We start from the raw sequence: 144179 nt of genomic DNA, 5'->3' as shown, positions 1-144179 counted from the left end.
TGGAGACGTCAGGCAGATCTCGGCAACTCGTCAGGGAAGGCAGGATGAGCCCACTGGTCCCGGGGCTCAGTTCAGGGGGCTAGCTCTGGTTCAAGTCCTTGGAAATCAATTTCATGCACAAGTCTTCAAAGTCACTTCTGGTCTTTCCCTCTCCTTCCGTGTAGCAAGGCACCAACTGCAGTCCAGTCTCCCAGGTCAGGGACAGTCCATCCTCTTTCAGCTTTTCTTGGTCCTTCTAGTCAGGCAGAGGTTCGGCGTGGTAAAAACAGGATCTGATTTGTTAGGAGCAGGGCTCCTCTTTTTATACACAGTTTCTTTTGTTCCTTCAGGCCAGGGGGGCCTTTGCATAGTCCAATTCCGCTCTAGAACAGTCTGTTTTGCAGACTCTGGTTTCTCCTTTCAGTGAGCAGGGCAGGGACCTCAGACGCTCCGCATGAGGTGGAGCCAGCATTGTGGTGACAAGTACAGTCCAGGAGTACTCTGTTGACAGTCTTCCCCTCCCTCTTCACAAAGTGCAGGGCAGAGTCATCAGTCGCTCCCCAGGGGGCGGAGCCAGCATTGAGGTGGCAGAGCACAGCCCTATTCAGAGTCAAGCGGCACTCTACCCACCCATCCTGGTGTAATCCCTCTATTAACGACTTGTCAACCCCAGCCCTGTCACTCACAGAAACCAGACAGCAGATACACATCCTAGCAGAGGCGGGCTGAAATGGTTAGGCAAGCAAATACTAACTTTATAAAAGTAGTATTTGCAAACACAGGATATTAAAATAAACTTTACTAAAATATGTATTTTATTATTCTGAGTTCAGGCATACTAAACTTGACTTTCTACCATGTTCCCTGAGCCTGCTGGGATTATAGAGTGTAATAATTCCAGCAGCCCATTATTTGACGTCAGTCGGCCCAAACTGCTGTGTGGGACAATGCGGTATGACCAGGGTTGTGATGCGAGGTGCGGCGGTGCCTTCATGACACAGAGCCAGCAACAGAGTTGCTTGCATTTCCCCGCTCCGTGGCATCGGAAACATCCGATCTAGAAGCGGTACCCAGAGCTTGTTGAAATCTTTGCAGTCCCTGAGATTTCATGACAGGAGGTAAGCTCTACTTCAAGTCCTTGGAGATACTCAGCAGAAGTAAAGAAAGTTCAGTCCAGTCTTTCCACTGTCCAAAGCAGAAGCAGAAACTGCAGTCCAATCCAGCAAAGCAACGACACAGCAAAGGGGCAGTACTCCTCCCGGCAGCTCTTCTTCTTGGCAGGTTCCTTGATTACAGTGAGTTCTAAGGTTCTGGGTTCTAGGCCCCAATATTTATACTCAAAATCCCTTTGTTCTCTCAGGCAGAGAGTGTCTGTGCTTAGTCCAAACCAGTTTGGTCTTCTTTGGCCCAGCTTCCCAGAAGGAGCAGAGGCAGCATTGTCCAAGGCAGACCAGGCCCATTCAGGTGCAAGGGAATCTCCTCCCACTACTCTAAATGCAACCTAGGTCGATTCAGCCCAGCCCTGACTCATCCAGACTCTCAGAAGCACTGCACATCCCCAGCCCCTGTCACTCCAAAGCCAGACAGCCAATGCACAAGCCCAGCAGAGGCACACAGGATAGCTAAGCAAGAACATACCTACTTTCTAAAAGTGTTATTTTCAAACACAGAACATAAAAATCATCTTTGCTAAAATATGTATTTTTACATTCTGAGTCCAGGCATACTAACCTCCATTTCCATGTCTTGTCCCAATAGAAAGTTATGCTTGTTAGATAGTATGAGTAAAATTCTGATTCCTTCCTATGGGACAGATAGCTTTGCTGTGGTGAAAAACAAAATGCACTGTAATTCACCACCAGGACGTGTCACACACACTACACACAGTACAGTACATGTCCCACCTTTAACAAGCACAGCACCCTGCCCACAGGGCCACCTTGGACCTACCTTAGGGGTGACTTACATGAAAGAAAAGGGAAGATTATGGCCTGGCATGGGGGTGCACTTGCCAGGTCAACATGGCAGTTTACACACTGTGGGCAGACTCTGCAGTAGCAGGTTTGAGGTACATATTTCCGAGCTACTTCTGTGGGTGACACAATCAGTGCTGCAGGCCCACTAGTGTAATAGCAACAAGGGGTTTGGACCTAGGTGGCTGGACCGGGCAGTACTGAACTTAGAAAAAAGGGGAGGGGTGTCCCAGCCATCACATTCAAAGGCTGCTAAACCAATTTAATGGACTAAAGGCCATCAATTCAATTGATATGGGCTCGAAGCATTTATTTGCTACTTTGTTCTGTACAATTTACTCCACATTTAATGGAGGGTCAGGTGAGAGCATCCACATTGTGTAACAAATTCAAGAAGCTGCTACTCAAAGGGAAAAGAGACATTAGGCCCAGTAGTGAGACAATTCAAATAGCATTTCTACTTGGTGAAACCTAATTAAAAGTGAACGAGGAGGGACTCTAAACTTCCCAAATACACACGTTACATAACTTGAGCAATTGGGAAGTTTAGAGTCCCTCCTCGTGTGCAATTCATACTCTCTTTTTGTTTCTTAGCTAAACCGGTCCACGCCCCAAAGAGAATCCCACAAACCACATTTGGAATTTGAAACGCGTCTGCATTACACAACGAAGGCACTTTCGCTTTTAATTAGGTTTCCTCCAGTAGAAATGTTATTTGAATTGTCTCACTCCTGGGCCTTATGTCTCCTTTTCCCGTGGGTAGCAGCTTCTTGAATTTGTTACACAATGTGGATGATGAAGGTTGTCCTAGTAGCTGCTTTGTTTATGAACTAAGACTGGTGATATAATGTTAGATAATTGTTGTTATGTATCACGCTTCATGTATTGTTTGTTACATCACCTTACTTCATCACAACGCCTGTATGTCTTCACTTTCTTTGTTGCCTTAATATGTATAATTTGCTCTTGATTGAAATGTATCCGCACTTACCTAACCCATGTTTGAATGTGGAGTAAAGTGCACAGAATTAGGTGGCAAATAAATGCTTCAAGCCCATATCAATTGGATTGATGGCCTTTAGTATGTTTAATTGGTTTATCAGTATTCTAATGTGACAGCTAGGACCCCTCCTTGTTTCTAAGCAGGCCCACTAGTAGCATTTTATTTACAGGCCCTGGCACTGTACTAGGGACTAACAAGTAAATTGTATTGTATTGTATTTAATATTTATACCCCGCATCTGTCACCCTACGGGTATCCTGGTGCCAAATCAAATATGCCAATAATGGAAACACCAATCCATTACACAATTTACAACAGGAGCACTTCCACCGTAACACCGAACAGCTGTGAGAAAGTGCACTGAGACACTAAACCAGAACAAACAGAGTCAAAACCAGGAGGTCAGAAAGCAAAATGACAGGGGAAACATGGCCAAAAGATGCCAGGTCTAACACATGTCCCCTGCAGTTAAAAGTAGGGAAGACTACCTGTTCCACCATAAAGTCGCAACCCTGTAAGGAAATAGATCTCAACAGTTTTGCGTTCTCACCCCTCATTTGTATCAACCATCTGAGGGGCCTGTGGTCCATCTGAACTCAGAAGTGAGTAACAAATCTGTAGGGTCTTAGCTTCTTCAGCGCCCTGACCACAGCAAAAGCTTCTCTTTCTATGGCACTCCACCTCTGTTCCCTGGGGAGTAGTCTCCCGCTAAAGAACAATACAGGCGGGTCTACGCCCTCTTCATTCAGTTGTGAGAGCACCGCTCCCACACCATGCTCTGAAGCATCAGTCTGCACGACAAATTCCTTGGAGAAGTTGAGTGCCTTGAGCATGGGTGCCGTGCACATGGCTGCCTTCAGGGCATCAAAAGCTTTCTGGCAGGACTCAGTCCAGATCACCTTCTTGGGCTGCTTTGTGGAACTCAGCTCTGTTAAGGGGGCAACAATGGTGCCATAGCCCTTAACAAATCTCCTGAAGTAACCGATGGGACCTAAAAAGCTTCTCACTTCCGTCTGGGTATTGGGCGGCTCACAAGCCAGAATGGTGTCAATCTTGGGCTGTAGGGACGCCACCTGGCCACTTCCTAACGGGTGCCCCAAGTACACTATAGAGCCCTGCCCGATCTGGCACTTACTGGCCTTGATCGTGAGGCCTGCCCTCTGCAGAACATTCAACCCTTCCCAGAGGTGCTGGATCTAAACACTGCAATGTCATCCAGGTAGATGGCACTGAAATCCTCCAGTCCAGCCAACACTTGGTTGACCAACCTCTGAAAGGTGGCAGGGGCAAGGCAATCTGTTAAGGCAATCTGCCAGTACCCAACTGTCAAATCAAATGTGCTGAGGAACTTGGCAGCTCCCAACTGATCAAGGAGCTCTGGGGATGGGGTGCGAGTCAGTCTTGGTGACGGCATTGGGCCCACAGCAGTCCACACAGTGGAGTGGCACTGGGTGCAGTAGTCTTTGGGATGAAGACCACTGGGCTGGCCCAAGGACTGTCAGAGGGCTCTATCACCCCTAATTCTAACATATTAAAGACCTCCTCTTGGATGCTGGCCCTGACCCTGTCAGTCCTCCTGTAAATTTGTGTTTTACAGGCAGGCTACCACCAGTGTACACATCAAGTGCACACCAGTGAGTAACACCGGGGGTCAGAGAGAACAGTCTGGCAAACAGTTCCAACAACTGGTGGCAGTCGCTCTGCTGCTCTCAGGTCAGTGTAGGGGAGAGGATTACACCTTCCACTGACCAATTGTGCTCCTTGGTGGACAGGAGGTCAGGGAGAGGTTCACTCTCATCTACCACCCCATCATCTGTCGATTAGAGCATGCTCACTTCGGACCTCTAAAAGTGAGGGTAGAAGAGGTTCACATGCAGGACCCTCAAAGGGTTCCTGGGAGTCTGCAAATTCACCAGGTAGGTGACATCACTTTTGTGCTCCACCACCTCAAAAGGCCCAGTCCACTTGTCGTGCAAGGCACAAGGTTTCGCTTGGGCCATGACCCACACTTTCAGGACAGGCTGAAACTCTATCAGAGTGAAATTCTGGTTGTACCAGCGTTCCATCTCCTCCTAGCTTGCTTCATGGTTCACCTGAGCAAGTTTCCTGAAGTGGGCAGTTTCGTTCCTGAAGGCCAGCATGTAGCTAAATACATCCTGGGTAGTTTTCCTTGGAGTTGCCTCCCAGCCTTCCTTGACCAAACTACGAGGTCCTCTCACATGGTGCCCATTCAGAAGATCAAAGGGACTGAACCCAAGAGACCTCTGTGGCACCTCCCTGTATGCAAAGAGAAGGCATGGCAAGAGGTCATCCCACTTATGCCTTCTGAGAATCTCTCCATCCAACCGTTACCTTGTGGGTGGTAAGGAGTGGTGAACTTGTAGGTTACACAACACTCCTTCCACAGGGATGTCATATACATATAATTCCTATTGGGTGACCACAATTGGTGAACTTCGCCTCATTATTTGAGATTACAACAGCGGCACTTGTGACATCCCTGCTTGGGACAATCTTTATAACCAGTCCAAGATACGTGGGACAGGTCATCTTAGTATTGGGTGCCCTTGAACTAAGCGCTCACCATTTTGGTATTTATCAGTATTTATCAGTGGACCTTTCTGATCCATCATATTAAGCTTAGAATGCTAATCCAATGGCCCTTTTGAAAATTTTCCAATTACCTGTACATTGTCCTGATGTTCACTATCTGACTTATGATCACGTGAACTGGCCTCGACATTTCTTTGTCGCATACATGAATGATCATGAAACAACTTATTCTACTTATTCTACAGGTTACTGAACCTATTCATTACACAATCCCTGATGAAGTTCCCGTGGCACTGGGGAACGAAATGCGTTGGCTGTGTGCCGGTGTTTTTACAAGAACTCAATAAAAAGAAGAATTTATGAAGAATTTATTTGTCACTTGTTCTGACATCTATTGAGTGCACCTTCCTTTTGGTTTGAACTTTTGATCTAAATAGGCATCTCTCAGCAGCGGATGCCGGAAGTTGATGCACTTATTTGACTTCTGAAACTAAAAGAATTGAAGTGCTTGACCTTGGTCAGCTGTTGTGTTGGTACGTGTTACGTATACTTAGATATTAAATTGGTTCCACGGTCAGAAACCACCTCTCTGGGGAAATGCTAATGGGAAACGATCCCCATTAACGCCCGGCCCACCATTGGTGCTGCTATTGTCCTGAAAGGGATTACCTCCGGAAACCGGGTAGCATGGTCCACCAAGACCAGGATTTACCTTTTGACCATGGCTGTGTTGGGATCCAGTGATCCCACAATGTCCATCCCTATCTTTTCAAAAGGGGTTCTGTTCTGAATAAATAATCCAAGTTGTAGACCAGATGGTAAGTTCCAAGTAGTTCTTTTATTAAGTTACAATTATAGTTGTAGGAAGATGGAAATAAGATAGAAGTATAGCTGTATAGCCCCACCAGGAGCAGTCTCCCTCTGCTCAGCCTCTCATCCTCAACTGACACTCTTTCCACCAGTCCACACACCAACATTCCATGACATCACACAGCATTCTCCAGCTATGCAGACTGAACAGAAGAGAGAGGATTGATATAAAGAAAGAAGAGAGGAATTAACCATTACAACATATCCTCTTTCTTCACAACAAAAGACAATAGAAGAATAAGAAGTAAAGAAACAGAAGGAAAGGAGTATTATCAGAACATAGTAATACATACAAAGTAAATGCAATAATGGAATGCAATAATAATGCAATGACATAAAATGAAACATAGTGCAATAATGCAAAACCATAAAATGCAATATAATATTAATGAAAAAGCAAATATGCAATGTAATTCGAAAAAGCAAATATGTAATGTAATTCGAAAACCTAGCACACTATCCCCATTTCTCATAAAGGAAGGCAAAACAAGGCCTGTGCCACGAAAATGTGTACACCTGAAGATACAATACATCACAGGTAAAAGAAAGAAGAAGAGATACGCACGTACATCATAAGTAAACCTGACGTCTCAGGCTCACCTATGCATAAAAGATCCAGTCAACGGCAACAGAAGAAAAGATGGATGAACAAGAGCCGTGAAAGTTAACAGCGAACCAGCACTGAAGAACAACAGACTGAAAGGATCAAAACAAGAATGTAGATACATGCGTGGCAACTGGCACTCAACAAAGAAGACACCATTAAGAAAACAGGGATACACTCACCCAAAACAAGTTGCAGGGATACACTCACCCTTAAATACAACAAGAACATAACGGGGTTTACAAGAATAGCTAAACCCGTGAAAATTATCAAAATGAACTGGGACACACTCACTTGTGCACATTACAGGATTTCCCTCACCCAAATATTAAATAATCAATAATAAATTGGGACACACTCACTTGTGAACATTACAGGATTTTCCTAACCCAAATACTTAAATAATCAAGAATGAACTGGGACACACTCACTCGTGCACATTACAGGATTAACCTCACCCAAACGCTTAAATAATTAATAATGAATCGGGATACACACATCTGTGCACATTACACCCAAAATAAGTTGCAGGGATACACTCACCCTTAAATATACTAGAATTACACTGTGCGCATAGGAACTCAAGAAATACAGGATAGCACAGTAACTAGTGTAACATGTAATTATCTCATGTGCACTTACTTAAAATGCACGAATATCAACACTTGAATAAAATACAAGTTAAAATAAAGTAGTGTAATACCAAATCACGCCAAAAGATGGCAAACTCAACTTACTTGAAATAACATTTAAACTCTGCTAAAAGTTAAATATCATGACCCCACTTTGAACCGATCATTTCTTAACAGCTAAACAAAGTGATAGCATAAATAAGAAACTGGAAGTCCAAACAGAATTAAACATCATATAGAGAAAATAATAAATTAAAATAATAAAACGTAGTCACCGTAGTCTGGGGTCGATGGAAGACTGAGGCAATAGCAAATATTATTAAATCATGGTGGAAAAGTCTTGAAGGGTGACATCGTGCTTGTTAAGTCAAATATAATATTATGAGTAGGTGGAAGAACGAGTAGAAGAAGAACGCTCACCTCACAGCAAGAATACTTATCACTACAGTCACCAAATGCTCCTCCGAGGTCGCGTTCTTGCAGCAGCAGCATAATGTCCATCTGTGTACAAGATAGTACTGTTGAATTTTTTTTTTCTCCAAACCAAAACCTTGGAAAACAGGACATCGGATAAAGCAACTGGTGTATCTACTCAAAAGGGAAATATCCAACACCATCCAGCTTGAGCCCGTGATGAAGATGACATCACGCTGATGGCACGTACATCAAGAGCGTACCGGGTGGCTTCAGGCACGCTCATATAACAAAGCACGGAAGCAGTAGAACGAGATGAATACAGGGCTCGCGCCAGAGCCTATGAGCGGGAGAGACCGTTGCAGGTAGGTGACAGTTAAAATTTCAATTTAAAACAAGAGGTACCAAAATGCACCCTGAAGTTAGATTCCTCACCTACAATTGATCGAGGGTAATCAGAGCAGGGAAAAACTCAGAGCCGGCTCCTCACCTCGTCGTAGATCAGATAAACGTAGATGAAAACACACATGTTGGCAGCAAGCTCTCACCACTACACAGCTGTACCTCAGATTACATCAGCTAATCTACGCTGCAGTAACCAAAGGCCCCTCTCCACTCAGCTCCTCTCAGCCACATCGGAATTCTTTGTGCTGCTCTAAGTAACAGCTTGTAGCTCCACTCCTCAGCACAACTCCAGTTCAAATATGAGCAGACAGCAGAAAATGGCACACTTCTTAATCTGGCAGTAGAAGTGCGAAAATACAGGTATAAAATATATATACTGGTCGAGTATTGAAAAAAATTTAATGATGCCAGTCCAATCAAATTAAAGGTCGTTGAACAAATAATAATTGTTATTCAAAAAGGCATAACTCACATGAAATATGAAGGTCTGGCTCGCCCGAGTTGGAGGCTGACCGGTAACAAGGTCACTGGTGGGGCTGGGGCTGCCAGTTTCTTTAAGTAATACCTGAATATTCACCTTGAAGCTTGTAATTAGTAAGGTATAATTCTTTAGTTGTAGTTTCAATGTTCCTTGTCTTTAGTTGCAGTTTCAATGTTCCATGTAAAAGAAAATTTAAAGTCTGTAGGTTCAAGAGTCCAAACGTCGCCAAAATGTTCTGAATAAATAATCCAAGTTGTAGACCAGATGGTAAGTTCCAAGTAGTTATTTTATTAAGTTACAATTATAGTTGTAGGAAGATGGAAATAAGATAGAAGTATAGCTGTATAGCCCCACCAGGAGCAGTCTCCCTCTGCTCAGCCTCTCATCCTCAACTGACACTCTTTCCACCAGTCCACACACCAACATTCCATGACATCACACAGCATTCTCCAGCTATGCAGACTGAACAGAAGAGAGAGGATTGATATAAAGAAAGAAGAGAGGAATTAACCATTACAACATATTCCAACAATTGGAAAAGGTTGGAGAGGAGCCTTATACTTCCTCCCACTCTTACTAATTGTCTGGGATGTTTGGGAAGACCTGCACTGTCCATCCGACTGCTTTCACACTTGGGGCTAAAAGACGTGGGTGACAAGCCTGTCAGAGTTCTTGTCCCACCCCAAATGTCCTGTCAAAAGCACATTGTGTGCCAGACCCAGTAGAAAGGTCCTGAAGTACTTGGGTTCCACCAGGACACAGGCTGACCCAGGTTCAGCGATCTTGGGCTGGCTGTACAGGAGACCATTCTCCCAGTTGATCCAATGTGATCCAGACTGATCACCAGTTGCCTGGTTTGCAGACTGCTTCTGCAAACTCTTCAGATAAGGGCACTCTTTCTGCTCCCTGTAGAATTCTTCCCTGGTGGGACCACCTTCTTGCTGACAGTGGGTCAGCTCAGATAAATCCCCCTGTTCAGCTACCTACACCCCTGTAGGTACCGGGGCATACCCCTCAAGGTATGCCTCCTCCCGGACCATGGGAACCTAAGGGGCGGGTTTCCCGACTCCCCCTGACCTTCTTCTTGGCAGGGACCTGGGCCACTGTTTCAGGCTCCAGTTCCTTCACATCATCCTTGCTGGCAGCCATGGACCGAGTGGTCACACATGCCCATTGTGGCAACCAAAGCATCTTCAAGTGAGACCGAAGCTCAACATCCTTCCACAAGGACTGCTCCGGTCGTTACCTAACAGACAATCTACAGGCATGGTAGGGCTCACAACCACCCTCAAGGGACCTGAGAGCCCCCATTCAACGGGGACCTGCGCCACCATACACTGGTGCTCTGAGTTGTCCACAGCAACTACTTGGTGTAATGCCCCAGGGACTACTTGCCCCTCAGAGACCAGGGAACACCTGACTGAGGTCACATTGGCTCCAGTATCTCTGAGAGCCTCTACCCTTTTCCCATTGATGGTCACCCAGGCATTGTATTTCTTAGTGCTAGCAGGCACCTGGGTCCCTGAGACCATCTCATTGTCACCTAGTGTGAATAGGGTAATTTCTGTGGGATTTCCACCCTCCTGTGGGCACCCCTCCTCCCCAAGCACTACACTAGCTAGCACCTTGGTCTGGCCACAGGTGGGTGGCTGTGCTCTCTTGGGCATCTTAGGGTCACAGATCAAGTGACCCACCTGATCAAAGGCATAGCACTTGTGGGGGCTGCTCTCTTCTGGCTTTCCTGAAAAGACCACTGTTTTCTTGTCTCCCGGGGATGGAAACTATACCCCGGGTGATAGTTTATGGCCCCTTAGAGAACTCCTGTCTCTTTACCCATGTCCACCCAACGTGTCTGCTAAGGACCCTGCCCACCTTTGGCTGAGTCTCCCCAAATGCTTCCTTTTTGACCCTGGTACTCATCCAGTGGTCCACCTCCATAGCAAGCTTCATGGGGTCAGTCAGCTTACTATCAACCAAGAGTTGGCAAAGCTCTGCAAACATAGACTAGCCAAGTGCTACCTTGCAATCAAATTTTAGAGGCCCTGAAAATCTGTCACATTACAGCCCTTCACTCAGCCTTCCAGTGAGCTGCAAAACTAATCCCCACATTCCAACAAAGTGCTTGCATCAGTTTTCTTACTGGACCTAAACTGATCCATGTACTTTTTAGGAGTGAGACTACACCTAGTGAAAAGGAGCTCCTTCATGTCAGCATATGTGTGGTTACACCCCTTACCCAAAGCCACTAAAGTATCCCTTGCTTCTTCTGGGAAAAGAGGTCACAATCCTGCCCCCCATTCATGTGGATAGATGCCTCATAACCCTGAAAATACCTTTGCTTGTCAACCCCCTTTTTGAAGTTCTTGCCTCCATTCTTGGGGATGTGCACAATTCTAGCTGGCTGCAATGGTGAATTGCTGCCACCATCTGAGCAGGGATTACTTCGTAGATCGAGCTCCCTAAGACTACGTTCATGATCTAAGATCATCTTCCTTTCTTCAATGGCTATTCTCTTGTTGTCCCTTTTATACTCCATCCAGAGTTTTTCCAATTCAAACTTCCTTGCTTCCTGTCTGTCCTCCAGCTCTACTGGGGACAAGTCACTTCTGCCTGACCTGGAGGGTTTCTCCCTCCCAAAAGCACATCCATCCTAGGAAAAGGCACCTCTGCCTCCCCACTGAGATCTCCAGACTCCCACTGGCATGCCTGGCTGCAACATGGGCTCTCAGCATCTTTTGTGCTCCTCCTTCCTGTTGAGACCTCTGACTTGGACCTTCAGGTTTTTGCAAATAGCCTTCAACTCTTTCACGTTGTTGGATTCCAACCTATACTCATCAGAGGCTAATTCCAAGGATGCAACAGATGATGTTCTTGATTCAGGCATGATGAAATAGCAAGTTCCGACAGGCAAGATCAAAAATAGGTCAAAAAGAAAAAGAACCGGTATGTGGCACCTAATGGTCTGTGATATGGTAGCGCAAACCAATCACTGTAAGTCAAGTGCAAACACAAGTACTATCCTCACCACTGTCAACCAATGTAAGAAATCGGTGTTTCCAGTCATTCATTGGTAGTTCATGGTGTGGCCCAGTGGCAGTTGGGGCAGAAAATGGATTTAGAAATGATTTGGCTGATTGTTGGGTAAGCTCTATCTATCACATGCCATCACTGTTTCCCCTTATTGTCACTGCTCTTTCACATTCCAATTGTCTTTAAACTTAATACTTTAACACCCCGCTTGCTTATTTCTACACTTACTCAGCCTTGAAAAAGCCCTCGGCTGATGGGCCATTCGGGCGAAACACATGTCGGCGGTCTTTGTTCAATGCATGAGAATATGAATATAAACTACGCACTTGAAAACTGCCAATGAACTACTGGAAATTATTCCACCTAAAACATACAAATTAAGAAGGCATAATTCTCCACCTACTACCTTAACCATGAAAATCCACTTGCGATGGGGAGCAAGCGGGTGTGATATAGGTGATTTACAACCAGACAAAGATATTCTAACTTCAACATCAGCGGGAATCCCGGCAGCTAAACAGAAAAGAAAGAGCGGGTAGCCCATTTGTTAAAAAAGGAAACAACCGCTCCGAAATGGTGGCCTGCGAACCTGTCTGTCTGCTTGGATACAGCCATCTCCTAGTATTAGCACCCAAAAATTCTGGTATCTCTGTGACAGCGCACAAAGCAAATTCAAGCAGCAGCATTTGCTACCAGGCTGAGGCAGCAAAGGACTTTGGGAACTTTGGGGACGCTATTGTGAACATTATTTCTGAGATGGTAACCACACAAATTAATGAGTTTCTGGATACAAAGTTTGCTCCACTCCTGAAATGTATAGACAACTTGACTACTCTTAAAGGGAAGTCTAATCAATCAGTGGGAAATGTACAAATTGCTGCTGTTGAGGGGGGAGGGACCCCTGTTACATCTGGCATCTTACCTAATGCCATTCAATTTCCTATTGCCACTTCTACTATCACTGCTCCCGATATTGTTACTTCGCCTCCCCTTGGCATTTTTTTAAATAATGCATGCATTAATTGCAGACAAGTAAGGGAATGTTTTCAAGCTATGGCAAATATAATACTAAACAAATCTTCTAATAGAAATGCTTTAGTACATACCTTGTTTATTATCATACATTCCAATTCCAAATTAGGTCGAACCGACAGATCTGATGGAGTAGACCTGGAATTAACACACGGTGAACTAAGTTGTAACGCATCAGCTATTCCCGTTAGCAATATTTAGCGGCCTAGTCTAGATGTTCTGGGCTTACCCCCGGTCACCTTCCCCTAGGTGTTGGTGTTGGCTGACGTACCGACTCTAAAGAGAGATCGGAATGACTCTTGGGACCAGCTATGTAATAAATGAGTGGATTGGTTATCAAAGAACAGGAGGTTGAACCCATCAGATGCGAATGAGATTATTATGGCATGCAGAGTTGGGTGGGTTGAGGCATCTCCTAAGAACATCAAAGGAGATTCCATTATGATCAACTTCCGGAGACCATCCATGGTGAGATCCTATTGAGAGCAAGTGAGCTCACTACAATTAATATTGCCAACATATGCTCACTGCCGTTGGGCTATTTTTATAAACCAAATTTCAGGCCCTCTGTAAACAAATTCTTTCTTCCTATCTCACACAATAGGTTCTCGGCCCTGTCTGAGTTGGATACCCAAGACTGACTACCGTTACCCCTGGAATCTCTCAATTTCCTTGTTTGGCCATGTAAATTTAATGTAAATGTAAATTGATACTTGTATAGCGCGCTACTCACCCGCAAGGGTCTCAAGGCGCTTGTACGAATACCGCTGTGGAACCCATCCTGGCTTTCCTGGTGAGGTGTCCACTCCTGGGCACCCCCAAGGTGGAGGCAAGGCATCCTTAGCGTTGTGGGGGCCATTGTGGAGATTAAGCAAGCTATTGCCCAGAGTTGCAGAGTGGGACTCCATGATAGGAATAGGCACCGGGGCAAGAATTATCAGGTCCATGGAATTTTGAGCCCAAGACCCGCCGAGGCTAGGAATTGAACCCTGGTCCCGGGCTAGACCTCTGCATCAGGGTCTGCCGCTCTAACCATTGAGCCACACTTCTCCATGTTAGAACTGGGGTCTCTAGTTGGCAGAGGTAGGTACCTGACCAAATAGGGCCCTTGTTCCTAATAAAGGTAAGGGGGCATACTTCTAAAATAACCCCTACTCACCCCCTGGGTACCTGGGCACAAGCAGGCAGGCTTATCTCAGAGGCAGTGTGTAAAGCATGTGTAAACACATATAGTAATACAGTGAAAACACTACAAATGGGCACCACACAAGTTTAGAAAAATAAGTAATCTTTACTAGACTTAACAAAAGACCAAACGACAAAAATCCACAATACTGTAATCAAAAATAGGCTTTAAAATGGTAGGAAATAATGTGGTTCAATGTAGATGGTAAATGCAACACTTCACTCTGAAAGTACCTTGGATGCATCACGCAATACAAACAAAAGGGTCACAGGGAAGGTGATATGTCAGTTCCTTGCTTCAGAGGAGGTGATGTGTCGGTTCGTGACTGAAGCTCATGGGAGGTGATGCGTCGGTTCCTTACTGGAGAGGAGATGATGCTTCGGTTTCTTAATGTGATCCGATGCGATACAACAAGATGGCTCCTCGATGTGATGCGCCGATCCAGTGCGATGCGAGAAAATGGCATGCGATGCAACAGCGTTGGATGGATTGCGTGCACGCCTGATTGCATTGCAGCGTATTCTGTAACTTCTGAGCTGCAACAGGCCCTGCAACACGCTTCTCCGGTGATGTGACGGCGACCTCTGCGGCGGTGACACGATTCTCTGTTGATGCAACACGCTTCGTTGATGATGCAATGGCGAACAGCTGCATCGGCGCCATGCTTCTTTGGTGATGCGATGACAGCATCTGCGGCGGCAACACGCTTCTCCTTGTTGCGTCGTGCTTCCAGCTGCCAGCGACTTGCAGTCTTCTCAGAGTGCCCAAAACAACAGTAGGCACCTCTCTGTAGGCAGAGTTCCGCAGCAAGGGAAGTTTGAGGTAAAGTCTAGTATCCCTGAGACCTCAGGCAGGAGGCAAGCTCAGTTCAAGCCCTTGGAGATTCTTCTTCAAGATTGCAAAAGTACACACATAGTTCAATTTCTCCTTTCCTTGGCAAATAAAGTAACCGATTCAGGCCAACCCAACAGCAAAGCCTCCTCTTTGCAGCTTCCTTGGTTCTTCTCCATGGCAAATGTTTGTCTTGACTCCCAGAAGTGATCTAAAGTCCTGGGGTTCTGGGCCCCAATATTTATACTACTATTCTCTTTGTTCTCTGAAGGAAGAGTGTGTCTGTGCCTAGTCCAAATCAGGTCTGCGCAGTCCTGGAGCACTTTGATTAAAGCACTTCTTCTTTCCTTTGATAGTGTGGGCCAGGGTCATCAGACGCACCACAGGAGGTGGAGCAAGCATTGTGGAAGGTAGATACAGCCCTATTCAGAACCAGGTGCAACTCCTCTCACCACTCTATATGCATATAGGTCTATTCAGCCCTCTGCTGACTCACCCTGTCTCCTGGAGCCCCCAGCCCTGCCACTCAAAAAAACAGACAAGGAATGCACAGCCTAGCAGAGGCAGGCTTGGATAAATAGGCAAGAAAATACCTATTTTTTAAAAGTGGTATTTTCAAACACAGAATGTTAAAACCAACTGCACTAAAAGACGTATTTTATCATTCTGAGTTCAGGCATACTAAATTTCTACATAGTTCCCTGAGTCAGTTAGGATTATAAGATGTTATAATCAAGCTGGCCATTCTGGCCTATGGAAACAGGTAGCCTTGCAATAGTGAACAACTGAATTGGCTGTAATTCACTACCAGGACATGTCACGCACATCAGGGCATGTCCTATCTTTTACATACAATGCACCCTGCCATTGGGCCTTCCTTAGGGGTGACTAATATGTAGAAAAGGGAAGGTTTAGGTTCTGGCAAGTGTCGGCCCCAGGCTGCACACAGGCTCTACAATGGCAGGCCTGAGGCACATTTTACAAGATGCTTCTGTGGGTGGCACAATCAGAGCTGCAGGCCCACCAGGGCATTTGATTTACGGGCCCTGGGCACACATGGTGCACTGTGCTAGGGTCTGACAAGTAAATCAAATGAACCAATCATGGAGTCACTAATCCATTACAACAATCTACAATAGGCAGAGCATATGCACTTTAGCACTGATCAGCAGTGATAACGCGCCCAGAGCCATAAAACAGTCAACAACAGGTCAGAAAAAAAACAGGAGGAAGGCAAAAAGTTCAGGGATGACCATGAAAAAAGGACCAATTACAACGCATACCATTACAACGCATAACTTAGCATCCAACACTTACCCTACCGTTTCCCCCCCTGGAGTTAGAATAGTAATTTTAACCCCTACAATATCCAACACTTACCCTACTGTTGCACCACCTGGAGTTAGAATAGTAATTTTAACCCCTACACTATCCAACACTTACCTTATATGCAAAGTAGTGTAATGCGTTGTAATGGTATGCGTTGTAAATGTACTATGCGTTGTAGTGGAATGCATTGTAAATGTAGTTTTAAAGTATTCGTTGTAATGGTGTAAAAAATGCGTTGTAATGGTATGCGTTGTAAAAGTGGGCGTTGTAACGTCATACATCCAATTGAGATCAATGACTCACATACACCAACAAAGGTTTTGACCAGTCCAGATCTGAGCATCTTGAGCTGGAATGCGTTTGGCCTTCAGTCCAACCTGCACCAACCGGACTGGCTAACGCTTGTAAACAAGCATTTACAATGCAATAGGTCTCGCAGCATTTAAGTTAGAGCTTTTGACATTATTTTTTGATCAAGTTTTGCTGCAATTAAATGCCAACGTGTAATATTAACTATTTTTTTTGTAACTATCTGTTTTATATTATTAAGTAGTAAGGCTTATCTAGTTATATAATGTCTAAATATTTTGAGCATTCACAAGTAAGACGATTGTTTTAGGAAGTAAAGTTGTAACCATTGTTTTGGAAAACATTTGTATTTATTGTCAAAGTTAACGATATAAATGCAATGAAAACATACAATTTTGTACATATCATGACATTGTTGTTAAGTATTATTTCTTCATTACTAAAGTATTAATAAAAACTTTTTTAGAAAAGTGTATAATGCGTCTAAATTGTAGGATAAAATGTAACATGTAAATTGCACACAGTTCACACAGGTATTTTTATAAAAGTAATACAAAATTAAAGTAGCCTTTCAAAGTATTTTGCTGTTGTATTTTTAAAAAATAAACAAACAATTACAAACATAGTAGAAATTGGCAAAGTATAATATTGAAAAATGCAACAGTAGATACATCAGTTGAGCTTATTACACTAGTAATTTTTCAGGAAAACATTTGAATTTTGAAAGCATATTATATTTTTTCAATGATACTGGTTATGCATCCATTACAAAATGTTATAGTTACAGTAATTGGTAGATGCTCCATCAATGCGTCAGCAAACTCCTGAATATCATCTTTTATATTTAAAAAGTCCATCAATGTAATGTTATAAATTTGCATAGATTGGTAATGGTCAGTGTCGGTAACTTGTACTGTCACTATACTTATTTCCTGTTGCGTTTTTTCTAATCCATGAATTGTTATAGTTAATTGTCTTCTGGTGGTTGTACTACCTGCAAAGATATTAGTTTACTGTTTTATCCAATTTATTTTCTTAGTTTTTTTAATTATTAATAAAAAAGGAGTGTTACTTACTTGTATCTTTGTATGTCGAGTCGTATTCAAAAAAAATTCTTTATTGAATTCATGGACTGTTAGGTGCGTTAAATGTAATTATTGCCCAATTTTTATTGGGAAGGCTGCTGCTTCTCGCCATAAGGTAATTTTTACGGAATAACTTGTATCTTTAAGTGTTATACTTTTTAATGTTGTTTCTTGTCCTCCAACGTATATATTTTTACTTTGCTCTTCATGTAAATTGAAAAGTATTTTGTTACTGGTTTTGTATATAAAGTGTTATGTTAATTTATATGTGTTCTTTGAGCATGCATTTTTGAAAGTATACATGTTATTTATGCAAGAAACATATTTCTAAAATTAGACAACATTTTAAATGTAAATATCTTGTTGTTGTGTCTATGAAAAGTAGCAGTCACAATGGTAAAGAACAAAAGGAAGGCAGTTTAAGTCCAAAGAGAAATTTTGTTTTGATGGAAATGTTGACATACAAAAGTATGTTAACTTTAGCGTGGAGTTTTCTGTGGGCTGTTTTATTGCACATTTCCTTTACTGTAATAAAGAATTAGTTACTTACCTTCTAGTAATTAGTATAGGCATGTGACAATAGGTGAGTGGGAGGGGCTGGGGGAAAAACTGAGACAATTGACGATAGATAGGGAAAGCTAAAGATGGAGGCTTGCAACATATTCTGAGGAAACATGCTGACAAAGGAGAGTGGTCGGGCAGGGCTATGGAAGCAAACTGAGAGTGGAGAGCAGATTGTGGAACTGTTAACTTAAAAAGTTCTTGGAGGGTGAGTGGCAGATTGTGGGAAAGCAAACAGACAATGGTGGGTGGGTGTTAAGCGTGACTGCTTTAGGGTAGTGTACTTAGAAGAAAAAATAGTTCCAAACTATTGTTAATGTTTTTGAAGTTACTTTCATGAATACATTGATATTTTTTTGTGTGATGTGTAAACATAATGTAAATAAATATTTTTACATTATTATGTTTTGGTATGTACTTTGTATATGTGTTTGTGTAGTAAGATAACTTAATGTAAGTAGTAAAGAAATAAACATGTTTTTTAGACTTGTTACTTACTTCGGTTGCTCCTCAGTGACATGCTTTATCATTGGGGCCATCTTAGTTTTGTATGAACTGGAGCGTGCTACAACTTGCGCAATAAGTTGGAGCACTGTTTTATGGAAGACTATGTGTGGTGCAAAGTGTAGTAATATAATTAGTGTTGATTGTAATTATGTGTTGATATAAATATGAGAGTAGTGTATTGTGTTGTATAGTGTAATGCTTATTAATGGTGTTTGTGTCGTTGTATGTTTTTCTTGTTGCAAGTTTTCTTTAGTATAATAAAGTTTTTTGTTACTTACCTTCTAGTAATTAGTATAGGCATGTTGGAATAGGTGGGTGGGAGGGGCTGGGAAAAAAAGGAGCCAATGGAGGATGGATAGGAAAAGATATTGAAGCAGGCTTGCAATATAATTTGAAGAAACATGCTGACAAAGGAGGGTGGTTGGGCTGGGCTAGGGAAGCAAACTGGCAGTGGAGGGCATATGGTTGGGAATGATAATTTAAAAAGATTTTGGAAGGTGAGTGGCAGGGGGTGGAAAAGGAAACAGACAATGGTGGGTGGATGTTAGGGTGATAGCTTCAGGGCGGTGTAGTTTGAAGAAAAAATAGTTTCCAACTATTGTAAATTAGTTTGAAGTTACTTACATTAATACTTTTGTTTCTTTTGTGGCATGTGTAAACATGCTGTAAATAACGTTTCTTATAAAATATTTTGGTTACTTACCTTCTAGTAATTAGTATAGGCATGTGGCAATAAGTGCGTGGGAGGGGCTGGAAAGAACATAAACAATGGAGGATAGATGTGAAAAGTTAAGGAAGCGAGGTTTTAACACATGTTTGAAACCTGCTGAGAAATGAGGGTGGATGAGCAGGGATAGGGCAGCAAAATGACAGTGGAAAAATATGTATTTTATTTAACATGTTTGTTTAAAAGTTGTAGCTTACTTACCTTTTATACATTTCCTTACATATTTTTTATAGTGTAATAAATTTTTTGTTACTTTACGACAAATTTATAGCATACATTTTTTTTGTAGCTTGTAAGTAAGTATGTATGTTTACTTACTTGTTACATTTCGTATGTACTTTTTTATAAAAACACTTTAGGCAAAATGACTCTGTATATTTGATAACAGTTCATACATGTTAATATGATATATTGCAATATTGCATTAATAAACATGTTTGAAATGTGATCATCTTACTACAAACATTTTACAAGTACATTTAAAACATATGTAAGCATAGATGTCTTTAAAACATTAAAAGTTTTAAATGGAGCTTACCTCAGTTACTGTCCCAGAGACACTTAATAGTGTCTTTACATTCACTTCTCGCACTGTCTTTATGGGAGATACTGGTGGAGGTGGTGGTTGCAAAATATTTATTGCTTCTTGAATTGTATTCTCAGTTTTTTCAAGTGGTGGTATTCTTGATATTTTACTTTGTTTTGTCGAGATTAAAGTTTTATTCTTGATAACGTCATTGCGTATCATCATTCCATGTCCTTCCTTAGTTTGATCATAATATTCCTCAGTATAGCAAGTTGCTTTTATAGACGTAGTTTGATCTGCTAAGGCCATGTGGTACATTACTTTATGTTCTTACTTTGCATTGCGATAGTAGGTTTTTCCTGTGCAATGAATAATGTTAACACGAATAGCTTTTTGGTATGGCTTTTGTTTCATCATGCTTGTTATAGTTATTTACCTTATAGTGATTAGTATAGGCATGTGACAATAGGTGAGTGGGAGGGGCTGTTGAAAAACCGAGACAATGGACGATAGATAGGACAAGCTAAAGATGGCGGCTTGCAACATATTCTGAGGAAACTTGCTGACAAAGGAGAGAGGTTGGGTATGGGTATGGAAGAGAATTGACAGTGTAGGGCAAATGGGTGGGAATGTTAATTTAAAAAGTTCTTGGAGGGTGAGTGGCAGATTGTGGAAAAGTAAACAGACAATGGTGGGTGGATGTTAAGCGTGATTGCTTTAGGGTAGTGTACTTAGAAGAAAAAAGTAGTTCCAAACTATTGTTAATGTGTTTGAAGTTACTTACATGAATACATTGATATTTGTTTTATGTGATGTTTAAACATAATGTAAATAAATATGTTCATAATATTATGTGTTGGTATGTACTTTGTATATGTGTTTGTGCAGTAAGATAACCTAATGTAAGTAGTGTAGAAATAAAAAGTTTTTTTTAGAGTCCCCTCACTCACTGGGGTTGCCCAACAGTGACATGCTTCATCATTGGGGCCATCCCAGTTTTGTATGAACTGGGGCGTGCTACAACTTGCGCAATACGTAGGAGCACTGTTTTACGGAAGACTATGTGTGGTGCAAAGTGTAGTAATATAATTAGTGTTGATTGTAATTATGTGTAGATATGAAAATGAGAGTAGTGTATTGTGTTGTATGGTGTAATGCTTAAGAAAGGTGTTTGTGTTGTTGTATGTTTTTCTTGTTGCAAGTTTGCTTTAGTATAATAAATGTTTTTGTTACTTACCTTCTAGTAATTAGTATAGGCATGTTGGAATAGGTGGGTGGTAGGATCTGGGGAAAAAGGAGCCAATGGAGGATTTATAGGAAAAGATATTGAAGCAGGCTTGCAATATAATCTGAAGAAACATGCTGACAAAGGAGGGTGGTTGGGTAGGGCTAGGGAAGCAAACTGACAGTGGGGGGCAGATGGGTGCGAATGCTAACTTACATTTTTTTCGGAAGGTGAATGGCAGGGGGTGGAAAAGGAAACAGACAAGGGTGGGTGGATGTTAGGGTGATAGGTTCAGGGTGGTGTAGTTCGAAGAAAAAATAGTTTCCAACTATTGGTAATTAGTTTGAAGTTACTTACATTAATACTTTGATGGTTCTTTTGTGGCATGTGTAAACATGATGTAAATTAAGTTTCTTATAAAAACGTTTGGTTACTTACCTTGTAGTAATTAGTATAGGAATGTGGCAATAAGTGCGTGGGAGGGGCTGGAAAGAACATAAACAATGGAGGATAGATGTGAACAGTTAAGGAAGCGAGGTTTTTACACATGTTTGAAACATGCTGAGAAAGGAGGGTGGATGAGCAGGGATAGGGCAGCAAAATGACAGTGGAAAAATATGTATTTTATTTAACATGTTTTTGTTTAAAAGTTGTAGCTTACTTACCTTTTATACATTTCCTTACATTTATTTTATAGTGTAATACATTTTCGGTTACTTTATGACAAATTTATAGCATATATAGTTTTTTTGTAGCTCGTAAGTAAGTATGTTTGTTTACTTACCTGTTACATTTTGTATGCACTTTTTTATAAAAACACTTTAGGCAAAATGACTCTGTATATTTTATAACAGTTCATAAATGTTAATGTGATATATTAGAATATTGCATTAATAAACATGTTTGAAATGTGATCACCTTATTACAAACTTTTTACAAGTACATTTAAAAACATATATAAGCATAGATGTCTTTAAAATATTATAAGTTTTAAATGGAGCTTACCTCACTTACTGTCCCAGAGATACTTAATAGTGTCTTTACATTCACTTCTCGCACTGTCTTTATGGGAGATACTGGTGGAGGTGGTGGTTGCCAAATATTTATTGCTTCTTGAATTATATTCTCAGATATTTTAAGTGGTGGTATTCTTGATATTTTACTTTGTTTTGTGAAGATCCAAGTTTCATTCTTGATAAGGTAATTGCGTATCATCATTCCATGTCCTTCCTTAGTTTGATCATAATATTCCTCAGTATAGCAAGTTGCTTTTATAGACGTAGTTTGATCTGCGAAGGCCATGTGGTACATTACTTTATTTTCTTGCTTTGCATTGCGATAGTATGTTTTTCCTGTGCAATGAATATTGTTAACACGAATAGCCTTTTGGTATGGCTATGTTTCATCATGCTTGTTGTCTTTCAAATCTTGCAGAGAAATCATCTGTAAATTGTTAAATTGATGAAACATTTTTGAGACTGATGTTAATGATATTTGTACATTATAATGCATCTAATTCAAATATCTGCCCATATTGGCTTGTGATCACTGTAATATGACTCTAATGTTCCATAATATTGTATATTTGCATTTGTGAATATATGATCTAATAGGGAATTGTAGTCTGTTGTAAGTGTGTCTATTTTTTGTGTGCAGTTAAAGTTTGTTAACATGTAATTTAATAATACCTTTTGAGTGTGTGTTGCTGTTTGTAAATCAACATTGAAATCACCCATTATTACATATTTATGATTTGGCCAAGTACTTAATATGGTAGTTAATATTCGCAGTAGTATTTGAATGTGGACTTTTGGTGGTTTGTATATAATCACAAAAAGGTAATCAACGTTTTTTATTTCTTTTGTAAATTGCAAGATGTCAATTTGCTGGTGGGAGGTAAATATTGGTTGTGATATGTTGCTTGTTTTGTAATATATTATTATACCATGGTTTGTTTGGTGGTTGTGGTATTTGTCAAATATTAGCATATTGTAATTGGGAATTGAAAATGCATCAGTATGTGATTCATGTGTAGTGTTTATTTCTGTAAAGCATAGAATATCAGAATTTAATATATTTTTGTCAGATAATATTCATTTGTGATTTTTTTGGAGTGAGCGTATGTTGTGTACAATAATAGTAAAGTTATTTGTAAATTGTGCTATTTGAGGTATGCATATTTCTAGTGGCATATTTGTTTTTAGGCGTAACATTTCATCATGTACTTTTGGGTGTATTAATATTTTTGTTTCATCAAAGTTTTTTATATATATATTTTTTAATGATTTGGCTCTACTAATAGCTACATAATGTAAGTGATCTATTTTGCTGTTATTAAAGTGTATAAAAAGTGGTTCAATTGTTTCGCCTTGTGTTCTATGTATAGTACGTGCTGATGATTGTCGTAATGGGAATTGTTTCTGTATTATTGTTATGCATTTCCTAGTATATTGAAAGTTTCTTGATACAGGGAATATTGGTGTCCATTCATGTGAAATATTAGCATGATATAGATGTTTGTTTTGTTGTCTTGTAGTTTTTCCAACATTGCAATTATCAAAATGCATCCATATTACAATTGGTGTGTTATTTGCACAATCAACATATTCAACAATTCCTGTAGCTCCATTAGTTAATCCATCATTAACATTAAGATTAGCAGTTAAGTCATAGCTCAGTTTTATTGCAATATGTAGTTTGTGTGTTAACCCCATTGTTTTTGTAGAGTCTGTTGCCAATTGTTTTAATATTTTTTCTTTTACTTCTCGACTTAAGTCTGAGGCTACTGTGTCGATTGATAACATGGTATAAACAGCATGTTGTTGTATATGTTGCATTAACACTTTATTATTTATTTCATCTACTTCTTTGTTAGTTGACATTATATATGGTATAGTCTGAATAATACTTTGTGGAGGGTCTATTTGTTGTGTTTTGATGTTTGTTATATCTGTTGTTGTGTGTTCTCCTTTTCTTAAGTGATTGAGCATTTGTGCAAATGGCAGGTCATTTAGTTGTCTCATTATTTTTGTTAGTTCATATAATTTAAAATGTGTTTGCCATAAGTTAGTGCTTATTGGTCCATACAACTCTTTTGGATTGTCAAATATGTATGTGTCAAAAACTGGTTTCAATTGATAAAAATCTCCAATTGCTAATATCGATATACCTCCAAAAGGCTGGTTAGAAGCTTTTATTTCTTGTAATCTATTGTGAATGAAATTACACATTTTTGCTCCTACCATAGAAATTTCATCTATTATCAATACTTTTAAATGCATTAGTTTATTTTGAAGTATGCTTCTGTTTTCATGAGTTAGTTGTTTATATGGTAAACTCTGTGACACTGGAATTTTAAAAGTACTGTGTAGTGTTTGTCCATTTATGTTATATGCTGCTTTACCAGTTGGTGCTGTAAGAAATATATGTATATTTTCTGGATTTTCTCCTGCTTTCGTATTGTAGTAGCGTAATAAAGTTTGATGGAGTGCTGTTATAAGGAAGCTTTTTCCTACACCTGCTCCTCCAGTACAAAAAGTATACAAAGGTGTGTTTTGTGTTTTGATAGCATTTAAGTGATGGTACATAAAGTTCAGTTGTTCTAATGTTAAATTTTGCATGATAATATGATATGTTTCTTGTGGTAGCATATTATTTATTAATGCTTCTTCTTCAGTAGTATTTCTAATTCCTAAATCTAATGAAATGTCATATTGGTATTCTTGCTGATATAGTTGTGAGTCATTATCTAAATCATCTGGTGTTATAGTTGTAGGTGATAATGGAGGTGTAAGCATTGTATCATGGTCTGTTGATATATTAGTTTTGTTGGACATTTCATGTTGCTTATTATTCATATTATAATTTCTATCAATATCAATCTGTATTTCTAAATATCTTTCATAGTATGTCTCTTTTGTACCAAATATATTGTTTTCTATTCTCCATGGATAATACAGTAATAGCAATTCTCTGTAATAATTTTCAGAGTCATTACGTTTGCTAAATCTGCAGTATCGAATAATTTTTTGTTGTGTGCGTTCAGTAAGTATTATGTCATTTTCTTCATTTGCTAATCTATCGATTTCTACTTCTTCTTCATTTGAGCTATAAAAGTTAGTTTCTAAAAGTAAATTATCATACGTATTAGAAATTGTTTTGTTTGATGTTTTCTTTTTTGTATTGTATTTGGATGCATAGTCAGCTAGTGTGCTTTTTTCTAATGTTATAGGCCGTTTGCTGTATTTTGTAATTATATTGTCAAACTGTATATTAGTTGATGTGTCTGGTAATGAGTTAATTGTATTCATGTCTTTCATCAAATATGTTCGTTTATCTGGTTTATTTGTATTTATAAATACAAATGAACATGAACATTTTCGTAATGGTATTTGCAATATTAAGTAAGCTGCTTCTTGTGCACTAATTTCAGTACAGTTTAAGAATGTATTGCCTATGTGTTTTAATTGCTCTTTAATATTTGGTTTGTGGTTTACTTCTTTTGTAGCTTGTGCAATTATTTTACTTAAGCCTCTTTGTGATTTACTAATATATGAAACAATATATACAGGACAAGCATATGCATCTAAAACATATTTCAAATCTATGTTAGCTTGCCATGCTTGTAATATAATATTGTTATAGTTATTTATAAAACATGCAGCTGGTGTTCTTTTTAAAGCTATAGTTCTTTTTTGTATAACATGTTGTATGCGTGTTATATATTCTTCTTCTGTTAATTGCATTTGTTGTAAAAAAATGTCAAATGTATAAGTAGTAAATTCCTGTGTATGCATTGTTGTATGAATTAAGTCAATTTGCTGTTTTATAACTTCATCGTTTATTTCTAGTTGCAATGGTTCTAATATAATAGTATTTCGCATAGGATATCTAGGATACTGGTATTTACATGTTTTTTTAAGTTTTATACGACAATTTTTAGTATGACCATGTCTTTGCAAAGGTATTAAATGTTGAATTTCGGTGTCTTCACTTTCATTACATGTTATGTGTTTGTCAATAAATTGTATTACCTCTTCATTTTTAGATTCATTGTATTTTGGGGCATTATGAATCCAAAGTAATGCATGTATATGTGGTGATCCACGTTGTTGGAATTCTACTCTGCAAAAGTAATCAACAATTTTTCCTATAGGATTACTTTTGTGTAATAACATACAATTAAAGAATTTTCTTACTTGGTAGTCAAAATGACGTGCACATACAATTGGATTTTGTTGTATTAGTGTGCATTTACTTTCCCATGACATATTTGCAAATTCTTCTTTAGTGTATTCTTTGTTATTGTTAATGCGTAATAATATGTTAATTAAATGATGCCATTTTGTTTCTGCTGCTGAGAGTGTTAAGAAAAATGTTGGTATTCCTAATTGCTTCAGCATTGCAAATATTTTCTTTTTACAGTTCTCCCAGTATGGAGGAGAGCTACGTATTGGTTTGAGAATTTTGTAACCTTCATTGAACTGTAATATGCCTTCTAAATTGTCTTTTATGTCTTTTAGTGTTATAACTTGTCCATTGTTAAAATGTTTTTTAAGAGAAATAAATGTTTTGTCTTGTATTTGTTTAACTTGCAATTTTTTTAGTTTGAAAAACATATTTGTTATTGACTGAGCTACTCTTTTGTCGTAGCTTCTTACTTCCCATTGACAAATTGTACTGTAATGTACTGGAACATGTCTATTTTCATTTGATGGTCTACATTGTCCAGCAAATATTGTTGGGAATGCTAAATATTCAGAGTCTTTATCTTCATATAATCCATGTGGTATGTTATGTTCTCCAGGAGCTAAACTTTATATATTAATGCTATCTATTGTTATTGTTTCATTATTTAACATTGTATCTAAGTTACCTGCTGGTATGTTATCGGTACTGCTTGATGTGGTACTTGTTTCTGAAGTTGTTATGTTGCTGTGCATTATTTCTTGTATGTATTCCCAATCCTTATTTACTGAAATTCCATGTTCTCTAAACAATGTACTATTGTTTGCTAACCATAAAGCTGCTTTCTTAACGATGTTTGGTCTTACATTTTCTAAATGTGTGTATGATTTATAACGTAATTTGCGTTTTAATTTAATTGGTATTGTCATGTTATCATTTGTTTGTCTTGGTAATATTGTAACAGTAGTCATAACATCAGCTGGTACATTAACAATACCACCAGATAAAGATTTTTGAAAACCACGAGGTAATGTTTTTATTTGTAAAAAAGGTATTCTTGGTGAAACTAATATTTCTTCTAAGTTATGTAAGTACAGTTCAGATGGTATCTCTGGAAATTTCATTCCATTAAATACAGAACTTGGGGGTATTTTTTTTTTACTAATGTAATTGTGGCATGTTCTGCATATATAGTCTGATTTTTGTGTACTTACATCACATATGATGAATGTTTCATTTTGTTTAATGCTATATGTTGTTTTTACTGTTTGTTTATGCCACATTTGAATACATATTGTACACATGTATTCTGGTCCATACTGTATTTCTTTATGAAAATTTACAATTATATTTGTTTGAACTGTGCTTCTTTTTATGACATTACTTTGCTGATAAATATTACTTATTTGTGGTTGTATTTCTGTAGTTGTATCTTGTTCTAGTAAAGATGCTATAGATAAGTTGATATTTGTTATATTTGACATTGGTGAAGACATTGGTGTTTCTTTTTACATAGTGGTATTTTTCAGTTTGTTGACAGCATCAATCTCTGTTTTTGTTAGCGAAGATGTAATTCTTTGAGATTTTGTTTCAGATAGTGTTGCAGTGTGTATAGACATATGTTTTTTGCATTTTTATATTTACTTTTATTTTTGCATTGTTTTTTTAAGTGAATTTCTTTGAATTGTATTTAGTTTCATTGGTATTAATTGTACCATAATGTAGCTATTATCGGATGGTAGTTCATTAAAGAGAACATTTATTACATAGCTTATTACTTTATTTAATGTCATAAGTTTTATAGCTGTACTATGTAAATTTATATATATGTTGTCTACTGTAGGTGTTTTATGGCAATAATATGTAATGAATGATTTGCTTGTTTTACCTATTGTAAATATTTTGTCATGCAAACATAATATTATAGCAGTGTCTGTTGTCAACATATCATTTAATACTTGTTCAATGACTTTTTGAAAAGTATTTTCTTTTGATATATTGTATTTGCATTGTTTGTGAAATTTAATTGAGAATATTGTATTATTGTACTCTATATAATTAGGTATGTCTTCTATTTCTATTTTTTTTTGCAGTAAAAAGATTGCATTTCTATATATAAGTTATTACTTAACTGCATTATATTATTCATATCTTCTTCAAGCCATTTTGATGCATTTTGAATGTAGTTATATATAATTGAAAATATACTATTAGTAATTGACATGTTGTGTTCTGTATAGAGATTGTTATGTTTATATTTAATATTATCACTTGCTTGTGGTAAGATTTTAAAATTGCATTGAATTAAATTGCAAGTTTGATTTGTTATTGTGTTAGAATGCTGTAATTGGTGTTCATTATAAATTGTTGGTATTTCTTGTTGCGTTATTGAAGTTTGTCATGTAGTACTAATTTTTGTGTTTGATGGTCGTGTTTGTTTAGTGTCTACGTATACCTTATAATTTGTATGTGAGTTTTTTTTTTAGTTTTATATTACTTGTTGTTGTATGTAAATGGGTGTTTTTACTTTTAAGAGTGCCTGCTATATGTAATTTTGTATTTAATTGTGTTGGTAAAGGTGTTTGTTTTTCTACTATTTTGCTATGTATATTGTTATCATTAGTGTCACTTTTTGTTTTATTATGTACTGCCTAGTTTTTTTTTTTTTATTGTTTTATGGACAATAAGGTTTGTGTTTTTTCTTCTTTTTTTTATTGTGACTGGGTGTTCGAAAAATGTTTAATGTTTATATTTGTAGTTAGTAATTCTTCTTTTGTGACTGTTGGTTTTGTTTTTTAACTGAATGTTGGTAATATTGTTTCTTTATGAGGTGTATTTGTAGTAGGTTTAAATTGTGTAGAAATGTTTGTATCATGCATAAAGTATTTTGGTGGTGTAGATGCATATTTGTTCTTCTCGTTTTGTTGTGCTTTTTGAGATGATTTTTTTGTATTGTTTTTACATTAATTCCAGTCAATTCGTATTGGACATGATCTTCATCATGTTTCTTTATTTGGTGAGCTAAATTGTAAATATAGTTTAGTACGTCAGGCAGTGATTTTTTTTGTAAAAGTATGCATGTTCCATTTGGATGTGGCATTCCATTGCTGTCTCTCCTATGTGAATCAAAAATGAAATAATGATCTCCATTTTTAATAATCGATATAACATAAATATCCATACAAAGCAAAAATCCAGATTTGTCTAAAGATATTGCTAATGCACCCTGTATGTCAGGGTATAATGCATCAAAATGTTTTACTATATTTCCATAATATGCTTGACATGTTGTAATAGAATATATATTGTCTATATGTGTAATATATTTAGGCAAATCATCAGGGTGCATTAGATCTTGTTTATTGAAAAAGTGCATATCTGTATATAAGTTGTCTCCAAGATCCATTATGTAATGTAAATCTTCTTTGATCCACATATGTGCTGGTTTTTAATAGTTATGAATTATAACAAATGTACTATTTGGCAAACATTGTTTGCCTTTTGATGTGTTTGAAAATTTATCATGTCCTTGATGGTAATTAGCTTGTATAATTCTATGCATTTTTTTGACACTTTGTGAAAGATTTAATTAGATTCTAAATACTGCGTATGTATTGTTGTAAATAGTAAATACTTTTTATGTTTTTATGTTATATACTTGTTTGTGTATAGTAATTAACTGCTGTACTAAGTGTTTTCAATTTAACAATGGTAATTACAAATATTCTAAACTATTGTTAGCTAACATACATTTATAAATTGTAATAATAAATGTCTTACTTTTGTTGTTTTGTCTTTTGTTGCAAATATCTGTAAAAGAAAAATAATATTAATATTACAGTAATAATATGTTATACATATGTGCAAAATGATTTTCATTGCAGATAAAAAGTCTAAAAACATAACATTTCCTGTAGTTGTGTAAATATAACATATCACACTTGGTTTTGTCACATACAGTTACATCAGATTAAAAATGCTTTACTTACCTAATTAAAGGTGCATATAATGAAGATAAGTTTGATAATTTACAGCACATGTATATCACAGTAGTGTTTAATAATATGCACTTATGTAGTGCTGCATTAGTATAATGATGTACGTTATAGAGTACAAGATTATTTATATACATTATAGTAATGTATGCTACAACGGTGCAGTGGAAGTATGCTGTTGTTTATGTTTTTGTTTAAGAATAGTTTATTTTAGTTGTGTTTATAATGAATGTTTTAGTGATAGCTGTTAGTTTGCAGTAATGTGTGCTTGTGTCCCTTGTGAAAGCATGCACTAAAAGCTGTTGTTATGTGTATGTGTAGTGGAATCATATAGTGTCAACTGATGAAATGTGTATGCTTAATAAAAGTGTGCTTTGATGGCTACTGCTGTGTGTGTCTTTGTAGTATAAGCGTGTAGAGATGACTTGTAATGTGTATGTGAGCTAGGTGAAAAGCTTATTCACCTGCAGATTTACACTGATTACATTGACAACTCTAAACACTTACATATTACTCATTTTGCATACTTATAATGTGTAAGGTTCAATACTTACATATAGTAAATGCAAAGCAACGGTAAGTTTGAGTAGAGAGAAGTTGAGTTCAGAATAATAGAGTACACATCATAGAGTAATTTGAGAATAATTGCAGATGTATAGTTAGTACACATTCAGTGTTAGTGCAATGTAAATGTAGACTGAGTATTTATTCAGTGTAAGTGCAGAGTAAGTAATTCTAGATGTAAGATGTATGACATTACAATGCATGCTGTAACTATGCATGCCTTTACATTGCAACTTTTATAATGCATGCTGTTACAATAGATAGTGTTGAGGGGTGCTGAATAGTGAGTAGTTTAATTTATTATTCTAACTCCAGTATCTGTAAATAGTAGAGAAGGTATTGGATGGTAAATTAAATCTATTCCTTATCTTAGAGTGCCTTGCAGTGCAATGCATTGTAATAGCATGTGTTTGATACTTGCGTTGTAAAGGCATGTGTTGTAAAAGTAGTATGTGTATAGTATAGCTGACATTTAATAATCTTTGCTCTCTTTTACAATTGTGTGAATAACGATGTTTTCCATTTCATTATCAATAAACAACTTTGGATTGTTTATTTATTTTATTTTATATATTTTAGAGGTTTTATATTGCGCTGGCTGAACTTAGTAGTATTAAATGACATTACATTTTTAAGAGACATAGGTTAATAAGCCACAAAGCATATAAAGTATTAATGTATATACAAAAAATACGTTTTTTTTTTACAGATTTTAAAATGATATGTATGATAAATAAGCACATTAAAAAGTGCAAGAAGTGATTCTTCAAAATATTATAAGGTATCAATCGAAAATATAGTAGGAAAATTGTAGAGTAAAGAAAAGGATGTTAGTTGTCAGTTGTCAGTTATGTTGGTAAGGAAGAGTGGAAGGTGCAGAAATGAGATGGTTATAGGAGATAAGATGCAAAGGTAGCCAAACAAAGAAAAAGTGTAAGGTGGTAAGCAAGGAGGGGGAAGTAATTAAGAAGAATGGTGAGTAAGGTATAGATAGAGTCATAAAAAAATTGTAGTTTTTAAATGAAAGTTACAAGCACATATTTTATGGATAGTCTACAGTGTGCAAGATAAATAGAATGTTGGTGTTCACAGCTAGCAGTATATATAAAGTAGGTCTACATAACAAACAGTTTTGCCACGCGTAGCGTGTGTAAATATGCAGAATGAGAGCAATATAAAATTGAAATGAAAGCATATTAAGTGCAAAGTAAGGTAAATAAGAGTAAGAATATAGGGCATTGACTAACAGTAAATTGAGTGTGTGTAATAAATTAGAGGCATTGTAAAGTGAAAGTGAATGCATAATTAAAATGATTGTATATTTTGAGTAAATACAGTTTGATAGTAAGTGCAAAATGAGAGTGAGTACAGAGTGAGAGTGATTATAGAGGCAAAATTATTGCAGAGTGTTAGTGAATGTGTAATGGTATGAGGAAACAATAAATGATTATATCATCAAACTATATTGCCTTTACAGTGAGAGTGAGTAAGTGTATATTGTGACTATATGCAGAGTGTGTGTCAAATGAATGTAGAGTGATAATATGTGTATATTGAGTACAGAGTGCTAAGTGCAGAGTGAGTGCAATGGCAAGAATACTGCAGTTTTAAAAAAAAGTGCAAAACAAAGTGTAGGGTGTAGAGTGAGTTTACAGTGTTTAGTGAGTGCAGAATGAATGCAAAATTACAGTAAATGAGTGTTGAGTTTTTCTGACTGCACAGTGGGTGCAGCATTAGTGTAAAGTGATAGTATTTGCAGAGTGAGTGCAAAGTGTTGACTGTACATTGATTACAAGTGCAGTGAGTGTAGTTTAAGAGTGAATGCAGTATTAATGCAAGTCTAATGTGAATGAAAGGAAATGCAAAGTAAGAGCGAGTTTAAAATAAGTGAATGTCAAGTTAGTGCATAATAACTTCAAAAGACGAGTGAGTAGAGAGTAAGAAAGAGTGCAAATAGAGTGTAGAGTGCAGAATATGTGTAGAAGAATTTCTAAGTTAGTATGAATGAGTACAGAATGTCAGTGCATGGAGACTGAATGCAAAATAAATGCAAATTAATATTAAGTGCAGTGTAAGTGTGGAATATTGAGTATTAGAATGAGCGAAAAATAAAGTCTAAAACCAGAATAAGTGTTGCATAATATTCAATTCAATTCAATCTTTATTCGGTTAAAAAACATTTTAAGATACAGTACATATAAAAAATACAAGCGAATGCAAAGTCACAGTTAAATTAAAATACAGTTAGCAGCACGTAATTTCTTATAGCAATAATAGGAAACATGTATTTACATGTCCCAGAATATTTTTTAAATTGGAAGACAATTCATCACAGTCGGCTTGCCTCATCAAGCGGGATCACTTAATGAATATAAAAAGAAGACAATAAAATATTTTCAATATAAAAGATGCACCATGATCACTAAAAACAAGCAACACTTTAGCATTTAGTAAACAATACCAGTTCTTTTTGCCTCTGCACCTAGCTTATAGATTCAGTTCTAGCCAACGATAATCCAGTATAAAGGTAAATAAGGTTAGATTTTAAGACCTTTTCTCTTTCTGATCAAGGCTACACATAAGAGGAAACGGCTCAGAGTAAACACTATCGGTTGGGAGGTATCTCCCTTAAATATTCTGAGCCCAACCCTAATATGGCGAAGGCCTAACAATTTACATATAGGCTTTAACCATTTTATCCTTGCGTTAGAATATGCAGGACATATAAATAATACATGGGATTCATCCTCTTTCAACCCCATTTCACAAAGCTCACATAGAACTGAATCTGTATTCCTGTTTACACCCTTGTTACAGTGCCATTTGGTTGTCATGTCCCTCGTTTGCAAAATGCCATACCTGAATTTTAGATATAGACTTTTAGCGAACGGGGTGTAAATTTCATCCATAAAAAGCTCCAATTGCATGTTCATTTTTACTTCAAACAATTTTGAGGTCAGAGTTCCTATATTGGGGTTGGCTAACATTGAATCACTTATAAACTCCCAATACCTTTGTTTCAGAAGTTTTTTTGAGCTATTAGTTAGCGATTCTGGGTCTGACCAAAAATTACTCAGGCCCAATTTCCCAAACCATTTTTCGACATACACTAACCATGGCAGATAGGTAGTATATTTTATAGCCATTATCTCTCGCAATGCTTCTCTGTAGTCTACCAGCTCCTCTGTGGACCACAAACGGACCCAATAAAGCAACGGGCGAAGGGAAGCATAGTCATCTGTGCGTCGGAAATCAAGGTCCCACAATACGGGGGTCAATGGTGTGGAACCAGGTACACCTAGGAGCTGTCTAATGAAGGAATTCTCACGAACTAAAAAAGTATCCTTCAATGCATAACCCCATAGGTCCGCTCCATAGAGGGAAGATGATTGTGCTTTGCATTTGAATAATTCAATGGCCGGTGAAACTGATTTAAAGTGACTGTTCTTGTGCATTTTTAAAATTGGGAACTGGTTTTGAGTCAGCCTCAGTTTAGCATTTTCTAGTTGTGTTTTCCATGTTATTTTGCTATCTAAAATGAGATCCAATTTCCTGTCATGACAGTACAAACTGAATTTATTTAAAAGATTCTGAAGTCCTCTGGGTGTCTGAGAGATTAAAATCGTGTCATCTGCAAATAACAATGCCGGATCGGCTTCACCACACAATTTGGGAGAGTCATGCTCGCAGCCCAAAAGGGTGTCAGGAATGTCATTGACATACAGGGAGAATAGGGTAGGTGCCAATACGCACCCTTGCCTAACCCCTTTAGATATATTTATTTTCTCACTTAGCTCCCCATTTGGTCCCCATCTGACTCGTGCATAATTATTCTCATGCAGTCTAATTAGTAACTGTAGAATGTTTCCGGGCACGCCCATATTATTTAGTGTCTTCCATAGGTCTGCCCTAGGAACCATATCAAAGGCTGCTTTCAAGTCGACGAAAGCCACATATATGTGGGAGCTCCTTATGCTAGTGTATTTCCAGACTAAACATAAAAATCTAAAAACCTGGTCCACTGTGCTTATTTTTGATCTAAAACCAGCCTGGTACTTCGTAAAAATAGAATGATCATCGATCCATAAGGCAAGTCGGCTAAGAAGTTGGCGGGCAAAAAAGTTTTGTAACACGTCAATCAAGCTGATAGGACGATAATGCGATGGATTCGACCTATCACCTTTTTTGAATAGTGTTACGATCTCTGCCCCCTTCCAAGTTTCGGGGACAGAAGCTCCACTAGCAATTTCGTTAGATAATAGGTTAATGTAAGGAGCCCAGATAAAATTCTCGTGCTTCCAGAGGTCCCCTGGTATTCTGTCCGGACCGGGGGCCTTTCCTGGCTTAACTGCTTTAATTGCTAAAAGTGTTTCATTCAAGGTGAATACAAGAGGGGGTTCTTGCAATGCCATCTCTAGATATATATTGGCCTGATCTTCATTGTCACCTGGGTCGGCACAAGCATATAGTAGAGAGAAATGCCTAACCCAAGTACTTTCCTCAAGAAATCTGTCTTTGGTTTCTATGGCCCCTTTGGTGCCACTGTTCTTGTGCATTTTTAAAATTGGGAACTGGTTTTGAGTCAGCCTCAGTTTAGCATTTTCTAGTTGTGTTTTCCATGTTATTTTGCTATCTAAAATGAGATCCAATTTCCTGTCATGACAGTACAAACTGAATGTATTTAAAACATTCTGAAGTCCTCTGGCTGTCTGAGAGATTAAAATCGTGTCATCTGCAAATAACAATGCCGGATCGGCTTCACCACACAATTTGGGAGAGTCATGCTCGCAGCCCAAAAGGGTGTCGGGAATGTCATTGACATACAGGGAGAATAGGGTAGGTGCCAATACGCACCCTTGCCTAACCCCTTTAGATATATTTATTTTCTCACTTAGCTCCCCATTTGGTCCCCATCTGACTCGTGCATAATTATTCTCATGCAGTCTAATTAGTAACTGTAGAATGTTTCCGGGCACGCCCATATTATTTAGTGTCTCCCATAGGTCTGCCCTAGGAACCATATCAAAGGCTGCTTTCAAGTCGACGAAAGCCACATATATGTGGGAGCTCCTTATGCTAGTGTATTTCCAGACTAAACATAAAAATCTAAAAACCTGGTCCACTGTGCTTATTTTTGATCTAAAACCAGCCTGGTACTTCGTAAAAATAGAATGATCATCGATCCATAAGGCAAGTCGGCTAAGAAGTTGGCGGGCAAAAATTTTTTGTAACACGTCAATCAAGCTGATAGGACGATAATGCGATGGATTCGACCTATCACCTTTTTTGAATAGTGTTACGATCTCTGCCCCCTTCCAAGTTTCGGGGACAGAAGCTCCACTAGCAATTTCGTTAGATAATAGGTTAATGTAAGGAGCCCAGATAAAATTCTCGTGCTTCCAGAGGTCCCCTGGTATTCTGTCCGGACCGGGGGCCTTTCCTGGCTTAACTGCTTTAATTGCTAAAAGTGTTTCATTCAAGGTGAATACAAGAGGGGGTTCTTGCAATGCCATCTCTAGATATATATTGGCCTGATCTTCATTGTCACCTGGGTCGGCACAAGCATATAGTAGAGAGAAATGCCTAACCCAAGTACTTTCCTCAAGAAATCTGTCTTTGGTTTCTATGGCCCCTTTGGTGCCACTGGCGATAAGGCTCCAGAAGGAGGTCTGGTCTTTGCGCTTACAGGCATCTAACAGGTCAGACCATACCCTCTCGTCCCATTCTTTTTTGGACAAAAGTAAACTTCTTTTGTACTGGGCTCTTTTGATTTTAACATTGTCTGTTGAATTTTCCCTAACTGCAGTAATTAAATCCGATTTGGCTCTCCGGCATTCCTGGTTATACCAGGAATTACCCATTTTTTTACATTTGTGGGCGGTATTTGATCTTTTTACCACTCTAGTCAAGATCTCACTGAGCTGGCCAATTAAATGGTCATGGGATTCTGTCAGACAAAGGCTATAGTTTGCGGTACTATTCTCCACCAAGGGGGACATGTGTCTAACGAAGACATGGTAGATCTGGCTAAAAGTATTTACATTTCCTAAGACTACTGGCCACTTTAGGGACCTACGGTTATTTGCTTCTAGAGGGCCTTGTGATTGATAATTATGTCTGGCTCTCTTATTGGTAGGATTAGAAATCAAATTATGAATAGATAAAATCAAAGGGTAATGATCGCTCTCCATGCGATCATCCACTTTTAAATCCACTACCATAGGCCATAAATGTAAAGAAACCATGAAGTAATCTAAATGACTGGAACAAACACCTCTAATAAATGTTGGCTTACTGGGGCAATCTGAAGGCAGGCGACCATTACATGCACGCAGCCCATGCTCAAACGTTAAGCTCAGTAATTGTAGGGCACTCACAGTGCAGGCTACTTTATAAGTCGTGTCAACCAGGGGTATATTGTTGGCACTATCCTCGTCTTTATAGATGTCTTCAAGACCCAATATGGGCTCGAAACTTCTGTTAAAGTCGCCACCTATAATTAACGTTGCATTCTGATCAAGCCCTGCCATGATGTTACCTAAGTGGGTTATGACTGGCGATTCTTTGCATGCTTGATGTGGTCTATTATAGACATTAATCACATAGATAGTCTGTCCCTTGGTTTTTTTTAATTCAATCATCAGAAGGTCAGAATTGTTAGTGTCTATTTGCTTAAAGCTTATCCCCCCTGTAATCTTGACCCATATTGTTAAACCGCCAGAAGGTCTGCCCCCATTTGTGTTTATTGCGGGAATAAAAAAAGATCTATAGTCAACCTTCAAGTAATTCTCCAACCCCCATGTTTCTTGGAACAGGATAAGGTCCCCGTTGTCAAGATATTGGTGCCAAGCTGGATCCGATAGATTTTTTCTCAACCCTGCAATGTTCCAGCAAAATATTTTATCTGTTTCTAGGATTTCTTGATTTGCCTGTGCCTGGGGTTGTCTAGTATTCTCGAGGACATCAGTATTCAATGTTTGAATGACGTCATTTTGTCTAGTGGGATGATAGAGCGGCAATTCTCCCATACAATCCAATGCATTTTGATTGGGCTCAGCATCGGTGTTATACCTAGGAATGTCATCCCTTACTTCGTTGGAAAGCCCCCCCCCTTGAGTCAATCACAGTCGTTAAGACCAGCCAAAGCCCCAAACCTGTTGGAGGTGCTAATTCCACAATTGTAGGACGGAGCCCCAAAACCCCATCCATTTATAGCTGAATTCCATCTAGGCACTGGGGTATTAGGGTAAGGCAAGTTCTGCTGGTCACCTAGCCATCCTCCAACGTAATTATCATTACGTGTCGGCGCATACATGTTGACATGATTATACGGGCCCCGTCTACTCACCAAGTTCCAATTAGGCCCTTGGGTAGTCAAACAGGGCGTTTTTTGCTGGTCACCTAGCCATGCACCAACCCTATTGCCTAGGGCAATGTTAGAATCAGTTAGCATAAGTCCCCCACCCCATCTGTTGTTTCTTGCCATCCATACTGACTTCAGGGCATTTTGTTTGGGTTCTTTTCTCAGCTCATTGTAGAAAAATTCCAATGTAAGGGGGATTATGGTGCCACTTCTTCGTTGTGGGGGAAGAATATTGGGCAAAATATCGGAAGTGTGGCTGAGTTATGGAAATTTAACACAACACAATCGCCCTTCCATTTTTTGGGATTATTCCCAATCCATGAAACCCTCCTTGCCGTTTTAACTTCATCAGCTAACTGCTGTTCTTCCCACTGCGCCATCCTCATATTATTTGATAGCCAATGTAATGCCTTACTTGTTAGTGATGATGTTGATTCTGTTTGGTCAGGTGATAGGGTAGGTACATTTGCTAGTACTAATATCAACGGTGCTGCTTCTAATACAAATTGAGACGAGTCTTTCTCAAGGCTATAGGGAGCTGGTGCAAGCGGTGGATCTATTGGGACCTCTTTTACTGGTTCATGGATGATAGGTCCAATTTGTGGATTCTCAGGGGGGATAGCCTCTAGTGGAAGTACATCTGATACGATCCCACCCATATTATGTGTCTCTTGACGGTCCAACTGCTTTGTAACACTCTTTGAAACAATGCCTATCGCGTCAACTAATGTGTCTTGAGTACCTCCCAATTTTTTTATTACCGCAGAGAGTTTGTCAATTTTACTAATCAGCGGCTTGATAAATGTCTGAATTTTCAGCTCTAACAGCTCTGAGATTTTAGACAATAAAGCGTCGTCCAGTAACTCCCTTGTATTTCCCTCCTCATACTCCCGACATTTGCTTTTAGGTTTTGGTGATGGAGTAGCTTTATTCTTCCCAGACCTTCTAACTGCCCTAGTCGCCCGCTTTACAGACGGTGCTTCTTCCATCACAATGTCAGTATGTGTGTCCAGGTCAGTGTCCGTGTGAATCTCCATGTCAGCCCCATTAGGTCCACTTATATCCATACTTGCATTGCCCGTTGTTGGAAATGGGATCCCCGGCTGGCCAGGGCTTTCGCCAAAGTCAGTCAGAGACCACCACTCCCAAGTCAGGGCAAGGGAGTTACACGCCAAGATAACCCCTACTCACCCTCTAGGTAACGTGGCGCGAGCAGCAAGGCTAAACTTGGAGGCGATGTAGGCTAAGTATTTGCGCACGCACCCCAGCAACAACAACCAAAGGCCCACCACAAAGGAAACTCCACACAAGGTTATATAAAAATAGCCTTTGTATTACACCAAAACACATTAGATAAAACACACACTTTACAATGTGCCAGAGGCACGGGCAGAATTTACAGGGGGATATTTACAAGACAGGGCCACCTGGACCACTGTCAGGAATCAGAAGTAGCACTTTCAGAAATAGCACTTAGAAGGTAAAATCACTGTAGCACACAATAAAAATAGAGCACACAACCAGTCACTACTGGTAACAGGACCTCACTAGCACCACCTGCACTAGGGAGAAAACAACCACCTATGTATTACAATACCTGTAGGGGTGTAAGAGGAAAACACATGATGCAATGCATAACATTCATTCAGAGGTGTAACAATAAAACACAGTTGCGCAAAAACTCACCAGTCACCACCTGTGACTGTCCCTGTGTCCCAATGTCAGGGCCTAAACGTGGCAGTTGCCCACAAAGTGCTGGGCAACTGGTGCAGGGAAAGTTAGGGCAAGGAGGGAGCCTCTCAGGGCTCTGAAATGAAGATGTGCCCCTTGTGCCTCGCTGGGCTCTTAAACACGAATGTGGCACCTTTGAGCCTCTCTCAGGGCTCTAGAACCAACAATGCCCTTGGGTGCTGTGGAGCCTCGCAGGCTCTGTAGACAAATGCCCCAAGAGCCCCTTGGACTCTGTAAAAATGCGGCCACTGGTGGAGCCTTCAGGGCTCAAAACAAACTATGCCCCCTTCTGGAGCCCTCGTGGCTCAAAGAAAGACTGCCCCTCTTTGCTGGAGTCCCACTCGGGGGACTCGAAGCAATTATGGCCCTCCCAGAGCCTCTCAGGGCTCTGCAGCAAGACTTGCCCCCACGACGTTGGAGCCTCTCAGGGCTCGTGACAAAAGGGGCCCGTGGAGCCTCTCTGGCTCAAAGAACAGAATGCCCCCTCAGAGCCTCATGGCTCTCAAAATGAATAATGACTGCCCATGTTGGAGTCCCTCACGGGGGACTCGGGAATCACGCAATGCCCCCTGAAGCCCTCGGGCTTCACACAGTAGTGCGCGCAAGATCGCGCTACGGGGGAGGGGCGGACACCGACAATGTGTCCCGACGCCCCTCTCCCTTTGTAGACACTCACCGGGTCTCTGGGTGGCAGGGCGGCTCCTCGGCGGCTCGGCTGGGACCGCGGGCGGGCTCCCCTTCACTCTGGAGCCTCGAGGACGGAGCCGGCTGCTCCTCTCGCCTCCCGCCTGGCTTTGTCTCGCTCTCCCCTCCGCCTGACTTCCGCCGGGGCCGCCAATGGCAGCGCGGCCCTGGGGGTCAGGAGGCGGGACTTCCGGGTCGCTCTAGGCAGCGGCCCGGCAACAGCTTTCACTCCCCCTCGGCTGCGATCACGGGAAAACGCCGGGTGGGCTCCGGCTTCAATCAATAAAATCTCCACGGGGCAATGCCGGGTGGCACCGGCCCTCAAATTAAAAGTAAAGCGAGGTGGCACTCGCTAATGCCGAAAATCGGCAAAGTCAGTTCCAATGCCGGGTGGGCACCGGCAATGTCGATAAAGCGCTCCCAAGCGCTCTGGGAGCAAAGGAAAGCGCTCCTAGCGCTAGAAATATAAGCAAAGCGCTATTGAGCGCTGGGGCACCAGGAAAGCGCTCCTAGCGCTATAAATCAAATAAGAGCGCCTCCAGGCACTCTAAGCAAAAAGCAAAAGCTCCAGCAGGGTCTGGAAGCAGGCAGAGGGGCAAGGCAGGGCCAGAGCCAGCACACTGGGTCTCCAGGCAGGGAGACAAGCCTAGTGGCGGTCCTCTTGGCCCCAGCAGCAGCAGCAGCCCCCTCTGGCAAGGATCCAAAAGTAGAACAATTTCAGTGGGGACACAGCCCCATTTTTATACAGTATTTCCCTTTGTCTGAAGGTGCAGAGTGGGGGCGGAACCAGTCGCAGCTGGTTCTTGAGTACTCTGTTTACCTCAACCACCCTCTCTATTCACTGGCAGGGCTTGGGTCATTAGACACACCACAGGGGGGCGGAGCCAGCATTGTGTGGGGAAAACCCAGCCCATCCAGGACACAGGTACACTCCTCCCACACATTACTCATGCAAATCTCCCACTCACCACCGGGCAGACCCATCCAGACTTCCTGGAGCCTGGCATGCCAGCCAGCTCCAGCCAATCACACGCCAGCACCCTCACAGCACACGTACAGCCATGTCTAGAAATGGCGCTTCCCTACTAGACACATACATGCTGCATACACCGTTGCGCAGCATTCACTCACACGAGTTCACACATACCAGACTCAAGCCTGTACACCCCACGCATCAGGAACTACCAGGGACACATACATTCCCCATGCATTCCTATGGGCGGGCAGGCCTAGCTCAGCACATGCACTCAGAGTGCGCACGCACTTTCCACTGGGACACAGTGAAAGTGCGCAGAATCCCAAAAATCACCATTGCCAGGTCACCATTTCACGCAAAAAGTCTAGGGGTGAACCTGCCCTAAGGGCCAAAGTCCAACATAACCCCCTTCCAGCCAAAACGCAGGGGAGACCAATCACCACCGTGATGGACTTCCCTGCTTGGGGCGATAGAACACGGACGCAGGCCCGCAACTGCAGGGACACCCTCCTGTTCTACGCCACGGTGAACCCATGGGATTCCTTCTAGAACCACTATCCGGACCAACTGGGCTACCCCACTGGTACTCCCGAGCTGTCCGCGGCCAGGACCAGGCCCTGGGCCACCCAGGTGCCACTGGTCCATGCCAATTCGCAGAGCGGGGGGTAGTAACCCCTGGCACATAGGAGCTATTCTCCACTCTTCCTGTCTGCAAGACAGGACTAGACTGCCACTGGTTCTCCAGCCTAAGGCCTACAACCTCAGGCGGACCAGGAGTCTCAGGGAAGGCTCTCCTCCCCTTACCTCTTCTTCTAGGGTCCCTCCTCCTCCGGCGAGGGGTACACCTAGAACGCCATTCCAACCCAGGACTTATCCACTCAGGTTGCACCGGGGTCAGAGGTGGGCTCTCCCACCCTCTGCACCCCCTTCCAGAGGTCTGCCCTCTCCCACCTGGAGAGGTTCCTCTGGAAGAAGAACCGGTCAGGACACTGGTTACAGTCGTCCTACCCTTCAGGTCAGGCTGATCCTGAACCTGGCCTTCCAACCTCTGGTCTAAAACCTTCGGTGAAACAATTGCCTGGCACTCCAGGACTTCTGGGGACTTACACTCCATCCCCCTGAGGCTAACAAATGAGACATATGTTGTGTGACTGTCTGTCTGGCGCAGATCTCCCGCCCTCTGTCCACCTGACAGTGCGTGACGATCCCCCAGACCAGAAGTGGTGTTACCATGGTCACTACACGGGAACCTAGCCCAACTGGGTAGTCCCTGACCCACTGGTCCTTCCACTGGGGAACTCCCCCAATCACTCCTCACTCTGGACTCCTGTACCCTCCCTACCGGAGCGGTACTGCCAGACTCTAGAACCATAGGAGCTCTGGTTACAGACGCTCCAGGTCCTCTACTCACTAGGAGATCTTCCTCAAGTGGACTACCAGGACAGCCTAGGTCCCCAACCTGGTGTTCCCTACAGAAACCATCCAAGTCCTGAGGCAGGGCTTCGGGCGTCCGGGGAACCTCGGTCTCCCCCTCACTCCTGCTCCACTGAGCCAGGCAGTGAGCCCCTATACCCTCCTCGCTATCCTGGGACCTAGCTGGGCTACACTGAGCCTCTTCCACCACGCTGGGCTGGAAGATACCTGAACCACTACTTTTGGAGTCACTCCCTAATGACCCTAGAGAACCTTTATCACTCTCCCAGCGCTCTGCTTCCTCAGCAAGCGCCCAAGGATTAAGGGATTCAGACTTCAACAGGTCCTGGCGCAACTCTGGACAAACAACACTGAGCAACTGCTCCTTGAGAAACATATTCAGTACTCCGTCTTTCTCATCATCCGAGCTAGCCGCCAGCCAATCCCACATTGCATCAGAACAGTCATCCATAAAAAAAACCCACTTCTGTTGAGGCGGTTTCCTACTGCCCCTGAACTTTAACCTTAACTCCTCCTCTTGGGAACAAGGGACCATACGTTGGGCACGGGGTAGGGGACTGTCTGTACTGAAGTCTACATAGCTGCCACCACTGGACTCAGCCCTCCCTGGGGAATCCAGAAAATTAAAACTGCGCGCAGGGGATAGTCTATCCTCCAGAGCTACTTTGCCCCTGGTGGAGGCCCTCTCAGCCTCCTCTATCCTTTCCTGCGCTAAGACCATCTCGGTCTCTAGCTGTTGCTTCCTAAGCTCCAGCTGCGCCATAGCCTGGGCATGCTCCAACCTGAGCCTCTCTAAAGCCAGCTGGTGCTCCCTTTCTCTCCTCCTATCTTCCAGCTCCTCCGGGGACAGGGAAAGGGACGAGGCGCTGCCTCCTATACTGGACCCAGCAAGGGACTCCCTATCTATGGGGTCCTCACTTTCTACTGGCATCCAGGTGCTGTCATCTTCTTCCTCCTCTTCTGAATCTTCAGGGCTCCCCACAGACCCACCACCCTCCTGGTGTGGAGCCCGGGCCCTTTCCTCACTGCGCTCAAGATCCCATTGATCCTCTTGCCATTTGACCATGCATCTCCTAAGTGCATACCAGCCTGACTGATCCGCCCCTATGCCTCTCTCTTCACAGAACTTTCTCAGCTCCCACATACCGTATGTGGCTAGATCATTGAAATCAAAAACCAGCTCCATTCTGGCGGACGTTCTTGAGAAGAGATCACACAGGGAACCTAGGGGTCTGAGCTAACACAGGAGTACACAATTCACAAGGTATCAGCAAGCTCTCTACCCCAGAGAACTCACACTCACTTGCCTAGTGCCACACACCATTCATCCACACATAACCCTCCCCTCGGACTGGTAAGGCAGTTTCTACCACCCCTGATTCCTCAACCTGACCACAAGTGACACAGGTACCGACTCTGGGCGCAGGGTAGGGGACAAATGTACTGACACAATTGCACAATGATACCTTCAGGAGAAGAAAATATGAAACTTCCAAAAAAACAATCCCCTTAAAATGTGGTCATCTAAAATGCAGAGTTTTGTGGTGCAGCCAGCTGCTACCAAGGTACAAGGCAAACACAAATCCTTATCCCGCCGCTTGCCGCCAAAACGCAGGGGAGACCAATCACCACCGTGATGGACTTCCCTGCTTGGGGCGATAGAACACACCACAGGGGGGCGGAGCCAGCATTGTGTGGGGAAAACCCAGCCCATCCAGGACACAGGTACACTCCTCCCACACATTACTCATGCAAATCTCCCACTCACCACCGGGCAGACCCATCCAGACTTCCTGGAGCCTGGCATGCCAGCCAGCTCCAGCCAATCACACGCCAGCACCCTCACAGCACACGTACAGCCATGTCTAGAAATGGCGCTTCCCTACTAGACACATACATGCTGCATACACCGTTGCGCAGCATTCACTCACACGAGTTCACACATACCAGACTCAAGCCTGTACACCCCACGCATCAGGAACTACCAGGGACACATACATTCCCCATGCATTCCTATGGGCGGGCAGGCCTAGCTCAGCACATGCACTCAGAGTGCGCACGCACTTTCCACTGGGACACAGTGAAAGTGCGCAGAATCCCAAAAATCACCATTGCCAGGTCACCATTTCACGCAAAAAGTCTAGGGGTGAACCTGCCCTAAGGGCCAAAGTCCAACACCCGTGGAGTCGATTTCACGGGCAATGATGCTACGGTCTAGTTGTGTAGCATCGGGTATTTGTGAGTTAGCAAGGGGACTCATAGAGGGGAGGATGGGAGACTGGTATAAACCCAGCGATTGTCTTCGTTCACTATTTATCTTATTGACCACCTGAACAAGATAATTGTCCATAGTGTTCTTTGGTGTATCAGGTGCCACAGAAGTATTACTTTTAGACATGATTGCGGTGCAATTAGAGTTTATCTTGTGCCCATAAGAAGATCAAAGGAAAAGGAAAGTGAGTACAAGATGATCTTACTTCAATACCAGATGTGTTAGCGTTTTTTCCCTCTTCCTGTTTAGAGGTAGTGTTAAGGCTGTTTTAGGCTTTTCCAGGCAGATTCCCTCCGATTTCCAAGCCTTAATGGATGTTAAGGGGGTGGCCTAGCCTAGCCTCCTCTGGCCTCTGAGGGCCGTAGAGGGCCCGCCCTTTGCCCGGGCTTCGCGACGTAGGTGTGCCGGTTGATTTATGGCGCCTCCAGGCGCGCAAGATGACGTGGCGCCGCACTGCCTCCTGGGGATGGCAGTCCTCCACTCGGTGGCCGCTTCGGTGTAGGTGCGGCGGCGGGAGGACTACCGGTCACTGGGGCGGCTGGACGGCTGCAGGCAGGTGAGGAGCAGCAACGAGGGTAAGACTCTCCGTGGGCAAGTACAGCAGGTACAGCGTAGGTTGCATAATAGTAAGTTGCCTTCAGAGTGAGAATAAGTATGTGCATAGTATAAGTGAATACAGGATGTATGGAATTAAGTGTATGGTGGCAATAAGTATAGACAAGTATAGATTGTGTATAAAGTGTTGAGTGTAAAGGGAATGCAAAGTTAGTGTATTTTTTAAGTGAGTGCAGGCTAAGCACATATTTAGTATACACTGATAGTAAATGCAGTTTGAGAGGGAGTACATAGTGAGTAAGTAAAGAGTTACTGCATAGTAAGTGCAGGGAGAAAGTTAATACGGAATAGTAATAATAATACAAGGAGTTTAGAGTGTAGAGAAAGTACATATTGAGTGCAAGGATGTATGACATTACAACACATGCTTTTACATTGCATGCTTTTACACGCGAGTTTTACAATGCATACCATTACAACGCATAGTGCTTTGGGGCGTTGGATACTGAATAATTTAATTTACTATTCCAACTCCAGTCCTTGTGGATAGTAGAGAAGGTGTTGGACAGTAAAATAAACCTATTCCCTATCCTACAGCGCTCCCCAGTGCAATGCGTTATAATGGTTTGTGTTGTAAAAGTTGCGTTGTAAAGGCACTGCGTGGTAAAAGTTGCATTGTGAAGGTTGTTTCCCTGAGTGCAAAGTTAGAGTAAGTTATCACAAAGTGTTATTCAATGTAGAATGGACATAAAATTAGTGTAGAGTAATAGTGATTGCAGTTTGAGTGCAAAGCGTTGAGTGTAAAGTTATTTAAGTGCAGGGAGTAAGTTAATACAGTATAGTAGTAGCCATACAAGGAGCTTAGATGTGGAGAAAGTACATATTGAGTGCAAAGTTAAAGTAAGTGATTACAAAGTGTTATTGCATGTAGAATAAACATAAAATTAGTGTAGAGTAATAGTGATTGCACTTTGAGTGCAAAGTGTTGAGTGCAGAGTTATTGCAAGTGCAGTAAGTGCAGTTTGTAGGTGAATGGAATGTAAGTGTAGATTTTGTGCAAAATGAAGCAAAATACAAACTGACAGTGTGTGCAGAATAATCGACTGTTTAGTTAGTGCAAAATAACTGCAGTAAGGAGAGTGAGTACAGAGTAAAAGAGAGTGCTAATATAGTGGACAGTTTATACTGTGTGTAGAATACCTTGTGAGTTATAGTGAATAAGTGCAGAATGTTGCAAAATAACTGCAGTAAGGAGAGTGAGTACAGAGTAAAAGAGAGTATTAATATAGTGGACAGTTTATAGTGTGTGCAGTATAACTTATGAGTTAGACTGAATAAGTGCAGAATGTCAGTGAGTGCAGAGCAAATGGAAAATGAGTGGAGGCTTATAATGCAAGTGCTAAGTTGGTTTAATTGCAAAAGAATCACAAATTAACTGCAAGTGCACAGTGCACAGTCTGTAAGCACAAAGCAAGACTACGTGCTGAATGTAATCAAAATGAGTACAAAAAGAATGCCATAAAGAGTGTGAGTATAGTGCAGATACAAAGGTATTGCAAGTATTGAATGAGTTTAAAGTGAAAGCAAATGTCCAATGATTGTATAATGAGTTTGACTTTAAAATATTTGCAGTGTGAGTGTGAGTGTATAGTTACTGCAAATTTGCATATTATGAGTAATTTGAAAGTAAGTTTGAAGTAAATGCAAGTAAGTTTGACATAGAAATGTTAAAACATTATTTTTTAATGTAAATACATGTAACTGCAATAGTTTTATATTTTAGGATTGAAGCATGTGTACATGTAAAGAGTTAAGTAGCATAGTAAAGCTATACGAAATGTACGTAACATAAATACTACTTGGTATTACTAACTAAGGCATAAATGCAATAAAAGAAATAGGCAAGATAGTTAAATTGCAACTGAACAATGTTTAAGTGAAAAATCACCAACATATCAACACTTCTTTGTATTTATGCATGACAAATGCTTTATATGTTAATAATATAATATTTCTAAGCCAATTATTGCAAATGTGTTATATAAATAACACAAACATAACAAACGATATAGTGTCTAGTATGCTCTGTGTATTTTTGTTCCATGCTTATGTTTGAATATTATGCGTGTGCTACTGTTTTCTACTTGTGCCACTATTCAATGTATGACTTATGCAGTTTTTAATGCATTTCTTTATATTCTCTGCTTGTGCTTCTATTCCATGCCTGTATTTCTATTTTATGCTTGCTTGCACTTCTGCTGTACCTCTAGTGTCCACTAGTCCTTGCCTACCCCAGTGTTGTCAAGTATTACACAACAAGTGGGACACTCACGCATATCAGTGTGGTGTTCTGCATTACTGCACTGAAATGCATTGTTATGCATTACTGCACTGAAATGCATTGTCATGCATTTTACCGACTTGCAAGCTTGCGCCACCAGTGGCGCCTGTGCACAACTCCCGCTGCTCAAAGTTTGAAAGACATACTACTGCCAGTACCAGCAGTTGCTGTAGTTCATAAATAGTTAATCTGTTACATTGTAATGGCTGCTCTTAGTTTCTAGGCTGAGTGAGAGCACAGCAGCACTATGCGATTACAATGTAACAATGGTGGCTCCAGGTTAGTACTGTAATTTCCTCCTGCACCACGGCATTTGACATGGGACACAGTTGCAATTAATTAGGGGGTCCAGACAGCCCTCTTAGCACAATGCTGGCGGACATTGCTGGGCACTCAGCAGTGGTGCCAAAGTATATTTTTGCTTGTCGCGGCATTCACACTGACTTCAATACGTGACTTGGACAAGTTTAATACATGAAGTGCATAGCCACACGTAGTGCGGGTTGTGCGGACTGCAGACAGTGATGTTAGCTGCCTCACATTTCGCGTTTGCAGATGGCCGGCCGCTCGGCCTAATTTTGCAAGAACGTGCTGCGACCGGACACATATTATGGCCGGAGGGGTGGTGCACTACAGTCTAGCAGCCATGTGAATGACATGCAAAGGCGAACTCCGCACCTTAGTTTTGGCTTGTGAATGGGGAAACATAGAGATTAACTGACTGACCCAGAGTGAATTAATTTTACTCATGGGCGACACTGGTGTCATTTAGAAAATAATTAATAATTACAGAATACTTGCCTGTTGTATTCATTTGTACAATATCTGTGACATGTTATACATGTACAGAGCATAAGCAAACTGATATAATTTATGATATATATGTTTTCCGAGTCTTCATTGTTTATTTTTGCTTGCGAGAAAGTGTCACTTTTAGTTGTTGTAATGTCACTCAAAATTTCACTGACATTTTGAAAATGTCACTCATAGCAATCTGAAATATTGCCAGATATGCTATTATCTGGTCTTTGTATGTACTTTTGTATAATCATGCTTTAACAGTATGCTTGTGCCACTGCTTTCTACTTGTGCGGCTATTCAATGCATGCCTTGTTATGCTATTCAATGCATGTCTTTATATTGTTTGCTTCTGTATTTTATTAAAGAACATGTCATCTTAAAGCATATCTCTTTTTTTTTTGCCTCCGCCCACATTAAAGTATGTCTTTTTAAAGCAAACATGCAGTATTTTCTCAAATAACGTGACACTATATAAGTATGTCTTTATAAACAACAGCATTGAGAATTAGCACTCTTCATGTTTCCGAAGTCAGTAAATCTTACACGTTTACTGTAAACGCGCATTGAGAATTAACACTCTTCATGTTTCCGAAGTCACTAAATCTTACACGTTTACTCTAAACACGCATTGTATTGTAAGAAAATGCAGCTTGCTGAATAAAAGCGTGTCTATCTGCATGTAGGCGTCAGTCACAATGCCACAGTGAAAACGAAACTAAAAGCGCCAGGGAGATGCTACTTGCTTTGATATGCTGAGGCAGCAAAGTCCATTCAGCGCACAACTCAGCGCTTGTACTTGTGCGCGTGTCAGTTTGAATGTTATAATATTTAATATTTATATTTATGGATTTAGAAAACACATGGCTGCCCGTAGGCTTCCCAGCACTAGGAGGATATGACAAAGGTGGTCTTGTTCAGTTCACCAGGTAGGGTTTTTAGGGAAAGAGCAGTGTTTTAAGTCTCTTCCTCAAGGTTAATTTAACAGTTAACATGCGTGTCTCTCTGGGCAGCGAGTTCCAGATCTTGGGAACCAGGTGAAGGAAAGATCTTCCTCCCCATATTACTCTTTTTATTCTACCTTGGTGCATAAGAAGATCTTTTGAGGATCTTAAGTCCCTGATTGGGATGTAGTGGGCAACCAGTTTTCTTAGTAACGCAGGTCCTCTATAATTCATAGCTCTGTGGGCAATACAGAGTACTTTAAAGGTGATCCTTGCCTGAACTGGGAGCCACTATAAAGTCTTTAGGGCAACTTTGACTGAATCCCTTTTCAGAATCTGAAGCACGATCCATGCTGCAGCATTCTGAACCACCTGCAGCCGATGGATGACATATTTTGGTGTGCCAAGGTATAAAGAATTCCGGTAATCCAGTTGTGACATAATCAAAGCTTGGACCATCGTTCTGCGGGATTGTACAGGTAGGATGGGTAGAATTTTTTTCGAGCATATGTAGTAATCCAAAGCATTTACCAGAGTTTATTTACCTGTGTATCCATGCTTAGATTAGCATCTACCAGACTCACAGTTTTTTGACGGCTGTCTTGTGGATTCGGAGTTCACCCTGCTGGATTGGCCGGCTGATAATTTTCCTGGGTACTGTCTGGTTTCCCAGGAACACAAGCTCTGTTTAATCCCCATTTAATTTCAGGGAACATTTACACATCCAATCAGCTATTTTTGTAGGGGCCTAGATTATTATGTACGGAGTGGGGGTTGTTCGTAACTGATAACATCAGTTGTGTATCATCGGCGTTTGACACAATCAACATGCCCGATTCTTATACTATCTCTGCCAATGGCTGCATGCACACATTAAAAAGTGTAGGACTTAGTGCAGATCCCTGTGGTACTGCGCAAGATAGTTGGAGGGTGTCTGAAAAATGTTCCTCTTCCATCAACTGGAAGGACCTGTCCTCCAGGAATGAGGTCAGCCATTTAATCGCTGTCCCTGTGATACCTGCATCCTTTAGTCTATTGGTCAGTGTGCTATGTTCTACAGTGTCAAATGCGGCACTCAGATCCAGTAGCAGGATAGCCACTGTGCACCTCTGATCTAGGATTTTCTTCAATTCCTCGGTTACTTCCAGCAGAGCTGACTCAGTGCTATGTTTGGGCTGGAATCCCATTTGTGTATTATGAAGCCTTTGATTGTCTTCTAGATATTGGGACGTCTGATTTACACTTTTTTCGGCAATTTTATGTAGCAGTGGTGAAAGTGAAATGGGGCGGTAATTTCCAGGATCTGCAGGATCCAAATCTGTTTTTAGTAATGGCCGTATGATCGCATGTTTCCATGATTTTGGGATCAGACCTTGGGACAGGGAGAGTGATACTAAGGCTGCCATGGCTTTTTTTGCTAATGTGCCGGACAGAAACAAGGTTTCTGGCGTAATTGCCCAGACTTGTTTTTATTCCTCTGTGCCTGTACTTGCTTTCTTGCCCAGACTTGTTTTTATTCCTCTGTGTCTGTACTTGTTTTCTTCCCTAAACTTGTTTTTCCTTTCTGTGCCCAGTTATCCCGTGGCCGCCGCCTGTTTTTTCCACTGCTATGTCCCTGCTGCCCTGCCCCCCTGCAATCCCATTCACCACCCTGCTCCTGCCTCCCAGCTGCTCCTCCCTCCCACATCCCCTCTTATGGAGGCTGCACCGTGCCAGGACCCCTGGACCCCGTGAATGCTACGACGCCCGACACCGATATGATGCCAGAACCCTCCACACACTCAACACTGAACGATCACACACCTGCTTCCTGGCCACCCGAAGTTCACCCACTGAGCTTTCACCTGCCAGAACTGCAGCTTCACAAGCATCTGCCCAAACCATGCTGCTGACCAGGAAAGAACCCAACCACCTCAGATGCATCCTTCTCAACACCTGCTCTGCCTGCAAACACACTGTTGAACTCTGGGACCTACTCGACTCAACCTCCCCAGACGTCGCCTTCCTGACAGAGACCTGGTTGAACCCCGCCTTTGCACCCGACATAGCCATAGTCATCCCGGAAGGCTACAAGATCACCTACAGGGACCACATCAACAGAGCAGGAGGAGGAATCTCTATCGTCCACAGGAACACTCTCAGAGTCTCAACCAACACTGACGACACCCTCAGCACCTCCAAACATGTGCACTTCCAGATCAACACCACCCTCAGACGAACCCTCATCTACAGACCCCCCGACCCTGACCACAGTTCAGCGACTCCATCGCCGACTTCATCAGCAAACACGCACTCGCCTCCACGGACTACATTCTCCTCGGGGACCTGAACTTCCACCTCGTGAACTATAATGACACCAACTCCACCACCCTGATTGACAACTTAGCCAACCTCGGACTCAGACATCTCGTCACAACACCCACCAACTCCCCCGGTTGTTAAATATTGGACGATTTGTTAGCATGAGCTGAAAGCCATTTTGTATTTCTGGCCTCTATTTTGTTTGCCATGTGCTCTGTCCTACCTTTCTGTTAACTGCTCTTGTAGCCTGCCTAGAGACAAACTATGTTTAGCATCTTCCACTTCGCACATGCCCAAAAGGGCCTAGCTAGTAGAATGCACCTGCCTCTCTAGTATAACTGTCAGGCTATTTTTGCTGCTGTATGGAGAAGTAACTCTCCTCCCACCTTGTTGAGCAAGCAGATCTTGTATGCCAAACTTAGTCATTTTGCATGGAGATTCTGGGGATTCTCTCTCTCTGCAGCCCAATATATTTCTGATCTTCCTGATTTTGCTCCTCCACATGATGTCACTCCTGACTGAAAATCTTTTTGGCATGAGTATTTAAAAAAAAAGACCGTTAGGTCATTTAGAATTTGGCAGTTAGAATTTGGACAACCATTTGTTTGGTAAGTCCTAGGACGCTCCCGCGCCGCACGGCCACCAGCTGCTGCGTGTGCTTCCCCTTCCTCTGTGCCTTGCTGCCCGACTGCCGCCTCATGACCACGCCCCCTCCTCCGAGCGGCGTGGTCCGTGATCGGCGCTCCTCTCCCTGTGCCCCTGGTGTATTTACTGTATTGACTAAGTAGAATTGTTATTGTCATAATTGTTTTTTCTCCCGCTGTATTTGTTATTATTGTTGGTTCTCCCGCTGTTTTTCCTGTTCTTTCCTGCCTGTTGCCGCCCTCCGTCGTCCCTCCCCGCTCCCCGCTTCCCGCCACCACCGCTGACCCCGCCCCTTTTTTCCTTCTGTTCCCTCCCCGCTCCCGCCTCCCAGCTGCTCCGCCCACCCGCGCACTTCGCCATATATGGCGACCGTGCGAACGCGCAGCGGGTGCGCCGATTGTGCGCCGAAGGCGCGCCAAAGGTAAGCCCGTCTGCGCCCGTCCGCGACCGGACCGCGCCCAGCGCCAGGACCCCTGGCCCCCACCGACGGAAGCCGACCCGACGAACCTACAACGCCGCCGAACTCATCGCACTCAACACCGGCGCCATCCCGAGATGTCACCGCGCCTCCCCGAGGCACACCCACGGACCCTTCAGCTGCCACGCCTGCAAGTTCACCTGCATCCGGACTTACCCTGCACCAGCACTCGCCAAGCCGAACACCAGCAGCAACCACCTCAAGTGCATCCTACTCAACACCCGCTCCATCCACAGACACGCCGTAGAACTCTGGAACCTCCTCGACACCTTCCTCACAGAGACCTGGATGAACGCCTCCTCAGCGCCCGACATCGCCATCGCCATCCCAGAGGGCTACAAGATCACACGGAGGGACCGCACCGCCAACCAGACGGGAGGAGGCATCGCCATCATCCACAGAGACACCATCCGCATCACGACCAACACCGACGACACCCTAACCACCGCCGAACACCTGCACTTCCAGATCCACACCGACCCGAAGACCACCCTCAGAGGCACCCTGATCTACCGACCCCCGGGTCCACGCACATGATTCAGCGAGGACATCGCCGACTTCGTCAGCCCGCATGCCCTCCCCTCCGCCGACTACATCCTCCTGGGGGACCTCAACTTCCACCTGGAGAACAACAGCGACCGCAACACCATCACCCTGCTCGACAACCTCGCCAACCTCGGACTCAAGCAACTGGTGACCACCCCCACCCACCTCGCCGGGGACACACTCGACGCCGTCTTCTCATCCAGCAAAGACGTCACCTTCAGCCACGCAACAGGACTCCACTGGACGGACCACAGCTGCGTCCACTTCACCTTCAAAAGAACGACGATCCACCAACACCAGCAACAGGTTGCCCGAAGAAGCTGGAACAAGATCACAGCCGACCAGCTCACCGCTTCCCTGAGCCAGCACCCTCCCGCCAGCTCAGCGAACCCCAGCCAGGCCGCAGACAACCTCACCAAGTGGATCAGCAACTGCGCGGACGAACTCGCCCCTCTGAGAACCCCGCCCAGCAGACCCGGCAGCAGAAAAACCCCATGGTTCACCGACGAACTCAAGAGCTCCAAGAAGAACTGCCGAGCCCTCGAGAAAGTATGGAGAAGGGAACCAACTACGGACAACATGACCACCCTCAAGCTCGCCACCCGGAAACACCACCAACTGATCCGCGCCACCAAGAAAAATACATACAAGGACCGGCTGGACAACAACGCACACAACTGCAAGGAACTCTTCAACATCGTGAAAGAGCTCTCCAACCCCAACGCCGGAAACAATGACATCACCCCGTCGCAAGACCTCTGCAACTCCCTCGCGTCCTACTTCCACAACAAGATCGCGGACATACACAACAGCTTCAGCATCCAACCAACGCACGCCACAACCGCAACAACGCCACCCACCACCACCCTCCGCACCTGGACTCCGATCAGCACCGAAGACACCATCCGCACAATGAACTCCATCCACTCCGGATCTCCGACTGACCCCTGCCCTCACCACATCTTCAACAAGGCCGACGCTGTCATCGCACCCCACCTGCGGGACATTATCAACACCTCCTTCGACACCGCCACCTTCCCGGAGAGCTGGAAGCACGCAGAACTCAGCGCTCTCCTCAAGAAACCTACAGCAGACCCCACCGAACTCAAGAATTACCGTCCCATCTCGCTCCTCCCGTTCCCGGCCAAAGTCATCGAGAAGACCGTCAACAAACAGCTGGCCGCCTTCCTCGAGACGAATGGATCCCTCGACCCCTCACAGTCTGGCTTCCGAGCCAACCACAGCACCGAGACCGCCCTCATCGCTGCCACCGATGACATCCGAACCCTGATGGACAACGGAGAAACAGCGGCCCTCATCCTCTTGGACCTCTCCGCGGCTTTCGACACTGTCTGCCACCGCACCCTAGTGCAGCGCCTCGGCAACATCGGAATCCAGGAGAAGGCACTGGAATGGATCACCTCCTTCCTCAACGGAAGAACACAGAGAGTCCGCCTACCACCGTACAAGTCAGAGGCCACCGAAGTCATCTGCGGCGTCCCTCAAGGATCCTCGCTGAGCCCCACCCTCTTCAACGTCTACATGAGCCCCCTCGCGGCCATCGCACGCCAACACAACCTCAACATAATCTCCAACGCCGACGACACCCAGCTGATCCTCTCCCTGACCAACGACCCCGCCGCCGCCAGAGCCAACCTGCACGAAGGGATGAGAGACGTAGCCGAATGGATGACGACCAGCCGCCTGAAACTGAACTCAGACAAGACGGAGGTCCTCATCCTGGGCTCCTCGCCCTCCGCCTGGGATGACTCCTGGTGGCCCCCCGCCCTGGGCACTGCACCCAAACCAAAGGACCACGCACGCAACCTGGGCTTCATCCTGGACTCCTCCCTCTCCATGACCAGACAAGTCAACGCCATCTCCTCGTCATGCTTCAACATCCTACGCATGCTACGGAAGATCTTCTGGTGGATCCCCACCGAGACCAGGAAGACTGTCACCCAGGCCCTCATCACTAGCCGACTGGACTACGGCAACGCCCTCTACGCCGGAACCACCGCCAAGCTTCAGAAGAGACTCCAGCGGATCCAGAACGCCTCAGCCAGACTCATCCTCGACATCCCACGAAACAGCCACATCTCCGGACATCTGAGAGACCTGCACTGGCTCCCCGTCAACAAAAGAATCACCTTCCGTCTCCTCACCCACGCGCACAAAGCCCTACACGACCAAGGCCCGAGCTACCTCAACAACCGAATCAACTTCTACACTCCCAAGCGCCACCTCAGATCAACCAGCCACGCCCTCGCCGCCGTCCCCCGCATCCGAAGAGCGACAACAGGAGGAAGGTCCTTCTCCTACCTGGCCGCCAAGACCTGGAACTCACTCCCGACCGACCTGCGCCTGACCCAAGACCACCTCTCCTTCAGGAAGAAGCTCAAGACCTGGCTGTTCGAGCAGTAACGGCACCCCCCCCCCCCACCTAGCGCCTTGAGACCCTACGGGTGAGTAGTGCGCTCTATAAATGACTTGATTGATTGATTGATTGAATGGTAAGAACCGTTTAGCGGCACTTGTTGTAGGTTTGAAACCCGATTGGTAAGGTAGTGTAGGAACACTTAACCGGGACCCGATTGGTAAGCTTAGTTTAGATACACTTACCCGGGAGCTTGATTTTGAACATGAATATGATATGAATTTGAAATTGGCCAAGAATGGTAAGAAAAAACTTATATTAGATGTTTCTCTACTCCTATGAAATTTGAACAGCTCAACATACAAAGAGTACTTTAAGAGCTACTTTGAGTATCATACTGCATATTTTGCACTATTTTTGGCATGCCTGTTTCAAGCACACATCGAAGAATGTGTTGCTTTTTGAAGGTACCATAGTAAGATATGAATTGAATTAGCCGGCTCCCTTGAGGGAATACCTAAATAGGTTTAGGTATAACAACATATTTCTTCCATGGTGATTCTGCATCTCCAGGGAATTAAAATATGACAAAATACATACAAGGATCCTTTTTCTGCGCAATTTTATGAATGGAGATATGCAGAGCGATTTTTGGTGTTCTGCCAGCCAAAGCTAGTGAATTGAGTGTATTTTGGCTTCTTGGAAATACAACAGTTTGTTGGGCTGTTTTTGCAGTCTTTTGGAATACTATTGAGAAGTGCTTCTTATAAATTTGACTTACAACTAGTATTTACAAATGGTTTGGTTTAAGTACAGTCTGTGGGCTGTCCTTTGTTTCTGTCCTAGGTGTTGATCTGTGGGTTAAATGTGTGTTTAAATGTCTATGTGGTTTGTGGTTGTCCCATTAGTGCAACTTCTGTAAGTAAATAGCGATAGCGCTATTTATGAAATAATGGCTATTAAGTGCGCTGTATTGTGTGTCCTGAGTGTTTGACCCCTTTCTGTATATGTCTAAAATGAACGCAATGTGTGTTTGTCGTCTTTCGTGTTGTCTTCAGTCTGTTATGCAAAATATTAGTTAATTGATATTAATTAGAAATTAAATTAAAATTCAGACATGAACCATATGATATGCTACAATAGCTATATGTTGCTATTTCATTTATAGAGTAAGCAATTACGCACATGTACAAACTGTTAAATGCTTAAAAGATAACATTAAAAATCACATTCAATATGTATAAAAAGGCCTCAAAAATTAGATTGTGTGTTTTGTAATAATTAAACAATTATAACGCATTTTCCTTAGATACATTGTATTAGATATTAACAGGCAAACACAGCATCTGAATACATTGGATTTTGCTGTATTGCACACGCATTTTAAAACTTGAAACGTCTTAGTTTTAAATAGACAGCCATCGTGCTTACGTTTCAACACTGAGAAACAGCTTTTACTGCGGCTAAGCAAGCAGCTGTCATTTTTTTAGGCCACGAATAGACAGGAATGTTTACTCAGCCAGGACTTCGTCAGTTAAACATGGGTGAAACTTTGCATTTCAGAATGCTGTATTAAAAAAGGTTACAAAAATAAGGTTCATTATTTGTATTACAGGAAAACATTTCAATTACGGTTTTCCTCTCTTAAAGCATTTTTGTTAGCATATTCTTGGTTCTGTTGCTAAATAATAATTGTCCTTTTTAAAAAAGTGGCGCAAATATTTTTCATGTTTCAAGTTAGGCTTCTGTGCTTAGGCTTGTGAATGAATTTGTCTAAATATGATAAGCAAGGGATGCAGCTTGCTTTTAAATGTGGAATTATCAAAAATGATTGGTTTTATTAAAAGAAAAATTATTAATTATGGAAACCTATTTTAAAAAATAAGTTCTTTTAAAATCATTGTTTAATATTTATAAAGCTAAATACTCATACTATGACCTCCTAGCATTAAAATGTATTTAAGTTGTGTTGTACCGCATAATGAGGACATTTGCATATGGTATTTCAATTGGCGCAGGCGTAAAAAACTCATTTTTCTAAGGATTTACATGAGATATGTCTAATTTCCAATCTCTGCAATCTGTAAAGAACATTTTGAGGATGATTAATATGTAAAACAATTACAGGATATTTATTTTTAAGTGCCCCAAATATCAAAGTTGAAATTGGGTAAAATAGACTATTTAAACAGCATTCTTGCCATTTACAGTTGCTTTAAAGTGCCTTAGGATTAATTAAATGCATACATTTAGGTATAATACAAATAGCTTACTTCTGATTGTTAGACAAGTATATTGCACACTGCTTCTGCTCTTGAAAAATAATGTCCATGTCGTTGCCTTCATTTAACAGAAAATAAAATGTTGCATTAGTTTTAGACAGAAAATAAAATGAAGCTCTTTCTAAGAATTGTGTGGGCTACATGCCTTGGTAAAAACGATTAGCAAATTCAGATTTATTTTTCACAGGAAAAATTGTGGCGCAAGGGACACACAGAGTGTCGGTGAAACAGTTTTACTTTTGGACAGTCAAAGTTAAGGTGGCTTAACATGCTTAGATGTTGTTCCTGCTGGTCCTGTAAGTTGTATTTGACAGCCAACCGCCACTAAGGTGACCTGCTTTCAAAGGGGGGTGAGGAAAGTAAGAAAAAGTAATATACATTTTAAGCCTGACAAATTACCCAGGCCAGAATATTGGGGTTTGGGCAGCAGGATCACAGTGCAGAAAGTGCATGACATGGTGTGGTGCGTCACCGCTCATTTACATATGCTATTGTAATTTGTCTATGCTTTCTGTGCTTGGTATACAGCAAGTATACCTGATGGCTTGCCATGTGTGTTTTTCTGTTATGCATGTCTTTGTTTCTATGTTTTTGTTGTTGAATACTATTACAAGCTCCTCTGTGTTGTGAGGGGATGGTCATGACGATGCCCATCACTATGCAACAGTTGGTTGGACTTGTTCTGGTTACTAAATTTCACAGATATGATACTTCATGCTGTGTACATGACAGACAACACTTCATCAGTGTATGCCTATTTGGCTATAATGGCATTGAAGAAAAGAAAAAGAGATATATAGGATAAAAAATTTGTCACCTGAAGTTAGCCATGTTACTGCCCCTTCCCTTAAGGAACAGGCAGCCCTTGATTAAATGTTCCCTGATTGGACCCTAAGGAGGAACTATAAATCTGCGGCTCTTGCTAAAGGTGACCTACACTTTTCTCATGATATTGCACTAGTTAATCCTGTTCTGCTTCCTAGGTAGTGTATGACTTTGTTCCTTAAAGGAAACCAGGTTTCATTTTCCCCGGGGAAGGAACTGGAACAGTAGCCGAGAATACAGTACATTGTGTAGCGGCCGGTGGTAGAGTTAAAATTTGTGTACTACTTTGGTCTTTTGTGTATCACCCGTACTCTTGGTGTTGTGTCACATGCCTGACTATCACCCAAGTAATTTCTTGTTCTTCCTATAGATTTTTCTTTTGCCGCTTCTCCCTGATCGATGTCGCATTGTGCCTAGTTATTGGGGATTTTAGTACTGTCCTAGTCCCATTTCCCCTTTTCTGTATTCCTTTCACCAGTCAGCCCTTTTATTATTGTTGGTGTATTGTTCAAGTTCACACTTCCAGACTGCAGTGATGTACCAGGGACCCCCATATTATGTATAATTCCCTTTTGTATGACCAGACTGGTTTTCAAGAATTTTCTTTAGGCCCACTTTGAAGTTTTCCAGTCTGACTGTCAGGGTAGTGATGGACTGGTTAACTGACTCAATACTATAGTAAGACAAGTTTTCCACCTCAATAGGAGATACCTTACATTTATTTTTTTGAACATGACAAATTTTCAATGCCTATTTTAATTTGTTTTTTTTACCCTTTTGTTCCTGCTGCTTTAATTTTTGGTGGGATCAGATGTGTTCTAATCATGGAAATACCAGGACTCTCTAGTTCTTGTCTTTTGTTTCCACATTTTAATCATTAACCTGTGTATTGCATAGTGCACTAGATGCATAATTATTAAAGGGAGGTATCTACATGTCCCTGATAATCTGTATCATGTGATTTCCCTTTTGAGGTGTTCTAGATAAGGAATCTACCCCATTAGATAATGCCACTATGTGTGAGGACACACATTTAGATAGAATTCCCTTGTAGCTACCTACCCTTAAATTCCAGAGGACAATGCTCCCACATTATAGTTAGTAAAAAAAATTATAAATCCGTAACAAAAAATTGCAACCAGCAACTCTCAGAATGAGAAATTACATTTGCCATCAGAAAAAAACACAAGATCTAGCAATGCTACCTTCCAGGATGATTTTATTGTTCAATATTTCCAAGCAAATTCAAGGGAGGTTTTTGTTGTATAACATTTCTTAATGAAACACGCCATGTTGGTCAACATGTCATGTCCCTCTTCTTAGAAGTGTCCTCTTGTGTGAGTGTCTCCCTTGCAGGGGAGTGTCTTCATCTTGTGGGGTGTGCTTTCTTGTGAGAAGTATCACCATCTTGTGGGGAGTGTCCCTCTTGTAAGGAGCCTCCCTCTTGTAACAAGTGTTCCTCTTGTACGAAGTGTCCCTCTTGTGAAGAGTGCCCCTCTAATGTGGAGTGTCCCTCTTGTACGGGAGTGTCCCTCTTGTGAGGAGTGTCCCTCTTCTAGGGAGTGTCTTCTTATGGGAAGTGTCCCTCTTGTGAGGAGCATCTTAACCAATCAAACACTCACACCCAGTCAAAATATCTGGGTTTAATCCATCACCGTTCTTTAGCCCACTCTGCCACCCTAGTTCAGACATGGCCATATGCAAATCAGACTGATCCTGTGCCTCATGGGAACATTCCAGCCCGAACTGCCAAGCCATGCCTTCCCTGGACCGGAAACAAGCTTCCTAGGACTAATTTCTGGCATTCCAGCCACCTTCAGCCCGGCTTGCTTGAATCCAGTGGCAAAGTGAGCAGGTGGCTCATGTCTGAGCATGCCCTGCCAACTTATGGTGAACAAAGTGGTACAAAAGGGGGTGGTGATGGACGGAGCATCTGAACCCATCAAACACTCACACCCAGTCAAAAGATCTTGGTTTAATCCTCACCGTTCTTTAGCCCACTCTGCCACCCGAGTTCAGACATGGCCATAGGCAAATCAGTCTGACCCTGTGCCTCATGGGAATAGTCCAACCCGAACTGCCAAGCCATGCCTTCCCTGGACCGGAAACAAGCTTCCTAGGACAGGTTTCTGGCATTACAGCCGTCTTTAGCCAGGCTTGCTTGAATCCAGTGGCAAAGTGAGCAAGGGACTCATGTCTGAGCATTACCTGCAACTTATGGCAAACCAAGTGGTACAAAAGGTGGTGGTGATGGACGGAGCATCTGAACCAATCAAATACTCTTGTAGGGAGTGTCATTTTGTGAGGAGTGTGGGCTGTGACATCCATATGGAGTTATCCCTCTTGTGGGGAGTCTCTGAGTGCCCCTCTGGTGAGGAGTGTCCGTCTTGTGAGGTGTGCCTCTCTTGTAGGGAGTGTCTTCTTGTAGGGAGTGTCCCTCTTGTGAGGAGCGTCCCTCTTGTGAAGAGTGTCATCTTGTGAGAAGTGTCCATCTTGTGTGGAGTATTCATCTTGTGAGAAGTGCCCCTCTTGTGGGGAGTGCCCCTCTTATTGTGGAGAGCCTCTCGTGTGGGGCGTGTCCATATTTTGCAGAGTGTCCCTCCTGTGCGGAATGTCCCTTTTGCCAGGAATGTCCCCTTTTTGTGAGGGCCTCTCTTGTAGGGAGTGGCCCCCTTTTGAACAGTGAACCTATTATGGGGAGTTCCCTTCGTGTATCCTGTGTCCCTCTTGTGTGGAGTGTCCCTCTTGTGTGAAGTGTCCCTCCTGTGAAGAGTGTCCCTCTTTTTGGGAGTTTCCCTCTCGTGGGTATGCGACGTTTACAACGCAACCATTACAACGCCGTTCCATTACGACGCGGTCATAACAACGAAAGTTGTTACAACGAATTGCGCTGGGGGGGCGCTCAAGGATAGTAAATCATTTAATTTACTATCCCAACACCTTCCCTACTATCCACGGGGACTGATGTTGGAATAGTAAATAAAAAATTTTTTATTTGCGCCCCCCCAACGCAAGTCATTGTAACGACTTGCGTTGTTACAACCGCGTTGTAATGGAACACGTTGTAAAAGTGTGCGTCGTAATGACGTACATCCCTCTCGTGGGGAGTTTCCCTTTTGTGTGAAATGTCCCTCTTGTTAGGAGTGTTCTCTTGTGGGGAGTATCCCTCTTATGAGTTAGTGTCCCTCTAGTTAGGAGTGTCCCTCTTGTGAGGAAGAGTCCCTCTTGTTGTAAGTGTCCCTCTTATTGGTAATGCCTCTCTGGTGAGGAGTGTCCCTCTCGTGATGTGTGTCCCTCTTGTGATGTTTGCACCTCTTGTGGGGAGTGTCCTTCTTGTGGGGAGGTTACCTCTTGTGAGGATTGTTTCTCTTTGGGAAGAGCCCCTCTAGTGTGGAGTGCCCCTTTGTGAGAAGTGTCCCTATTTTAAGGAGTGTCCCTCTTGTGGGGAGTGTCACAATCTTGTAAGGAGTGTCAGTCTTGTGGGGAGGGTCCCTCTTGTGAGATGAGGAGGTTCCCTCTTGTGCAGAGTGTCCCTCTTGTGAAGAGTGCCTCCATTTAGGGGAGAGTCCCTCTTGTAGGGAGGTTCCCTCTTGTAGGGATTGTCCCTCTTGTAGGGAGTGTCCCTCTTGTGAGGAGTGTTCCACTTGTGGAGAGTGTTTCTTTTACTTGTGTCCCTCTTGTGGGCAGTGTCCCTCTTGTCAGGAGTCGCCCTCTTGTGGGAAGTGGCCCCCTTGTCATGAGTGTTTCTCTGTGAGGAGTGTCCCTCTTGTGGGAAGTGTCCTTCCTGTGGGGAGTATCACAATCTTGTGAGGAGTGTCCCTCATGTGAGGTGAGAAGTGTCCCTCTTGTGTGAGTTTCCCCCTTGCAGGGGAGTGTCCCTCTTGTGTGAGTGTCCCCCTTGCAGGGGAGTGTACCTCTTGTCCGGAGTGTCCCTCTCATGGGGAGTGTCATAATCTTGTGAGGAATGTCCCTATTGTGGGGAGCGCCCCTCTAGTGAGGTGAGGAGTGTCCCTCTTGTGGGGAGTGTCCCTATTGTGAGGAGTCTCCATCTAGTGGGGAGTGTGCCTCTTATATGAGAGTCTCTCTTGTTTGGAGGGTTCCTCTTGTGTGAGTTTTCGTTTTGTGGCAAGTGTTCCTCTTGTGAGGAGTGTCCCTATTGTGGGGAGTGTCACAATCTTGTGAGGAGTGTCCCTCATGTGAGGTGAGGAGTGTCCCTCTTGTGTGAGTTTCCCCCTTGCAGGGAGTGTCCCTCTAGTGTGAGTGTCCCCCTTGCAGGGGAGTGTACCTCTTGTCTGGAGTGTCCCTCTCATGGGGAGTGTCACTATTGTGAGGAGCGCCCCTCTTGTGAGGTGAGGAGTGTCCCTCTTTTGGGGAGTGTCCCTATTGTGAGGAGTCTCCATCTAGAGGGGAGTGTCCCTCTTGTATGAGAGTCCCTCTTGTTTGGAGTGTCCCTCTTGTGTGAGTGTCCCCCTTCCAGGGGAGCGGCTCTCTTGTGAGGAGTGTCCCTCTTACCTAGAGTGACCCTCTTGTGGGGAGTGTCCCCATTTTTAGGGAAGTGCCCCTCTTGTGAAGAGTGTCACTCTTGTGGAAGGTTCAGCAACATTCAAGAGTTTTACTTTCAGACACATGTGTACCTTCCCAATAAATCACACGTCAAACAAAGTACCTTCTCAGCAAACACTGCTCATGGTGTGTGGGTTTGTGTTCACCCAAATGCTCCAGCACATGATCAATCAAAAGAAAGGCTGCCTGGTGTTTTATCCTTCTGCTGATTTCTGTCCCTCCGTCAATTGAGGGGTGCAGCAGCGCACCCAGCACTCCTAGTTCCACCACCACAGATCTGGGTCATGGCTATCGTCTGCTGATGCCCTCAGTGGGTCAGATCCTCAGATTGACCCTGGCCTGACCTTGCTGCATCTCCTGCACCAGAACTGATCTCTGTTCGTCTCTCAGCATCTTCTCTCTGTCACTCACAGCACGTTCTCTCTGTCACTGTGGGAGCAGCTTCTCTCTGTCACTCGGGCAGCAGCTTGTCTCTGTCCCTCTGTCAGCACCTTCTCTCTGTCACTCTGTCAGCATCTATTCTCTGTCACTCTGGCAGTAGCTTCTCTCTGTCACTGTGGCAGCATCTCCTCTCTGTCACTCTGGCAGCAGCTTCTCTCTGTCTCTCTGGCAGCAGCTTCTCTCTGTCACTCTGTCAGCAGCTTCTCTATGTCCCTCTGTCAGCACCTTCTCTCTGTCACTCTGTCAGCATCTATTCTCTGTCACTCTGGCAGTAGCTTCTCTCTGTCACTCTGGCAGCAGCGTCTCTCTGTCACTCTGGCAGCAGCTTCTCTCCATCCCTCTGTCAGCACCTTCTCTCTGTCACTCTGTCAGCATCTATTCTCTGTCACTCTGGCAGTAGCTTCTCTCTGTCACTGTGGCAGCATCTCCTCTCTGTCACTCTGGCAGCAGCTTCTCTCTGTCACTCTGGCAGCAGCTTCTCTCTGTCACTCTGTCAGCAGCTTCTCTCCGTCCCTCTGTCAGCACCTTCTCTCTGTCACTCTGTCAGCATCTATTCTCTGTCACTCTGGCAGTAGCTTCTCTCTGTCACTGTGGCAGCAACTCCTCTATGTGACTCTGGCAGCAGCTTCTCTCTGTCACTCTGGCAGCAGCTTCTCTCTGTCACTCTGGCAGCAGCTTCTCTCTGTCACTCTGGCAGCAGCTTCTCTCTGTCACTCTTTCATCAGCTTATCTCTGTCACTTTGTCAGCAGCTTCTCTCTTTCTCTCCTTCAGAAGCTTCTCTCTGTCCCTCTGTCAGCAGCTTCTCTCTTTCTCTCCTTCAGAAGCTTCTCTCTGTCCCTCTGTCAGCAGCTTCTCTCTGTCCCTCCTTCAGAAGCTTCTCTCTGCCCCTCCCTCAGCAGCTTTTCTTTGTTGGCTGAGCCTCTGCTTCCTCAGCATCTCTGAGTCTCGGACGCATATGAGTTGATGTTCCCACCTCCTGGGCGGGGTTCGGAATTGCAGCGTATTTAAGGCCCGGCAGACAGTTCTCTCCTCATATTGCAGAAGTTCCTGCAGGGTGGACAGGTCAGACAAACAGACGGACAGACAGACAGAACATGGTGTGTTCAGTAACTTTGCTGCTTCTGGCCCTGACGGTGGAATGCTCAGGTGAGGTCCCCCATCCAACGCTGTGAGTAGGGCTTTGTGTGACAGGATCACACACAGTCTGGGTAGACCCATGCATGTGCTGAAGGACAAGGGGAGCTTAGAAGGGATTCAGTGGTGTAAATGCAACAATAACGAGGTGCAGTTTAAGGGTCTGACTCTTATACCGCACAGGTGCAACAACAATGAGGTGCAGTTTGTGAGCCTGACATTTGCACCACACAGGTTCAACAATAATTTAGTGAAGTTTATGGGCCTGACTTTTACACCACACACCCACAACAATAATGAAGTACAATGTGTGGGCCTGACTCTTATACTGCACAGGTGCGACAATAGTGGGGTGCAGTTTGTGGGCCTGACTCTTACACCACACATCCACAACAATAGTGAGGTGCAGTTTATGGGCCTGACTCTTACACCACACATCCACAACAATAATGAGGTGCAGTTTGTGGGCCTGACTCTTACACCACACATCCACAACAATAGTGAGGTGCAGTTTATGGGCCTGACTCTTACACCACACATCCACAACAATAATGAGGTGCAGTTTGTGGGCCTGACTCTTACACCACACATGCACAACAATAGTGAGGTGCAGTTTATGGGCCTGACTCTTACACCACACATCCACAACAATAATGAGGTGCAGTTTGTGGGCCTGACTCTTACACCACACATGCACAACAATAGTGAGGTGCAGTTTATGGGCCTGACGCTTACACCACACATGCACAACAATAGTGGGGTGCAGTTTGTGGGCCTGACTCATACACCACACATGCACAACAATAGTGAGGTGCAGTTTATGGGCCTGACTCTTACATCACACATGCACAACAATAGTGGGGTGCAGTTTGTGGGCCTGACTCTTACACCACACATGCACAACAATAGTGAGGTGCAGTTTATGGGCCTGACTCTTACACCACACATGCACAACAATAGTGGGGTGCAGTTTGTGGGCCTGACTCATACACCACACATGCACAACAATAGTGAGGTGCAGTTTAAGGGTCTGACTCTTACACCACACAGGTCACAAAGGTGACACAAGCCAGTTTTCGACCTTCTGAGCACCTTTTATACTGTTTCTGTGTCTCAGTTTGTTGGTTTTGACTTGAGTTGTATTTTGCATTTGTAAAGTGTCATGACACCACTGCTGTGCCTTGAAAATGCTCGAGTCCTTCTCCGTTGTTTTGCACGCCAGGGGTTATATGTACGGCTAGAAGCTCGTATGTTAATAGTGTGATATGCAGAGTTTCTTAAGCAGTCAGAATCAGCAAATGATTTTTAGTGCCAAGAACTTCTCCCACACTGTAAAATCAGCATGAACGACCCCACATGGTGCGCCAGAGGGCGCTGCTTCTTTGCTGCCATTGGAGTAGATTTTCTACTTGAACTGAAGCTTTCTCATTGCGAGCGGTCTCGAGCACCTGCGTTGAGAAAATATCACTGTGTGCCATCCTAGTGTCCAAAATGTGTTCTGGGGGATGCTAATTCTCGCTCAACAATTTAACACTGGCAAGCTGACGGTAAGAAAAAGCAAAAGCTCTGCCATGTGGAGGTTGAAATGAACTGAAAATTAAATTAAATTTATAAAGCGCACTACTTCCCTGAGGTGTCTCTGCACTTTGGTTGGTGGAGATTTGCCGGAACCCTTCATTACAAGCGCAACTCTGCCAGTGGAGTGGGATTTATCACCACTCAAGCATAGAAGGTAGTGTGTGATCTCAGCCTACAGAAAGTACTCCAGTGGATTAACCCTAGCACTGCCAGCCACCACCGTTGCCACCCCAAGCACTTTACAGTCTGTACTTCATGGTCCGGACACGCCGACCTCTAGCAGTCTGTTTAGGGAGCGTCCCATCCGGGCTCCACTCCAAGTCATAATCTGGTGCCTTTCTACAGTTATGTATCCGATGATTTGCAAAGTGCACCTGTACCACCAAATTGTAAATCTCAAATATTGGCCATCAGGCCAACCCTGTTTGTGTGGCTTTTGTACCTTGGACCAGCTAAGACCTGTTTGTTTCCAGGCCAGAGTCTGTCATCATTAGTAGCTGAAGACGGGTAAAGAGCCCTTTCTTTAGTGTAAGAGGAATGTCTGAAAGAGGCACAGAAGCTTTACAAGAGCGACTGTTTTCATCAGTGCGATCGCATTGTTTACCATTAGAGAGGGTTTAATCAATCTCTGTACTAAGGGGCTTATTTACAAGCAGCCTGCGCCGCCATTGCGTCACTGTTTTTGACACTCCGGCGGCTCAAGCCTCTCGATCCTATATACCCTGCGTGGCTTTGCATGGCCTCATATATATGGACAAAGGCACGGCAGTGCAACGCGCTTCATTATCTTACTCTACATCCATGTGATTTGAAGTGTGAAGTTCCCACATAACATCCTTGTTTTTTGATTCTGCCCCGGATTTTCAAAATTACGCAAACCATGGGCAGCGGCAAAAACGTATGCCTCCCCAGGGCAGGGGTAACACGGAGAAATATTTTAATTTCTCCTAGTTTTTTTTTCCTCTTTCCATGTGTGCTACATAGTGCAGCCCCCATAGAACGAGGAAAGCGCATTCCAGCATTATGTTTGTGCGGGAAGGTGCCCCTTTCTGCTCAAAAACAATCCTGCCTGCAATGGAGGCCCCCTGGCATGGTGCAAGGCTGCCTACATTGGCGCTAGGAAGCAAACTGTGCGCCAGAGCAGGGGGAATGGACAGGAATGCATGAAATTAATTTCATAAATATGATGCATTTGTGCAGGGTCTCATTGGCGTAGGGCGGCGCACCAAGAACACTTGCGACAATGCCTTACGCCGATTCCTCGTAAATGAGGCCCTATGTTTGTAACAGTTCTCAAACATGTCCCATAATTTGACTTGCAGACAATTCACTGTGGGGCAAAGAGAGACACTCTCAACACCAGTGTTTGCCACGCAGTGATTGCCATTTTTTTTAGGGTGTTGCCCTCTGTCCTTCCTCACCTCTTCCCTCCCTGCCCTCAGACACTTTGCCACCTTTAACTCTACATTACTGTTTATTGGATGCTGCAGCGCAGGCAGGGAAGTGTGTGTTAGAAAAATAAAAGTGTCACAGAGTCCACAAACCCCATAATTCACCGCTATGATGGTATCAATGTATCTATGGTAAATTATTATCATATTTGTTCCTGGGTCAGTCCTCCAGCGATTGGAAATGTAGGGGGCATATTTATGTGCCACTACGTGTCGTTCTTGTGCCACACAACTTGGTGCAGGGGCAACGCCCAGGGGCGTAACACAGGCCCCCGCAGCCCATGCGGTGTGGGGGGGCCCCTAGCTCCAAGGGGCCCCCTGGCCACTGCCCTCTGGCCGGAGAGCTCCTGATTGAGCCCGGAGGGCCCCCCCTAAGTACCGTGCAGGGAGGCCCCCTCACTTTTCGTTACGCCAGTGGCAACGCACCTTAAAAATGAGTTATTTAAAGCCACTCAAGGCCACCTTCCAGGGCTCTGCGTGTAAATCTCGACTAATGCAACGCTGCACAAATCACCGCAGAGCCTCACTCTGCACCAGAGAGTCATGTCCATGGGTGCTGCACAGGTATTCCCACGCAACAAGTGGTAGACCTAAGAATGTGCCAAAAACGTACACCTCCCCGGGTGAGGCATGAGAAGAAGAAATATCCTTATTTCTCCTTGTTACCGCCTCTTTCTATCTGTGCTGAAAATCAATCCTGCATAAACGCAGGAACCTTTTCACCGTGATGCAAGGGTGCCTGCTTTGGCGTTAGACAAACAAAAAGGGTGCAAGCAAAGGGGAAAAGTCAGCAATGCACGATATTGACTTACATACAGCACATTCCTGCCCTCTCCTGGTCATGCAGTGCAGCACAGCGAGGTGGATTGCGGTGCTGTGCTGCCTGACTTGGCCATGAATATTGCCCTAGATTTTTGGCATTTTAGTGGAATCCATCTGAGGCACAATATTTTATGTATTTATTTATTTCATTTTAAAAGTTTTATATAGCACTGACTAAACCCGGAGGTATCAGAGCACTTCACATGAGGACGAGAATTGTTCCAGAGTATAGTTACCAGTTACATAGTTACAAGTCACCCAGTTTCAGAGCATAGTAAATTGCTGGAGCGTAATTACATGTGTTAAAAACATATATGTAAAGAAAAAAGCAGGCACGGGGAGAGATTCAGGGGAGGGAGGATAGGAGCAGAGGAGGTAGACAAAGGATGAAAGGTGGAAAGAGGTGGAGGGTGAAGGAAACGGAATCGGGAGACGAGAAAAAACAGTGTCCAATGTCTGGAGTGCTGCGATCCCAGTGGAAATGGTGTCATTCCCAGACCTCCGCTGGGCGTGGCTCCCTTTACGCTGTGGACTCTCTCAGAGGGGTCTCTGAGGCTCCAGGGCATAAATATCATATGGATTGATGTACGGTCAATCCTCAAACATATCATCAGCAGGAGCTCAATAGCCGGCTCTGGGTATTGCGCGTTCGTGGAGAACAAATAAACTCTGTATATTCCTTCAGCTAGACGAGTCTGCTGAATGCAAGGGTTTAATATGTTTACAAAAAAGCCATTGGGGCAAAAGAATTATAGACGAAACTGTGACATTTGTTTTTCTCTACTTATTTTCATTGATTTTTTTTACTTCAACAATATTAGGTCAATAATGTATTGACTCCAGTTTATTTATAATCCTGACCATCATCTGTATGCAACTATGTCCCCCACATCATAGTGTTCTTGTTGCTGTCAGGATTCTTAATCAGGAGGGGGACATCATCAGCCTTCATCGACAAGAGCAGCTGCTTTTCCAAAGCGCATTTCTTTTCTGTGATTATATTTCCTTACCAGTGTTTCCATGACCAAAGCAAACAGGAGGGCATATAATGGACACCCCTGGCCAAAGTGCAGCTGTAGTTAGGCAAGTTTCCACTGGAAGATATGTTTTCATTTCTCTCATAACGTTGGTGCTATTTGACGAATCTTCACAACACTTTCCAAAAAGAGTTAATCGACCTGCACTTCCTGGAAAGTTTTGTGCCAATCCATAAAGTGAAGGACAAGAAAAAAGGGGCCCAAAACACTACACAAAAAACAGGCTAGGAGAACTACACTAAATTGGGCAAAAATGTAGTCTTTTACTCAGAAAGTGTGCTTTTTGTGATTTTCTGTAATTCTGTTCAAACATTTTTGAGGAATTTGCATATATTGAAGTGTTCAGTATGGACTTGAAAGTGGTAAACATAAATATACCTGAAAAGTTGATCCAGCGGGCCGAAATTTTAACAAGCATTGGTAAATACCTTACATGTACATTGTGAGAGATGTTACCTTGCACGAGGTAAGAGGTGTGTGAGCATAGGGTGAGCAGTATGTCAATAGTATAAGTGCAGGATGAGCAGTTTGAGTTCAGGGTGAGAGGTGTGTGGAGGGGTGAGAGAAATGGGAGTGCCGGGTGAGAGGTATGTCAAAGGTGAGACGGGAGACTGATACGGGAGAAACACGAGAAACAACAGGAAATAGTATGCTACAGCCAATAGTTACGGAGACAATGTAAGCTATCATCATTCCCAACCCTCAGCACCCAGTGGACCCTGGGAACAAGGATGCCCTTTGGGTAGCCATGCGCTATACAAGTGTGTATTCATTTTTCATTCATTCAACTGGATGCAGGAAAAGGTCAGAAACCTTGTTGTGGACCCAGTTGGCTTATCGGACAACTATAGCTGCAGGGGGCTGTGGCAAGTGATATAAAAAGAGCTTAGGTGTTGATGGATACGGACAGATGCTGAGGGCGGAGGGAAAGGGAGTTGTGGAACTATACCAAAGAAGACTCGAAAGAATCACGGAAAACTTTTATAGAGGAAGGTTATAGTTTGTTATTAAGTGCCGAGTTAAAAGCTCATAACAGCCCCACTGAAAGTCATCATTTTAAATCCCCTAGACAAGTGTAACTCATTCAACGCACTATCCAGGACCGCACACGTCACACCTGAGGCTTCAAAGGTGACATCACTGGTGTCGTCAATGATGACACTGGTTACTTAATATCATCACTGAAGCATGGTTGTGTTTGCCTTTTTGAGATTTGTTTTCGGACAATGGAAGTAAATGAAGTCTGTTTTTATATGCAGCAACTATAAGCATGTTACAAGGATAGGGCTAGTATTTTTTTTATTGAAACAGGAATTAGATTTATATTCACAGGTGATGTAAGAAATGAGAACATTAGCAACATTACTGGTGACTTGCCCTATCCCTTCAGTATCACATCACTAGGAGTATCGCTGATGCTGCAAACATTGCTATTTTCACGGGTTTGCTGACAGATGAGCACAGACTGTATTCTATTGCAGGGATGTGTAGACAAGGAAAAATATGCTGCAAATCATCAAAATACTATCACAACCTGTCAATATGGGAAAACATTTCTTGTGAATAGCAAGACATACTTATTTTGGCGGAGAGGCCACAAAATCAATGTCTTACACCCCATTTCATAAGCAGTAGGTGTGATTGCATTTACATATCACTTACTACCTCGGACACGGTGTTGAGGTGCTTTTCTGAGAGTAGCTCACTACTCTGGAACCTAAAAAGGATTAGTGGTGAATTCAAAATTTGCAAACATACGTGACAAGAATTTTCAATTCTATTAAGGACAAGGAGGCGAGGATTATGCTTTTTCTCATTTCTTTAATGAAATGCTCAGCAGCCAATATAAAAAACAAAAACTACATTTCCCATCAACACTAGGAATAACCATAGAGTCTGTAGTATAAAAGGTCATAACACTAGTCCTTCCTCCTCTTTCTTTGTTGAGGAATCAGTTCAAGTTCAAAAGGCAATCCAACGTAGAACAAAAGGAACAAGGCCAAGAACGCCGCCGAAATCCCAAGGAACTGGACGCAGGCAGTAGAAGAACATAGAGACGGATAAGACCGGCAAACTCTACTTCTGGTCGGAACCTGAAAAGAGACAGAGAGCCGTAACACCCAATATAGCAAATAAGAATGCAAACCAGGGGGGGGGGGGTAAAACAAGAGAAGAGAGAATTGTGCAACAGCAGCAATACAAAATATAGCAAATAACAATGCAGTACAATAACAACGGGTGGGATAATCCTCGCCTCCTTGTCCTTAATAGAATTGAAAATTCTTGTCACGAATGTTTGCAAATTTTGAATTCTATGTCAGGACAGGAGGCTCCGATTATGCTTGTTCAAATCTGGTTCACCACCACAGAAGCAATCGGTTTATAGTAAAAAGTTTTGAAAACTGAATCAGAAGACCTGCTGCTTTCATAATGTCAAAAAGAGTGACACCTAAGGAGAAGGTCTTAGAAGCCATCGCCCCGCGAGCAGAATGTGCACCAAACACAGACACATCAATGCCAGCTTCTGACATGAGCCATCGTACCCAGCGTGCTAAAGTAGCTGGGGTCACAGGGCGAAATGGTTTCTGCAAAGCAATCAACAATTGATCCTGCATATCTGAACGTAAGGAAGAAGTACTTACCTCATAATCCTTGAGAAACTGCACAACACAAAGATTGGGATGAGCGGGAAAAGAGAGATACGAAATCACCTCTGTATTAGATTTGGTACGTCTGGAAAGACGAAACGTAACACCTTCTGGTGTAAAACAATGACCCGCAAGATCCAGCGCACGAACTTCCGACACACGTTTACAAGAGACAAGACACAACAACATGGTCAACTTTGCAGACAACTGCTTGCGGGACAACAGCGGATTCGAAGGCCATGCTTCCAAGAACCGCGAAATGATAGAAACATCCCATAAAGAGACATACTTAGGAGTCGGAGGCTTCAAGAGATGAATACCTTTAAGCAATTTGGAAATGAAAGGGTGTTCACCCGCAGGCTTTCCATCAATCTGAAGATGGCCAGCCGAGATAGGGGAACGAAAATTGTTAACAGTCCTATAGGATAGACCTGAAGAAGCCAGGGATGCCAGAAAGTTAATAATCAAAGAGACATCTGCCGAAACTTCCCGTTGAACACACCAATCACACCAGCGTTTCCAAGCACCCTTGTATCGCTTGTGAGTATTGGGAGACCAGGCCTCACTAATGAACTTGGAAGCGTCGCTAGAAATGCCTGGGATCGTCCAGCGATCCCCGAGATCCGCCATGCCAGCAACTGAAGGGATCCGGACAGAATCAGGGGATGCGGACCTTCGAGAGGATCCAGCAAGAGATTCCACTTCTGGGGATGAAGGAGGGGAATCTTGCAACACATTTCCAGGAGAACCGGGAACCACGCTTGAGCCCTCCAGAGCGGAATAATCAGAGCCGCTTGAAACCGTGTGGTGTAAGCTAGAACCCTGGGGATCATCAAGAATGGGGGAAACGCATAGCTCAGAGTCGAGGGCCAAGTCTGGAGAAAGGCATCCGTGGCTAGGGCCAGCGGATCCGGTCTCCAACTGTTAAACAGCGGGAGCTGTGTGTTGAGGGGAGAAGCAAACAGGTCTATCTGACACTGGCCCCAACGCCGAAGGAGAGCTCTGAACACACGAGGGTGAAGCCTCCAGTCGTTGAAATCCCGAAGATACCTCAAATGCCAATCCGCAATTTGATTGTGGCGACCCGGAAGATATTCTGCAATAACAGTGATCTTCCGTTGCAGGCAAGAATGCCAAAAGTCCTTGGCGATATCCGCAAGCACTCTGGACCGAGTCCCGCCTAGCTTGTTGACATACCGGACTGCGGACACGTTGTCCATACGGAGAAGAATGCAGCAGCTGGACTGATGGGGAGTGAAGCATTTGATCGCAAACGAACCCGCCAGGAGTTCCAGACAGTTTATGTGGAGAGTCAACTCCTGAGGAGACCAACGACCCCCCGTCGAGACTGGGCCGCAGCGGGCTCCCCAACCCCAGCGACTGGCATCGGATTCGATCACTAGTTCCGGAGATGTACCGAAGAGAGCTCGACCATTCCGGGCTTCCATGTGGTCCAGCCACCATTGCATCTCCCACCTCACCTCCTCCGACAGAGGAATCTGATCCGAGTACCTGAGGCCTTTGCGGAGATGCTGGATTTTGAGACGCTGCATCGCTCGGTAATGCAGCGGTCCCGGGAAGATCGCCTGAATGGACGACGCCAACAGACCCACTACAGGCGCCAACGATCTCAATGACACAGTCCGTCTGGAAATAACAGACGTCAATTCCCTCTTGATGTAACGAATTTTCTGAGCGGGTAAAAGAAGTTGACAGGCAACTGAATCGATCTTGAAACCCAGAAAATCGATCGATTGCGTTGGAATTAAAACCGGTTTTGGAACGTTGATCAGAAAACCGAGAGATTGCAAAAGATCGATGGACCACTCCAGATGAGACAGGAGCCTGAGTGGGCAATCTGCCATCAGGAGAATATCGTCCAAGTAAATAATCAGACGTATACCCCGAGAACGGAGATGTTCCACAACCGGCCGCAGAAGTTTCGTGAAGCACCACGGTGCTGACGAAAGGCCGAACGGGAGAACTCGATACTCGTACCAATTCCCCTGCCATTGAAACTGGAGAAATCGACGATGAGGCTTGAAAATCGGGATCGACAGATACGCGTCTTTGAGGTCCAGACGGACCATCCAGTCTCCTTCGCGAAGGAGATCCCGCAAGAGATGGATGCCCTCCATCTTGAAGTGTCTGTACACAACCCCGCCGTTGAAGTCTTTCAGGTTGAGAACCAGGCGAGATCCGCCTCCTTTCTTCTGGACCAGAAAGACTGAGCTGGCAAATCCCTTTGGATGACGAGCGGTTTGAAGAATCGCTCCTTTCTGTAACAGAATGCTGATTTCCTCCGAAAGACAAGCTTGATCTTGAAGGGAAAAACTTAAAGGAAGGGGAGGACGGGATTGATGCATGGGGTGATAGAACTCTATGTTGAACCCTTGGACGGTTTCTAGCACCCATGCATCGTTGGAGATCATGCGCCAGTTGTCGAGAAAAAACGGCACCCTGCCCCCCAACATCACATTGCAAGCATGAATCAGGCTCACCTGCAGAGTTGGAGTCCTGGTAATGACTTTGCTGCCCGCCTGAACGGCCTTTCCCATATTGTCCTTTTCCCTTACGTGAGGGATAGAAATTCGCTCTGGTGGAGTATCTGGAGTCGTGCCCTCCACCACGCTGAGAGGTATTACCTCGCTGGGACTGTTGGTGCGATCCTCGGCCGAACGAGCGTCCACGCTGTCGTCCGGCCTTGGCAAAAACCGGACGCATTGCCCGTCGCAAAGAAGCCTGTGCCTTGTCGATGCCACTGAAGGTGGAGACAAATCTGGTAAGCTCCTTCAAGAAAGGCTGTCCAAACAACAGGCCTTGCGCTTCTGGACCTGCCTCAGAGGACGATAGCTCCGCAAGTTTGGGGTCCAATTTTAACAAGATGCAGCGGCGCCGCTCGGAGGAAACTGCGCAATTGGCGTTACCCAATTGACAGATCGCCCTCTGTGCCCACTCTATGAGCTCATCACGGTCAACAAGAGCCAAGGCTTCCTTTGCCTGAAAACCAAGATCTAGAATCTTGGTCAGAGGACCAAGCATGTCAAGAAGTTTATCTTGACAAGACCTCCAGGACCGGTCAAGGCCCTTCTTGGGGTCCTTAGCATACTTTTTTAGGTAGGTGACCATCATGGGATCAACTTCTGGCGTATCTGCCAGGTGATCCGCAAGATCAGGTCTCGGGCATTCAGAACGGAGCCTGGCCCGAACTGAAGCATCAAAAGGCTGACGAATGTGTGCCTGGATGTAAGCCGCAACCGCTGGAGGGGGCAACCAAGAGGACGAATTGGGGTGGACAATTTCAGCGGGTTCAAAGTTCAACAGGGATGGACGCTCAGGAGCGTCGACAAAATGTTCCTTGCGGAGAGGCTTCTTGGGCGGGGGTGAATCCTGTCCAGAAGAAGTATGAGCATCATCTGAGACGTCAGTGTCCTGAGGTGCAGAAGACTTGGAAGGCGCAGTCGCCAGAGTTTTAGCCAATTTTTGGAAATCAGATTTATGGGGTTTGACAGGAGACCTGGAGGATTTTTTAGATGCAGGCAACCAACCCTGTTGCTGCGCATATTGATTTAAATGACGCTTCAGTGGATTTATGGCACGGACAAGCGCCTTATTAACAGACTGCTGGACACCCCTATCCAGTTTCTCCACCAAGTTATGCTCAAGAGAATCGTCATCCTCATCCCCATAGTAATAGTCATCGTCTGCATCATAATATTCCGCCATGTCACAAGTGCAACAATTCAAAGCCCACAAGATGACTCACACAAAATCTGGAGTATCAAAGATACAATTCAGGGGGAGTGCGAACCCCACAGCAGGCTTTCTAAACAGAGCAGGCACAAACCTGACGCTGAAAAACAGTTAAAATGTGGAGGGAGATAAGCCTACCGACCAAACAGCACTCTAGGCAGAGCCTATGCAAATATATAACAACCGAAGCACTTTCCTGAGCTCCGGCGTCAAACGGGGTCGAAAGTGCACAGGCTGTGGGCGTGGGCGCTCAAGGAACGTCCCTTCATTCAACCGGCTGTGAGGAGAAACAACGAAGCCGGAAATTGAGCAGTGCGCATGCGCGACACCGCCGCCCGTGCAACAACGGCTCGAGAGCGCTCGCGCTCTCCTCGCGAGCCGGCAACCCCTTCTCCCGCTCCACAAAAGCAACCGGGCACCAGCGGCCAGGCGCAGGGAGGCAAACACACGCTCCCAAAGGGACACGCCGCCAAACGGACGAAACACTAAAGACGGCAACCACAGAGAGCGGAGCCGGAGCGCTCTAAGAATGCGCAAGCAGCGCGCGCAGTAAGCGCTAAGCAGTGCAAAACAAGGCAAGTGAAATTAACAATCATGATGCATAGATACAGTAAAGAACATGGTAAGAAAGATAAAGTGACTTAACTGGCTGCGGAGCAGCAAAGAAAGAGGAGGAAGGACTAGTGTTATGACCTTTTATACTACAGACTCTATGGTTATTCCTAGTGTTCATGGGAAATGTAGTTTTTGTTTTTTATATTGGCTGCTGAGCATTTCATTAAAGAAATGAGAAAAAGCATAATCGGAGCCTCCTGTCCTGACATAGAATTAGTGTAAGGAAATATGAATTAATTTGAGTGGTGGACATGCGAGTCTGTTAGTCGGATTGAAATGGAGGCGTAGAAGAGGGAGGGTCTAGAAAGTGTTCATTTGGATATGAGGCCGCTCGAGATTAGCTCGGGACGAGTACATTCACCACTAAGGCCTTCAATTTTGTCTCCTTATTAAGTGTGACAAAATGGCACGAAGCCGGCCCCAATATCCAACGGGCAGTAAGTTTCAATCAATTCTAAAACGGCACCATTAAAAAAAACGTATTTTTCACGCATGCGCGAACCAAAAAGACTACATTACCCAGATTCATTGCGCTAAATTCAGCTTGTCTGGAGAGACTCGGTTCAAGTACACGGCATCTTCTGCGGGAGTTCTGTTTCGAAAAAATCCTGGTAAATCGGTTAAGGAGAGTCGTCTTATCCTTTTACAAAGAAAACCATCTAGAACGCGGGAGAGCTATAATCGGACTTTCCCCTCATTTCCCTAGATTGGCGGCTTCGGGCTCCCTGACAGAGAGTTAGACTTAACAGTAAAGAAGTCCAAGCCCCTTCGGCGTCTGGGGGCGTTTGAAAGTAAGTGTAGTCTAGATGACAACATCCAGTAAGCTGGGTTACAACATTGACATCAGGCTTGTTTACACTTACTATAGCTACCTTTAATAACCCTCTCAGGTACTTCTGGCTACGGTAGCATAAAACGAGCGGCCTGAGAATTAGAACACGGTTCACCTTGGACACAGCGGTACGATATAAGGTATACTTACGCAGCTGTTAATTCGAACATTTATATACCCCCGAAAAACAGCATAGTTTAGAGGCACTAGTGGTTTTCTCCTTTTCTTTTCTTTTCTATTTTCTCCATTTTTGCTTTATGAATAACACAGAGGATTGAAAGGAGAACAATTCCCTTGATCAGATTACAAGGTGTTGTTGACATGCTTCCTGTTAAGGATTGCGGTGAGTAGGCGGCTGCCGACCCCACCAACATTCTTTGTGAGATAATTAGTTCCTGGTGTCCTACTGTTTAAGCGAGCAGCATAATTTATTAATTCATCAACTGAGCAAATGTTTTTAGAAATGTTTTTAGAATGATATACGATTTTAAAAACATGTAACATTGCCGATTTTGCACACTCCGATTCCTTTTTGCTGATATTATTCTTTTAATTGAGCCATGTTTTTAGAATGAAATACAATTTTAAAAACTGACAATATTGCCTTCTTTGCACATTCATACTCTGTTACCTTGCTCCCGCCTCGGTCCCCGCAGCTGTGTGCTGTTTGAGTGGAGGGCGTGGAGACCGGGCACTAGAACGCGCAGGGCGTCCCCGGCAGCACATGGGGCGGAGCTGATCACGAGCTCCGCTCTCTATATAAACAATGTGTCAGCGCACGCGCAGCGGGCGCGCCATAGGCGCGCCAAAGGCGCGCCTAAGGCAAGCCCATCTGCGCCCGTCCGCGCCTGACCTGCGCCTGGTGCCGGTTACTCTGCTCCAACTGACCTGATAGCTGGTCGCAGATGGTCTAGAGACAGTCTCCTAGACCTAAGACCCCCTACAGTTGATAAGCACCCTAGATTTAACCCGGCGCTTTCCCCTGACAGCTTCATCTACGCCAACTGTCACTTCTCTCTCCAGCTCCATGCGCCTCGCTTCCCTAAATACACAAGTGAGAGACACCCCCCTGCCCCATCACGTGAACTAAAGGCCTGCCTAGTCAATTGTCGTTCTCTACCCAAACATGCCAGTGACATCTGGCTCGATATTACATCGAATGCCTGGGATCTAATGTTCCTGACGGAAACTTGGACGAAAGAGGCCTCCAATCCAGATATTACACTGGCAGTACCCCCTGACTATGAATTTTTCGGGCTAAAAAGACCCGGTAGAAAGACGGGGGGAGGAATAGCTATTATTCTGAGATCCCATTGGAAAGTTTCATACAGAAAACTAGCTAACCTGGGACCTATTGAGGCTATGTATTTTAGCATCTTTGAGGCCTCTCTCTTACTCTGCACCGGGGTGCTAATCTATAATCCCCCCAACACCCCTCCCACCCATAATACGGATTTAGTTACAATCTTGGCTGACCTTTCCCTAAAACATCCCCATTTTACGGTCCTCGGGGACTTTAATCTCCATATAGATGACAGCAACTGCGCAAAGGCATGCTCCCTAGTAGAAACTCTGGCGGGCATTAATCTTTTTCAGAAAGTGGTGGGCCCCACGCACACTGCTGGTCACACTCTGGACCTTATCTTCACGAACCTACCTGCCCTATCTACTCTCGCCCCTCTCCCGGTGACATGGTCGGACCACAATATGATTCCTTTTAAAATCAGCTCCCCTCCCATCATGATCCCCACCTGTAGGACAGAGAAGGTTGGAAGAAAATGGTTTAAAGTAACGTTGGAAGCCATGGAGCCGGCACTTGCCGGGCTCGACTGGCAACCCTCTGCAAATATTAATGAGGACGTAGTAAATCTGGATCACTGCTTTACCACAGCTATTGACAGTATTGCTCCCCTCACGGTTCTTTCCTCAGCCAGAACTAAACCTTCTGCACCTTGGTTTTCTCAGATGCTGAGGGAATAAAAAAGCAAATGTAAAAGGCTAGAACGCCTGTGGCGCCGCACATATGATATAGCGGCTAAAACAAATTACAGAATGGCGTTAAAAAAATCTATAAAATCAAACAAAATGTCATGAAAGAATATTTCGCCAATAAAATCAAACTAGCAGACAATTCAGCCAAGGTGCTCTTCCAAATTGTGAAGGACTTTACTAAACCCGCGGCCCTCTCCCACAAGACTGAGCCCTGTCAAGAACTCTGTGACGGACTATCGGATTTTTTCCATGAGAAAATTAATCTCATCTATGATTCATTTAATACAGCTAAAAGACTTGACATGGAGGTTACATCTGGGCTTACTTCCAACAATGGCATTAGGTAGGTTAAGTGCATTTAATACTATCACCTTAGACGCAGCACTGAAGAAACTTCAGCTTTGTAAATCAGGTTCACCTTTAGATTCCATGCCAGCCCAAGTCTTTTCTGCAGTGGCCCCGGCGGTGGTACAACCCCTTACAACAATACGGAACACCTCTCTGCTATCTGGTCAGTTCCCGGAGACTTGGAAACAGGCCATTCTCATTCCCCTCCTGAAAAAAACAGAAGCGGACCACACAGCACTCTGTAACTATCGCCCGATATCATTGCTTCCTAAACCAGCTAAAATTTTAGAAAAAATAGTCCAAGAACAACTCTCTGACTATCTAGAAAACAATGAACTCCTCCATGATTCACAATCTGAATTCAGGAAGGGGTATAGTACCGAGACTGCACTTTTAGAGGTCTCAGAGACCGTGCGAGAGAGTGTGGACAGGGGCGAGGTAGCAATGTTGGTGCTCCTCGACCTGTCCGCAGCTTTCGACACGGTTTCTCATGCCATCCTTCTCAACAGACTCCGCGAGCTGGGGATTTGTGACACCCCTCTAGCCTGGATCACGTCCTTTTTATCGGGCCGTACACAACAAGTACGGTGCCGCCCTTTCTGGTCCAAAGACAAAAATCCTCTGGCCTGCGGGGTACCCCAAGGGTCTGCTCTCAGTCCCCTCTTTTTTAACGTGTATATCGCACCCCTAGCAAAGGTGATTGAGACAACGGGGGTTAGAGTGGTCTCCTATGCTGATGATACTCAGCTCATCTTTTCCATCAGAGACCACTCACCCCTTGGTTTTATACATCTTAAAACCTGCCTCTCGAATATAGTAGCGTGGATGACTTTGAACACGCTAAAACTTAACACGGATAAAACAGAGGTACTGTTTTTTAATCAAGCAAACCCTCTGACACCCACCACCTGGTGGCCAGCAGAACTTAATCCACCCCCCTCCCCAGTAAAGACAGCCCGTAACCTGAGAGTTCAATTCGACAATGAATTATCCTTCAAAACTCAAATCCAGAAAGTCACCTCTTGCTTTGTTAAATTACACATGCTAAAAAAGATCTCCCCCTTTCTCTCAGCTTAGGCTATGAAGACAGTGACCCATGCCTTGATCACTTCACACCTGGACTACGCGAACAGTCTTTATCTTGGACTCCCTGCCTATCTATTACACAGACTGCAGATGGTGCAGAACGCTGCAGCCAGGCTGATCTGTAGAGTCCCATACCGCTACTCCATTTCACCCCATCTTAGAAAGTTGCATTGGCTCCCAATCTCTGCTCGCGTCAGATTCATGGCCCTCACACTAGTTTTTAGGGCCCTGAATGGCAAATGCCCCCTATATCTGAGACAGCGACTGAAACTGGTCCATTCGTCCCTTAACCTCAGATCGAACCATCTCCAGGTCCTACTGCCCCCCAGATTCCGTCTTGTGAGGAAGGGTGGCAGAGCATTTGCAGTAGTCGCATCAAAAATTTGGAACGCCCTACCCATCAGTCTCCGCTTTGCTGACACTGAATCCCAATTCAGGGGCAAACTAAAGACCTTTCTATTTTCTGGCTGCTAATTCCTCCTCCTGCTCATTCGTAATCCTTGATTCAGAAAAGGGGGTGGTGATGAACAGAGTGCCTGAATTAAGCAGACCACTCTTACCCAGTCCAAAGATCAGGGCTTGATCCATCACCATTTTTTAGCTCACTGCACCATCCCAGCTCAGAACTTGGCTATATGCAAATTAGTCTGTTCCTGTCCCAGTGCATGATGGGAACAGGGCAAACCAAACTACCAAGCCAATTCTTATACTGGGAAGGAAACAAGCTACCGGGGACCGGTTTCTGGCATTTCAGCCTCGTCGGCCCGGCTTGCTTGAACCCTGATGGTGCAATGAGCAAGGGACTCACATCTGAGTATACCCTTCCACGCTTATGGTGGACAAAATGATTCAGAAAAGGGGGTGGTGATGAACAGAGTGCCTGAATTAAGCAGACCACTCTTACCCAGTCCAAAGATCAGGGCTTGATCCATCACCATTTTTTAGCTCACTGCACCATCCCAGCTCAGAACTTGGCTATATGCAAATTAGTCTGTTCCTGTCCCAGTGCATGATGGGAACAGGGCAAACCAAACTACCAAGCCAATTCTTATACTGGGAAGGAAACAAGCTACCGGGGACCGGTTTCTGGCATTTCAGCCTCGTCGGCCCGGCTTGCTTGAATCCTGATGGTGCAATGAGCAAGGGACTCACATCTGAGTATACCTTTCCACGCTTATGGTGGACAAAATGATTCAGAAAAGGGGGTGGTGATGAACAGAGTGCCTGAATTAAGCAGACCACTCTTACCCAGTCCAAAGATCAGGGCTTGATCCATCACCGTTTTTTAGCTCACTGCACCATCCCAGCTCAGAACTTGGCTTTATGCAAATTAGTCTGTTCCTGTTCCTGTCCCAGTGCATGATGGGAACAGGGCAAACCAAACTACCAAGCCAATTCTTATACTGGGAAGGAAACAAGCTACCGGGGACCGGTTTCTGGCATTTCAGCCTCGTCGGCCCGGCTTGCTTGAATCCTGATGGTGCAATGAGCAAGGGACTCACATCTGAGTATACCCTTCCACGCTTATGGTGGACAAAATGATTCAGAAAAGGGGGTGGTGATGAAAAGAGTGCCTGAATTAAGCAGACCACTCTTACCCAGTCCAAAGATCAGGGCTTGATCCATCATCGTTTTTTAGCTCACTGCACCATCCCAGCTCAGAACTTGGCTATATGCAAATTAGTCTGTTCCTGTCCCAGTGCATGATGGGAACAGGGCAAAGCAAACTACCAAGCCAATTCTTATACTGGGAAGGAAACAAGCTACCGGGGACCGGTTTCTGGCATTTCAGCCTCGTCGGCCCGGCTTGCTTGAATCCTGATGGTGCAATGAGCAAGGGACTCACATCTGAGTATACCCTTCCACGCTTAAGGTGGACAAAATGATTCAGAAAAGGGGGTGGTGATGAACAGAGTGCCTGAATTAGGCAGACCACTCTTACCCAGTCCAATGATCAGGGCTTGATCCATCACCGTTCTTTAGCTCACTGCACCATCCCAGCTCAGAACTTGGCTATATGCAAATTAGTCTGTTCCTGTCCCAGTGCATGATGGGAACAGGGCAAACCAAACTACCAAGCCAATTCTTATACTGGGAAGGAAACAAGCTACCGGGGACCGGTTTCTGGCATTTCAGCCTCGTCGAACCCCCCTTTTCTGAATCGTTTTTGGCCACTATAGGTGTGGCAGGGTATACTCAGACATGAGTCCCTTGCTCACTGCTCCATCAGGATTCAAGCAAGCCGGGCCGACGAGGCTGAAATGCCAGAAACCGGTCCCCGGTAGCTTGTCTCCTTTCTGGTGAAGAATTGGCTTGGTAGTTTGGTCTGCCCTGTTCCCATGATGCACTGGGCCAGGGACAGACTAATTTGCATATAGCCAGGTTCTGAGCTGGGATGGGGCAGTGAGCTAAATAACGGTGATGGATCAAGCCCTGATCTTTGGACTGGGTAAGAGTGGTCTGCTTAATTCAGACACTCTGTTCATCACCACCCCCCTTTTCTGAATCATTCGTAATCCTTAGCGCCTGCGCTTAACAAATGTCAATAATGAATAATAAATAAATAAATAAGCTGGAGTCAAACTCTGGATGTTATGTCATTCATGTTGTGTTAGTGAAGTTCACATACTTTCTTTCTCTCTTCACAGAGCGTGGGTGGTCCTGAAGAGAATCCCTACCAATCGTGGGATTCGAAACGCGTAGACCCTTTGGTCCGCCTGGTTGCCTATTTTTGGTTTATTAAATCACGAAAAATTACGGAAACTGTACACCATACTTTTTTCATGTCATGAAATTTAAGTTCTTTTGATGAGTTGTTTAGTAGGTTTATTCACAACAAACAGTGGTAGAAATTAACGTATTGTGGCAGACCTATTGCTTTGCTTTGTCAATTGATGTATTTATTCCCCGGTTGATTGAGCATTGTACAGGATGAATGTGTGAGGTGTGATTGTGACATGATTGAAGTGGTATGTATGAAAGGATTGGTGTGAACTTCGTGCACTTTCCCTTGTGTCCAATTGAATTTATATGTTTGTGTACAACATTGTTTGTTTTAATGTGTTGAAACTTCTAAAGAACTTGAAAAATTATTTATTTCAAATAAAAGAAGCTATTTAATAGTACTGGATACATAGTTCGGTTGTCTTTGTATCTTGGACAAATCGTGTTTTTGATTTGAGCATCAGTATTGGCATTTTCTCTTGTTATTACATTTGGAGATCATAGCAGCACGGGGAGGATTGGATGGAGTAAAGGAGAGATGGAGAGAGAAAGACTCTCTAGAAAGTGGAATAGGGAGAACTATGAAGGGGTATTGGATTAGTCTTGGAGGGACACATGAGGGAAGGGTTTAGAAAGGCTTGTAAGAATAGGAAAAGAAGTTTGAGATGAAGGAAAGAGACAAAGAGAGGGGAAGATTTTAGAAAGAATTATTTTGGGGATCATAGTAGTAGCATGAGGTTTGTGATGAGTCAAAGAGTGGAGGTAGAGGATATATTGAGAGAGGTATAGGGTATTGCATTAGGGAGGCTGACTTTTATTTTTACATTAGGAGTAAAGTAATACTGGACTGCCTGGGTCCATCTCCCACTGAAGGGACACTAGGACATGCTCTACTCTCCCCTGCTGTGGACACCCCCTCCCTCAACAAGGCTCTGTGGAGTGTTCACCTTTGGGTGATTTCCTGGGACAGGCAGAGTCTCCCGCTTGCGCCCATACTGATTACAGACCAAACACCTAGATGGGAAAAATGACACCTTGGGCATCCTCCAATTAGAACCTCCCCCTTCGAGCCAGAAGGGTTACGACAATCCTTTCCCTCCAAACTCTTTTGGGCCCTTTTGAGAACTTCTCTATTTATTCCAGAACCAACCCCCCTCACTTCTGCTGAGGGGGGCCTGAACCATGCTTCTTGGGGTCACGCCCACTCACTGTTTTTGTAGACCCAAGTATTGATCCAGAGGTTTGCTTCCTTCTCAACCCCTCTGGGTACAGCGAGGTTAGACTCAGTAAGATTGCAGAACAGAGATAAGGCGGGCTCATAAAGCCGCACAATACTGCTGTGTCCTTCTTGTAATTGTTTGTTTAAAGAGTCTTTAGACGTGTGCACAAACAAATCCTGCACCTTCCGCTGTTGGAGGCAAACTGCAAGGCATATCCAGGAAGAGGTGAGAGTGGAGAGGTGCACCACTGGAATGTATATTCAAAAGATGTAAACGGACAAAGTTTCTAATAGAGGAGACATGCCGGGGATTCCCTCTTTGGACGTCTCTACCATCATCTCTTCCCACATCCTCCCTCTATTTATGTCTCTCCTTCTCTCCTCTCTCAATGTATTGAGACTGAACTATTTTGTCTGATGCCCGATGGAGCTACCTGGTTTAGCTATAGGGGCGATGGACCATGGATTCCCACCTTGGTCGTCACCTACCCTGTCGGTCTTTAGACAGACCTTGGTCATCACCTACCCTGTCGGTCTTTAGACAGACTTCCTTTCATCTCTCCTTTTTGTCTCTTCCATTATCCTCCCTTTCTCACTTCTCCTGCCCCCTCCACTACTTTTCTCTCTCCTTTCTCTCCTCTCCTAATTGTATTGCCTATTTTTTGATGCATTGTGTAATTGTTGATCTTTTTTCTGTTACATTGTTGATTCTCAAGTAAAGTGCTCTGATACCATAGGGTCTAGCCAGTGCTATATAAAACTCTTTAAATAAATAAATAAAATAAATAAAGATACATAAGTATCCATGCTTGCCTAATTTCTGGTTAGAGCACACTACTTTTGTCACATGTGTGCACAGACGCGCAGCGGACACGTGCAACGAACGCGCGCCCCTGGCATGCTGAAGGTGCACCTAAGGCAAGCCCATCTGCACCCGTCCGCATCTGGACTGTGTCCAGGGCCAGCCATGCTGCCCCTCGTAGCAACAATATAAATATCTCCTGGACACGAGACTCCCTTCCGAGTCTAAGGAAGAAAGCTTGTCCAACAGGACAATATATTGACCTAGTGAGTGCTATACTCCCACATTTATGTAAAAACTGCAACTTTGTCTTAGGGAAAACAGAGCTATGTCGATTAAATAATAATAATAATCCAAATTTGTAAAGCACAAACAATCACCCGTAAGGGTTTCCAGGCGCTGGGGGCCGTCAGGAAGATTAAGCAAGCTGGTGCCCAGAGTCACATGGTGCTGGGCTAACCTGCCGCCAGAGCGGAGGATCGAACCGTGATCCCCAGATTCCAGCGTCAGTCGCCCTGGCCGCAGTGCCACACCTCTCCCTGAATCTTCTAATAGAGCAATCTCCTTGAACTTGGTGCTAAGAAACCAAGAGACAGAATAAGAGCCTGCCTTATTAATTGTATCACTGCCCAAACATGCAGATAACATCTCTACATCACTATCCAATAATGATTGGGATATGATGTTGATGAACGAAACCTGGTTAAAAGAGGAATCCAGCCCTGGCTCTAGCTATCCCACTAGGTTTTAGAGCAGGTTATGTTAACAGAAGATGAGATAAAAGAGGAGGTGGGGTAGCCATCATTGTGAGGGACTCCTGGGAGATCTCCTCTACTGAGCTACAAATCATTGGCTCGATTGAAGGTCTGAATTTCAGTATAAGTATAGGACCCACATCCTCCTTCGCAACTCTATTGATTTTCTGACCCCAAGGCTGGTCTCCTAGCCTAACCCTAGATCTCTGTAATATCAATGCCCAGACATCAATACAATATGCCTAATATACGGCTCTAGGAGACTTTTATTCACATATTTTTGACCCCAAGTGCAACCATGCATCTCAGTTGATAATGTCACTCAATGGTGCAAATCTCTCCCAATATGCAAGATCCCCTACCCACTGTGCTGGCAACACTGTGGATCTAGTTTTTTCGGATGTCCCCGTCCTTGGTCACCGAGCCTTTGCAACAAATGTTATGGACAGACCACTTCCTGGTCCCGTTCTCATTTACCTTGGAAATACCACAACCAGGTGGAGAAACCTGTAACATGCAAAAAAGGAACTGGAAGAAACTGACGGCGGAATCCTTAGGCCCAGTGTTGTTGAAGGTTCGACCACTATGTACCAACTACCCTAACGTAGACGTGACTGCCAGGGCCAGGTGGTTCTCTGCCACCATGGCCAAAATATCACCAGTTAGAGTAGGCAGATCTTCTGGAAATTCTCCGTCAGCCCCCTGGTTCTCTGACTAACTCAGAGTGGAAAAAGGTAAATGCCAACAAAAAAAACGCCTTTGGAGGAAAGAATATTGTCCATCAACCAAATTAATCTACAAAGAATCTCTAATTAAACTTCACAAATCTATGATGGTAGCTAGAAGAGACTACTTTGTAAAATGAATTAATACCGCGGAGACTCCAGCAAAGAAATGTTCAAGCTAGATATCTCCTTCACTAAGCCGATAGCACTTGAGAGCAAGATCTCTCCGTCACCTTCACTGTGTGCAAAACTATTGGACTTCTTTGAGATTTTTTTTTTGAAGGTCTATGACACCTTCACAACTAGAATGGAATCAATGGAAATGGAAGACGTGGAAACCCACGATGGGGAGACCTCCTTCTCAAAGTTTCCCCTCAACTCACAGCAGGAATCTTTGGGAGAGATCCTGAAATGTAAATTAGGGTCCCCAGAATATCTTGCCGCCCAAAACTGTGGGAATCACTGACCCACCTGATAAATCCTACCCTGAACCACTTATGGAATACCTCACTTGCCACGGTAATCTTCACTCATTCTTGGAAGCATGCTATGCTACTGCCTCTACTGAACTACTCATATTTTTGCAGTAAATTAAAGAAGAAAATCAACAAAATAGCGGTGTCATGTCATGTAGTTCCTAGGAATCTCTGGGACCTGCGCATTAAGGATGACCTAAGCTGAGGGCTTGGTGTACAAACAGACTCTGGATACCCCCACAGGATACATCAGCCATTAGACCAGCTAGCTCTACAGTGCCACTACCACCCCCTGTATCTTACAGTGGTGTAGGTAGTTTCTGGCAACCACTGAACTTAACAATACCGATACCTCAGGGATCGTGGTAAACAGGACACTACTTTTTGCTCAGTCACTCGTGCTTACTTATTCTCACAAAATACACAGAATGGCGATTGGGACATTTTCAATAATTATTTCTTGGTCCGGTGTCAGTCTTGTGTAAAACATATTTTCTGAGACAATAAGGAGACAGAAGCATATGAAAGAAATCGCGAGTATCAATACTGTAAACAGTAGACACATTTCTAGCATAGTGCTAAAAAGATGATCACATACAGTTCATATAAGACATTAGCACTTGCATACTCCTATAATGTGTGTCCTACCTAATTTGCCTAACTGTATCTAGCCTAGATATGTAGGTGTAGAATGTATATGTATGTAGGTAGCCAAGAATCGCCTAGGTAAGCTCCAACCCCCTCACCTGAGGGTGGAGATTGAAGGACCCCTTCTCTGCTCCTAGGATTACACCCCGCAAGCGATGTCAGACTGCTGCGTTTTCGAAAATTCAGCATGCAGGACCCCGTGTCAGCTTGGGAATTCTCCTCTAATTTGCAGTGGGGGGATAAGGGTCTTATATACAAGAGTGGTCACTTCAGGGTTCCTTCTAGAGTCGATATGTTTTGAAAACAATTATAAACGTTTTGCAAAGAGTCATAAATGTTTTTCAAAACAAATGCTGTCATGTACAGCGGGCCTGAGGGACAAGGGTGAAAAATGTGGTGGGACATGTTTATGGACATCAGGTGCAGTGTTATTTCGATAATATACTACAAGCCTATTCAGAAGAGCTAAGTACTAGGTAAAAGGTCACCCTTCAGAACTGTTATTGTAAGTGTGGATGGGACAATGGATGTAAAAAGGGGCATACATGACAGGATTAGCCTATCGGATGTGACACCCCTGCGGAATCACTGCCAGGTCCAGGAGGCTGAAAATGTTAGCAAAACCGGCACCCAATACCAACACCAGCCCCCACCCTTCCAGCCTCCCAGGAAAATGCCCGATACCCGGTACAGCCGTTCCTGCCCTGGATTACTCATGTGAAGAATCAGGTCATAGAGAAACTGAAGAGCACCTTTTCTGAGCCCCAAAGAACTGCTGAATCATGCGTCGCTAGCTACAGAAATACTATATTTACACTGTGGCTGAGACTGAGGTCTTCAATCTGTGGGGCAAGAACCCCAGGGGGGCCATGGAGCCCTGGGAAGGGGGTCGCACATTCCCCAGCTTCACTTGTCCCTCCAATCCAAAACGTTTGCCTTCCTTTTGGAACAAGACAGCCTCCTGGGATGGATCGTTACCCACTGCTCGCCTGAATGAAATGTGAATGTGCCTATCAGTTCATCTGCTCGTGTAAAGGATGCTTGGGAGCGGTTCTGGCTTTAATTGATCAATTCACTCCAAGCTTTGTGTTGACAAAGATTTAGTTTTTGCAGTGGAAGTCAAAAGAGTTAACAACTGGACTGGTAAGTGCTTACTTTTCATTTTACCTACATTTACACAGTATTTAGTACCCCTAAAGAGGTGTTGAATGGAAATGTATGTAAAAAACAAAATTGCAATACATATGCTCAGGTATTACTAAAATCCACCTTTTGGAAGCACCATTTTATCGTGAAACTATTTGCACATTTTGCAGCAGTCTATCTTACTCTGTGTGTAATTTAACTATAAAATAATGACTTAAATATTCACAGACCTTGCTGTCACAGGCTGTGACCTCACAGCACTATCAATACACAGCACTATTCTCCACTTCACCAATCAAGACCTAATTCTGCGTCTCTCTGGTTAGAAATGGACCTCTGTATTGCATTAACTAATAGAGGTTTCATAATCCATTTCCCACTTAGTAAAAACTTTTGAAATGTATTTTTAACTTACGTTGCCCATTATTTCACATGTAGATACCTGATGGTGAAAGACCTAAAAAAATTCTGGAATATTTAGGGCTTATTTGTAAGAGGTTTGCATCACCAGCACTCTCCGGTGGTGCAAGCGTATCAACGATACCTAAGAGTCGGTGCAAAGTCACCCTGCATGGCTCTGCACGGCCTCATTGATAGGGAGTAAGACACAGCAGAGCAAGTCACTGAGTCGCCTTACTCAGCGTCAAGGAGGTTGATGCTGCCCCATAATTATCAATTCACATAAACCTACGGCAGCTCCAAAAATGGACGTGGAGGCATAACGAGGAGAAATGGTTTCATTTGTTAATGTTAATGAAATTTGTCGAGTGCCCAAATACCTTGTCTTGGCGCTGTTGAGTGCCGTAAATCCTCCTGGTTGCACAGTTTTGGAAAAGCCATGTTTTAAACTTTCTCCTGACAATTGTAAGAGAAACTACGCCTCTCAACTGGCTGGAAGTGAGTTCCACAGCTTTGTGGTGCCATAAGAAAGACTCCGACCGCCCCAACCCACAGTGCTTATTCTAGGTACCTTCATCATTTTGATCCCTGAGGACCGCATCTGTCCGTCCGGATGATACCAAGCAAATTGCTTTTTGAGCGACCAAAGTCCTGTGTCGTTCAAAGCCTCAAACTCAACTCGTTTGGCCACTGGAAGCCAAGGAATTCAGCGAATTTCCTTGGTAATAGAATCATATTTGGGGGTATTGCTCAACAATCTCGCAGCCGTGTTTTGGATAGATTGAAGTTTTTGGCAAAGATGCTTACGCATGCCCAAATAGACACTATTACAATAATCCAATTTGGTCTGTATCAGCGTGATAACCACCAGCTTTCTAGACTCAAGAAATAAGGCATGATTTTCCTACGTTTTTTAATCATGCAATGGGAGGCGGTGACAGTAGCATTGGTCTGCTGAGATAATGCTAACTTGTTGTCAATCCACACGCCTACATTTTTTGCCTTTGCCACAGATTTAGGTGCTTAACCCATCTCTACTGGCCACCAGAGATGTTTCCATCTGGGATCTATCCCCCTAAAGATATTGACCTCAGTCTTTTCGGAGCTAAGAGTTAAACAGTGCTGACTCATCCATCTGTCGATTTCTCTCATACAGTTCTTTAACTGAAGAGGGGGAGCAGTTTGTTTCTTATATGCTGCCACAACGATCTCTGTGTTGTCCACATAGGATTTCTCCCCATTTTTCTGCAGCTCATATCAAAAGTAGAAATCGCCTCTCTGGGTTGGTTTTGTGAAAGAAGGTGCCCCTTTCTGTCCAAAAACCATCCTGTCTGTGTTGGTGCTAGGCAGCAATTTGTGCACCAACACAAGAAAAAAGGACAGAAATGCACCGTAAATAATATAAATAACTAGCTTACCCGTTGCGCGTAGCTGCGATCTTAGAAGAGAGGAAATTCAAGTAAACTTGTTATGATAACATTCAATTTACATTGTGTAATTTTTATTGAAACTTACTCATTTTAATATGGAAAACATTTCAAAGTGTTGTTTTAATTCTATTTACTTATTCGAGTGCTTGTGGATACACGATATTTTTTGTTTTTCCGTCTGGTGCGTACATGAATAAATCAGAAGGTTTTCGGACGCGTGAGCTTGCCACATACAGTTGTCCATGTGAGAAGCACGGATTCTCCAAATCTAGTTCACACACTTGCAGCAATTGTCCTTGCGCTTTGTTGATGGTCATTGCAAAAGCGAGTCTCACCGGAAACTGTAAACGTTTGAATCCAAATGGCATATCTGTTGGGATCATTGGAATACGTGGCAACAGTACATCTTCCCCCTTGAATTTCCCATTCAAAATTGTAGCTTCGATGACATTTTTCATCAACTTTTTCACCGAAAATCTTGTACTTTTGCAAAGTCGTGGTTGCAAATTCAGTATTTGAAAGATTATGAGGGCCCTGGGGGGCCGATAAAAAGCTTATGCCAGAAACCTTCAATGGAGTGTACTCAACAACTTCCCAACGTTTCATGACAATCGGATGAATGGTGTAGTAATGCATAAAGGACCACCAGACAGACAGACATACATTCGTTTTTATATATACTTAGATTAATATATATTTAGATTTAAATAATAGAATTTTAGCTGGATTGATACTTTCAGAAAGTCTCTCCACCTGTCACTTGGTCAACATTATATTTAATCATGGGAATACTGAAGAACATCCTTTTCCTCTGTAGAAAGTATCCATCATGAACACCCCAATAAAAAAGGAGACATTCTCTTTGGGTTTTTGACATTCTGCTCTAATAAAATATAGAATTCTAAATATGCTACAGTATCAATGATATAAAGCCACAGTCTTGCATAACCAGAGGTGCCTAGGCTCGCAAGTTTGCAAAACTAAAAAAGAATCAAGATGAAGGTGGGCCTACCAGCCAGGTTGGAAACAGAAAGAGGACTACACGTTAGAAGAGGCAGCCACTGGGAAAATACTATAGACACAGAGAAAGGACTGTTTCTGAGTGCGCATCTATCATATTAGACACAAAAATCTAGGATCTCAGGTTATTGGGCAACATAACACCGAGACAGAAACAAGTAAAAATTGTGTGTTTGCAATTCTATTCTGTTATCTAAATACAAAGCAGGCTACACATTAGTCATTCTAAAAGTAATGGCTGACTCCAATATGGCGGCGTTCTGACAAGGGACAGGGATGTGTGGAGATTGTTTTAATCAAATTGGTCCAAAGGAGGAGGAGTAAGGTTTGGGGGATCAACATGAGGTTCGGAGACTCACTGCAGAGAGCCAGGAACCCAGCAGACAGGGCAAGAGCGATAGAGGAAGGGGAATGATGGCTGATGGCAAAGAAAATAGTTGCGAAAACATGGATGGAAACAGTACTTTGGAAAACATGAAACTGATAAGAGAAGCACATGAGGAATATCACAGTAACAAGCATTGGTAAAGTAGGAAACAATATTATACAGAATTTCTGCGAGCACGCAAGCAGCTTGTTATGCTGCTACACAGCACCACGTTAGAGATTAATTCTAGCTGTATTGCCTTGAACTTTACAATTTTAAAATTGAATTACATTGTTGTGCATTGTACCTTCGTCTTTTAAAATCACCTTGTTTTTAAAATTTCACCAACTAGCACACAGCTATATTGTTGCTGACCCGCATTTGTTATTTACTTTCACTCGCTCGATACCTGCCGAATTAGGGCAAGGCACCGAGCATTAGGGATTCTAGTGGCGGCCATCTTAGGGCGGGACAGCGCGGTGAGAGAGCGCTAGTCTCCGCCATAAAAGGAAACAGTTCCACTCCGCGACAGCGGACGCGTTTTAGCGGACGCGCCTCGTCTTCGCCGGAGTCCAGCCTGAGTCAGCCCGTCTGTGCCCGTCCGGGCCAGGACGGGACATAGGGCACAAAACTCTGCCTCCCCACTACGCAGGTATGGCGCTTTCCGGGGAGTCTCTTAGAGAGCTACGCCCCGCTAGACATGAGAAATGTATAACGCTGAACCCGTTGTGTGCTGGAACACAAACTTGCCCTGAGTGTTCTATCACTCTGTCCAATTACCAGCCTTTACCGGATACCTCTCACGGCCCTTCCCATAAAATCCTCCGACAGGAAGACTGTTCTAGTACTTTTACATTCTATCTGGTAAACTGCCGTTCATTACCCCAACATAAACTAGACATCTTCCATCTCCTATTGGAGGAGAAGCCAAGTGCAATATTTCTCACAGAGACCTGGCTTCATGATAGTGCAGGTCCCGATGTAGCCACGGCACTCCCCCCGAGCTACGCTATTGTAAGGAGGGACCGTGTTGGTCAAACAGGAGGGGGTATTGCTATTATTTATAGAAGAGACTTCGTATGCAATTTTGAACCTGTAGACATTCCTAACTGTGAAGCGGCATCTTTTAAAATTATCCTTAGTCCTAATTTTACTTTCTCTGGCCTACTTATTTATCGACCACCAGTTAATAACCCTTCTTGGTCAGAAAATTTGGTAAACTTTATCTTACCTCACCATTTAAAAGCTCAAAATCTTACAGTACTCGGGGACCTGAATCTCCATTTGGATGACGACAACAATAAGATCTGTAAAAATCTCATAGATGATTTCATGGCATTAGACATGTCATTGCGCAATGTCAAGTCAAGTCAAGTCAATAAATTTATATAGCGCTCTACATACCCAGAGGGTCTCAAGGCGCTTGAGGAAGGGTGGGGACTTACTTGTCGAATAACCACGTTTTAAGTTGCTTTCTGAATGCTAGGTGGTTCTGAGTAAGGCGGAGGTGAGTGGGAAGTGAGTTCCAGGTTTTAGCTGCCAGGTAGGAGAAGGATCTACCTCCCATGGTGGTTTTGTTGATGCGGGGTACAGTGGCAAGGGCTTTGTTGGAGGATCGTAGCTGGCGGGAGGGGGTGTAGAAGGACAGTCGTGTGTTGAGGCATTCGGGTCCGATTTCGTAGAGTGCTTTGTGTGCGTGGGTTAGGAGGCGGAAAGTAATCCTCTTATTGACGGGGAGCCAGTGGATGTTTTTCAGGTGACCAGAGATGTGTTCTTTGCGCGGGATGTCTAATATGAGTCTGGCTGAAGCGTTCTGGATGCGTTGGAGTTTTTTCTCGAGTTTTGCTGTGGTACCGGCGTAGAGGGTGTTTCCGTAGTCCAGGCGGCTCGTGACGAGTGCGTGGGTGACCGTTTTTCTAGTTTCGGTGGGGATCCAGCGAAATGTTTTTTTGAGCATGCGAAGAATGTTGAAGCAAGATGAGGAGACGGCGTTGACTTGTCTGTTCATCGAGAGTGAGGAATCCAGGATGACGCCCAGGTTCCGTGCGTGTTCCGTCGGGATGGGTGCTTTTCCAAGGGCCTCTGGCCACCAAGAGTCATCCCAGGCGGAGAGGGAGGTGCCTAGGATGAGGACTTCTGTTTTGTCTGAATTCAGTTTCAGACGGCTGTGCTTCATCCAATCCGTTACTTCTTTCATTCCTTCATGTAGGTTGGTTTTGGCGGTGTTAGGGTCTTTGGTGAGTGAGAGGATCAGTTGAGTGTCATCAGCGTAGGAGCTGATGTTGAGGTTGTGTTGGCGTGCGATGGCCGCGAGGGGGCTCATGTATACGTTGAAGAGGGTGGGGCTGAGTGAAGATCCTTGTGGCACTCCGCAGATGACTTCAAAGGCCTCTGACTTGAATGGTGGGAGGCGGACTCTCTGGGTTCTTCCGGCAAGGAACGAGGTGATCCATTCCAGTGCTTTTCCTTGGATTCCAATGTTCCTGAGGCGTTGTAATAGGGTGCTATGACAGACTGTGTCGAAGGCTGCGGAGAGGTCGAGGAGGATGAGGGCGACTGTGTCTCCATTGTCTAGTAGAGTTCGAATATCATCTGTTGCTGCGATGAGGGCGGTTTCGGTGCTGTGTTTGGCTCGGAAGCCGGACTGTGAGGAGTCGAGGGATTTGTTGGTTTCGAGGAAGGCGGCGAGCTGGTTGTTGACCGCTTTCTCGATGACTTTGGCCAGGAATGGAAGGAGTGAGATAGGGCGGTAGTTTTTGAGTTCGGTGGGGTCAGCTGTGGGTTTCTTCAGGAGGGCGCTGAGTTCGGCATGTTTCCAGCTTTCCGGGAAGGTTGTGGAGTTGAAGGAGCAGTTGATGACGTCTCGGAGGTGCGGTGCTATAATGGAGTCTGCTTTGTTAAAGATGTGGTGAGGGCATGGGTCTGTGGGGGAACCTGAGTGGATAGAGTCCATCAGACGGATGGTGTCCTCAGTGGAGATTGGGTTCCAGTCATTGAGGATGTTCAAGGGGGGTGGGGGTCCTGCAGATGGTTGGGTGGGTTGGTCTTCGGGTCTGTTGTCGAAGCTTTTGTGGATGTCTGCAATTTTGTTGTGGAAGAATGAGGCTAGGGAGTCGCAGAGGGCTTGAGAGGGGGTGATGTCGTTGGAGTTGGCAGAGGGGTTGGTAAATTCCTTGACGATGTTGAATAATTCCTTGCTGTTGTGGGCGTTGCTATCTAGTCGGTCCTTGAGAGCGGCCTTCTTGGCAGTCCGGATCAGTTGGTGGTGTATGCGGGTGGCGTTTTTGAAGGCGTCCTTGGTGCTGGTGTTTGGGTCTTTTTTCCAGGCCTTCTCAAGGGAGCGACAGAGTTTCTTGGATTTCTTAAGATCCTCGTTGAACCAGGAGGCCTTCTTGCTGCCTGGTTTGATTTGTCGTTTTTTCAGTGGTGCTAGGATGTCGGCGCTGTTGGATAGCCATTGGGTGAGGTTGGTGGCTGCTTGGTCGGGGTTTGAGGAGTGGGCGGGGGGGTATTGAAGAAGCGATGAGGAGATCTGGTCGACGGTGATTTTGTTCCAGTTTCTTCGCAGAGTGGGTTGGGGGTGGTTGTTGGATGTGGACCTGTTGTAGGTGAAGTGGACGCAGCTGTGGTCAGTCCAGAGGAGAGCTGTGGTGTGGCTGAAGGAGACATGTTTGCTGGAGGTGAAGATAGGGTCGAGTGTGTGACCTGCGATGTGGGTGGGGGTAGTGACAAGTTGTTTGAGTCCGAGGTTGGCGAGGTTGTCCAAGAGGGTGGTGGTGTTGCGGTCGTTGTTCTTTTCAAGGTGAAAGTTGAGGTCTCCCAAGAGGATGTAATCCTCGGAGGGGAGCGCGTGTGGAGTGATCAAGTCCGAGATGTCTTCACTAAATTGTGCGCGGGGTCCTGGTGGCCTGTAGAGGAGGGTGCCTCTAAGTGTGGTCTTGGGGTCGATGTGGATCTGGAAGTGAAGGTGTTCAGAGTTGGCGAGGTTGACGTCTGAGCCGGTTGAGATGCGGATGCATTTCTTATGGACGATAGCGATGCCTCCTCCTGTTTGGTCGGTGCGGTCCTTACGGATGATCTTGTAGTCTTCCGGGATGACAATGGTGATGTCTGGGGCTGAGGAGGCGTTCATCCATGTTTCTGTTAGGAAGGCGACGTCCGGAGAGATGGTGTCTAGTAGATTCCAGAGGTCGATGGCGTGCCTGTGGACCGAGCGGGTGTTGAGCAGGATGCATTGTAGGTGGTTGGGGTGGGATATCTGTTGTGTGTTCGTAGATGATGAGTTGTTCTTGGTGCCGTCGAACTTGCAGGAGTTGCAAGAGAAGGGTCCATGGGTGTGTCCGGGAGCGGCTTGGGCGCAGTTGGAGAGGCGGCCAGGGTTAAGGGCTAGGAGGGTGGAGGCGTTGTAAGTAATGCGGGAGGGCTGGGCATTGCGTGGACCAGGGGGTCTGGCGCTGGGCGTGGTCCAGGCGCGGACGGGCGTAGACGGGCTTACCTTTGGCGCACCTTCGGCGCGAATGGGGCGCGACCGCTGCGCGTGACCGCTGCGCACCAAAGCAGCTGTCATATGTGGATGGTGGAGGGGGAGGGGCGAGGGAGGGTCAGCTGGGAAGGCGGGAGCGGGGTGGAGCCTCGGGCATGGCGACACAAACAACAACAACCTTAGCGCTAAAATGGCCGGCAGCGCGAAGCGGAGCTGGCAGCCACAGTGCAGATCAAAGTGCTAGATTACCAGGACGAAAGGGCAGTCAGGGCAACGCAGGGATGTACAAGCAGCAATTAAGCGGGTTAGCGCTATCAGGCGACAGTGATTTTACCGCAGAGCGCACCAGCTATATTACTGAAATAATTAAAATTAAATATAGCGATGTCTATAATTTCACCAGTCCTGTAATGCGCCTTCTCAAACAGATAGATAGATAGTAATGAGCATAAGCTGCTGCGTGGAGTAACGATACCAGGCTGGAGTCAGGTCGGGGAGCAGCGAGGAGGAGCGGCCGCGTCTGTGAAACACAGGACGGTCACAGCGCGATCAGTGCAGCGTAGGGGTAAGTGGACTTAGTGGGAGGGAGGGTCAGCTGGGAAGGCGGGAGCGGGGTGGAGCCTCGGGCGTGGCGACACAAACAACAACAACCTTAGCGCTAAAATGGCTGGCAGAGCGAAGCGGAGCTGGCAGCCACAGTGCAGATCAAAGTGCTAGATTACCAGGACGAAAGGGCAGTCAGGGCAACGCAGGGGTGTACAAGCAGCAATTAAGCGGGTTAGCGCTATCAGGCGACAGTGATTTTACCGCAGAGCGCACCAGCTATATTACTGAAATAATTAAAATGAAATATAGCGATGTCTATAATTTCACCAGTCCTGTAATGCGCCTTCTCAAACAGATAGATAGATAGTAATGAGCATAAGCTGCTGCGTGGAGTAACGATACCAGGCTGGAGTCAGGTCGGGGAGCAGCGAGGAGGAGCGGCCGCGTCTGTGAAACACAGGACGGCAATAAGGGCCCTACCCACAAAGCGGGACATCTGCTTGACCCTATCATCTCTAACATGAAAGAATTATCATGGCTGAATACCACTCCCATTTGCTGGTCAGATCATTTTCTCATACTCTTCTCTATTTCTCTTAAACCCACCAAACGCCCATCCACTACCTCCTCTGTTTCTTTTAGGAGAAACTGGAAAAACCTAAATTTAGATGATCTCAATAATGCATTGAATAAAGACCACCCATGCCTTGACGGAGACATGGAAAATATATCTGATGCCATACAGACATGGCTAAATGACGCAGTGAACGCCAATCTGCCCTTATCCCGTTATAAAGGGAAAGTACATCGTCCCACGGCCCCTTGGTTTACAGAGGCCCTTAAGAAAGAAAAATCTACCTGTAAAAACCTAGAGAGACAGTGGCGTAAGAACTACGAACTGCATCAAAAAGAGATCTACCGCAAGGCCAGAAACAGCTATCATTCGGCTTGCATGAAAGCTAAAGCAAGCTATGTGACTACTACCATAAATACAGCTGTTAACAAAGTCCAGACACTTTTTAACACTGTGAAGGAACTGGCCGGAGAAAACTCTAGAGCGGAGGTGGCTCCACTTAACACCCAGCAGTGTCAGGATTTGGCGACCTTTTTCACTGAAAAAATTGAGAAGATCGTCTCTAATATTAATAAAAATAGCACTATCACTCATAACCAAGAGGAAACCTCGCTAATCTCTAAAGGAAACTGTCATCTCGAAGCCTGGCCTCCCATTACATTAGATCAACTGAGGAAACTTTTAAAATCGATCAAATCAGGTTCCCCTCGCGACCCCATTCCCATCAGTATCATGAGCCAATTGGAGGACTCTACCCTGACGCCCATCACAGAAATACTTAATGCCTCCATGGAACAGGCTTCAGTTCCTGCTTTATGGAAACATGCCATAGTCAGCCCTCTGTTAAAAAAACCGACCGCCGATCCTACGATATTGGCCAATTATCGGCCAATATCGTTACTCCCCGCTTTTTCCAAAATGTTGGAAAGGCATATTCATGAGGCACTTTCCACATATGTGGAGAACAATGAACTACTTCACCCGTCCCAGTCCGGCTTTAGGAGTGGATACTCTACCGAGACCGCCCTGCTTGGGATTACGGAAAAAATCAGAGAGCTCAGAGATGATGGACAAACGGTAGCACTTGTCCTGCTAGATCTAAGTGCGGCCTTCGACACCATCTCTCACTCCAGACTGCTTGCCAGGTTGGAGGAGTGTGGTGTCGAGGGCAGGGCGTTTGGAATGGATTAAATCATACTTATCCCTACGCACCTTCCAGATCACCTCTGCTGAGGCCTGTTCAGACGTTTTCTACTCTCCCCATGGTGTACCACAGGGATCTATCCTGAGTACCCTGATGTTTAATTTGTATCTTCGTCCTTTAGCCAATCTTGCAGAGAACTTTGGTCTTATTTTAATGACTTATGCAGACGACTCTCAGATTTTGTTTTCCCTCTCCAAATCTGATACGTCTGCTCCTTCTGCACTTAGAATGGGCCTTCATGAGATATTTTGCTGGATGTCGGCTAACCAGCTTAAATTAAATGGGGACAAAACAGAGGTCCTCCTCTTAGGGAATAATAAGGACCTTTGGAGCGATCCCCACTGGCCGACATCACTGGGCAAGCTTCCGCCCCCAGCTACTCAGGTCAGAAATCTTGGGGTCATCATTGATGACAACCTCTCCATGACACAGCAAGCCAACAAAGTGGCGGGCATATGCTTTACCATTCTCAGATGGCTACGTAAAATTGTCTGGATGTTGCCACCTATCACCCAGAAGACCGTAGTCAATGCCTTAGTAACTTCTCGGCTTGACTACGGTAACATCTTGTACTTGGGTGCAAACAAAGCAGTAGTAAGACGCTTGCAACTGGTACAAAATGCTGCGGCCAGACTGCTTTGTAGAATCCCCAGACACGCCAGGATTACTAAACATCTCAGGGACCTTCACTGGCTCAGGGTTGAAAACCGGATTCGCTTTAAAACCCTGAGCTACCTGTTTAAAATCAAAGCTGGGACCGCTCCCAAGTATCTTCAAGATCTTGCCAAGCCCTACCTTCCCAATCGTAGTCTTCGTTCTGTTACATCAGCGACCTTTACGGTACCCAGGTATAAACGGGCTAGAATGGGCGGGAGATCCTTCTCATATCTGGGTCCAACTCTTTGGAATACATTGCCCACCCAAATACGCAAAGAAGAAAACTACAGGAACTTTAGGAAAAGTGTAAAGACCTGGTTGTTCGACAAATAAATACCCTCGGACTTGTTCTCTCTCTAGCTGTGCCCTGTGTTTCACTAATTCGGCGCCGGGAAACCCTTTGTGGGTAGCTGTGCGCCTTATAAATACTATAAAATAAATAAATAAATATAGAAATGAACGGAAAGTAAGTGGCAAGCACAGGAACCATGAAAAGCTAGAAAAGCAAGGAGGCAGGATGCAAGCCCCTTGTAAGATATATAATAAATACAATAGATTTCAAAAGCACAGAGCAAATGTTGTGCAGGAATAACCTAAAAATGAGACCTTCTGATTTGTACCAGGGAGCTTTTTTGTCTTGGTCCTTTTTTTCCCTTGTGACCCGTACTGGTACTGTGGTTCCAAGCTGGAGTGGCTCGGGCAGCACACATTGGACAGAGGGCAGGTGAGAGGGGGCTGGTACAGCAAGCTGATCATGGAAGACAAGCAGATGGGGCAACCAATGGAGCATGGAGGACAGGCAGGAGAGAAAGCAGACAGAGTTAGTTATTTTCCCATTTTAACACCAAGCTATAATTTCTAGGGCTTTTTCATCAAAAGCTACAAATTGTTTACCACACCTAACTACAACATTTCTTTAATTTTTGACTTTTTGCTTTGAAATGTTTGTACTTTTTTTATCATCCTAAAAGTTAAGCATATCTCAACCCTCCTCAAAAATCCAGTGTCAATCCCCCCCCCCACCCCAGCTACGCACAGTATTTGGCCGTGTTCAGTGGGGGGAGTTTTCCAAAGGCCCTGATATCTAGTGAGACCTTACTTCCAATCCCTAAGCCCCTCTAAGTGCCCACATTTCTGGGTAGAGTTTGTAACCTTTCCCCCACATTTGCCCCAAACCATACATCACTTGGCATTTTAGCCTGTGCAAGTCTAGGAACTGCACCCAACCCTCCAGAGGTGCCCAACCCCCCTGCTGGTACCCACCCTCTTGTGAGGCACTCCACCCATCCCCATGCAAGTGTTTAAACCCCTGCTGTTCATGACATTTGGCTGTGTGCAGTGGGGGTTTGGGGCAGGGTGTGGCTAGGAGGTCAGGCCATGCACTAAACCTCTGTGTGTGCACAACTACCAGCCAGGCCCCAAGCCCATTCCCTCTCGGGTGTTCCTAGCCCACTACACATGGCCAATGGGTGTGCACAGCAGGTGATTGAGCTGTAGCCACTGCACCCAAACCTCTTCAAGTGCCTAAACCCCCGTAGACAACCAAACTCAAGCTATACCCTGCGCTCATCACCTTGGGGATGTCCAAATTCGTATTCTCATGGCCTTCAACAGTATGCATTGGGGCTTTTGGTGCACCGTCTGTCCAGTGCCCACATCCTTCACCCAACAGCCCATAGACACCCAGGCTCCCCTTGCTGTACAGAGCTATTGGCAGGGCAAAATAGAAGGCTGGGTGTAGGACCTAGCTTATGGCCCGACACTGTACCCATCCTCCCACTGGCGCCCAACCTCTACTGTGCCCAGCCTTTGGCAGTGCGCAATAGAAGGCTCAGAGTAGAACCGAGCCTGTGGCCAGACATTGTACCCATCCTCCCACAGGTGCCTAACCTCTGCTGATCACAGGCGTTGGCATGGTGCAATAGAAGGCTGGGTGAAGGGCCTAGCCTGTGGCCAGGCATTGTGCCCATCCCCCTACAGCTGCCTAACCTCTGCTGTGCATGGCCCTTGGCAGGGCGCAATAGAAGGCCGGGAGCAGTGGTGGGTTGAATCTGCACCAAACCCCTCTCCAGGCCGGTCCCCACTGCACACATTCTACAACCTGCACAATGGTAGTTGTCTCACTGGTGTTTTAAAAGTTTTATTGCTATAGTGCTATATATATTTAATTTTGACCCTGGGGGTTCACCCTGCCCCCCTAAGAGGTATTTCATTTCTTTTTCAGGACTTGGGGTCCAATGCCTCTGAGTCCTGTAATAACTGCCTCAACATATTTTACATGTTGTGGCCATCCAATCAGGATCCAGCTGTCCACTTAGATTTGGCCAATCAGAGCATTTCTGACACCAATGGTCCAGAATTGTCTATTATTTTACAAGATTTAACCCCTTCATGCCCACCTGAGCAGTTTTTTAAATGCTTATTCCTTGAAAACAGCTGAACGGATGTACATCAAGTCACAAAATCATGCTGTCTGAGTAAAGTTCTATCTGTTTGCCAAATTTAGAATAGTTCAGTTCATCATGTTTCAGAATCTTCCTCTATGATGGAGCTATGGGTTTGGATGCATTTGAATCTGTACCTACCTCACCTCAAGAACGTTGAGCCATGAACTGATGCACGTGCAAAAAGAAATGCAGGGCAATTTGCACATGAAGCACATTTGGCTTGTAAAGGTTATTTTGCAAATCCACCCAATCAATCTAGGAATCTGCACAAGGGAAAAATATGTTTATTACTTCAACTACACTAGGGCAGTTCAGGAAAGAAAACTTGGGACCCTCAACACGCCCATCATTTAAACTTCAATTGTGCCACAGCTGTACAGATGTTAATGAAGGAACCCAGAAGATGCCCCGATCTCAGTGGATCATATGGACTTTCTTCTTTTCAGAGGATTGGGAGAAATGGGGCAGGATCTACATGGAAGTTTGAACATTGCACATTTTATGAGATATGCCCAACTCCCTTTTCTATCAGTGTCAATCATCCAGTTTATGGTTGCACTTACAAAGACACGTTTGTACATCTGTAGTAAATATCATGATCCCTGTGATGAGACCCCATTCTACTGCACCCCCATGGTGTTCAGTGTGCTTCTTAAATAATTTACACACCTACACTAACATCTGTTGACCCTATTTTCACCTGTGTGCCTGAGGGTGCATATTGACATGGGCATTGCGCAACCGGAGTGTCACGTTTTAGGAGGCTTCAGTGTCGCAGTCCCCTGCTCCATATTTCCAAAGCGGTGTTAAGCCACTTTGCGTGGCTTAATGTCACTTTGAAAATATCACACCCATTCATGCAGGTATCTGCTCACGTTCACGGTACATCAACAGCAGTTGGATCGATGCAAACTGAGGGGGATCTGTTTTGTACGTCACACCCTCTTCATCATTGGCCATAAAGGTGGTACCAATTCCTGTGAAAGAGAAGAAAGACACTGAATACAAGTAAGTCAGAAAAAACATGAAAAATCTAATAGCCATAGACCGCAGTGGTGCCCACGTCTAGATATAGAAACTGAGGAGCTAGATGTCTCAGCCATCCCTGAAACCCCATAACACAGCACAGCTCACAGCTCAGCCCCCTCAGGTCTTTCCTCCCATGAGGCCACAGGCAGTAATGCTGGTATTGCGTTGATGGTGCAGTTTAATGGTGTTGTTAGTACATTTTAAAATGCTTCTTGTTATAAAAAAGCAAAACAGAAACAGATTGCTTTCTGCTTGAAATGCATGTAAGAGGTATAGGATTTGGGTGTTTAATGAGTGAGTGGAGTTTGCACATGGATATTAGTTCCTCAATAACGCAAGCGCTCTTTAGGAAGAGGAATGTTACACCAACAGATAATAGCATGAAGTGAGGCTGTACTACTCGTCTGGGTGGATCCCATGTCTGTTTTAAAGAATTGGTAATAATACGCAGAGCATGTGTTTTTTGTCATTAATTTCAGTGCTCAGGTGTCCTCTTCCTCTTCTCAACCTGTAGGTGCTGTAGTATCTTTGAAGTGTGATAAAATCAGTGGTTCACTGGTGCAGATTGATGCCGGCAATGGCCTGGTGTTCGGAACGAATGAAGCTGGAATTGTTTCCATCCTGAACAATTTGGTCTGGACTAAGCTCAAGGGAAAATTCGTCCACGTCTCTGTAGGTGCAGCTGGAGTGTGGGCCGCCGGCGCCGATAACCATCCCTACAAGATGATTGGTGGAGACTTGGTCAAGACCCAGGGAGGTGGGTGGAACATTATTTACATTTATATTCAATGATCAGAACCACTTAACACATGTAGTCATCTGCTGGTGAGCATGGCAAACTCAACCTTCCATTTTTCTGAGCTGAATAATTTGATTATAATAATATTGATTAATGTTACACATGCTATATGTAAACCTTAGAAAGAATAGAAGCTCAGTATGAATGTCTCGATAAAAAGGTATCATCCAAATGCTTACTCTTATTCTTACTCTCACTCATATTCTTACTCTTATTCTGTTTCCTATTCTAATTTGCAGTCTTAATTCTGAATGTATTATTTTTATTCTTAGTCTTACGCTAAATCTAACTTTAACTGTAGCTCATATTCCTATTCGTAATCTTACTCTTACTGTTATTCTTCTCATTCTTACTCTTATTCTTATTCTCACTATTATTCTTAATATTATGCTTGATATTCTTGTTCTTATTCCTACTCTTGCTTTTATTAGTATTATTCTTATTTGTATTCTGTTTATTCTTACCCTTCCACTTAGTCGTCCTCCTACTCTTATTATTATATTTAATCTTAATCTTACTGTTATTCTTGATATCCTTTTTTACTCTTACTTAATCTTTTTATTCTTAGTTTTACACTAAATCTAACTTTAACTCTAAAACTCATATTCCTATTCTTATTCTTACTATTAGTATTTGTCTTACTATTATTATTATGATCATTATTATTCTTACTCTTAATCTTATTCTTATTATTCTTGTTATTTTTTTCTATTCTTATTCATAATTGTATTCTTATTCTTACTTTTAATCGTATTCTTATTCATCATCTTACTGTTGTTCTTATTATTCTTATTCATACTCTGAATATTATTCTTAATATTCTTATTCTATTTAGTCTTACTCTTAAGCGTGAAGTAGTGTGGCTCACTGGTTAGAGGCGGCAGACCCGAGAGCAGAGGACGGCCCGGGACCAGGGTTCGATTCCCGGCGCGGCAGGTTTCTGGACCAGGGTCAGCGGACTCGATAATTCTCTCGCCTCAGTGCCCACTCTGATCAGCGTTCACACTCGGCAACTCTGGGCATTAGCTTGCCTCATCTTCACTAACGGCCCCACCAGACCGCCGGGGATGCCTGGTCTCACCCTGGAGATACCCATTAAGGGACCATCTCTCAGGGAAGCCAGGAAGGGTTTCGCAGCGGTCGAAGCGCCTTGGGACCCTACGGGTAAGTAGTGCGCTATATAAATCCTATACATTTACATTAATCTTAGTCTTACTATTATTCTTATTCCTACTCCTACTCTTATGCTCGTGCTTAGTGTTAATCATAATCTTACTATTATTCTTATTCGTAATCTTACTAATACTCTTAATATCCATATTCTTATTCTGTTTATTCCTACTCTTACTCGTACTCTTATTATTATGCATAATCTTAATGGTACTATTATTCTTAATATTCTTAATTTGACTCTCAGCATTATTCTTATTCTAGTTATTCTTAGTCGTAGTGTAGTTTTACTTTAAATATATATTTAACCCTAAATCATATTCCTATTCTTATTCTTACTATTACTATTTGTCTTACTCTTACAATAATGATTATTATTACTCTTATTCGTACTCTCACTCTTAATCTTACTCTTATTATTATGCTTATTCTTCTTATTCTTATTCCTAATCGTATTCTTAATCTTACTGTCATTCTTATTATTTATTTTCATATTGTTATTTTATTCTTATTTGTCCTCCTACTCTTATATTTATGCTTAGTTGTAATATAATCTTAATATGATTCTTATCATTCGTATTCTTATTCTTACTATTTTTCTTTTTTGTTTTATTTATTTATTTATTTTTAGTCCTCATCAAGCAAGTTTCATAGGAGTATGGAGTAGTCGGAGGTCCCAATATCCATTCAGTGCTTTATTCACTGTGATCTGATTGTGCCCTGGATGGGATCATGTTAACCTTGTCCTCAGGGGCCCCTTTTTCTCCATCCTCAGGCAAACGATTTTTGGAGGGGGAGGAGCTAGTCTTTATGACTTCTCAGTTCAAGAACCAACCTGAAATCGTTGTTACCATTGCCTTAATCATTGGACCCCCTAATGTTAGTCTGGTTGTATCTTTCCCAGATATTCCAGAATGTGTTTTTCTTGAAGTTCCTCCCCTGTTTATCTCATTTAAAGACCCTTAGTACAGAGTTTAGCCAGTCAGTGTGCTTTGGTGGCGTTTGTTTACCCCAGTTAATACAGATCTCCCTTCTGGCTAATAAGATTAGTAAAAAGAGAATGTTTACTTGGTTCTTAGATAATGTTAGAAGGTGTGTGTTATAGGGAACCCCAGAAATAACCATTTATGTGTTGTTCTATCACGTCAGAGAGGATCTTACCAATCTGGTTCCAATAATCCTTCAACATGATGCAGCCCCGTAACATGTGCAGGTCATCTGCTCTTTCTTTTTTTTTAAATACCTCTGTGTTCAGAGGTTTTTGCTCAATAACCTCATCTCCTTGTAGGTTTTCCTTTATGTCTTTTATCTAGCTGTTTAATTGGTAGTGTTCGAATCTGGATAGTGACCCTTGAGTCTCTTCGTATAGGATTTCCCATTGTACAATTTGGTTATTTTCTATCAGCTGATCCCCAGTAGTTTATATTACCTTCCCTTAGTGGGGTCGCTAGGGCATCTTTTAGACAGTCGAGGGTACCTGGGGATTCCCGAATTGCCGCATGCTTACTGTAATACAGTATTTTTAGGGTCCTCCTTATTTCGTACCAGGTTCTTGCTGCTGATTTTATTGTCTTTAGTTTGATCTTTTTCAAGAATTTGGGGTATCCAAATTTATGTAGATTGTGATCTCCGTCTGGGCCAATGAGGGCTTTCAGGTACATAGGCCAGGGTTCAGGTTTATCTAAAAGTCTCCTTGTGTTTTTGAACTGGAAGGATATGCAACACTCAAGTAGGTCTGGGCTGGCAATTCCTCCCTGCGCTTTGTTCCTTCTTAGCTTTTTCCATCCAATTCTGACCCCTTTGGCTGCCCAGATGAAACTAGCTAGCTCCCCGTGCAGCTTTTTTATTTGCCCTGCCGTGAAACCCATTGGGATGGAATTAAATAGGTATGTACATTTTGGTAATATTGTCATTTTAATTAAGTTGGACTTCCCTAGAAAGGATAGTTGTAAGCCTGACCAGGCCTTGAGTAATTTCCTTATGTCTTTGTGGATTCTGGTAAAATTCAAACTAGCTATGTCATCCAATTCCTTTGTGTATTCTATTCCCAGGTATTTTATTTTGTCTTTTACTTGATGGTTTCCAGAAGTAGTATTTCACTCGAGAATTCCCGATTTAAACTGATTCACCAAATAGCCTGAGACTTCCCCAAACTGGCCTATAATCTCCACTATTTTGGGGAGTGAGTTGTTTAAGTTGCCAATGAATATCATCAAGTCATCCCCATAAAGGGCAACTTTTTTCTCCCAGTCTTGATGTTTAAAAGGTACAATCCCCTCTTCTCCTCTCAACAGGCAAGCTAAGGGCTCAATGTAAAAGTTAAATAAGAGGAGGGACAGGGGGCACCCTTGCCTTGCCTTGTGCCTCTTTTTATCTGTATGTTGTCTGTAAGGGCGTCATTGACTAATATTTTAGCCACAGGGTTTTTATAGATGTTAATTATCGTGTTTTCTAGCTTGTCCCCCAGATTGAATTTAGCTAAGGTGGCGGTCAGGAAAGGCCAGCTAAGTCTATTGAATGCTTTTGCAGCGTTGAAGGTTATAACTGTCGGAGGTGTAGAATAATGAGTTGCAATATCTATGGTGGTAGTAAGCTCATGTGACAGTTCATGTATTTGCCTGCCGTTAACGAAACCTTTTTGATCCGGGTGAATTAGGGACCCTGCCACTGAGCCTAACCTTTTGGCAAAATCTGCGAATACATTTTGTAATCTGAGTTCAAGAGGGAGATGGGCCTGTATGACTCACATTTGGTTGGGTCTTTTCCTGATTTTAGTATGATGCTTACAAGAATTTGGTAGCTCTTGGTTTTCCAAGAATATTCAATTTAGAAGATCTGTAAGGGGGGCTAATACTATTTCCCGGAGGTGTAAATAGATTTCGTTAGGCAGAGTGCCTGGGCCTGTAGCTTTCCCTCTCTTTAGACTTTTTATTGTGGCCCTAACCTCTTCTTTAGAAATCTCCTGGTTAAGACCTATCTTCTGTTTTGGGGAGGCCGCTTGGGCCGTGATTTTATCTAGAAAACATTGTATTTGCTCTCTAGAGCCAACTGACTCTTCTGTATATAGATTATCGAAGAACAATTTAAATTTGTGCCTAATTTCAGAATTTTCAGTATAATATCCAGGTCGGCCCTCTTTCTGTATCTTTGTGATCCTGTTTCGGGTTAATTGAAGTTTTTGCTTTCCTCCTGCACCCTACTCCGTATTCATAGTGTGAAACGCCTGCTGGCTTCCCACTTTTCCCTGGTTATTGTTTCAAGAAAGTCGTTCAACTATGCCTTCTTGTTTTCCATTTTTCCCTCTATTTCAGCACTTATACTACTGGTCTTGGCATTCTGTTTTTTAATTTAGGACAAACCTTTAATACATGTGTCTTAACCTGTTAGAGTTGAGGAACCTGCCACCCGCCAGACTTTATACAGCCTCCAGTACCTCGGGCAGCATGATGGGGTGAATAACAATTTCTGCATGCCTCCCTCCGCCCATGGTGGTGTTATGTCATCCCTAAAATCATCTTGGTGGTCCAGTGGTAGTGTTATCAAGTGGGTTTATAATGTTTGGTTAAAACACTGGAATGCCTGTACTTACAAAGCATTCCCCATAATAGGTTCTCCTTTAGATGTACACAGGGATCGAACCACCATTCTTGGTTGCACCCCTTTCAGTATCAGCAAGAAGACACTCCCCTCTCCACACAAGTCCCGGCCCAGGTATGTTTCTCAAGGTAGACCATTTCTCTAAATTTTGCAAACAGGAAATCAATTGGGCAAGAGCGGAGGTACTGGGAGAGATATTGTATCATTGTTTTTTTTTTTTACTTTTTATTGTTAGTGCGTTTTCATACATATCTATATCATCAATAAACAGTGAACATCTCCATCTGCAGTTAAATTTTACGTAGCACATTACACTGCATACACGACAATTCTATCTCGTCACAGAAATATTACTTTTCAATGGGTGACACTATTATCCCAGCATCCCTCTCATACCAACATTGTCTAGTCATATCCATAGCTCAGTCTACTCGACCCTTCCTCTATTCACGGGCTATCTTCAGGGGTTGAGGTCGTTTGTGGAGGCTCACATATATTCCCCCGGGATTCATTCCACTTTTTTCACCATTTTTTGGGACACCCCCGTTGTGAGTGTAACCTGCCCTTTCAGCCACCATGGGGACATCCATGTCCCTTTCCCATTGCTGATGTGTAGGTAACACCCCCGAGCTCCAGTTCTTGGCTATATTTTGCTTAGCAATCATCGTCCCGAGCGTGGCCCAGTTCTGTAGTGGCAAGTTTAAATCAGTAGGTTGCCAAATATTTAGGAGACAGCATCTGGGATCTCGCGGGACTTCTGCCCCCCCCCACCTCCGAAATCTCATTCATCAACTGTGTCCAGTAGGATTGTATATCCGGACAGTCCCATATTATGTGATAAAATGTTCCAATATGTCCACATCCTCCGAGGCAGAGTGGATCGGGTGTGTGCCCAAGCTTGTGTAATGTGGTGCGCGGGTAATATTCATGGTGTAGCACTTTGAGTTGTATGAGTTTTAGCCGAGATGGGATCCCCCGGGCGGATGCTAGTACGTCCATCCAGCCTGAATCCTCCATGTCTCCTAAGTCTGTTTGCCATTTTTCCTTTAATGCTACCATGGGGTCTGGTTGATTATTAACTAGCTTACGATAGGTCTGTGAGGTGGCCTTTTTGTCCATGTAGTCCGTGAGGAGTCTGTATTCCTGGGGCGAAAATTCTGCTAATTGGGTGCCTAGGGGGATAGCGCTCTGGAGTGCATGTCTAATTTGGATTTACCAATGGAGTTCTGTCTCTGCCATCCCATACTTTTCCCGCAGTTTTGCAAAGGGAAGGATCTCCCCCTTCACCCAGAGATCACCTATTTTAGTAATACCAATGAGGTCCCATTGTCTACATCCCTTAGTGTTCGCCAGGGAGCCCAAACGTCAAGTCTCCCAGAGGGGGGTGGCTAGTGTCAGTACTCCTTCCCAACTCAGCGCCATTTGTGCAGTGTGCCATATTTTAATCATGTGTGCTGTTGGTCCTGTGAGTGTGTTTCGGTTCTTGTTGGTATAAAGGGCCTTCATCAAATGGTCTACGGGTAGGAGACTTCTATCTATTCTGAATGCCGGTTCATCCTGCGGGACATGCAGCACTAATTTGTGTTGTGCTATGCGGGCAAGTTTTCCGTCCCACAACAGTGTGGAAACTTCGGCTTCAATTGCTTTAAAGTAGGAGAGGGGGACCAGAAATGGGGTATTCTGGAGTGCATAGAGGAACGTAGGTAGCGTCAGCATTTTGATATCTGCTTGGAGTCTCGCCAGTGGTCTCATCAGGTTTTCTTCCATAAAAATTGTTTCCTGCGGGGTAACATATATCCCTAAGTATTTAAATCCTCTGGTCGCAATTTGCAACTCGCAACCTCGAGGGAGCCTGGGTGTAGGACCATGCACCACAGAGCAGTGATTTTGTCCAGTTGATAGTGTATCCTGACACTGCCCCATATGCCGTAAAGATGTCCAGCAGGAACCCCAGGGACCTTGCCGGGGATGTTAAGTATATTAGTACATCATCCGCGTAAAGCAAGATCCGTACTTCCCAATCTGCCTCCCATTTTATCCCACGGATCGACAAATCCTGCATTATCCATGCAGCAAGCGTTTCCATTACTAGGGCGAAGAGGAGCGGAAACAGCGGGCAACCCTGCCTCGTCCCTCTCCCCAATGTAAACTCCCTCGAAATACGTCCATTTGCTACCACTTGTGCTAGGGGTGCTGTGTATATTAATATTATCCACTCGCAGAACTTTGGACCAAACCCAAAATTTGGGAGTCCTGCGAACAGAAATGGCCATTTCTTGAGGTCAAACGCCATTGTGCAGTCTAATGAGAGGATGGCCGCATCTTCTTGGACCATTGGCGTCCGGACCAGTACGCCAGGTAGGCGTCTTAAATTAAGGGAGGTGTTCCATCCTGGCATGAAGCCAGACTGGTCTGGATGAACCTCCACCTTAAGATGTGGCTGCAGTCGGAGTGCTAACGCTTTAGCCAGTATCTTGGCTTCTGCATTTATTAGGGATATCGGGCGGTAGGAAGAGGCCGACATTGTAGGGTTACCAGGTTTGTGTATGGCCACAATTGTGGCTAATCTTTGGTCTCTGAGTAACATCCCTTGCTCCAGGCATTCATTATACATGTTGAGTAGATGGGGCGTGATGTTTCCTGTCACCTTTTTGTATAATTCTACCGGTAGACCATTAGGTCCATTGCCTTCCACGTGTGAAGCGCTGTCAGCGCCACCCCCAATTCCTCAGCCGTGAAGTCTGCTTCTAGATCATGCATAGCCTCTAGTGGTAGTGTAGGTATTGTTATATCGTGTAGGAATTGTATGTTTTTCTCCACTGTGGCTGCGGCGTGCGGCGTATAAACCTTTTCATAATATGTTGCCAGCTCCTCCACTATGAGTTGGGGATCAGTTGTGGTAGTGCCGTCCCCTAACGTCAGTTGGCCAATCCATCTATTAGCCTTCTCCCTTCTTTCCAACCATGCTAGCATTTTCCCAGTCTTGTCACCCAGTTCATATATTCTATGTAGGGTATCAGTGTGTCTGGTTTTCGCAGTTTCCCATGCATAAGCCCTAAATTCTTGGGACACTAGTGTCAGGGTTTGCGCTGTGGTATTAGTAGGATTTGTGGCATGTGCTACCTCCGCCCTCTGTACTGCTTCTTCTAAGGTATCTAGGTTCTTCCTATGTTCTTGTTTGTGTCGGGTAATGATCGAGATGGCTTGACCCCTAATTACTGTTTGTACGCCTCCCATAAAATGCCCAGTGAATCTACTGACTGTGCGTTCTCTGTAAAATACTGTTCAGTAGATTTCACGAGGGCCTTGGCAATCTTAGGATTCTTCAGGTATCCCGGGTAGAGCAGGTAAATACTCTTCCTTCCAGGAAGCTGTGCAGTGTACAGGAATTGTATAGGCGAGTAGTCTGAAATGCCTCTCGGTAAGTGTTCTACTTCACTCACCCGCTCCGGGGTTATCGCTAGAGTCAGTATATAATCTATTCGGGAGAGACTGTTGTGTACCCCAGAGTGAAAGGTGTACTGGTGTTCTGTCGGGTGTTTAACTCTCCAGATGTCAGTCAGTCCCATTGCATCTATGAATTCCCTCAGGGCCTGATTGGACCTATTTGCGTCTCTGGGTGGTTTGCGGTCCTTAGTAGCGTCTATTACTGTGTTAAAATCCCCACCTATGATCAGTTCTCCCTCAGGAAAGTCCAGTAGGAGTCTCCCGAGGTCCTGAAAGGCCGTCTGGTGAAGCGTCGGGTGGACATACACTGAGACCATGTTGTACATCCGTCCCTCCCATTGGCAGGACAATGTGGCAAATCGGCCCTGGTCGTCAGTCCAAGTACTCTTTACCACCAATGGAGAACGTTTATGTACCACGATACCGACCCCCCGGGATCCTGATGTGAACTCCGCGTGGGCAACCATTTTGAACCCCAATGGTCTAGTGCTTTGCAAGCCGCTCCCATTAAGTGGGTCTCTTGGAGTAAGGCAACCGTGGGGCCCTTCCGCTTTAGATTTTGAAGACCCAACCCCCTTTTGATCTTGTGCCCTAGTCCATTTACATTCCACGATATAACGGACAGAGGAGGGCTTAATGATCGTGGTGACTTAGAGCTGGCGTCCTGACCTTCATATCGTGACATATTGTGTATGGTATGTTATCACTGAACTTATGGTGCTGCTTGTAGTGTCTGAGCTGAAGTGTATGCCATGTGCGTGAATACATTGTACAGTTATTAACAACTTTCTTCGGGGAGACACGTTAACAAGGAAAACAAAACATTTTCAATCAAGTCCTCTGAAACCCTTAACCCCTACCCCCACCCTGCCTCCCTGCCCGGCGGTTCTGAAACTGCCCACCCCCCCAACTGAGCAGAGCGCTTAGATTCCCCAAAAAACCACATCATCCGTGCTCAGAAGTAATCCCCCCTTCCCAAATTATCTGGTCAGTGTTGCCCCCCATCTGTTAGATCCTACCCGCGGGGGCCCAAACCCTTCGATCAAGGTCATGAAATCGGATGTCCATGTCCCAGTCCATTCATAAGCAAGATCTCGTTTCGTGCAGCCGCGTCCAACAAAGGTTCTTCTTCTGAGCTATAAGCGCCTACAGTGGTTCGTTAGCTGGCGCTGCCTGTATCACTTTTATCTTATAAGTGTCAACGGTCTCCACTTCACGGTGATAGTCCTCCTCTTTGGTTTCTGTCCTGATGTTCCTCAGTGGCCAGCATCTGCGTTTACCTGATTTTGTTCCCTTTGGCCGGCCTCCATCCATTTTGTTAGGCATAGGGAGATTAAGTGATGTGTCCAGAATCCCAGGATGTTCAGCGTCATTGCTGAGACTCGGACCCAGCTTCCCAGATTTGAGGTTGATCTTCCTAGCCGTTAGGCTAACTCCTCCTCCCTTGTTTTAAAGCACCTCCCAAAGCATTAGAATCAATAAAATACAATTTACTTGAAGCAGAGGGATGTGGTACATTTTGCCATTTACTTCCGAGTTAGGAACGTTCACCTTAAACAGGACAAGAACAGCTAAGAATATTCTAATACATGACAGCTGAGCTGTGTTCTGCGGAGCTTGTGGGGAGCGTATGTGTCCAGGCGTGGGAGCCCGGAATGAATGACAGGCGGCTTCCATCTTAATTTAAATTGAGTAAGGCTCTCATTGTAGCATGTTAGTGCTCCTGTTTCCCCTCCAATGGCATGCCCAATTTTTAAACATTTCAGAAATGTTGTTGCACTGTGATGTTCCAATGTTTCCTGCAATATGATTTACAATGATGCAAAGTAACTACAAGAATATGCAGTTGGAAGCCAGATACCTTTGATTCGATGGTGGCTCCCATAAAATGAAGAGCTTGACTCACATAGTGCCTGTCAAACGACTGACTTGTACTTCTATCTTCTCCACAACATCAAATACCAAGACATCTTCGGAGTAAGTAAATATGAAGTTAAGGATAGTAAACCTATACTTCCCTTTATATGCCTATCTTGACAATATGCTGGTGGTGATAGCTATGAGTTGGTATATGTGCAGGTCAATATTCTTGACTTTGAAATTGTGATATTCAATAGGAATCTATGCAACATGTGGCTGGTGGGGGGACTTACAGCGACCCTCCCTTGAATTTGGATATTCTGTCTTCCTGACCACAATGGTGAATTATTCTCTGCTTTCGGAAGATGTTCAGTGAAGGATTGCATGAGGTGCATCCACCAGCCTTCAGTTTGAACTCACACGCTTTCTTCTTCACTCCTTTTCAGAGCACTTTAAGAAGATCGATGCCGGTGGAGATGGGTTTCTAGCCGGTGTCAGCCCCACAAATGAAGTGTTTTGCCTGGGTCACAATGAGACGTTGTTTGCAAAGTCCCAAACAGTACTGCCCTGGACCAAGATTGAAGGCAAATTGAAGTACTACAGCTGTGGTCTTAAAGGCTGCTGGGGCGTGGATGACGCCAACAGCATCTCCTACCGGATTGGCACTGAGCGAGGCACTTGTGAAGGCACCAAGTGGCAACCCATTGATGGAGACTTCAACATGATTGAGGTTGGCAGCAGAGGTTCTGTGTATGGGGTGAACAACGCGGGGGCCCTGTATCGCAGGTAAAGTCAGTCTTAAAGTAGACATCTATGATGTAACCAATAGTACCACCATTCACTTGTACAAGCAGAGTACCTGGATAAGTAAGTAATAATTGCAGGTATGGAGCAGCAGCCACATCTATTCATCTCTTGACTGTGTTGCAGAAGAGGTGACACAGGATCCATTTCCATGCACTATCTGCAGGAAGCTGGTGCAGAGACTGATCAGAGGCCAGGCCCAGAGTTCTGTGCTCCCCTGCACAAGGTAGCTATACCCTGGAGGTATAGTGAAGTATTTTACCCTGACTCCCCTCTGAGAGTGTGGTTATGTGCACCCTTGTCTACAATGGACTTATAGCGGAAGTAGGCTATATTAATTAACTCAGACGCTCTTCTACACAGGTGGATAGGTGTTCCCTTGTAGTACTATAGATATACACAGGAGGTACACTGAAGTATTTTACCCTGGTTCTACTCTGAGAACGTGGGTCTATGCATAATTCCGATACTTTAGACATACACAGGAGGTACATTGAATTATTTTCCCCTAACTCCACTCTCAGAGGGCGGTTATGTGCACCCCTGTCTATAGATATAGAGAGAAGGTAGGTTGAACTAATTTACCCTGACACTCCTCTACTAGGGTGTGCGGTCGTTGTTGTTACCACTTGTGGCTTTACATTGCAAGTCAGTTCTATGACTTGCACAATAGATGGAGCGCTAGACATAGGCATAATATAAACTGCTATTCCTACTCCAGTTAGCGCAACAGCAGGGAATGTGTTGGATTTAAAATCCGACGCATTCCCTGGTGTTGCGCACCACCTAGCGCAAGTGATAGAAACGACTTACGATGTAAAGCCCCGCGTGGTAACAACACAGTTGTTGTAACAACCGTGTTGTTACCTACCTGCGTGGTGACAACAGCATCGTAACCACTGTTTCCTGGGTGAGCCTGCATTCCCCTGTAGTACTATAGATATACACCGAAGGTACGTTGTATTATTTTTCATACAGAGGCGGTAGGTTATATTATTTTACTCCGACGTGCCTCAACCAGAGGGGTAGATGCCCCCTTGTCTACTATAGATATACATAGGATGTACTTTGAATTATTTTTATTTTTTTAAACATTCTTTTTATTAAGCAGTTATTTGAGAACCACAGACAATTAACGGGTAGATTAGCAACAACATTGTATGCCACTCACAGGGGTCCTGGACATCGACGATTGTCAATGTGTTACCCACTCCCCGCTCCCCATGAGTAACATATTGCATAGTATGGCGGGCTGCTGACCCATGTTCTGTTCACCTCAGTGACCCATCACCCCCTACCTCCCTCCTCCTCCTGCTACATTAGCTCCTCTGTATTGCATTCATGGCCCCCAATTCTTTTCGAATTTGCCAGGGCAGCCCAGGGCCCAGTATGTTTGGCGTTCAGCTAATTTGCACCAGTCAAGGACTTGCTCCTTGTCCTGAACCGTTGCTCCCCAGCGTCAAGCCAGGTTGCGCTTTGCTACCCCTGTAGCGGGGTTTAACCAGGTGTGTGAGTGTTTGGGCACTTCTCTTCCCCCGTTATGCCCAGCAACAGCCCCTTGGCCTCTAGTGCGACTGATAGACCTGTTACTTTCTACATCACCTCTATCACCCCTTTCCAGAAATGTTTCATTCATTGGCAGGTCCGGAGTGTGTGGTAAAAAGTGCCTGTGCTGTTGCAACTCCGGGTGCATTCAGCTGATTCTCTATGACCCATGTCATATATTCTTGACCTAGAGAGATGCGACCTATGTAGTACCCAACGCTGACCCAGGCGGAATAGTGCTCCTATGGCTATCTCTCTTCGACACTGCAGAGCCTTACTCAAATCGTCATCTTCCAGGGGCCAAGGTTTCCTTCCAGGACTCTATCGGTTTGACAAGTGTGTCTGGTGAGTTGTTCATTATCTTTTTATATATTAGTGAGGCTGCCTTGGTGGGCATGCTATAGGAGCAGCCAGTCCTCCATGGGGGAGTTGTCCAAGATGTGTTCTTCCTCGAACAGATGGCATTTCAAGGCGTGCTTTAGTTGTTGGTATCAGAAGATCTCCCCCTGCTCTAGTTCGTACTCGGACTGCAGTTCCCTGAACGATAGCAGTGTGCCCCCTCTCCAAACATCTCCCAATTTGTCAATTCCTATTGTAGGCCACAGTGTGTGTAGAGGTAGCTTTCTCACCTCTCCCAAGCTGTTGCTATCCCACAGTGGGGTTTCCACTGTTAGTTTGTCATTCTACCCCAGACCTCGATAGGTTGCTTTCCATGCCTGCAGTACTGGTTGAGTGTGGATCGGGAGCGATCCTTTCTTTTCCCTCCCATAGAGGAGTGCTGGGTAGCCTCTTTTCCTCATGGCCCGATGATCGACCCTGTATGCTGGTCTTTCTTTCCCTCCAAACACTAATCATTCATTCACCATTACCAGCTGGGCCGCTCAATAGAAGGCATAGAGGTCTGGGACCTTTTGGTCAACGTCAAATACTCCACAATGTCATTTTGTTAAGGAGATTTGTGCCGCGCCTCCGTCCCACAATAGTGACCTCTGTATGCTGCTGATTTTGTAAGTTGTGTTTTGGAGTATGTAGAGCATGTGTGGGAGGGTCATCATTTTGAAGAGGACGGCCCTTCCCTTTATCGAAAGTGGTAATGTACGCCAGTGAATCGCATCCACATGGAAGCAGTCTATCTGGGGGAGCAAGTTGTGACCCAGCAACAGCCATTTGGCCTCTAGTGCGACTGATTGACCTGTTACTTTCTACATCACCTCTATCACCCCTTTCCAGAAATGTTTCATTAGTTGGCAGGTCCAGAGTATGTGGTAAAAAGTGCCAGTGTTGTTGCAACTCCGGGTGCATTCAATCCCATCCCTGCTCTCCTTCCTTTATTATCTCTGCTTCTATGGATTTTATCTTTAACTATAGTGTCTGATGTCGCAGCCTCGTTACCCCAATTATGGCATAGAACTGTCCCCATATCCCCGCTCATTATACCACCCAGAGGGTACACTATGATTACTTATACCCCTTATTATGTTTGAAGTACTGTTCAGTGCCCTCTACTAGATGGCACTCAAATTTCCTGTCATTGTCCATCACTTGTCCCAGCAACCATGTTGCCACTGGAGAGTGATAGATATGCCTCACATCAAGTGTTAAAGAAGCACCCTACTCCTTCCCTGAGGGTAAATAAGAAATCTAGTTTTGAAAGTCTGCAGTGTCATGCTGATAAGTGTATGTATCGGCCTTCCGTCACGTTCTAGGTCCTCCATAAGTCAGCCCACCCCACTGCCTCTGCAAAAGTTTAAAGGATGATTCCTCTCCTGGTATCTCCTTTTTCCAGCCAACTGTCTTCCGACGGAGACATGCCATTGTCTCCTTCCATATTCAAGAACCTAACTGTGGATCGAGAGGTGCCACACCGAGGGAGCAGGAGATGTCTCCCTGCATCCCTGGTAGGGTACATACAGATCCCTAACCCGTCTGGAGTACAAATCTATCTAGAGGGTCTCTCCAGGTTCTGCCAGGGGATATGCTGTTGTGGACAAAGGAGGATTACTGTGCCCCTTGACCCCTAGAGTTGCCCCCATGCGCCATTAGGGTGTACCCCCACCTGTCCAAGGCCCAGCAGTTTTGCCCTTTCAGGTGAGTTTCCCTGCAGGAAGACTAGATTGGGTCTCTGATGTTTTAATTATTTTAACACCAATGTATGCTTAATGTTGGACCCCAACCCATTGACCTTCCAGGATATAATTTTAAGTGTAGTTTGTTTGTGCAACCCCATTGTGAAGTATTTCATGAGCTATACCTTTCCTGGCCTGGATCTCTCAGCTTGGAGTGAGTTCACTCCCTATGCACATGGCATGTGTTCTCTTGTGAGTCACTATGTCCCATGTAACTGCTGCTAAAACTTTAAGAAAGTGAACTTTTCCCTCAACTCCCCCTTCCCTGCAACCCTGCACTGTGGGACTAAAACTGCCCGACTCCCCAATTTACAGAGCGCCTGTCACCCTTAACTATAGCGTAATGATGTTAAGGGGTTGGCTGCCCCAACTTGTCTCATGAGCCGACACACCCCACTGACCCTCTGTTTACCAGGGGGACACCGGCCTCCTCTGCCCATATCTAGGGGGCCATTTTGCCCCCCAGTTCACCTGGCCTGACCAAGTAGGACTAAGCCTGCACCAGCTGAATGTCCCAATCCCGCTACACCGAACTGCTCATCCCCGAAACTAAGCTGCAAGACCATCTTACAAAGGAAACTGTTCTGGCCTGAAGCGGTCAGACTACCTCACTGCTGTGGAGAGCATCGTTAGGAGTCAAGACACAACAGAGAGGAAGCTCAGCCTGGTCCCCAGAGCATTGTGGCCCCCAATGGATTTCTTGCCTCTCCACCCGTAGGTGGCCAGCATGCGGTGAGTGGATCTGACGTGAGTGGCACACTCACCCCATCCACTTGCAAGTCAAGCACAGCCTGTAAGAAAAGGTGTGTCCCACAGCACAGGGAAGGCTACTACAACCCGCTGGTAATGTGGGAGCACTGTGGGCCCATGACGGAGTGAATTAAAGGCTGCACTTAGCTCAAGGCCACCAACTGCATAGCGCCCGCCCCTGCAGCTCTGTGGCGATGAGCATGGCGCTGGGGGGTAGAAATCTGTTGCATCTGCAGCGAGGCGGGATACGCCTTTCCCTGCACTGAAAGCCGGTACTCCCAGCCAGGTGACAACAGAGGTCATAAAACAGGCAGGAGCAACACCTGTGTGCTCGGTAGTGAATTAAACATGGCCCGTAGTATTAGGCAGATTGCATGTATGTATTGCGACTTATATAGCGCACGTATCACCCGAAGGTATCAAGGCGCTTGCTTAGGGAACCCGTCCTGGTATTCCCCTGTGAGATACCCCGGCAGGGTATCCACAAGGTGAAAGCCAGGCATCCCGCCGCGAGGGGCCGTAGTGGAGATTAAGCAAGCTATTGCCCAGAGTCGCAGAGTGTGACCCCGTGAGTCGTGTAGGCACCGGAGCGAGAATTGTCGAGTCCGTGGAATTTTTGAGCCCGAGACCCGCCGAGGCGGGGAATCGAACCCTGGTCCACAGCCGATCTCAGCTTCCGGGTCTGCCGCCTCTAACCACTGAGCCACGCTTCTCCATGGCCCCAAAGATAAATAAGGAGTACCGCTCACCAGGAATACTGTGCGAGACAGCCTTGACCAGGCCCGCCCAGCGTTGCACAGGGCCCCGCAACTCCATCTCCATTCCTGCACGATCGCCCGCTTTAGTCAAGCCTGCTCGGCTGGGAGAACATTGCACTGCAGTGCCACCTACTGCACATCTCCGGTTACTGCACCGTGTGAAGGGAGCACTTAGCAATGTTAAAGCCCACAGCCTCAGAAGAGCTGCACTCGCCTGCAGAAAAGTGACAGAAACTCCCCCACAAGCAATATTCTACATGAAAAGCAATGTGATGTGTTAAAATAACTGCCCTTCAAAAAAAAAATGAAACAAAAAAAATCCTTCCCCATATGAAAAGTGTGCACAGCATGAAAGCCTCAGCTGCGCTGAACAAAGACAAGGGGAAGAGACTGGTAAACCCCTGAGAGACCCAACACACACAAAGATACCTCAACCAAGAGAAGCATTACGTAGCCAAACAAGGTCCAGCAAAAGTAAGGAGAGCGATGGTGTCCTTGCCCCAAACAGCAGCCGAAATATCATGAGAGAGACAGACAGGACTGAAGAAGAGTGCACAACATGCCCCAAGGAACTGCCTCTACCTTCGAAGGAGAAAGACCGTCATACCTCGCCAAGAGCCCCAAGAACCTCAAAGCTGTACCAGCATTAAGCAGTCATGAGCAACAAAGCCCAAGAAGGGAAAGCAAGCCCCATAGTACGTGGAGGACGGGCACAGAGCGTTCAACTCCCACTGGCTGTCCGATGCCACCTCAAGCAAGGGAAATTGTGCTACCCACCCTTAGTGGTGAACTGCGCCCACCACAAGAAAGGAGAGCGTGCACGCCGAGGGCCAGTTTAGGGTGCCCACACAGTGGACGGAGGCCGCAGAACCAGGAGTGCGCAGGAAGACTCACCAGCAAATGTAACGGCACTGGCAGGTGCCGTGAGATATTGGCATCTCCGAAAAGAAGCACTGCTGAACACAGGTAGAAGAGCATCTACGTCTCCACTGCCCTAGCGAAACCTCGCAGTGGACCGAAGGAAACAGTGTCCTCCCTCATACTGACTCACGACAGAGTCTGCAGGGACCCAAGACAGGCAAGTCTGGAGTCGCACACTTCATGTGGCAGGCTGCCACAGCAACAGGCGCTCCGACAGCATGGTCACACGTGACCAGACGTCACAGCGCACAGCAGACAAGGAGTCTGTCATGCAAAGTGACCAGTCCTGATAAGCACACTGGAAGAAAGGAAGAAGCATCCGCCACAACAGCACAGGCCCGAGGTGCAAGCACAATGTTCTCGAGCGAGGAGACTCACACCACTGCAAAATCCCTGAGGAGGGGATGGCGACCATGAAAGTCCCCAAGAGGAACAAGCAAGTCCTACCGACAGGACAGGCCTGCAACTTGCCTGCAAATTAAAAGAAAAGACCACCACAAGAACGACGCGACCTGTGAGATGTCCAGTGGGGCCAACATGAGGAAGGTGGCAGGACGTCACATCCAAGTGAAAATCTGGTCGGAAGAAGGAGGAAAGAACAGTGGCATGATGCCACAGGGTAGACAACCACCACAGGTGCCCAAGATGGAACAGAGGAGAGCGAAAGGACCAGGACTCGCACCAGCACTGAGGAAGGTGTTCATCCACACAAGCCAGCCACCGGGGTGCAGAGACGTCACTGGAGTCAGCTCAGTGGGAAGACCGACCGTAAACCACTCGCAGCGCAATCTGCGTCCTGGCCCCACGCTTCGTAGTTCGACCGTCCTCTCACCTGTCACCAGATGCCTGGTATCGATAGCACCTGACCTCGCAGTGAACCTGCCTGCAGACAACGGAGCAGTGAACACAAAGTCCCTCACTCCCTAAGGTCACCCCTACAGAAGATCACCGCCTGTCTGCCCACTGAAGAAAACTAACTTCCTGTTACCACCTCCCAGGTGCATCATCACCAAGGAGCATTGCACTACCCAAGTGAATCCACACACACCCCGAACAACCGGAACTCAAGGAGGCAAATCACCCAGGAACAGTCTGTACACCCCAGTTAACCTACAGCCTGCCGAAGTCGAGCACACCTGGCCATTGGAAGATCCGCCCTTGGCGACTACACAAGACTTGGCTGCGGCCCTGTTGGGAGTTCTGCAGCGACCCCTAAGTGTGGCCTACAAGACTGCCCACACAGCACATGTGGTCACGTGGCAGTCTGGGGGACAAGGGCCTCGACGGAGTTCCCGTGGAAAGGGAGTCCATGTAGGAGAGATGCGTCAGCCGCAGCTGCACGCAAGGCGCAAGAAATACGAAGGTCACGGCGGAAGACTGGTCACCCACAAGATCACCAGAGGGAGGCGCAGAACCCGAGTCCAGACTGCGAGGAGGCCAGTCAATGACACCACCCTTGGAAGCTACATGAGCGACTTGGCTTTGAATCCATTGGCAGTTCTGCAGCTACGCCTTTGCGTGGATCACACGTAGCCCTGCACGGTCCCATGACAACCAGCAAGGAACGCCATCCCAGAGGCTCCAGTGGCAGAGGAGGCCAGGCAAGAGGGGCAAGTCGAAAGTCGCTCAGCAGTCAGGAGTAAGGAGGGTCACTGAGCACGCCACCCTCACAGGAAGGCCTCACCCACAGAGATTGTCTACGAATCCAAAGTGGATTTCACCACAGCTCCAGTTGCATTGACACTGAACTTTTGCACATAGACTTCAACACCGCAAGACCAGGCCAGTGTAAAGAGCATCGCCTAAGCGACTGATGGAATCCCGACCGAAGCTCCAGTGCTGCCTGGCTTACAGCCTGAAGAGACTCATTTGGTGCTATGTGTTGTTTATTTGTTTTCTTATAGGATGGACTTTTTTTTCATTAAAGTTTGAGAGGGATGTAGTGTCCGGCTGGATGCGGTCTAGTGTTTTACCCTGTTAAGCACAAACTAACACCCACCCATCACAGGCGTCACAAGTCAGGTGACCCTGTCAATAAAAGCGACTGGGCGCACGTGCCCTAGGGCAGTTACAGTACCATACTCAGTGTCTGTGCAGTCATTAAACTAGTATGTGGGCCTAGTCCCCAGGATACCACAACCCAATCGCTGAGCGGTCCTGGGACTTGCCAGAAGAGCTGCGTGCACATCTCCCTTCCTGGGTCAGGTCGTCAACACTAGGAGTTTAAAGTTGTTGGCTCACCTGAAACTTTCTCCGTCTGCGTTCCTGGAGGGCTGTCACCTCTGATAGCTCCGCACTGTTGTAGACCGCTCCATGGGGATGGGCCCGCCCGCCCTCATCATGTTGAGTCCGGTCAGGCATGTGTTGTAGGTCTGGAGCTGATGTTTCAGAATCAGCTTCTACTGGGATGCTGCAAGTTCTCCGTAATCTATGTGTACAGCACAGTTGCATGAATTCCAGATATCAGGAAGGATAGTAGGCCATGGGCTGCCAGGTTCATGGGCGCTCCATCATTGTGCTGCTATCTTTATCGGCACCAGGCAATACCCCCATACTATGAATTATTGTATCCTGATACTTTTCTTAGAGGGTGGTGCTGTCCTCCCCTGTCTAATGTAGCTATACACATGACCTATATTGAATTATTTTCCCTGAATCTTCTCTTGCAGAAACATTGTATTTAAAACCCTTAAATCATTAAACACAGTTTTTCAGCATCCATTCTGTCCAATTCTTAGCAAGTGCCAGAACAGAACAAACTTGTTGTGGAGAGCCACACCCAGTAACCGATAGGGATCATTAAAGTATAGACAGAATCAAAAAGACTTTCCTACTCATGAACAACTAACACTGCAGGCAATAAAAAGAAATTCAGCCCTTCACAAGTTCTTAACTCACGATTCTTTCATCTAATTTTCTCCTTTGGCTGAGCATCTTTCCTCCTCATGGTATGGGCCACATTAAGACCCCTTACATGACTGATCCAGCTCTTCGAGACAATTTATACCTTCACATCAGTGGTCCAACCCCTCCACATTGTGTATACCTTCACATCACTTGTCCAACCCCTCCACATGGTGTATACCTTCACATCACTTGTCCAACCCCTCCACATAGTGTATACCTTCACATCATTGGTCCAGCCCGTCCATATGGTGTATACCTTCACATCCCTTGTCCAGCTGATCCATATGGTGTATAGCTCCACATCACTGGTCCAGCCTCTCCACATGGTGTATACCTTCACATCACTGGTCCAGCACCTTCACATGGTGTATACCTTCACATCATTGGTCAAGCCCGTCCTCATGGTGTATACCTTCACTTTATTGGTCCAGCCCGTCCACATGGTGTATACCTTCACATCACTTGAGCAGCCCTTCGAAATGGTGTATAACTTCACTTTATTGGTCCAGCACCTCCACATGGTGCATACCTTCACATCAATGGTCCAACCCCTCCACATTGTGTATACCTTCACATCACTTGAGCAGCCCTTCGACATGGTATTTGACTTCACTTTATTGGTCCAGCCCCTCCACTTGGTGTATACCTTCACATCATTGGTCCAGTACGTCCACATGGTGTATACCTTCACTTTATTGGTCCAACCCCTTCACATGGTTTATACCTTCACATCCCTGGTCCAGCCGCTCCATATGGTGTATACTTTCACATCACTTGTCCAACCCTCCACATGGTGTATACCTTCACATCATTGGTCCAGCCCCTCCACATGGTGTATTCCTTCACATACTTGGTCCAGTCCCTCCACATGATGTATACCTTCACATCACTGGTCCAGCCGCTCCACATGGTGTATACCTTCACATCACTGGTCCAGCACCACAACATGGTGTATACATTTATATCACCATTTAGCATCAATTGTAATTCGTATATATATTCAAGGTTGTCAACACAATGTAAACATTTACACCACTGCTCTACGTGTCAGAACTCCACATCAGACAATTAATCCAATATCAACCTTCAAATGTAATTCACGCTGTGTTGGTAAGAGAAAATATGCTTTGACCAATACTTGGAGAGATCTAAGTCATCGGCGGAATTCCTAGATGGCCGCCGATTAAGATGACGAGGTGACGGTCTAGTTGATATGCTCCTCCACAGGTATTGAGCTTTGGGGAAGCGCTAACTAATGCACACTTCACTAAAGAAGTTTTCCGAGTTCGACGAAAGTTTGCTGAGCTCCGAGATATTTTCCTCGTTCCTGTAGTTGTGGCATTTTTCAACATTTACTTTCCCCGCGTATTTAAAGATAGCGCCAACGGAAAGGATTTCTTAAAAGAAACCCACCGTTACCTGTCAAAGGAAAATTGCACTTCCTCGCAATTTCCTTCTTCAGTCTACCTTCTGGTAAGATCTTCAACAAGAAGCCATCATCGGCAGAGGTTCCTGAGGAGAAGAAGATAAACAGAGATAAGTTTATTAATGCTATATTCAATCTAAAGTCAATGATAATTTGAACCGCTCGTACTGGACCCGAGGATCTCATATCGCAAGTCACCGTCAGGTAGGGAGAGAGGAGTCAATTACTCCGTCTCTCAAGCTATCGTAACCGACTGACTGTTAAGGACCCAACTGACGAAGCCGTTGTTACACCGTGGAAGCCTATTGTACACTGTTTTGTGACTTGAATGGGTTCAACATTAACTTGTATTTACAAGAGGCATTTCGGGAAGGGCTATTTGATTAACAAATCATCTGATGAAGTAAGAAGGAGTTATTTTGTGCAGGACCAGATTCATTCAACTTGTATTGGATCAGAGTATTAATTGGTCATTTTGATTTGGCAGAGGATCTGCAATGAAGGTACTTATTGTCTAGCGAGACCTAATGAGAGTAGCATTTGGGTGGGGTGAAAGTGCTAATATTGTTTGCTTGTGTCTTTCAGATCCTTTGTCCCTGCGGTCCCTTCCCGTCCTATATCCCCTGCCTGATCTGACTTGAACTCAGTGTATATCATATTAAGTTCGGAACGATCTGGAAGTGGAACCCTTATAGCCTCATCCTGACCCTGAGGAGCAAGAGGAGCATTACAGAATTACACACCCAAGAATAGGTCGCTCCTCCTGGTCAGGTGGTGGCTATAATGGCGATGCTTGACGAGGTGATGCTAGCCTTAGAGGCCTTGCAACAGGAGTTAGCGTCCTCTAGATTGGAAACCGCTGCCCTAAGAGAAAGAGTGGACAGAGCCGCCCGTAATCCTTTTGACGTTAGCTCAGCAGCGTTGCCCCCTATACAGGTCTCAGTAGCACCCCCATACCCTTAGCTACCCCAGAGAGGTACACTGGTGATCCGCACGAAGTCCAGGTGTTCCTTACACAAATTCTAATGCATTTCTCATGCCGCCCGTCCTCATTCCCCACTAACCATTCACGGGTGGCTTTTGCTATTTCATACCTTAGTGGGGATGCTGCAAATTGGGCCGTACCATTAGTATGCAACAATGACGCGGTACTGTCAGATTGGGACGCGTTTAGAAGCGCGTTTGAGGGAGTGTTTGATAGAAGGACGACCTCCTTTAGCGCAGACAAGGAGCTGTTATCCTTGCGACAGGGGAGGGGGAATTTGGTCATCTACCTCACCAATTTCAACAGACTGGTAGCAGAGGCAGCTTGACCCGAGGAAAAACGCATGCCGTTATTTTATCAGGGGCTAAACGGGACGTGATAGCCAGGATCGATCCCCAACCCCGCACTTGTGCGGATTTAGTTAACCTCTCATTGCGTCTGGATGGGCGTATTCATGACAGAGGTACAGATAGTGGACCCAAAAAGCAGACTACTCCTAGCGATGCGGGAAACGAGCCTATGGAACTAGGGGCGGTAAGGGCTCCGTTATCTCGCACTGAAAGGGAGAACCGGCGCACACAGGGTCTGTGCATGTACTGTGGGAAGAAGGGCCACTACGTGCGTGACTATCCTTCCAAACCTAAGACGCAGAACCCTTCTTTTCGGCCGAAAATAGCAGCTGCGTCTAGTCTAGGAGCAGAAGGGGGAGTGTCCAAGAGCCTACGCTCTAATGAAAAACCAGGTATGAAGATTCCCTCCCTTGCTTCTGACCTCCCTTCAGGCACCGAAGCCCATATAGTGTTGCAAGGAAGCCTGGTAGTGGGTTCTCAGGTTCACGAGGTACTGGCTATGTTGGATTCAGGAGCCACAGGCAATTTCATAGATAGTGGCTTAGTCAAAATGCTGTCAGTAGGGGTCGTAGTCAGGGAGGTACCTGAAGAGGTGGTGGCGGTAGATGGAAAGCCGCTGAAATCGGGTCTGATTACCTCACAAACGGGGGTTTTGAGGTTGACACTGTCTGGAGAAGGGAAGCACCATGAGGAAGACATAGTACTCAACATCATAGACGCTCCACAGTACGAATTAATCCTGGGTATGCCTTGGTTTTGTAAACATAATCCTGAAATGAACTGGGCAGACAGAGTGGTAACATTTTCATCAGAGCTTTGCAAGGTACATTGCTTGAGAGTAGAAGAATCCGTAGCCACTGCTTTGGCTGCATCCTGGTGTGTGGCAACGGTGGTAGAACAAGAGATACACCTTCCCGACGAATACCAGAGATTTGCTGAAGTGTTTAGTAAGACAAAGGCTGAGGTCCTTCCCCCGCATTGGAGGTATGACTGTCAAATAGATTTGATTGACGACAGCGTGCTTCCGTCTTGCAGAGTTTATAACTTGTCTGAGCCAGAAATGATACGCCTCAGAGCGTATTTGGACGAATATATCAAGTTGGGGTTCATTAGTCCATCCAGGTCTCCGGCAGCCTCCCCTTTGTTTTTTATATCGAAAGCAAAAGGGGATCTGAGTGCTAGCTGTGACTATAGAATGCTGAATAAGAACACCGTCAGAAATAGGTACCCGCTGCCACTTATTAATGTGTTGTTAGACCAGGTCCGCGAAGCTGTGATCTACACTAGATTAGACCTAAGACGAGCATACCACTTGGTGAGAGTAAGACACGGAGACGAGTGGAAAACCACCTTTAAGACAAGGTATGGGCTATACGAGTATCTGGTAATGCCGTTCGGGCTGTGCAATGCCCCGGCGGCATTCCAGTACTTCCTGAACGAGGTGTTTTCTGAGCTGGTGGATGTCTCAGTTATGGTGTATCTGGATGATATACTTATTTACTCCAGCAGGACACAGGATCACTATCAACACGTGTGTGAGGTGTTAGAGAGACTCAAACAACAGGCCCTATTTTGCAAGTTAAGCAAGTGTGAGTTCGGAGTAAAGGAGGTAGAGTTCCTGGGGGTAAACCTAAGCCCTGCAGGGCTATGTATGACTGGATGCAAAGTAAAAGCTGTTTTAGACTGGCCTAATCCCAAGAATGTTCGCGAGGTACAAAGTTTCTTGGGGTTTGCAAACTTTTATAGAAGGTTTATCAGTGGATTCTCTTCGAAGGCAGTACCCATCACAAGATTGCTGAGGAAAGGAGCAGCGTTGAATTGGGACATTAAGGCAGAAAGAGCTTTTGGAGTATTGAAGAAAGCTTTCACGTCGGCCCCGATTCTTAGACACCCTAACTTGGAGGCTCCGTTCATAGTGGAGGCTGATGCATCAGACACAGCCATAGGTGCGGTTCTTTCCCAAAGGGACAAGGAAACGGGTCGTCTACACCCAGTGGCATACCTGTCTAAGAAGCTGGACTCAGCAGAGAGTAATTACACCATCTCGGAGAAATAGTTCCTTTCCATCAAAAAGGCCTTCCAAGAATGGAGGCCTTACCTGCTGGGAGCCCGTCATCAAGTCACGGTGTACTCAGATCACCGGAATCTGCAGTACATGCAGTCAGCCAGACACCTCACCCAGAGGCAGATGCGGTGGACTCTTTTCTTTGCGGAATATGACTTCCACATCACATTTCGTTCAGGTGTGGACAATCGCAAGGCAGACGCCTTGTCACGGCAGGAAAGCACAGATGATCAGGAAAGGCATGCACCTATGGCAATCATTCCTAAGGAAAAGGTGATCTGTATAGCGAGAGCAGAGGAGTTTCTCACAGAGATACGTCAGAATCGTTCTCAGGAACATTGGGAAAGATGGGCAAAAGGCGAGTAAGGACGGATAATAAGGGAAGGTCTACCATTCTTTAAGGGCAAGTTGTATCTGCCTACCCAGGTGCTACAAAAGAAGGCGTTTCAATGGTGTCACCAGTCTCCATTAGCAGGTCATCCGGGAATATCAAAAACTATAGAGCTGTTGCAACAACACTTCTGGTGGGAAGCCATGACGGTCACGGCCAAGAAATGGGTATCAGAATGCGAGAAGTGTGCCAGAGGAAAATCGGACCTCACAAAGGCCAGAGGAAAACTCAGGCCGCTGCCCACGCCACCTTATCCTTGGCACACCATCAGTCTAGACTACATCACCGGTCTACCCACTGAAATGGGCAAATCAGCGGTGTTAGTCGTGGTAGACAGCCTGACAAAAGTGGGGCACTTCGTGCCTTGTAGGAACTTACCAACGGCGGGACAGACAGCGCAGCTGCTCTTGAGTGAGGTTGTTCGTCTCCATGGTCTGCCTCCGGTGATAGTATCGGACCGGGGACCTCAGTTCGTGGCTAGCTTCTGGAGGACTTGCTGTAAGGCGCTACAGATCGAGGCAGCAGTTTCCACATCGTTCCATCCACAGAGCGACGGGCAAAAAGAGCGTCTAAATCAGACTCTAAAGAAATATCTGAGGTGCTACTCGGAGGAGGCCCAAGAGTCCTGGGTCTCAATGTTGTGGTTGGCCGAGCTCTCATACAACAACGCGGTACACTGCTCCATAGGAGTCTCACCCTTCATGGCCAATTTTGGGTATGTCGCCAAGATCCTTCCAGTAGTGGTCCCGGCGGAAGTGTGCAATCAACCAACGGTCCAAGCTCGTATGAAGACTCTGTTAACCTTACATCGGAAACTGGCTGGGCACCTCCAGAAGGCTAAGATGGTGTACAAGACATGGGCAGACCGTCAGAGGGTGGATGGACCAGAATACAAGGTGGGGGACAGGGTGTGGTTGTCCACCAAGAACATTCGATTCAAGCTCAGGAGTGTTTTTCATCCTCGGTTCATAGGCCCGTACGAGGTGGTGAGGAGAGTGAACCCCGTTGCTTACAAGCTTCGTCAGCCAGGTAGCCTGAGGATACACCCAGTGTGCCACTGTGGTTTGTTAAAACCGGCGCGTCCGGCAAGAAGGAGGGCCCCTCCTCCCATAGTCACTGCAGATGGGGTGGAATACGAGGTGAGGAGGATTCAGGACTTCCAGTATCGCAGAGGAAGGTTGTGGTTCCTGGTGTCCTGGAAAGGATATTCGGAGGAGGAAGATTCCTGGGAACCAAGCAGCGAGGTGCATGCCCCCAGGGCGGTTTGTTCCTTCTACGTGAAGCATCCGGGTAAGCCGGGTTCTAGAAGGCACTGGGACAGGGGGCCTACTGTCATGATCTAGCTAATGCGCCTGCCAAGAAGAAAGAAAAGGAAGCGCAGTAGCAGAAGGGAACTACGAGTCCCAGAAGGCTCAGGGGGAGGAGGAGTAATTAAAAGGAGGAAGCGCGCACCACGGCGCGTGCGTAATTTGTATCATTTCGGTGAATCACGTCGGAAGGCGAGGGAAGCTGCCCAAGCCAAGAGACTGTTTTGTAACCTCGGAGAACTACGGAGCGAGGATCCGCTCGTACTGGACCCGAGGATCTCATATCGCAAGTTGCCGTCAGGTAGGGAGAGAGGAGTCGATTACTCCGTCTCTCAAGCTATCGTAACCGACTGACTGTTAAGGACCCAACTGGCGAAGCCGTGAAGGTAACGGACTCCTCCGCCTTTTCATTCCGCCTCTTGAAGCAAAGAGGGTGGAATATGAACTTCTACCAATAGGTGACATTTGCCGTGGAGGCTGCTTGTGAGTTATTAGAGGCGCGTTGCTCCCCCAGTGATAGAGGAGTGCTCGCGGTGGGGTAAAAAGCAATTTGTTTTCACTTCCGAGGAAGCGTGATGATTCCCCTGAGAGGAGGAGCGCTAAAACCGTATGACAGTAAAGGCGGCGGTTGTTACACCGTAGGAAGCCTATTGTACACTGTTTTGTGACTTGAATGGGTTCAACATTAACTTGTATGTACAAGAGGAATTTCGGGAAGGGCTATTTGATTAACAAATCATCTGATGAAGTAATCAGGAGTTATTTTGTGCAGGACCAGATTCATTCAACTTGTATTGGATCGGAGTATTAATTGGTCGTTTTGATTTGGCAGAGGATCTGCAATGAAGGTACTTATTGTCTAGCGAGACCTAATGAGAGTAGCATTTGGGGGGGAGTGAGAGTGCTAATATTGTCTGCTTGTGTCTTTCAGATCCTTTGTCCCTGCGGTCCCTTCCCGTCCTATATTCCCTGCCTGATCTGACTTGAACTCAGTGTATATCATATTGAGTTCGGAACGATCTGGAAGTGGAACCCTTATAGCATCATCCTTAACCTGAGGAGCAAGAGAAGCATAACAAATTAGGTATTTAGGATATTAGTCAGACATTCATAATTCAAGTAGCTAGGAATTTAGGTTCAAGAGGATATCGTTTACAGATCCCTTAAAAGAAGAATGTCGGTTGATTAAAAGTCTACGAAGTAAAAACTAGATGGTAAGAGGTAAATTTATAAGACCATTTAAAAAGACAATTAAATTGGAATACCGAAGTAATCTTTAATTTGTTAAAACAGCTGTCATCATACTAAGAAGTGAAAAAAGACAAGAGAGCAAATAATAAGAAAAGAGAAGCAAGTTATCTGGAACATAAGATATAATAGATAAGATATAGAGATAGAGTATAGGTTAGGTTAGGAAATGTGTTAATGTATGTTCTTTGATATCACTGAAGGCTTCTCCAAAGTTTATGTCTGCGGAACAGACTGAGCAAGAGAAGCAGAAAGAACAGTTCTAGAGCGGTCTCCTCTGTTGTTTCTTATTTTATCCACTCCGCCTTCACCCTGGGGGTACCTGAGGGTCATGTTTTTTAACGGACTCTGGGGCATCCTTCGGAGGGAGTTGGGATATTAGCGACTCTGTTCCGGTGCAAGTCTTGGCGGTAAGAGTTTCACTTCCGATCCCTGACACTGAGTCTTCAGCATTATGTATATCTTCACTCGACTAGTCCAGCCCTTGAACATACATTTATATCACTGATCTAGGTATTCAACACCATGTATGACATCAAATCATGGGATATGTTATTCAGTCCAATCTATACCTTCAGAACACTGGTCCAGCCCTTCAACTGGATGTATACCTTTACAATTACATTTTGTTTAGTTCCTATAAAACCTATTTAAGATATGCAAGTTTAGACAACATATGCTGTAGGATTGGTGTCAGACTGCTTCTAAGCACCCATACCGAATATGTTAGCCTGTATACCAGATAACTCACAGTACCACTAGAAACTCCTCTTACCAAGGAGAGAATAGTTCTTGGCAACTATCGAACATGACAACCCTGATCTCTCAGGGCTATGGAAACAGTGCAATATTTTTTGCTCAGTCACTCGTGCTCACTTTGTCTCAGAGAGTTACACAGAATAAATGGTATAGATGTTTTTCAAAAAGCCTTTATTGATCTGGCGTTATTCTAGTGTAAAATAGGTGTGCTGAAATAACCATAAGACAGTAACCGATATAAAGGATTAGAAGCACTAGGAAAGTAAAAGGATGGTCGACTTTTACCATTAAGCTAAAGTCATAAATACAGGCAGGTATATATAATACTTGACATCAAAATGCGTACTTCTACGATGCAAGCCTAACTAGATGTACCTAGGTGTACGTAGCATATGTGTAGGTGTTCAGCAAGAATCCCTCGAGGATAAAGTCAACCCCATTACCTGAAGTGAGAGACTGTGTGGCCCCGTCTTGGTCTCAAGCTGGATACCCCGCAAGGGATGTCAGACCACTGCGAGCTGGAGTGTCTGCCTTCATGAACCTCAGCATATCGTGTCAGTGTGTCGCATGGAAGTCCTGATCTCCTCTATTTCAGTGAGATGCAATGTATATAAACAAACAAGTCTCCTCAGCAGATCTACCGTCCTGTGCTAGTGTCGGATGTAGGATGAAGTCACAAATGAACTTTATACATGGTTATTACGCAGGAGATAGTAGTCCTGCTGAGTTTCCAAGAATCCTCATGCATAATATATGAGGCTTTTACTAAGGAAAACCCAGCGTCCTGCGTGCAGTGGAGACCCGGGTCTAGTGGCTCAGTTGACTAATGCGTCTACTGCAGGGGCCTGTGTTCGACCTCATGGTCACAGGTTTAAATCCCGGCAGATCCACTCAGCCTTTCATCCATCTGAAGTCGATAAAATGAGTACCATTGAGTTGGGTAACAGCAAACGTCTGTTATTGAGTGCCAAGATACCCGTAGTGATGATCGTGTACTTTACAAATACACATGTTATAATATTTTATTTAAGTAAAAAGTCAGTCCCCAAAAACTATTATGCAGTTACCAATAACTCTGGGCGGAGAACTGCATGCCGCTTGCGAACTTTGCATAATTTTATGCATTCCATGTTACGTTGAGCTGGCAGAGTTCCAAAAAATAATGCTCCACATAGTAGAGCACAGTTTTTTTCCCTCACCTGCGTTCCCCAACATCAAGTTGGCAAGCATGATCAAGGAAAATCTAGCTCCGGGCGAAATTTTTCATAGTTTGAGATCATTAGCAGCAAGTCGGTGAGCATGAGCATCTAAAATCAACCTCCTGGCAAGATTTCTCAACGCGGGCTGTCTGATTTCTGATTGCAAACGGTCATCTATGCTTGCGACCCTCGTGTTGAGAAACTTCCTGTTCCCATTGAGAAAGCTGCTGCTCGAGGAAAAATCCACTTGGTGGCAGAAAGGAAGAAGTGCCCGCTTGCGGTGTCAATGATGCAGTTCGCGATGATTGCACTATGCGGACAAGCACCTGACAGTGAAAATCACTGCGAATGGCATTTATCTTAAGAAACTGATTCACTTGCAGAGGTCCGTGTGATAAAGTTTTTTTGCTCAAGCGAGGAAAATCCACCTCCCGGCAAGATTTTCCCTCATTGGCATTCGTTAATATCAAGTTGGTGAGCACGAGTGGGGAAAATCAACCTCCTGGCGAGATTTCTCGACGCAGGCAATCAGATTTCTCTTTGCGAGTGGTCACGTATGCTCTGACACTTGCGTTGAAAAACTGCCCGTTTTCATTAAGAAAGCTGCTGCTCGAGTAAAAATCTACTCAAGCGGCAGAAAGGAAGCAGCATCCGCTTGTGCTGTGCATGATGCAGTTTCCGATGGCTGGACAGTGTGGACAAGCACCTGGCACTGAAAATCACTGCGAACAGAATTAATCTAAAATAACTCCACCACTTGCAGAGCTCCACATAGCGCAGCAGAGTTTTTTTGCACTTCGGAGAGTCTCGCGTAGCGGAACTCAGTAAACTCTGCCCAGGCTTAATTACCACCCTGTTTGATATGCCTCCATATACACACTGTTTTAACACCATGGTGGAATTATACCTGCAGTTTACGAATTTGGTGCTCGTGATCACTTTCATCTGCTTCTGTCGACTGATTATCGCAGCATGTGTATTTTATACAAGAATAATACTGGTTCAATAAAAATATTAAAAACGTCCCATTGTGTATTCAGTATATTTCTCTGAGAACAAGAGTGCAAAAGTGACTGAGCAAAAGTGTTTTCTAGATCTTTTTCCACAATCCCTGAGGGGTCAGGGTTGTCATGTTTAGTGCTTGCAGATATTCCACATCCCATAGAGGTTTGATATGGAAATACTACTAGATTCCGGTGTACACCTCCCACACTGGAGTCACTGGGATTTATTGCAGTGCAGGTGATGGGGACCTCCTTTGTGAAGTCACCTATGACGCTGTAAGTGACACTCCACGTGATGCTGTGTGTTGTTATGTTGGTGATATTTGGGAAAATGCACATTTAACAAAAGGTTTCTTGGCACCATCCAAAAAGAGGTTGATCTAACAATTGCACAGACTGCCAGAGTGGTACTGATAATCACCAAAGTGTGAGACTGTGTGAGACTGGTAATATCTTGCGAGCCTCACTTGGGTTCACATGCAAAGGCTTACGGGAAGAGCCAGGCTTCTAAGGATCTTCTGAAAGGCAGTGAATGAATGGTGTGCAGACCGAAATGGTCCTTCCTTCTAATATAGATGTGACAATTCTTGGATAGACAAGAAGAGTGTAGAAGAGGCCCTTAGCGTGTGAGATGGAGAGTATCATATACCGGTCTTGGAAATAAATGAAGGGCCAAGGCTATTTAGAGCTTTGAAGACAAACAGAGTGCCTTAAATTGCACCCTAAATCCAACAGCTAGCTAATAGTGATGTTTAAGTGAATGGGTGGCATGGACTGTTTTGGGGTGTTCTGTGCAAGGCGTGCAGCTTCATTCTTGAAAACCTGTAGCCTAGGCACCCCTGTAGCCGGGAGACACGGGTGCAGTGACTTGGAATAATAGAGTTTTCAGATAATGCAGGCTACAGTACCATATTGAGCGCCTCAAGCCTTTAGAAAGGTGCTGATATCCTAATATGTCTCAATGGAAATATGCAGCTCAAAGCCATGAGGTTTTATTGCCTGTAGCACTGTCTTTCTAAGTGGAGTAGATTGATTTTGTGAGTGTAAGTTCATCAATAAACCCAAGTGCCGATTACGCCTTTTCCTATCTCATTCCTTAGTCGAAGGCACCAGTTGGACAAGTGCATCACTAAGCAAATATGAAGCTGCAAGTTGTAGCCTAATTAAGGAATGATCAGATCGTGTACAGGACAAAGACCCTGTCCCTTTAATATTACACTTCCATATTGTATCCAAAATATAACCTGAGGCACGACTAGGAGTATGGATCCGTTTGGTGAAATATCGAGGCAAGAGTAGCTTCAGAAATTCATTATCCTCGACTCCTACCTTAAAATTGTCTTCCTGGTAATTAAAATCCTCAATTAAGATCAGGTGAGTGTGGCTAAGCAAGAGAGACTAGAGAAGATCAATGCCAGGGCACCCCAGAAGCATTTCCAGTGATCACTCATGGGCCTTGCTGTAAAATAGGTGGAGTCTTTGCCAATGTCTCCTTCTTTGTCCCACATGATGTCATCAGTGATGCAGCTTATGAGCTCATCAATGGTGTTCTGGTCAGTGTCTTCTGTTATAACAGACAGGGTCCTTTGTTATGCTGGTAGACATCGCATTGTTCTGCACATTGCCTGTGCATTGACCTGACCTGTTGGGCTTTGACAGAATTGCATGGCTTCATTTCACCAGGAGTTCTTGCTAATAATTCCACAATTGTTTGAAGTGTTATATAGACAAACCTTGCCTTTTACCCTAAAAGACTGCCGTGCACATTGTGTAACTGTGTCAGTCTTCCCATGTACCTGCCATGTGTCCATGTGTACCTACTCTGGCACTCGGATGTTTGCTGATGAAGTGGACTCTTTGATGTCTATACATTGATTCCCATACTGAAAGGATACACATTGCAGTAATGTCTGACCCCAGAGATCTCTGCAACTTTTTCACCATGACCTCAGACAGCAGAGCACGCCACAACCCAATGGATGGTAACAATAAGCACAAGAACTCCCACTCAGCATCACTTTCATTTTCTGAGAATTGTTAATTTGGTGGGTAATACTGCTTTAAACTCTTTGCATAGAATATTGAGTAGAATGTTTTTTCATCAGTCCTTGCTGAGTCTGGGGCTCTATTATACAGTATCCTTCTGCCAGTGTGTGGATGTCAAGTGTCTGTAGCCAGGGTGGAGAAGCCTCTTGTTGGGGAGATGAGGGCTTGCAGAGTCCTAAAGGTGCATTTACTGTAAATGTTTATTCTGTGCCAGCAGATCTCTACAATAAGCATCTTCTGACCTGTTCTTAGGACTGGAATAAGCGAGGATAACCCCATTGGAACAGACTGGGAACAGCTGAACTTCAAATCATTCAAGATCAAACACGTGTCAGAAGATATGGACCGGCTCTGGCTTGTCCTCTTTGATCAGAAGGTCTACACATGCGCTCTCTAAATAAATCGAAAGCGAGTGAAGAGGTCCCAGCGTCTCCAACCACCATCAGTAAGATTCACACTGCCTTGACATGTCCTCCTCTCTCCTGCTCCAGGTCATGTGTGTCTCTCATGGATCCCCTGTCCGGATGCCTCTCTCTCTCTCCCCTCCAACCTCCATTACCTCCCTCTTTTTTATCACATTTTTATACTGTTTCTTCTCCCGCTGCATGTTCTTGACCCAATGAATTTCCTTTCTACAATCCCACTCACACCATCTGTTGATGAGTCAATGAACTCTGCAATAAAAATCTCAAACATTTAAAAAATAAAAGTCAGCATTAAAGTTTATGGCAGAAGGACTCCTTACCAATGAACCTGTGTGTCTCAAGATCTTCCACGTTTGATGGTTGTTCTTTGATCTGACTTCCACTGTGCATGTGGGTAGAAGCAGTTTACAAGCTCTCCAGCGGCTCTTTGCTTGACCAGAGAATACATTGAAAGTGGGTGGAGTGTTTTGAGCCCTTTATACAGACCAGAGAATCCATTGAAAGTGGGTGGAGTGCTGTGAACCCTTTATACAGACCAGATAATCCATTAAAGGTGGGTGGAGTGTCCTGAGCCCTTTATACAGACCAGAGAATCCATTGGAGGCGGGAGGAGTGTCCTGAGCCCTTTATACAGACCACAGAATCCATTGGAGGTGGGTGGAGTCTCCTGAGCCCTTCATACAGACCTTAGAATCCATTGGAGTTGGGTGGAGTGTTGTGAGCCCTCTATACATACCATAGAATCCATTGGAGATGGGTGGAGTGTCCTGAGCCCTTTATACAGACCAGAGAATCCATTGGAGGTGGGTGGAGTGTTCTGAGTCCTTTATACAGACCAGAGAATACATTGGTGGTGGGTGGAGTGTTGTGAGCTCTTTATACAGACCGGAGAATCCATTGGAGGTGGGTGGAGTGCTGTGAGCCCTTTATACAGACCACAAAATCCATTGGAGGTGGGTGGAGTGTCCTGGGCCCTTTATACAGACCAGAGAATCCATTGGAGGTGGGTGGAGTGTCCTGAGCCCCTTATACAGACAAGAGAATAATTGGAGGTGGGTGGAGTGCTGTGAGCCCTTTATACAGACCAGAGAATCCATTGGAGGCAAGAGGAGTGTCCTGAGCCCTTTATACAGACCAGCAAATCCATTGGAGGTGGGTGGAGTGCGGTGAGCCCTCTATACATACCATAGAATCCATTGGAGGTGGGTGGAGTGTCCTGAGCCCTTTATACAGACCAGAGCATCCATTGGAGGTGGGTGGAGTGTTGTCAGTTCTTTATACAGACTGGAGAATCCATTGGAGGTGGGTGGAGTGCTGTGAGCCCTTTATACAGACCGGAGAATCCATTGGAAGTGGGAAGAGTATCCTGAGCCCTTTATACAGACCAGAGAATATATTGGAGGTAGGTGGAGTGTCCTGAGCCCTTTATACAGACCAGAGAATACATTGAAGGTGGGTGGAGTGTTGTGAGCCCTTTATACAGACCAGAGAATCCATTGGAGGTGGGTGGAGTGTCCTGTGCCCTTTATACAGACCAGAGAATCCATTGGAGGTGGGTGGAGTGTTGTGAGCCCTTTATACAGACCAGAGAATCCATGGGAGGTGGGTGGAGTGTCCTGAGCCCTTTATACAGAACTATATGAGTAGATTGTGAATGCTAAATACTTTGCATAGAAATTGTCAAGCCGGTCCTGGTGACCCATGGAAAGGCGGTCAAGCATCCTAAAGTATTTTCAATGTAATCTTTACTGGAGGAAACATAGCTGTCAACTATGATGCAGACTTGATAACTTTAGTGAGGTAGGAAGGAGGCAGTGGCATAACAAAAGCCCCCGCAGCCCCTGCGGTGCGGGGTCCCCTGAGCGCTAGGTGGGCCCATAGAGGTGGCCTGAGAGCTCCAGACTGTGTCCGGGGCGAGGGGGGCCCTGCATGCACTTTGCAGGAGGGCCCCCTTGAGTTGTGGGGCCACTGGAAGGAGGCTACTGCTTTTCTGTAAAACTGCAACCCAAAAAATATTTGGAGCCATTTTACTTCGTTTGCGGAGGCCGAGGATTGATCCTGTTAATGAATAACCTCACAGGGCATGAATCCGCAGGCACAAAGAAGTGCCAACCAAAGGGGAGGCTAGAATTGTAAGCATGGTCAAGACTGGACTGGCCATTGTGCCACGCTGGCATTCCCCTGGTATGATCCATGCCCAGGGCTGCTATAGGATCAGGATGGGCGGCCATGACCCACCATGTCCCTGGGGCCCCATCATAGTCACTGCCCCCTGGAGGCTGAATTTGGTTTGACCATTTTTGTCCAGGATTGATATTTGGTTTTAATCAGACCCTGAGCTGCGTCACCTGAAATGTACTTCAGAAAAGTTCCAGTATATAGCAACAATGTCCCTTCTACCCCCCAGGATACAATATTTTGTGTAACTCCCACAATGGTTCACTCAGCAGAATACTAACTTACGTATGAACACTTCATGTAATAAGACATGGCCCTCTCCTTTTCTGTCTAAAATGGGTTACATTTTAAAACTCATGTACAGTTTTTGGTCTCTTTCAACACGGTGGGCTCCTAGTAGCAATTATTTCTAGTTAAAAGTATCCTTCTGAGACCTGAGGTCACCTTTCATATGTTTAATATTAGTGGCACACTGGCAGGCTTGAAGACATCCAACCTTAGAAAACATAAAATGTTTTGTACATTTTCTGTACCTCCAGATTTCCTTTTTAGATAATTGCAGTTTTCATAACAAAAATGTAACTCCAGTTTTCCTTTTTAGCTCATGTTGCACTAATAGCGATACACACAACAGTTGGCATGTGTGATCCCTGACCCCGAGAGGTGCATGTCCACCCTCATAAAACCCTTTGGTTGAGCCTGCACTCTGGGGGCATGCCACATAGCAACATTACCCATGGTGGGATGGGTGGCGCAGACAATACAACAGAGACACACATTAGTCACTTCCTTAGCAAGGCCTAAATGTTACCATACCCAGATCAATTTGGGGAAGTCCCACACCCCTACGCTGTACTGTTGTACTCCTGTCCGCTCCATTTACGCTTACAGGGGGGTACGAAACTGCTGCATGTTCCAGGTCTACCCCACTGCCTGCAGTGACATGGTAGCGCCCGCTGTACACAGCACAATGTAATGTGGAATGGCCTGTGGCCCTCATGCATACATAATGACCATACAGAGACACTTAGTAAGTCTAGGGAAATGACTATGCGCTTGTGCGCCTGGCCCCTTTCATTGCCAGGGTCACCTGTCCAGTGACGCCTGTGCTGGATGGGTGTTGGGTGGTGTAAACCATCCCTCAGGGGTTGGTTGGTGCTGGCAACAACCACAACAGTCGTCAGACAATCAGCAGCACAAGCTTTAAACTGCAAGGGCATGATGCAGAGGACAGAAGCAAACAGAAACAGGCAAATGGCGGAGTTGAATGCAGCAGACTCCTATTTACTACCATGTGAGTATCAGGTACAGGATGATGTAGACCACCCACAGCCCATGGGCTCAGATGCCACCAAAGTTCAACCAGAGAGTGCCCATGAATGTCGGGCCACAGAGTCAGTGGCTCCAGAGCTGGAAGGGGATGCAGTCTGCGATGAGGCCTTTACAATGACATGAACTCTGCCATGAAGAGAGCAGGACTCAGTTCCAATTGTGTGACCTACTCCACCACAGTGTGCGGCGGAGGCATCGGTCAGCAGGGACCCACAGCCACGTGTGGTAGGCATGCGCTGCATAGAGTCAGTGGCACCAGTGCAGTTGTTAGTAGTGTCCCATGATCTCTGTAAAAGTGAGCCTTTGCTCGTCCGGGCTGAAGTGCATCTTCCTCTTACTCCTCTCCTTCCTTACTGTGACATGAGCACTGCCATGAAGAAATCAAATCTCAGTTCCAAATGTGTGACCTAGTTGACCACAGTGAAGGCCAGAGGCAGCGGTCAGCATGGGTCAACCGCTCTTCAGCCAGCTTCTCCTGGATCTCTAACACATGACTTTGGAATGGCATGTGGAGGAGATATGTGGCTGACGATGCTGTGTCCTGCCTGAAACGGACTGCTTTGGATTGGTGTGAGGCCTGCAGAACCGCAGTGTAGGCCGTAGGCCGAAGATAGCTAGGGCCCACAGATTCGAGTAGTTGGAATGCTATGCATGGTGTTGGTGTCACCACATCGAAGGGAGTATAATGATTTTAACTCTGCCATAGTGTAATCAAGACTCAGTACCAAATGTGTGACCTACAGGTCCACTGTGTCAGCCAGTGGAGTATGTCAACAAGAAAGGAGTACTGCTGGCCTATGTCGCAGAGGCCATGATGGTCTGAGGAGGCTGCCAAGGTCGGGGGCCTAAGACTTGCAGCATGCAGCTTGCACCGGCACGTGGTGGGCCCTCCATGACACACACCGGTATCGACAGGTGAGCAGTGAGGCCTGGGTGTGCAGGGGCGGGCAAGATGGGTTTGGGGATCAGTGACCCAGGGTGCAGCAGACGCACAGGATTGCAGGCAACACCGCTCATGGTGTCGGCCTCGTGGCAGGGTGAGAGGCGTCACCCTGGGAGAGACGTTGGGCATTCCGGAAGAGAACCATGCCCAGAGTTACGTGCTTTTTATTCACACCCCCTACGCTGGCCTGGGGTACACCGGGCCAGCCCACTCCACAAAAGCTTACAGGGGGGACATCATAAGATACATATCTGTGATCTCTCACACTGGCTGGGGTGACATGGTTGCGCACACTCTCCACTACATTCCAACTACCAGCAGTGTATGTTGACAAGGATATGTCTGTGGTCTGCATATTGCAGTCTGTCCAGCACATCCACGCCACATTTGGCATTTGTACATTCTCATTCATAGGTCACTTGCCTCCTTCGCACATGCATGGTTCCCACCTCTCCCCACATTCTGCTATTGTGTGACTGGGGTGCTATGCCTTTGTTTGCTCATGTACATGGCTAACCCAGGTTCCCACTGTAAGTTGTGCTGCTGTGTCTGGTGTGTGGGCATGTTGTTTGGCATGTTGTATGTGACGTTTGCGTTCCCAGAGTTATGAGTTGCATGATTGTGGATTTGAGGTATGTGGTGTGTTCATTTGGTGCTTACTAACGAGTAGTGCATTTCCGTAGGTGCCAGCCTGGAAGCGCTGTGTGATAATGGACTGTTGGAAGATGTTGAAATCATGAACACTGCCAGGCTAGTTGGTGACGATGTTGGTAAAGAGTCCCCGATGGTCCACTATTGCCTGCACATTGATGGAATGTGTGTGCTTTCTGTTGCGGTAATTGTGTGCAGTACCGAAAGGGGGAACAAGAAGGACTTGTGTGAAGTCGATTGCCCCCAACACGTGTGCAAATCCAGCTATGGCATAGATGCCTTCAGCTGTTACTGCACAGTGTGGGAGAAATATAGGTGCTGGGGTATCAAGTCGATGATGGCATCCAGGACAGTTTTGAGGAACTTAGATAGGGCCGGCTGTGAGACTCCGCCGACTCAGTCGGTTGTTGGTTGGAAGGTACCAGAGGCCAACAGGTGCAGCACGGCCAGCAGCTTTGTCTGAGGTGGGATGTCGGTTGTCCGCTGTGTTGGTACCGTCAGACTGTGGGCAATGATGTTGAGGATGCGGAGGATGGTTGTTCTTTTGAGCCTGTAGTAGGCAATGACAAACTCTGGTGTTAAGTCTGTGAGGCTGGTGAGTTGTCTGAAGGTCCTCTGTCTGTGTCTGCACTGCCTCTGTGGTGGTTTGGGGGTGGTGGAGGTCCAGAGGGGAT

General features: G+C 44.8%; 1 protein-coding gene across 1 annotated transcript; it reads left to right on the top strand.

Moving 5' to 3' along the window:
- Positions 1 to 65617: 65617 nt before the first annotated feature.
- Positions 65618 to 138702, top strand: LOC144824373 (fish-egg lectin-like). The gene is made up of 4 exons (XM_078683484.1): positions 65618 to 65711; positions 105027 to 105269; positions 115832 to 116171; positions 138229 to 138702. The coding sequence occupies exons 1-4, from the start codon at positions 65660 to 65662 to the stop codon at positions 138371 to 138373; spliced, it is 780 nt and encodes a 259-aa protein (XP_078539610.1). The 5' UTR covers positions 65618 to 65659; the 3' UTR covers positions 138374 to 138702.
- Positions 138703 to 144179: the final 5477 nt, after the last annotated feature.

The sequence above is a fragment of the Lissotriton helveticus genome, chromosome 3_1 (genome assembly GCF_964261635.1).
Source record: "Lissotriton helveticus chromosome 3_1, aLisHel1.1, whole genome shotgun sequence".
In the NCBI taxonomy this organism is placed as follows: Eukaryota; Metazoa; Chordata; class Amphibia; order Caudata; family Salamandridae; genus Lissotriton; species Lissotriton helveticus.
This window is presented reverse-complemented; position numbering and strand designations above follow the sequence as displayed.

Coding starts and splice junctions, on each gene's coding strand:
- LOC144824373 (XM_078683484.1), top strand. CDS start 65,660: ATGGTGTGTTCAGTAACTTTGCTGCTTCTGGCCCTGACGGTGGAATGC. Junction 65,712..105,026: donor CCTGACGGTGGAATGCTCAG/GTGAGGTCCCCC, acceptor CTCAACCTGTAG/GTGCTGTAGTATCTTTGAAG. Junction 105,270..115,831: donor CTTGGTCAAGACCCAGGGAG/GTGGGTGGAACA, acceptor ACTCCTTTTCAG/AGCACTTTAAGAAGATCGAT.